General features: G+C 39.4%; 1 protein-coding gene across 4 annotated transcripts; it reads left to right on the forward strand.

Moving 5' to 3' along the window:
• The first annotated feature begins 14,541 nt into the window (after positions 1 to 14,541).
• On the forward strand, positions 14,542 to 109,313 carry rap1aa (RAP1A, member of RAS oncogene family a). Of its 4 annotated transcripts, none has more exons than XM_069941948.1 (9): positions 14,542 to 14,650; positions 73,087 to 73,172; positions 81,622 to 81,690; positions 88,657 to 88,713; positions 91,318 to 91,458; positions 102,692 to 102,718; positions 103,924 to 104,067; positions 104,730 to 104,845; positions 108,261 to 109,313. In XM_069941948.1, the coding sequence occupies exons 2-8, from the start codon at positions 73,116 to 73,118 to the stop codon at positions 104,814 to 104,816; spliced, it is 582 nt and encodes a 193-aa protein (XP_069798049.1). In that variant the 5' UTR covers positions 14,542 to 14,650; positions 73,087 to 73,115; the 3' UTR covers positions 104,817 to 104,845; positions 108,261 to 109,313. The 4 variants fall into 4 exon arrangements, with proteins under 4 accessions (XP_069798049.1, XP_069798052.1, XP_069798051.1 ...); XM_069941950.1 differs by having other exon boundaries at positions 14,563 to 14,639; XM_069941949.1 differs by lacking the exon at positions 14,542 to 14,650 and adding an exon at positions 17,476 to 17,590.
• Positions 109,314 to 129,301: the final 19,988 nt, after the last annotated feature.

Below are 129,301 nucleotides of genomic sequence, written 5' to 3' on the forward strand. Positions count from 1 at the left end.
TGACATAAGACCTGGTGTCACTTGCTCTACAAATCAAGATAAGCAAATTAGTTCACAACATGTGTGTAGAAAGGTTGTTTGCAGTGGTTCCCAACCTTTTACTTTCCACTAACATACCACTTCAAGTATTCCCTATGCCATAAGTGTTCTATGATTAGTAAGTGATTGCTTAAGGTGGTATGTGAGTGGGAAGGGAAGGTTGAGAATCATTGCTCTAGACCCAATTGTTTGAAACATTTTGCTTGAGAAAAATTGTCCTTGGCCCATTTCCTTTGGAGTTATGAAACTGTGCACATATCAAATCAATTTGGAATGATTAAAACAGTGGTTTTCAAACTTTTTCTTTCCACCCACATACCACCTTAAGCAATCCCTTATTGATCACAGAACACATGGCATAGGGAATACTTAAAGTGGTATGTGAGTGGAAAGTAAAAGGTTGGGAACCACTGAGATAGAGGGATGTTCTGAAACAAACGGAGTAGAACCAGCTTTATTTGAGCTGGATCGACTATCACTAACTTTCCCTTCCCTGTAACAATGTGAACTTGGAGAAATCACATGACTATGAGGAAGGGAAAGTAGGTGGAACAGACTAATTTTCAAACAGGAAGAAGAAGCAAAATGATCCACTTCTTTGGTACCAATGGAACAACCAGCTATTAAGGCATCAATGCTTTCTAAAATCAGGATCTAGTCCGCTAGAATATACAATCCTCATTATCAACTTGTCTGGGAACATTTACCTTGCAGATTTGGAGCAAACAATGATTATTTACAATCACCCTTTATCATTTTCCAAGGGAGTATATGACTCTAGCCACCCTCTTCCATTTTATATATTTAAAAAAATTTTTTGCTATCTGTTTTTATATTTGGTGCTAATTTACCTTCATTATCCTCTTCCCTTCCCTTATTTCTCGTTTAATTGTCCTTTGTTGCCTTTTGAAGTTTTCCCAATCCTTCAGTCTCCCACCACTCTTGGCTACTTTGTACACATGAGCTTTTAATTTTATACTTTCCTTCATTTCCTGAGTTAACCAAATTGACTCTTCCCTTACTTTTAACAGAAATATATTTTTGTTGAGAACTGTAAAAATCTCTGTGAAAGTCTTTCACTGTTGCTCAACTGTTCTGCCAACTAGCCCGTGCTCACAGTTCACACTGGCCAATTCCTCCCTCGTCCTGTTGTAGTCTCCCCTGTTCAAGCATAATACACTAGTTTTAGATCTAACTATTGCACCCTCCATCTGCAGGAAAAATTCAATCATACTATGATCCCTTTTTCCAAGGGTCCCTAATTACTAGATAGTTAATTTTACCCATCTCATTGCACAATACTGGATCTAAAATAGCATTCTCCCTTGTTGGTTTCTTGACATGCTGCTCAAGAAAGCTATCATGGATAGAAGTAAATGTCACAATCCCAATGATTCACTGATAGTAGTTATCGTAATTGAAATTCTAGGAGGTCTGGAGCCACCCATGCCTTCAAACAATGAAGAAGATAATAAGACATAAATTCTCTTAGATAAGACTATCTTACCAATGCTGTTGTTTCCTGTTTTGTCATTAAGCAGTGAACATTTATGAGTCCAACACTTGCATATCATGGCATGTTTCAATATATAATTCCTTAAAGCAACAGCTTTTTCTTAGGGTCACGGTCATAACATTTTCCAGGATGGAAACAGACCCTGTAGCCCAACTTGTTCGGACTGACCAAGTTGTCTCCCAAAGCTAGTCCCATTTGGCGTGATTTGGCTGATATTCCTCTGATCCTTTCCTATCCATGTATCTGTCTAAACATTGCAATTGTACCCACCTGTACCATTTCCACTGGCAGCTCATTCAATAAGACCATAAGATTTGGCCCATTGAGTCCACTCTGCCATTCCATCATGAGCTGATACATTCTCCCACTCAGCTCCATTCCTCTGCCTCTCCCAATAACCTTTGATATCTTGACCATTCAGATACCTATCAATCTCTGCATTAAATACACCCAGTGACTTGACATCCATAACTATCCGTGGCAGCAAATTCCAGAAGTTCATCACTCTCTGGCTAAAGAAATTCCTCTGTACCTCTGTTTTAAATGGGCACCCTTTAATCCCAAAGTTGTGTCCTCTTGTCCCAGACTCTCGCACAATGAGAAACAAGTTTGCCATATCTACTCTGTCCAGGCCTTTCAACATTCAAAATGCTTCTATGAAATCCCCCATCATTTTTCTTGAACTCCATGGAGTAGAGTCCAATAGCCATCAGATATTCCTTATATGCTAATCTCTTCATTCCAGGATCATTCTTGAGAATCTGCTCTGAATTCCCTCCAATGCCAGTACATATTTCTTAAATAAGGAGTACAAAACTGTGCCCCATACTCTAAGTGAGGCCTCACCAATGCCTTATAAACCCTCAGTATCACATCCCTACTCTTGTGCCTTATTCCTTTAGATATGAATGCTAACATTGCATTTACCTTCTTCACCACTGACTCAACCTAGATTTTTAACCTTCAGGGTATCCTGCATGAGGACTCCCAAGTCCCTTTGCACCTCCAGATTTTGAATTTTCTCCCCATCCAACTAACACTCTGCCCTTTTATTCTTTTCTACCAAAGTGCATGACTATACATTTTCCAACATTGTATTTCGTTTGTGACTTCTTAGCCCATTCTCCAAATCTATCTAATTCTCTCTGCAGTCTCTCCATTTCCTCATTACGACCTGTCCTTCCACCTAAGTTTGTATGATCTGCAAACTTAGCCTCAAAGCTATTTATTTCTCAATCCAAATCATTAACAGGTAATGTAAAAAGAAATGGCCCCAACACTGGCCCCTGGAACACCACTGGTTTCCGGTAGCTAACCAGAATAGGATCCCTCTATTCCCACTTTCTGTTTCCTGGCAATCAGCCAATCTCCTGACAATGACAGTCTCTTTCCTGTAGTTCCATATTCCTTCCTGCCAGTGTGTGAAAAAGGTGGCACGCAAGACCCTTCTACATATTTCTCACTCACCTTAAACCGACACTTTCTAGTTTTAGACTCCCTTACCCTGGAACTCCCTACCTTACCAATGAGTTTGCAAAGGTTTGGTATGGCATTGGAAACTCTGACAAATTTCTACAGATGTGTGTGGAAAGTATGCTGAGCGGCTGAATCATGGCCTGATATGGGACCCCAATACCCCTGAGAGTAAAACCCTGCAAAGGATAGTGTTCACAGCCCAGGACATCACAGGCAAAACCTTCCCCACTATCGACCACATCTACGGGGACCGCTGCTGTCGGAGAGCAGCAGCAATCATCAAGGACCCTCACCACCCAGCATCCTCTCTGTCCTTGCTGCTGCCATCAGGAAAGAGGTATTGGTGCCACAAGACTTGCATCGCCAGATTCAGGAACAGCCGCTACTCCTCCACCATTAGACTCCTCAACAACAAACTGAATCAGGGACTACTTTTGCACTTTTTTGATTTTTTTCTCTCTTATTTCTTCCTTTGTTTACATGCGTATGTTGAGTGCAGTTTGTTTTTTGCACTGCCAATAAGTGGTAATTCTGCCTCACCCGGAAAAAAAAAGAACCTCAAGGTTGTATATGATGTCACGTATGTTCTCTGACAATAAATCTGAAATCAGAATTGTGATTTTATAAAATTATTTAAGGACACCCTCAGCCTCCTATGGTCCAGGGAGAGAAATCTATGCCAGTCCTTATAAGGGAAATTTTCCAGTCATGGCAACATCTCGTGAATCTTTTCTGTGCCCTTTCCAGCGTATTGACATCCTTCCTGTAAGTGGGCAACCAGAACTGCACATACTGCACTAAGTGTGGTCTCAGCAATATTTTGTGCAGTCACAACATGACATGCCTACTCACAGGGTTTCAGGAAGCAACCCTCTACTACAACCCTCTGCTTCCTTCCACCAAGCCAATTTTGAATCCAATCGGCCAGCTCACCCAGGATCCCACGGGACCATACCTTCTGGACAAAGCTTTCACGCCAAAGGCCTTACTAAAATCCATCTTGACAATATCCACTGTTCTCATCAATCCTCTTGGTGACTTCAAAATATTCCATCAAATTTACGAGACATGATTTCCCACACACAAGGCTAAGCTGACTTTCTCTCATTAATCATTGCTTATCCAATTATTGATAAATCTTTAAAATTCCCTCCAGTAACTTACCCACCACAGATGTCAGGTTTTCCATCCGGTATTTCCCTGTTTCATCCTTGTAGTTCTTCTTAAATAAAGCCACAACATTAGCCAGTAAGTCATTCATGGCTAATGATGATGTAAATATGTTTGCTAGGGCCCTAGCTATCCTCGCTTCCCACAAACTTGATCAAGCCCTGAGAACATATCCACCTTAATATGATTTGACACCTTCGCCTCCTCTTTTGTAACATGGATATTGTCCATGTCATCATTACTTCTCTGCCCCAACCCTTTAGCTTTCATGATCTTCTCTGCAGTAAATAATGTTGAGAAGTATTCATTGAAGACCTCACCCATCTCTTGTACCTCTACTCATTGATGACCATGTTGATCCTCAAGGGGATATGGAAAGGGGCCTATTTTCTCCCTTGTAATCATTTTGTCTTAATAGACCTGTAGAATCTCTTGGAATTTTTATTTACCCTTTCTGCCGTAGTTATCTCATATCTTCTTTATATCCTCCTGATTTTGCTCTTGTGCATTTCTATATTTTTATGTTCCTCAAGGGATTTGCTTGATCCCATATGCCTTTTCTTGACCAGGGCCTCAATATCCCTCATCATCCAGGGTTCTCAAAACCTGCCAGCCTTGACTTTCAGTAACAGGAAGATGTTGTCCCTGAACAATCCTGATCTCACTTTTAAAAGCCTTCCACGAACCTGTAAACAGCCTTTCTCAATCAACTCTGAAAGTTTGTATCTAAAACAATCATTTTCAAACTTTTTCTTTCCACTCACATACCATCTTAAGGGCATATGGCATGGGTGCTCTATGATTAGTAAGGGATTACTTAAGGTGGTATGTGAGTAGGAAAAAAAGTTTGAAAACCACTGTTTTAATCGTACCTAATTGACCCATTATGTGCATAGTTTCATAACTCTAAAGGAAATGGGCCAATGACAATTTTTCTCAAGTAAAGCTAGGACAGAGCAGTGATTCTTAACCTTTTTTCCCCACTCGCATACCACCTTACTAATCACAGAGCACCCATGGCATAGGGATTACTTAAAGTGGTATGTGAGTGCAGAAAATAAAAATCGAAAACCACTGATATGAAGCTTTTAAAATTGTCGGCATTCCAATTTAATATTTTAACTTATGGGCTAGTCAAATATTTTTCCATAACTATTTTAGAACTAATAGAATGAATGTCATTAGTTCCAGAATGCCCTTCTAACACTTCAGCCACTTGCCCTGCCTTGTTCCCCAAAGGAACATAGCTAGTAGTCTCTAGTAGGGCTTCTTGTATATGGTTTAAGAAAACTTTTCTGGGCACAATTAAGAAATTCTACTCCAACCCACTTGTACTATGGGAGTCCCAGTCATTGTGATGGTAGTTAAAACTTCCGAGCATGATAACAACATCGACGGTATTTCCCAAAGTTTTTGTGCCATAACTAATCCAGCTCTAATTTTCAGATAGTTCTTTTTTGCTTTTGATTTGCACAAGAAGTTTCTTTTTAAAGCATTAAGAAGTGATACGAGATCACCTTTTAACCTAAATGCAAAAGATTTTAAACGAGCCTGATTAAAATGTCTCTTATTTCTGCAGCTGGGATCACTAATGGAAGGAAGACCTTTCAATATCACGGATGCAATGATCCAAATGGTTCTGAGGATTGTCATTGTTGAAGGGTGGGAGTGGGGGACGAGCTCCCACTGCTGCACAAATGCTCTTCATGGCGTGCATCTCAAACGGCCTCTGACAAACCAAGTCCAACTCTTGACCCTCACGTGCAGTTTAGTTCAGATGGTAACTCATCTGGGAGAGCGAAAACTCTGATTTCACACCTCCGTTGTCTTGTGGCTATACCCGCTCATGGGAAAGTCTTTGGGAGTAAACCCTGAGGAAAAATCCAGAGTCGGAGTTTCGAAGGCGGGTGACCGCTGTACCCAGCACTGGCACGGCAACTCTTGCGATGCTGCTGGCACCAAACCTTTGTTGTTCCTTTGGACCTGTCATTAGCAGGGAGAGGGTCCCACTGCATGGATCTCTATATCAACTCTGCCCTGGCTTGCACCCTGGAGAGGCCACTCCAGCTTCACTTTACCCTCTACCACTACTGTCAGAGGCCAGTAAAGGATCCTACGACACTGCATAAGTTTAATTAACCGTAGCAGGTTTATCTCATTGTGTGCCCTCAGAACAAAGCTTAACAGCGCTCAATTGATAATATCTTCAAGAGGAATTGGAATACCAGTTGGCAAAACAGAAAGTAAACCCGAGGTTGTAGTAAACACACAGGTTTAGAGAGAAATTTTCAGTATAGATAAAAGTTCTTTCAGCCCCCAATAAAAGCTCATGTTGGTACATAATGACTTTCACCTAAATATAACTGACACTTTCATCATATCCTTTTATTCCTGTCTTCCTTAAATGTTTATTTAGCTTCTGCTTTAAAAAATATGCTATTCATTTCAACTACCCCATGTGGTAATGAGTTCCACATTTTCACTACCATCTGGGTTTCCCCTGAATTCCTTATTTGATTATGAACCATATTTTGACTCTCCCTCATGTGGAATCACTTTCCTTATGTATGGAACAAAGCTTGTGGTCTAGTGGGCAACTGTAAACCCTTCCCTCGTGAATGTTTCAATTTTTCTCTGTAATGTAAAGGATGTTATTTTCGCAAAAAAAAAAACCAATCTGTTGAAGGAAGTCAGTGAGTTGAGTAGCATCAGTGGGAGAATAAAAATGTCAATGTTTCAGGTTGGAACTCTTCATCAAGACTGACGTCTTTTCAGTAAACTCTCAGTCATATCTTTTCTTGTGAAAAGAGCCCTTGTCCATTTAGTGTTAGTTATAATCTGATATCATTCTTCTAGGCCCTAAATAAAGGGAGCCTTACACTACATTGTACTCTTTGAGAAGCGTCACATTTGGCACCAGTGCTGTACCACAGTAGAATTCCATTAATAATGCGGTCTGCAATTAATTTTTTACTTAAACAGGGAAATATTTTCGAAACTAAGGAAAGCCTCAACACAAGAATTTTGTGCCTGGCTATTTGGTTTTAATTCTTAGGACCTCACATGAATAAATGTGTTCATGCTAGCATCAAAATAGGAATTATTGAAAAGTTCAGTTTTGGGCTTTCTCCACCTTTAATAATTTATTAAACAGGAAAATAATTGGTCCTATATCTTCTTGCATTTCTTCCTTCTCTTCAGTTGAAGATGACTTGGTTCCACAACTGTTTTCTGGGTTGATCAAGTTCCACAGATTCTGCCAATGGTGAGAGGTGATGCTTGAGGGGTGGGTGACTTGGGAGACAGTGCGCTCTTTCTGCCATTGTTTTTAAGGCTGTCTTCTGCTCCTAATCGGTCACGGGTTAAGCAAGCATAAGTAGGTGAGCATGTTACATTTTTTCAAGGATATCCTTGAAGCTATCCACCTGGTAATATCTTGATGAAGTCAAGAATAGAGAGTCTGTTTCAAGAAACTTTAATATTGTTTTTAAATTTAGACATACAGCATGGTAACAGGCTCTTTCGGTCCACATGCTCATGCTGCCCAATTACACCCAATTGACCTACAGACCCTGATATGTTTTGAAGGGGGGGAGGAAACTGAAGTATCAGGAGGAAACCCGTGCAGACACAAGGAGAACATAAAAAACTCCTTATGGACAGCATGGGATTCAAACCCAGGTCCGGATCACTGGCGCTGTAACAGTGTTGCACTAACCACTACACTAACTGTGCTGCCATGTATGTGGATATGCAATATGGCTTGACCAGTCTAGACAACTGAGGTTAGTTAAACCCTCGATATTGGCCTTATAGAGACACCAAGGTGACTTTGCTTCATCCGGAGGCGGGGGACTTTGCAGAGATAGTACTGAAAGGAATGTTGAAATGTCTGTTTTGGGAAGTCTATAACTCTGAGGTATACAGGAGGGAGTCAGTTAACAATGCCAAGATTTAAGAAACTGAGGTCTTGATCCTTTTATAGCCAAAGGCTGAGCTGGTGCATTGCACGTGGTCATTTTCATCGCCAATGCCTGGTTTCTATGGGACATGGTGCCAAAGATATGAAAAGTTGTTCATGTTTTCCAGCATTTTGTAATGGCCCTTTGGGATTAGTTTGTGGAGTCATGTAGTGGGGAAGGTTGCAATAGAATCTTGGATTTCTACAGGCCCTGAAGAGCAGTAGAATGGCAGAGAGGATCACTGGGGTCTCCCTCCCCCCAATTGAGGTAATCTACTGGGACCATTATTTGAGGAGGGATTGCGAGACTGCTGAGGACCCCTGTCATCCATCACACAGCATCTTTCAGCTACTCCTGTCGGGAAAGAGATGCAGGCATATCAGAGCTAGAACCACCAGGCTGAGAAATAGCTTCTTCACAAGTGCAGTGAGACTGCTGAACGACTGATGAACTGCTCATACAAATCCCCCCGAGACTCTATTATTTATTTAAGAATATTTATTTATTTTTGTGCACATTAGATAGGTACTGCATACTGTATGTATCATTTGTTTGTATGTGTATTGGCATGTTCTTATACCAAGGACTGGAGAACGCTGTATCATCAGGTCGTACTTATATGGCGAGCTCTCCACTGGCCACCGTGACAGAGGTGCACCAAAGAAAAGGTACAAGGACTGCCTAAAGAAATCTCTTGGTGCCTGCCACATTGACCACCGCCAGTGGGCTGATAACGCCTCAAACCGTGCATCTTGGCGCCTCACAGTTTGGCGGGCAGCAACCTCCTTTGAAGAAGACCGCAGAGCCCACCTCACTGACAAAAGACAAAGGAGGAAAAACCCAACACCCAACCCCAACCAACCAATTTTCCCCTGCAGCCGCTGCAACCGTGTCTGCCTGTCCTGCATCGGACTTGTCAGCCACAAACGAGCCTGCAGCTGACGTGGACTTTTACCCCCTCCATAAATCTTCGTCCGCGAAGCCAAGCCAAAGACTTCTACAATTAGATATTAATAAACTTGAACTTGAATCATGCCCATTTTCTCCTATGCCGCAGTGAAAGAGGCAGTGATTACGGTAGTTATTAGTCATTAATGATTAGTTGGAGTTCAATATCCAAAACTGTGTTAACAGCAGTGTTATCTATGAGATGCAGCTCAATGACTGAAGATGGTGCCAGCTGGTTTCTGGCGAGGAGGTTTCATGAGTTGAAGCACTAGAAGATTGTTGGAGTTGAACTGTAATATTATGATGAGAAAAATTGAGATAGTTATTAGAATGATGACACAGGCCTGGCTTGGTCCCGGTTTTCACTGAGTTGGGGTTTGTAGTGATCCCCTTAGATGCATCAAAAACATCGTTCTTTCCCACTGTATATAATGCATATTATCATGAATCCTTCTTTCTTGTTCACAAAATACAATTAAGCAAATGCTCTTAGCCATAGTTACATGGTTCCATAGCTTTCAGTGAAATATTTGGCCTTTCTTTACTCTAAAATGTCAATATTTACCTCATTAATTGTGATGAGCTCCCTGTCTCCCCTCTGGCGAGCCTTGCTCTACTAACATTGGCTGGGCATTATCTTTAGTCTTAAGGACACTCCCCTTGGATATAACTGTATATCCACCTATTGTCTTTCATTATTTTACCATGAGTTTTTGCTAATAAAAACCATGATTATTGTTTGACCACATCGTCTTTCTCTACTTCATCAACTGGCACTTCATTAATAGTTGCCAAATTTGAACAAAGATAGGTATAATTATTTTGGGGTGTTCATGGTCAGCCCTTTCAATCTGACCCGCTGTTTAACTATATTATGTCTGACAATGGATCAGAATATTATATGCATATTAAAGCACTTTAACTCCGCCACAGCAATGTACCAGAGTTCCAGAACACGAATCTTGCTGTCTCATATTTACAAAATGTGATCTCTGGATTCTAGATCTTCCATTGGGAAAATCCATGAATTTTATTTCACCTTCTGAGTCAACACCATAGAATTAGTAACCCTAACCCAATGCAAACTGCCCCATATAATTCTAATACCCCCTTGCATCATAATTCCCCTTCCCACTCTGTCCCAAACCATTCAGTCTCTATAAATACTTAATTGATGTTACTTTTTCAGTTGCTCTGTCATTATATTTTGTCCGTAATGATAAGTTCATCAAGCCAAAGTGAGAAACATTTTTGGAAATGGACCCTTCGGCTATCGAATCTATGCCAACCATTTAATTATATCGTAAACCTTTTCAACATTTCCACATTCACGTCAACTTCCAACCCTCTCCAAGAATCTGTCACTCAGCTACATGTTAGAGTCCCCAATTTATAGAGTCAAGTCAAGTTTACTGTCATCTGATTGCACAAATACAATCTGACGAAACAGCGTTCTCCGGGACACGGAGATACACAACCAGACTTAGCACAGATGCAGACAAACAATAAATATGCAGGACAAACATTCATGTATACGTTGTCGACAATTAACCAACCAACATGAGATCTTTGGGATGTGATAGTAAGCCAGATTACATAAAGGGAATCCACACGGTCACAGAGACCATGCAAACGCACGTAGACTGCATCGAAAGTTAAGATTGAACCCAGGTTGCTGGACCTGGGAGACACGAGCTCCATTACCTGCATCATTGTGCTACCATAGATCGAGCTCTATCAGCTTGGTTCAGACGTCAGAGAATGAACATTATGGGCTGTAGCTTCAGACTCTGATATTAAAGAGCTACACTTTTGTACTATCAGTTGGATATGTTGTTATGTGAGATCTGCCTGCTTGTTCAATTAAATGCTCTTATTAAACTAGAAGAGTTTAGAGAGTTCTTACCTGTGTCTCACATTGCTTCTCTCAAATAATTTAATGAGACTTTTCTCATTGTTATATCTGAAAATTTCTGTGTACCATTTGGTGTCATGCTTCTTCATATACTCCAGAAGAGCACCACTCACCGTAATAACACTTCAGAACTTGCAAAGAATAAAATAAGTTGTACATTGGTATCTTGCTGAATAGAGAACAATTGCACCTTTCTCCATTGCAACAACACTGGACAACAAAGGTTTTATTTCCTGACCATGGATTTTGATCTGCTGATCATGAAAATTTATTTAAAATGTTCCTATCATGTAAGATTTTTTAGATATAACATATTTTTGTGATTTACTGCCATATTTTAAGTCTACATTAAGAATACAAAACCCTGAAGTGCAACATGTCATTGAAATTTTACTTTCTGCCTTTGCACTTGGACCTCTTCCTTGCTGATTGTGGTGCAGTCAGTGACGAACACGTTGAAAGGTTTCACCAGGACGTTGCAACCGTGGAAAAGCGGATGTTGAGTACAAATGAAAATCAACAGCAAAACAATTTTAGGTCAGTTGAGCTAATGCAACGTGTCAGCATCATTATGCGATAAAACATTCTAAATTCAATAAAAGTTACGCCAACATGTCTCCAACTTCCTACGTTACATTCATATGTGCGTTACATTTGAAATGTCATATTGCCTGACAATAATAGAACCTTTACCTTTAAGTGATACAGCAAATCTGAAATCATCTTTGTGTTCCGCCTGAAGTTGTCTATCATAATCCCCTATTTTGTTTCAGGAAGTAAACGGTTTGAGAAAAATTGTTGTCCAATGTAATCAATTCATTTCAAATTAATTAAATGCACCTGAAGTTTTGCGAGACAGGATGAAATGCTAAATTAGGGTAATTTTTGTTCTTTTTATAATTATCCATTAGTTCATCAGGATTATCCAAAGTTAGGAATGAAGTGAGAATGAAATTATGAAACTTGCACCATGTAACCGACTCTTAAGAGAAGTTAGATAGTTTGAGTCTTTATTACTTGGAATTTAGAATAAGAGGGTGGCCTTATTCAAATACATCAGATTCTAAGAGGTCATTGATAGGGTAGATCCTTTCAGAAATGGGAAAGTCATGAATATGGGGACATAGTTACAAAATAAGAGGTTATTATTTAAAACAGAATTGTATAGAAATTCCTCCTTTCAGGGTAGTGGACCTCTGGAATTCACTACCAAGGTTGGTGGAGGACATATCATAAGATATATTTAAGGGAGAGATAGATTAAGAAAGGAAAAAATTGAGGAAAAGAGGGTTATGGGGAAATGGTTGAGCCAAACCTAGATTAGCTCTGATCATATTGTATGGCAGGGCAGGGTTGACGGGGGTATTGTGGTTATGGGTTTTAATATTCCATGACTCTGGGAATTAATTACTTGGATTGGGGAGATTAATCTTTCATTTCTTTTTAACCATAGAGCAATAGACACAATACAACAAAATGTTCAGAATTTTAACCCAGGTCTTCAGAAAAGAAGATAGAATGTAAATTTATTTGTAACTTTCAAGACCTTGGGGATATTGCAGAATCCAACAAAGAACATCCTAATGCAGTATTTTGAAAAGATGAGGTTGCCAACGTGCTCAGGCCAATATTCCTCAACAACAATAGATAAATGACCAAGTCATCTGTATTTAGAATTTATTGAACAATTGAGGAGATTTCCTTTGTTCTTCTATAAATAACAAAAAAACAAAATATAAATAGTCCCATGTGATCTTTTTTGTCTAACTAAGAGAGGCAGACCTCTGGAATTCTGGCAAGCTAAATAGAAAAGACTTGTGCGTTAGTGAATTCAACCACCGGTCCTTCCATCTTCCATCCTGTATCAGACAAATGATCTGCCAGCCACACCATATAGACTGGTTTTAAATTTAGGTAGCTGGATGAGCATGTTGTGTGCTACTTCATTCTGGAATGGTACAAAATATTGACTCAATGACATCTCCGATGCCTGATGTCATTCTGCAGGTGTACTGAATCTGTCAGTTCATTGCTAGCCATGTTTTAGAACTCTAGTAACTGTGACTGATATTTTTTTGTTTAAAATGATATATTTCATCATTTTGCCCAGCTATGGCAGTGCTTTGTATTGCAACTTGCCTTAAGCCGTTTGATTGAGTTTGTGTGCTAATGTCTAAGAGTGTTTATAGATTATAGATTGTGGAGAACTCCCCTGTTGTTTCTTCAAAATAGTATCAATGAAACATAGTATTCATGAAATATTTCTTATGAAATTCAGAGCTTCAGATCGTGCTATATTCCCTCATTACAAGGTGTAACTTTGTGTATGACGTTGATGTGTCTGAAACTTGATTTATTCTATGTAAATTAGTGAGCTTGCTTGTTTATGTGCCGGTGTGTGAGTCTGCTTGTCTGAGCTTGGGTGTGAGTTTCGTATGTTGTGCGAGTGCTTGGGTAGGGGCACATTGGACTGGACGTGTATAAGTGGGTGTATACATTGCGACGTGCGGGGGATTTTTCCAGACTAAGTCTTTAGTCATGTGTTCTAGGTACATTCGTGTTGGATGAATGTGTGCTTTTAAGAACGTGACAGTGTGGGTGAGAGTTTGTGCATTGGTATGTTTGTGGAGGCCCCGATCCGGGCGGAGAGTTGTGGGTGGCGGCCCCGGTCCGGGCACAGGGAGAGCGGCGGCGGCCTCGGCCCCGGTCCGGGCAGTATGGACCAACCTAAGAGGGGAGGCAGACCCCTCCAGCCCGGGTAAGAAACCTGCATAGGAGAAGGTCACTCCGATATAAAACCTACGACCCAAGGACCTCGCTGCCACGTCCCAGCTTGCTTGGCCACGGCACACGAACCATGGGTGTAAAGGGTGGGGCCAGTACTGCGCACACTGCACTCCACCTAAAAGCTCCTTTGCGCAGGCCCGAGGACAGGTCCACGTCCTCCCCCTCCACGTCCTTTAAATCTTCGTCCACGAAGCCAAGCCAAAAAAGAATGTTTGTGGATGCAGATTTGTGTGTCTATGTGTGTGTGGGGGGGGGGGGGGGGCTTAGGTATGATGGGTGGATGTGTGTGCTTATGTTCAAAATGTGCAGGTGTGCGAGTTTAGGTGTGCACCTGAAGAGTTTGCGTGGCCATCCATGTCAATTTTTGGATGTGCTTGAGTCGAAGTGTTGGGGGAGTGTGACAACATGTTGGTGAAGGGCGTGGGCGCATTTGTATATGCGAGGGTGATTTGGTAGAGATGACTGCGGCAGGGAGTGAGTGTGGGTGGTCTTCAAGCAGGCTTTTCCGGTGGGGGGGGATGATTTAGACCTTTGGGGATGAATTCTGCGTGACACAGAAGTTTGAGTATAAGTTGGGTGGGGGGGGATTTGGCCATGTTGAGTGAGTGCGAATGGGACCGTTCACGCAAGTGAGTGGTGAGCGATCGAGACTGGAGGTGGTCCGCCACGCTGACTTTGGGGTGTGTGCCTTGGCTGGTGGGGCCCATGGCCGCTTTAAGAGTGCTTTCCCTTTTAAGGCGCTCCAGAGCGAGGCTGCTGGTGACGTTGGGGAGGGAGCTGGAGCGGGTGCAGTCGAAGCCGGAGTGACAGGAGCGGAGCGAAGAGAGTGAGCCCGAGGTACCGGTCGGCGGGGGGTGGGCAAGGGGGGGGGGGGGTCGCGCGGTGGGGGGGGGGGCAAACCCGAGGGGCTGAGTTCCGGGGCGCCAGGGGTCGGGAGGACGAGGCGGCGCCCGGCCGTGGGAGGCACCGCCTTCCTCCTCCCCACCGCACCCCGCCAGGCCCCGGAGGCCGAGAAGGAGGCGACCGGGCGCCGGGACGTTGGGGTTGGGGGAGGGGGAGAGCGACCTCTCCCCCCCCCCCCCCCCACCACGACCACGCGCCCTGGGCGGAGGGGGTCCGAGAGTGAGTGGCGCCCTTCGGCTCTGGGACACCCTTGGGGTGGGGAGTCACTGCTGTCCAGTCAACCCCAGCCCGGCTCCCTGCATCTTATTAAAGCCAAGACAAACGCCGGCCAGGAAACCCCTGCAAATTTCACCCCCCCCCCAAAGATTTTGCCTGTAAAAGCAGTCTTGTGGGACCCTCCCCCCCCCACCCCACCCTCCCGTGCAATGTAGTCGAGCCCGTGGAACTTTTATCTCTGGAAATAAAGGAGTCAGTGAAACAGTTAAACGTTGCAGGTCGGCTTGTCATGTTCGCCCCTTCTCTCTGCCTCCACGGACGTTGCCTTATCTGAATATAACCAGCGCTTTATTCCACCCCCCCCACGCCCTTTTCAGCATCCGCAATTTGGGAAATGTTCATTGGACTATGTTTCCGAGTCCACTTGATCTACAAACGGTGCAGCTGAAATCCGTGCGATGTCCGGATAAAGTTTTGGGCCAGATGTGTGGGTGTATTGGTGTGGCTTTATGTGGACTGTGTTTGGGTCAACTTTAAGTGAAAAGTTTCCTAGTACACACACACACACACACACACACACACACACACACACACACACACACACACACACACACACACACACACACACACACACACATATACACACACACACATATACACACACACACATATACACACACACACATATACACACACACACATACACACACACACACATACACACACACACACATACACACACACACACATACACACACACACACATACACACACACACATACACACACACACACATACACACACACACACATACACACACACACACATACACACACACACATACACACACACACATACACACACACACACACACATACACACACACACATACACACACACATACACACACACATACACACACACATACACACACACATACACACACACATACACACACACATACACACACACATACACACACACATACACACACACACATACATACACACACATACATACACACACATACATACACACACATATACACACACACACATACACACATACACACACACACATACACACACACACATACACACACACACACATATACACACACACACATATACACACACACATATTCATGCACGCACGCACGCACGCACGCACGCACATTTCTTGGCATACCAGCCCATGTGGGTCTGTGAACTTGTGCATTCTGACGTGTAACTGTTTTATTTTGTCAATTAAACCTGCCGAACACGCAAATGGTGGAAATTGCATAGGCCACTTCACTGGGAAATAAGGTGATGAGTGAGGTGGGCCCAATTTTTTTTTTAAAGTACCGATTTACCAATTCAGTTGCAAAACACTTATAGTGAAGTCTTTTGATTTGTGCTAGTGTATTAAAGCATTTTTCCTCTGGGTTATCCAGATAAATTCTGATGGTTGTCCTTTTCAACAAGAGCATCCATTACTATGGAAGCAATTGCATAAAATGATTTCTTATCTGGCTTGAATGTTGTACCTTCAAAATCAGGTCATCCAAATGTGCTGCCCATATCTTAACTCGCCTGTTTTTCCACCATCCATCCCACTGCTTGCTGACCCATTTAAACACTGCTTTGGTTTTCAAAATCCTCTCTGGCATTACCTGTGTTTTTTTTTTTAGCTATACAATTTCCTGAAATATTCTAATCTTTTTGTTTGGCGTTAATCTTAAAACTCGACCATGGCCAATTTAACCAAGTCTTTATCCCATACCAGACTTGGTGACGTGTGCAGGTGGATAAAATCTTTGTAGCTTGTTGTTGATTGAGAATGAAGAAAACATGTGATAACACAAAGAAAATCATCTTGTTTGGATTTTGTACTTAGCTTGGCTGGTACAGCACAACTTTGTGGGAAACCAGTGCAGGTTGTCTGGTTTTGTCAGAGTCTGATTCCGATTGTGTTATAACCTTTGAAGCATCTCCACTATTGACAGCCAATATAATCTCTGGCCTTCTTTCACTGTCCTCCTCCATTTATTTAAAACTTACTTTTGTTAAATGACGTAACGTTGGTCCTGATGAGTTGATGTAACTTCTCATTTGATAATACTCCTGTAAAGTGTCTTGGAATATTTAACTGTTAATATCACTGCATGTTTTACAATGGCTTACACAAATCCATGAAATGGATGAACCTGGTTTAGTTGATGGGAATGGATAGTTTCTCTGGCAAAAATATTGATGTTGAAAATGTGAAATGGACAGTGAATTATAACATGACATTTAATGTACACCAGGCTAGATCTGTTTGCATCCTTTTTTATTTCTGGAAATATTTCTATTTTTGTACAATTTTTGAGCTAATTTCTGATGTTTCTTCTAGATTTTGTGTAAATATTCAGATTGGTGGAAGCAAACTTTAAAGGTGTGGCATATTATAAGAAAATTGCTCCTACATGTGACTGTTCTGGGCATTGATTGGCTGCTGACTCCTTCCTTGTTCAGTGACGCTTATGCAAAGTGTCCCCTTGTGATACAGGCTTCTGATTAGTGCTTTGCAAATTGTGCTCGTCCTGGAAGAAATCTGGAAATTTTGATATGGTTTCACTTTTTAAGGTGATGGCTTTGGCATATAGTCTTCCCACATAGTTCAGTAAGCAAAATGGTGAGTGAGAAATCTTTTTATTTACTAGAACATAGTGCAGTTCATGGGTTTTGTTTTTGTTGTTCAGAAATTGTATTCCATTTTGGGGAAAGTACAAGTGGTTTAAACATTAAAAAATTTTTTCCCACTGAGTGTTTTCGTGCTATTTTTAAAAGGCACGTTTTTGATGGTACGATGCAAAACATTACCAGTGAAGTTAATTTATTTTTTGCTTTGTCAATTTCAAATTCCATTAAAACAACTTTGCCAATAGTTTCTTTAAGGTGATTGAGTGGAGTTGGTGGGTTGTGTTGAATGTTAAATGCATGTCCACTGCAACCTGATTAGCATCTGCTTTTTTAAAAAAGATTGAGAGGCATCTATGTGGTTTGGCATGTTTAGTGCTTAATGCCTTATTCAATCAAGTGAGATCAAATTTAGAGGTTCTCTTTTCAACTTTGTTCTATTAGTTTGCTGTCTATTAAATATCATTTGCAGTACAGTATTAGAGGTAGTTTCTTGTTTAATAGAAAAATATCACAAGATGAAAATTATTATTTTTTGATAAAGCTTTTGCTGACTAGAAGAATATCTCAAAAGTATCTGTGTTTTGAAAGAAACCAAAATTAAAGCTAAGGCTTTCAACTTTGTGGGATTGTGTAGAGTTGGTAACTATTTTAAGCTACTTTAAAACAGTAACTTACTAGTTTTGTTATAATCTTCTCCTTTAATGAGATTTGTGCAAAATGAATATCAAGTTCTTTTGATTGAATGTAAAGTCCGTGCCTTGCTGCAATTTTCATCAAATTACACAATGATTAGTTACTGTCATTACGGAACTAGGAGATTGTTGGATGTGTTCCTAGCCCTGAAAAATACTTGAAGCAGCATGTTTTGTCTTGAAACTTGAATGTAGGAAGCTCACTTTTCATGTTAATTGTGGATATTATCTATTTGAAGGATGAAGCATTCCAGTGTACATCTTGTGTGCATCATTTTTTTGGATAATTTTGTATAAGATAGAATTGGAGCATTTTTGAATGGTATTGTAACAATTTAAATGTGTGCAGTAATTGGGGTAATGTGTCAAGGACAAATCTTGGCTCTTTGTACTATTGCTTAGTTTCACCCTTGCCTGTAATCTCATTACTGAACAAATTTTATTAAATGATTTTTTTCCGAGAACCTTGTTGCATAACTTTAAAAGTCACCAGCCTCTCAAGGTGCTACTTTCTTATCAAGTATCCTTATTGCCTCTCTGGTCCTCTGGGAATTGTAATAATAGCAACAATTTTTTTTATTATCTCTCTACAGCTTTCCCTGGAACTACCTGTTTAGACTCCTGTACCTTTTCCCCAATGGTAGCAGAGTGGAGAGGGCATGGCCTGGGTGGTGGGGGATTGAGGCTGCATTTTAAAGATGCCTCATATATATGCCCTTGATGGAGTGAAGTCTGGTGCATGTGATGTTGCAGGCCGAGTTTACAACCCCTCAGGAGTTTATTCTTGCCCTGAAAGTGGGGGCCTCCATACCAGCCAGTGATGCAATCAGTCAGAATGATCTCCACGGTACATCTGTAGAAAGTCTTTGGTGACCGACCAAACTGCCTCTGACACCGCACAAAGTAGAGTCGCTGGAGAGCCTTCTTTGTGATTTCATCAACGTGGAGGCTTCAGGACAGATCCTTGGAGATGTTGACACCGAGGGGGGGTCAAGAACTTAAAATTCCTGGATGAGGACTGGGTTGTGTTTCCATGACTTCCTCTTGAAGTCCACAATCATCTCTTTGGTATGACAACAACCTTGTGCTCAACATCAGCAAAACCATTCAATGAACTGATTTATCCCCTTCCTGTACGCTTCCTCATTGCCGTTTGTGATTCTGCCAACCACTGTCGTCATCAGCAAACTTGTAAATAGCATTGGAATTGCACCTGGCCGCACAGTCATGGGTGTAGAACACTGGGCTAATCCTTGGTGCGCCTGTGTTGATGATCAGTGAGGAGAAGACATTGCTTCCAATTCATTCTGTGGCCTTCCAATGAGAAGGTCAAGGATGCAGTTGCAGAATGGGGTACAGAGGCCTAGCTTTTGATCTTTTCCTAAGCAACAGTTTGTAGGTTCTGCATATGGAAACGATGAAATCTCCATTTGGCTATTTGGCTCTGATGGCCCAGTGCTTATGGAATTGAGTTAATTTTTTAAAAATAATAAGAATTGTGAGAGAAAACTTGGATTAAAGGTACTTTTGTCATTATTTGATATCAAGCATGGTTTACTTTCTTGTCCTGAAGCTATTTAGTAGACAATATCTATTGATCCCTTTAGAAGGAAAACCTGAAAATATTTTCCATTCATCAAGGTACGTATTTGGAAGTACTTTGAATATTACACATTATCAGACAGTGTAACAGTCATTATGTGAGTGTTTGACATGGCTCTAATTTTATTTTCAAATTTTAGACTTTAGGAATTATCTACTTTTAAACATTGTGGCGCATGAGTTACATAATTAATGAGACAGATTTAAAAATTTTTTATTGCAGCCGATTCTGGCCACTTAAACCTCTGCTGCCCAAATATCCCCAAATTAGTCTATAACCTGTATGTTTTTGGAAGGCACCAAATTTTATAAGGTAACAGATAGTAAAAGTGGTGATCAATGCTAATTTTTGGAATCTGCAAGCTTAAAGATGGTCTTTATTAGAATTCAACATTCCTGTATTTTTAATGTGTACAAGTACAAAAAATTTGTTTACTTTTGTACTAGGACAGTACCTTTACCATTACAGCAAAAGCGTTGATTCAGTGACATCAAGGGTCCGTAGCTCCTTCCACCTCCTGCACTCCTATAACTTCCATGACCACTCAACTTCCAAAACCTTGATACGATTAGGATGCTTCAGGATCCCTGCTCGCCATTTACACCAAGGGACTGCAAAGTGGTCTATATTGATCCCCAGAGGGTAGATAAATGTCTAGGCTATTGAGAAATTTATTATTAATATTTATTTTACATGCTTGGGTTGATGAGAGATCAAGGATTCCATGAAGAGGTCGATGGTTTTAAAAAGTTTGCCAATCCCTGTTCTACTCCATCAGGAATCCTGATGTATGGTTCTCACGAGCTGGTTGCTCATGGCCAACATCCTTTTTGTTTAAGGCCTTTGGCTACTGAGTCCCATTCTGATCTGCTACAGGATTTTCTCCAGCTTTTGCTTTCTTGGTGGGCAGGAGGGGGATTCTCTTGTTGCCTTGCAGTAGTCTGCTGCTACCCCAGAGCCTTGTGGTTTGGGCTACCAAGTATGGCCACTGCCATCTTGGGCATGGACCTCTGATGTAATAAAACTGCCAGTTCTACAGGTAGGTAAAAGCTTTTACAGCTGGCCTCTAGGACCTTGGGGAGGCACACAGGAGGATGTGTCTTTGTCCCTTTTGGCTTTGCATCAATGGCAATGTTGCTATTACGGTTGCACTACCATCTTCAATTTCATGTTACATGTGCAATGTGAAGTTCAATTCCAGTTGAAAAGATAGCAACACTTAAGTTGAATATGTTAAATTCTTCCAAAATGATGCCTTTTCAATGGATAATATTTTTCTGTTTGCATATCTCAAATCTAATGATGAACTTCAATTGAAACGATGGCAACTTAAAAAAAAAAATTGCATTTGGATGTTTTAATTCCTGGTGCACTAAAATTCATCAACGTCTGTGGCAAAAACTTTCCTAACTCTTAATTTCTTTGACCACCATTAGACAAGTTAGCTTGGTAAGAGAGCTGTTGTTGTAGCCTCGGAGAAATGGAATTTCAGTGCTAGATCCAGTAAAAATGGATGTATGCTTTTCTGTGAGGTGAGAATTGGGTGATTTAGCGGTCAGCCCCTGTCATAAGAAATCTAAGGGCATTTGAAAATTGTCCTAACTGTTTGCAGAATAGCTTTTTGTACATTGTGACATGACAGTATTGTAACAAGCATCTGAGACCATTCTAAATGATTTTTGGTGAGGTAATGTATATTTGTAAGTTGTGCATGACTTGCTTCTATCTTGGTCTTTTGAATGTTACATGTTCTGTTGCAAATGGAAACTTGAAGCTTTGATACTGCCCTTCCCTTCCCCTTGGGGAAGTACTTGTAATTTTGGCATGCTACCAGAGTTGTGGGATACCTGCTTTGTGTCATTGAATTAAATTTCCTCTCAAATATTGGGAAAATAAAGGAGCCACATATTAAAAATAAACCTATTGTTTTAATCTGGCACAAATTTGTTTCTTGGCTACTGATTCCATTCTTTTGAGGTTAAATGAGATATTTTGCAATCTTGCTCTTTAACACCAATTTCTGACCATGTATGCATGCCAGCCAATGCCTTTTGCACCTTTTTCTGACTTTGAGGGGAAGATCAAGGAGTGGCCAGTGAGTGGCACAGAGGAGTGGAACATTGAGGGTTTGGCTTGGGACGCTTCAGTGCGGAGAGGCTGGGGCACGGGTAAATGGGGTACTTTTTTTCAGTTAATATCACAGGTTTGTTTTAGATTTGGCAAGTGAGCTCTGACCATGTCATGCTCCTCCAGAGCCGTGTGGGAACTCGTGGAGACTGACAGTGACCCTGAGGACTACGTGTGCAGGATGTGTGTCCAGCCGCAACTCCTAATAGACTGCATGATGGCACTGGAGCTGCACGTGGACTCAGTTTAGAGTATTCAGGATGTGGAGAATGTGGCGGATAGCACATTTAGTGAGTTGGTCACACTGCAGCTCAAGAGACTGGAGAAAGATGGGAACTGGGTGACCAACAGCAAGAGTAGTAAAAGGAAGATAATGCAGGGGTCTCCTGTGGTCATCACCCTCCAAAACCAATATAGTGCTTTGGATATTGTTTAGGGAGATGGCCCATCAGGAGAAGTCCGTAATAGCCAGGATCATGGCACGATGAGTGCTTCTGCTGTGCAAGAGGGAGGGAAAAAGAGTGGTAGAGCAATAGTTATACGGGATTCTATAGTAAGGGGAGCATACAGGAGCTTCTATGGCTGCAAACAGGACTCCTCGATAGTGTGTTGCCTCCTAGGTGCAAGGGTCAAGGATGTCTCGGAGCAGCTGCAAGACATTCGGAAAGGGAGGGTGAACACCCAGCTGTTGTGGTCCATATTGGTACCAACGATCTAGGAAGAAAGCAGGATGAGGTCCTACAAGCTGAATTTAGGGAGCTAGGACATGAGGAGTAGACCTCAAAAGTAATCTCAGATTATTACCGGTGCCGTGAGCTAGTCAGAGTAGAAATAACAGGATAGTTAGAATGAATATGTGGCTTGAGCAGTGGTGCAGGAGGGAGGATTGTTTCTTGGGGCATTGGAACCAGTTCTGGGGCAGGTGGGACCAGTACAAACTGGACAGTTAACATCTGGGCGGGGCCAAGATCAATGTCCTAGGGAGATTGTTTGCTAGCGCTGTTGGGGATGGTTTAAACTAATGGGGCAGGGGGATGGGAACCTATAAAGAATGAGGAAGGTGGTACGGAGACCAGAACTAGAGTTAGGAAGGAGAAAAACAAAAATAGAGGGCAGAAACGTTGAAAGCAAGGATGCAGAGGTCACTAGATTCTAAAAGGACAATGTGCATGAGTGCACTTTATCTGGATGCCCGTAGTATTAGAAACAAGGTTTTTGAACTTGAGGTGCAAATCATTACCCAGGTATATGATTTATTGGCCATCACAGAAACATGGTTGCAGGATGGTCATGATTGGGAATTAAATATTCAAGGGTATTGAGTAATATGAAAAGATAGACAGGAAGGTAAAGGAGGTGAGGAGGTCCTCTTAATTAAGGATGCAATTAGGACAATAGTGAGGGATGATAAGATCTGAGGTGCAGAATGTTGAGTCATCTGGGAAGTAAAGGGGGGAAAAAAATCACTGATGGGAGTTGTCTATTGCCCATCAAATAACAATAGCAGAGTGGCAAGGCAATTAACCAAGAGATAACTGGTATTTAAGAATAGAACGGCATTTGTCATGGGGACTTTAACTTTAAAGTTGATTGGGAAAATCAAGTTGGTCGAGGTAGTCTGGAGGATGATTTCCTAGAATGCATCTGTGATGGCTTTCTTGAGCAGCATGTTTAAAAAAAAAACCAACAAGGGAGATTGCTACTTTAGATCTTGTATTGTGCAATGAGATAGGTAAAATTAACGATTTACTGGTTAGGAACCCTCTGGGAAAGAATGGTCATAGTACGATTGAATTTCTCATACAAAGGGAGGGTACCATAGTGAGATCTAAAACTAGTGTATTTTGCTTGAACAGGGGAGACTATAACAGGATGAGGGAGGCATTGGTCAGAATAGACTGGGAGCACAGGCTAGTTGGCGGAACAGTGGAAGAAATGGAAGAGGGTGGCTAGTCATATAAATCCCTTGGAAGATGAGAAAGTGTGATGGTGTTGGACATGCTGTTTTCGAGCTGGATTGACTGAGGTCTTTCAGTCCAATTCTAGCACTGTTGCCTTTTGTCCCTGTGTTTTCTTCCATCTGTCATGAGCTTGTCTCCCAACTCCACCCCTCTCCTTGCTCTACCCGTTTTCCAACCATCAACCCTCTTCAGCTCGTCTAATTATTTTAGGCCCTTGATCATCTAGCTATCTTTTCTCTATCTGAAATATTGGCAATTCTTCCCCACACCTCTCAAAGCTCCCACAGACATTGTTTGACCTGATGTTTCTCCAGCAGTGTTTTTTTTTTGTTCCAGATTCTGGCTTTTTGCAGTTTCTTGTCTCTTTGGAATGTTGATAGTGCAAATTTGCCAGTATTCTGTCATGACTTGGCTAGAAGATTTCTTTCCAGGGATGTGTTTTTGGCTGATGGAACTAACAGGCTTTTTTGGCCTTTGATTCTTTGCACCACACTTGTATGTTGGAGATGATTACTAGGTTTATGGATGACATGGAAATTGATGGTGTTTGAGGAAGGTTATCTAAGATTGCAGTGAGATTTTGTCTCACTGAGGCAATGAGCTGAGAAATGACAAATGGTGGTTTAATTCAGATGAGTGCAAGGTATTGGACTTTGACAAGTCTTACCAGGGTTGGCATTTCATAATAAATGGTTGTGCCATGGCAAGTGCAGGAACATGGGTTTTCTGAAAGTGTTGATGGGAATAGGGCAGTGAAGAAGGTATGAAGAAACTTGATTTTAGTAATAATTTGTAGTACAGGAGTTGGACATCACATTACATGCTGTACATGTTGGCAAGACCATATATTGTAAACTATGTCCAGTTCTGATTACCAAGCTATGGGAAGAATATTAAACTGGAAAGGATGCAAAACAAAATTCAAATGTTGTAACTGTGACTGAAGGCTTGAGTTGTAAGGAAAGACTGTATAAGCCAGAACATTCCCCCACCCTCCCCCGAAGAATAGAAAGCAGAGGGGTGACCTTGGAGTTATCTGAAATCATTAAAGATGAATAGTTGGCCTTTTTGCCTAGTGTGTGGGTGTGTGGGATGGAACAGAGATGAAACCTGCTACTGAAGGAAGTGGTAGAGGTCGATACAATTTCAAAATTTGGACAGATATATCATGAAGAAAGGGTTAGAGAGATGCAAGCAAGCAGTATGATTGACATTGACAGGATGGGTTGAAGGGACAATTTTTGCACTTTATAACTGAGTAAAGGAAATGGTATGCTTTTGTTTCACAAAGATAATTTTATCAGGAGGATATGGAAGGGAAGAATGTTTTTCATCCTCTGAGCATTAAAATTCCAATTGGACATAATATATTAGCTAGTAATGCCAAGGATGGAACATTTTTCACTGGCACTCAAAGATTTATTTTAATTTATGAAGGGATCTATGCAAAAATTACTTTCCAGGGAGCTACACCCAATAAAAATGACTCTAATGAAGAATAGAGAACCAAAACCAAGTGCTGTAAATTCTATGCAAGTTCTCAGTCATACATCATTTTATAGACCCTGTAGCCCAATTTATCCATGGTGAACATTTTGGCCTTCTCGGCCAGCCATTCTCAACAGGCACCCTACAGCTCCACTGAGGGCCCCAGCACATTTAAATATAACCCTTGTTTTCTTTTTGCCTTGCGTAACAATTTGTTTTTTTTTATGTGGTCAGTAGGAGAGAATTACAGAAGAAACTGAAGCTGACTGCTTCACAGGGAAAAGGGCCTATAAACTTTGAGCAGAGGCCTAAGGAATAATAGCCAACAAAAAAATTGAGAATACTTGTTCAAGGCGAATCACATTTGTCTCTATTCTGTATCCTTCTAAATCTTTCCTATCCATCTATTTTTCAAAATGTCTTCGAAAATTGTAATTGTGCCCACTTTAGCTTGTTCCAGATATGGACTGCACTCTAAATGAAAATGTTGCTTCTTGGGTCTCTTCCAACTCTCTCCTCCCTCATCTTGTGCCTATACCCTCCAGTTTTAGAATTCTCTGCCCTGGGAAAAAGATTGAACATTCACTTAATCTGTGGTTTTCATGATTTTATAAACTTTTATAAACTACTCCTTTTTTCCAGGGCCTAAAGACACAGCCTAGCAAATCTCTCCTTGTAGCTCAAGCTCCTGACCCATGAATATCCAGGTATATCTTCTGTGCATCCCCCTCCAACTTGTATACTTCCTTTCAGGCTGGGAGACCAGAACTGCATATAGTACACCAAGTGTGATGGCACCATTGTCTTGTACAGCTTTGTATGGTGTGCCAATAAAGGCTAGCATGCCATGCCAACTTCACTGCACTGTCTGCTTAAATTGCCAAAGGTTCCCCTCCTTGTGCCTACGACAGTCACTCTTTTTAAATCTTTTTTTTGCCTTGCCTGTTTTGTGCTGACTTGCCTGGACAGAAGACTAAAACCTTTCACTGTATTGTGGTGCATGCGATCAAAACCAAGGTGGTTAAGCCCTATCTATGGGGATAAAAATGGTCAACACATCTGATAAAGACACTTTGTCAGGACTGAAAAAGAAAGCAAAGCTAAGAAAGCTGCACTGGGTAGGGCGGGGAGAGGTTGTCTCTGGGTAAAACCAGGGTGATAATGGGGATTATAACAAACAAAGGTTTATCTGGTTCATGAGTGAATGGGAGCAGTTTGAGAGTGAGAATGTAGATTTGGGGTCTCCAAGGTGGTAGATATTGACCCCTGTGGGTCGATGGGACTATGTAAGGGGTTGAAAAATGCCATGTGGTCGAAAGGGGGTCAATAATTGCTGGGGGGAGGGGGTGGGGAGGATCGATGCTCCTACCTGCCACCATCCCATTCCTGCTAGGCTTCCATCCCTTCTGGACCCCTAGGCTTAAGCCTACCCATTTTAATGGTTAATCTGCCACTGGATAGTGGCACCCCACAAAGCACCCCCAGCCCCCAGTGCAGTGCTATGATTCTAAGCCTGGGGGGTTGATGGGGGGGGATCAAGTATTCCATGAAGGGATTGATGGCCCTAAAAGTTTGGGGACACCTGGTGTAGATAATGTATAATGTGGCTGTTGGAAAACATGGAACAGGAAGATGAGACCAATTGGTCTGGAGAGAGACAACAAGCTGAACTTGTATTACAGATGGATTATTGATAGAAAAATCAAGAAACTGGAAGTTGACTTCCATTTGGTCTACAAGGCTTGAGCATCAAGTTTATTGTTAATGTGCAAAGATTTGCTCATCATCAGATGGAGCATGGAATACTTTACTGGATGAGCAAGACTTGGGTAGATTACAGTTTTGAATCTGGAGAAAATATTCTGGTGCAGCTGGATAAATTTGCATAAAATTTTTTGTGTTCAAATGTAATTCAACTTGCCAAAGGACAACAACTGACCAAATCCCAGGCGTCAAGTACCTTTGTCCTCCTTATATTTTAAGATCCAGTATCTTGTTCCCAGCTTGATTCGTCACTTGTTCTTCAGTTACATCCCCACTTTGTTATTTTGGTACTCAAGTTGTTTACCTTTGTAAATCAATTCTGTTTAAAAATTTGACTGCTTAGGAATGCTTTGTTCTGACAATGCATGTTTTCTCAAAAAAAAATTGTGCATGTCAAGAAATTATGGATATAGAGTACAGTCAATTCATTGAATTATTTTAAAATTAAAGTTCATTTTTCTTGAAAGTTCTAAACCTGAGGTTGGGTAGTTGGGGAAATGAGAATCAGCCTGAACAAGAAATAAAATTTAGTTTGAATTGTGAAAAGACTTTCTGAGTGTGTGAAGTTTCTGGGACTATTTCACACGTGTGAAGGTTTGTTGAAGTGTGAAAGCTAATTTGAAGGCAGCAAAATCCTTCCAACAGCAATGAGAATTTTAAAATGATACAAGTTGAATGATTGATACTGTATAAAGGCTAGATGAGATCTTTGTGAACAACCTAGGAATATTGCACAAGGCAAGAATTGTGGAGAGTGGTGATTGCAGTTTGGCCATGAGTCTGTTATAGTAATGTCTAGTCCTTAGTAGATATTGCTTGACGATGAAAATTTCTACACTTTTGGATTTTAATAGCGACAGTGTTTCGTCTTTTACTTTGAGTTAAGTGTATTTGTCACAAAATGCATAGTAGAGTGAGAAGGGGTCTTCTGCAAACATCTCAAATTCTTATTCCTACTCAAGTTGACTTATCTGTTTTTAAAAGTAATCCACTATAATTTTTCAAGGAACAGAGTATCCCTCCTGCTTTATTGTTATCAGATAAATATACTGCAGCAACAATTTAATACAGTTCAAGTGATAGAGGTATTGATGCCCTTTTTAAAATTACTGAGTGGAAAAAGCCCTGCAAAAGGTAGTGGACATAGTCCAGTACATCACAGACAAAACTCTCCTCACCATTGAGAAAACCTGTGTAACTTGCCATTGGTGAGCACCAGCAATGATTGAGGATCCACACCACTCAGGGAATGCTGTGTTCTCACTACTGCCATTAGGAAAGGTGCCATAAGACTTGTACCAACAGGTTCATGAACATTTGCTTCATTAAAAAAAATACATTACACATTATTTATCACTGAATTTTTTTCTGTATTGCAGATTGTTTACATTTCATTGTTGCATTTCTCTCTTCTGTATACTGTATATATTTTTTTCTTGAATATGAAATAGATTTATTGTCAGAGTACACACATGACATCTGTTATGGGCCCAGAGGTCCCCAAAACCCAGCAGCAATAGAAATTCACCAAAGCAAATGGTTACTTAAACAAAAGTTGCTTTTAAACATTAAAAACAGAATCGCACTTTATTACTATTAACTTAATTCCCCCTTCTCATTCGAAGCGTATGTGCCTATAATGTGTGTACAAGTTCAGAAAAGCTCCTTCAAATTCACCGGTATCAGGCAATTCTTATAATGTGCACAGAATTTAACATTTATGAATCTTCACCAGGCATTGGAGCTTGAAAGGTAAATGTTACCGCTCGGGAAGGTTCTTGTTGGTTTTCAGAGATTTGTTGCTTGTTGGACACAGACACTAACTGATTCCTTCTGATCAGTCACTTCAGTGTCTTGCCGAAGAAACTTGCCCCGTCAGGGTTTTCCAGATGATAACCTCTTTCAGGTCACCAGTTCTGTTTCCCTTATCTCAGGCAAAACATTATACAGCCAGCCGTCTCCTCTTGTATATAGACCACAAGGGCTTTCAACAGGCTGAACTCCGAATTCACAATCAGTCTTCAAAATGGGGTTTCAAGCAAGTTTTCAAAAGCTACTGCAGAAAACTGTCAGTCAGTGTCTCTTGTGTCTCTCTCTGATGACCTTCCTAAAACAGCACATTCCACTAAAACAGCTTGCTGACTCCCAAAATTAATTCATGAGAGATCTTATCAGTTTCCTGAGATGGGCCCTTCCGTTTGCAGCTCTTTGTGAAAATCTCAGCACAGTTAGTTGGTCTTTGCAGACTTGTAGGTACCACCTTATGCATAACTTTTGCGTTTTAAAATGAGAATTGTTTTGAAGTGTTCGTGACCTAAGTAAAACTGTTGAGTCTGATGGTAGTGGGGTAGCAGTTCTTCCTGAACCTGGTGATGCCAGTCTTGGGAAACCTACAGTTACTTTATTCTCACTACTATCATCAGGAAAGATGTATGTGCTGCGTGCTTGATGACAGCTGCTGTTCTCTGACAGCATCATTCCCTGTAGATGGTCTCGGTGGTGTGGAGGGTTTTGCCTGTGATGCCCTGGGCTGTGCTCACTACCTTTTCCAGGGCTTTGCGCTCAGGGGTATTGGTTGCTGTCTCCATACCAGTCCGTGGGGCATTTAGAATGTAACATACGTGAAATTCTTTAACTTGTATACTTGATGCCGCTTTAGTTGCCCATTCAGAGCCAGCTCTTCAGCGCTTGACGTCCTGCTTTGCGGAAACTGCCAAAATGTTTGGCCTGGAAGTCAGCCTGAAGAAAACTGAGGTCCTCCATCAGCCAGCTCCCCACCATGACTACCAGCCCCCCCACATCTCCATCGGGCACACAAAACTCAAAACGGTCAACCAGTTTACCTATCTCGGCTGCACCATTTCATCAGATGCAAGGATCGACAATGAGATAGACAACAGACTCGCCAAGGCAAATAGCGCCTTTGGAAGACTACACAAAAGAGTCTGGAAAAACAACCAACTGAAAAACCTCACAAAGATAAGCGTATACAGAGCCGTTGTCATACCCACACTCCTGTTCGGCTCCGAATCATGGGTCCTCTACCGGCACCACCTACGGCTCCTAGAACGCTTCCACCAGCGTTGTCTCCGCTCCATCCTCAACATCCATTGGAGCGCTCACACCCCTAACGTCGAGGTACTCGAGATGGCAGAGGTCGACAGCATCGAGTCCACGCTGCTGAAGATCCAGCTGCGCTGGATGGGTCACGTCTCCAGAATGGAGGACCATCGCCTTCCCAAGATCGTATTATATGGCGAGCTCTCCACTGGCCACCGTGACAGAGGTGCACCAAAGAAAAGGTACAAGGACTGCCTAAAGAAATCTCTTGGTGCCTGCCACATTGACCACCGCCAGTGGGCTGATAACGCCTCAAACCGTGCATCTTGGCGCCTCACAGTTTGGCGGGCAGCAGCCTCCTTTGAAGAAGACCGCAGAGCCCACCTCACTGACAAAAGGCAAAGGAGGAAAAACCCAACACCCAACCCCAACCAACCAATTTTCCCTTGCAACCGCTGCAATCGTGTCTGCCTGTCCCGCATCGGACTGGTCAGCCACAAACGAGCCTGCAGCTGACGTGGACTTTTTACCCCCTCCATAAATCTTCGTCCGCGAAGCCAAGCCAAAGAAAAAGAAGAAATACTGTAAGGCAGACTGAGTTGTCACTTTGCCCAGGGCCCCTCATGTCTGACGTGTCAATAACATTTATGAAAGCTTGTAAACCTTTATACTTGGACTGAAACTGGACCTAAATAGAATTTTGCTGAAAATGTTCTTCCCCTGCAATAGAAAATGTGAATACAACAAGTGATTCAATTTTAATTAATTTTCATAAGTTAGAAGAAAACTACAGCATCTGGTGTTCCTAGGTGGTCTCCCCTCCAAGTGCTGACCAGTCCTGTGCCTCCTTGGCTTCCGTGTAAAATGTGAGCAGACCGGGGGCTCTGAAACTGATGGAGATTGTGGAGGAGGTGTTCCTTTACAGGTTAGGTGGAGTCATCTCGAAAGTGACCATTCGGGTCAAATTAATTATTGGTGCAATTATGTACCATAATTGTTTACTGGATTGTGTTAAAATGTTGATTAGTTTCATTAGTTGATGGAAAATTTCATGTTTAGTGTGACCTGTGTGTAGCAACATTTAACTCTAAATTTACTATAGCAACATATTTCATTTAACTTGACCATGAACTTCGATGAAATGGAAGCTCTAGTTCTATAAAAGTATAAAGCAATTTAATTTGTTTTTGGAATTGTCATTTATTTTGCAGCTGGTCCTGAGCGTTGCATTTTCCCATTGTGGAGCAAGTTGAGGATACTGTTTAAAGTTGGCGGTATTTGTACAATAAAATTCCCCCACCCCGGCTCTTACAGGGTTTGTAGATGCTGGATATGCAAATTTGTAGGTTGCCTGAGACACACTCTTACAATGCCTAATACACGTGCATTCAGAATAAACAGTTTAAAAGACAAAATTATGAAATGTGAAGTAATTTGAAATAAATCAGTATTGTGGTCCTTAGTAATATAAAATTCACTTTAATCAGGTAATTCCCATAACTTACAAAATTTGAATTTGAACCCCCAGTCGCTGGCGTTGCAACAGTGTTGCGCTAACCATGCCACCTTCATAATTTATCCCCACCTCCCCCAAATTTGTAGATAAAACCTTACTTGTATACTTAATATACTAATAAAGATAGAGGCTCTTACTGGGCAGAGGTAGGGAAATGCTTTGGGAGTGTCCCCCAGCAGCATTGGCTGGCTCTTCATCCTGGATGCTGTCATTTTTATTCAAACACAACTTTATTCAGACAGCTGATGTAGGCGGGCATGAGCGCGGCACTCTGCTGCCTGAGTGTTTGCTCCCATCTTCACCGAGGCCTTGTGTGCGGCTTCAGAGAACATGTACAATTTTAAAGCTTTTACATTTTTTATTTTAAAGTTGTATATTTATTTCTTGCCAGTTGCTTGAATTTTGGATACTGGGGATTTTACTGTACCACGTGGGCCATGTTGCAATCATTATACTGTAGCTTCAAAGGGATCTGTGGTGACTCGCCATACTATATTTGTTTTTAATTGTGATCATACTTTTCAGCACATTTAAACATTCCTGCAAGCCACTGAACTTTACAAACGTCATTAAAAGAGAAAAGTGTTTTTAAAATGAACTGTATATCTGGTTTGGGGTGATAATGAAGTTTCATCTGATGACTTAGTTGGATGCTTTGTAATTCTCTTTCCTGTAGTTATTTTGAAAGACCAAATTGTGTGGAAGTTGTTTCTGTTCTGTGAACTCTTATCAAAATTGTAGGAATGACGCAGCAAAATGTTGATGTGGGATGGAAATTATTTGTATGTCTGATGTGGCAGTTACATCTTTGAAAGCTTGTAAATCTTTATACTTGGATTAAAACGGGACCTAAATAAAATTTTGCTGGAAATGTTCTTCCCTGCAGTAGAACAATGTGAATACAACAAGAGATACAATTTTAATTTTCAGAACTAGACATTTCTCAAGTGAGAACAAACAACTGAGATTAATACATTTACTGTTTTTCTTCTCCTTATAAAAGCATTAGGAGACAATTTTATAATTTTAGATGAGTGATTCCTAATGCAAATATTGCAAAGATCGCTTCACTGTCTTAAAATGTAATGCCTTGATTTGTATATTTTCTAAAAGGCTTGTCAGTAGAAATTATGCTGTTTCTATTGAACCTCACCGTGCATGGACCACATTTTTACTTTCTATTAGGTCAGAATCTGTCGCAGCAATCCATTATTTGTTTGTTGGTGATGGTGGCTTCACTCCTTGTTGTGAACAGATAAATTTGCATTCTTGTTTTTGATACAGTAAAGCCCATGATCCAGAATTCAGGCAACCAGCAAAAAAAAAAATTGAAAATAAATAGGTTAAAAAAAAAGGCAAGTTTAAAATTGGTGCTCCTTACCATTACAACACTCAGTCGACTGGAAAACTCACTTATCCAGCATCTGCCAGTTCCCACAGGTACTGGACTCCAGGTGTTTTACTGTACTAGAATTTCCAATATAATCCTTTGATCTAAAAGTTCAATAATTCCATTTCGGAAACAAGAGGGAAAGTAAATTTCGGTGTTCTAATGGTGAAATGAATGATGTATCCTACTTTCAACCCTGAGTCGATTGACTATAGTCACTGCATTAATAATCTCGACCATTTTAAATGGTTGCAGCTCAGATTTTGGAGATGTTTTCTCCACTTTTATAATTTACCTGTTGATCTTGTAATTTTGTTTTGCATTGGCAATCTTACAAGAAATGGTCAATGGTGGTACATGTAATGATGCAAAATTTATGCTGTTGCCTTTCATATTAAGTCGATCTCTTGCCTGTCACATTTTAAATTCTCCGCTTATTAACCTTGTTTTCTTTCTCTCACTTGATGAACATTCATTCTTTTAGATGGGGAATGATGAGATGAGAACCATTTTCAGTTTTGTGTCGTGAGGAGGAAAAGTCTTGGCTATAATACTCGGATTTTCCACTTTCAGAGGAAATTGTTAACAGATCACATTGACTTATCAGGCACCAGTCATGGTTTATGCTTGTCGCCCACTGCCTCACAACAACCACCTTCACCCTCCCCTGGCCCATCTTTCACCATTTGTGTCTGGCAGCAATCAGTTGCCTGCATCTGTCTCCCAACACCACACCTCATCCTCCCCATGTCTATCATCCTTTATTCCCTCTCTGCTCTACTAGTAACCTACTGCCCCTCCTACTCTCTCCTCCCCTTGATCCATGATTTGATTTGATAAAGGGCCAGTTTCTGTGCTCTACAATTCTGACTGAGTAATTTGTTTGCAGGCAAAGTGAAAAAGAGTTTGTTCTGAAGTGTACAGATATTGGGTGCAAGGGGATATAGGAGAGTTGGGTTTTTAAAATATAGAATTTTTAATGAGGTTGTGCTATATGAAACAGGCCCTTTAATCTACTACACTATGCTTCCCTTCATGCTGATCTCTACTAATCCCAGTTATCAGTTTTAATTTGATATCTTCCTTGGTCAAATAGCTGTGTAATATTCAAAATGTTGTTCCTCTTCCTTCTGGCAGCTCATTCCAGATGCCAACCACGCTGTGGAAAGATTTACTTTTTTTTTAAAAAACTTCTCACCTTAAACCCATGCTCTTTAGTTTTGGAGTTGTTTACATTGGGGAGCAGGGATGGGGAAATCACCTGGGCTCTCCTATTAATTTTGAGTATCTCTCTCGAGTCTTCTTTGCCCTCCTTTGCTTCAGTAAAGCAGTTTCCTGAAGTGTTGCAACCAGAACGGTTTCTGTGAAGCTTGACCATCATTTTCTATAATTATAATGTGACATCTCAGTCCCTCAGCGAGTAAAGGCAAGCATGCCGTAGATTGACTTCATCCATGTTCCTTTCAAGGAACTATATACCTATGCACCAAATGATTTACGTAGACTTCTATAATGTTTGGAGACAGTACTTCCTTGTTGAAGATGGTCGATTGAAGGGATGCTGACGCTAAGAACGAATGCTGACACCAAGAATCCAGACTAGATATAATTGTGTGTGGGTAGTGATTCCTTTATTGTGGAAAGCTACATTGTAACCAATACTGAAATCACCAGTTCTAATATTATGACGGGGGGGGAAAGATCCACAAAAGCTTAAGATACGTGGACTGAGGAGACGATCATACGGAAGCATTGACCTACTGATATTTTTTCAGGTTTTTAATTCCAGTTTATAAATGCAAAATTTGTATTCTCGAGCTGACTATTTAAATTTGTACATGCTGATCTTCTGATTGTCCAAGCTCACCAGTGCTGCTACCTGGCCATCTCACAAAAGGTGCAAGCATCTCTGGGAACTGGATTAAAGGCTTGTCAATCAATCCAGGCTACAGATAATCAGGGAGGAAATAACATTCAGTCTTCATGCTAATATAGATCCTCAAATCAAACTATAATAATGCTCATTAATAAATTGCTTGAATGCTGCATTTTATTCCTATGGGGGTTGCACCTGGCATAGATGACTCTCGCCATTCTGCAGACTAGATGCTGTTTAGATCACGGACAGTATAGGCCATTCCACAATGCAAAATCTCAAGTGACCACTGGCTCCCTGACCTTCAGAACTCCAAAGCAGCAGGATCCACAGATGAAAAGTGTAGGTTGGATTCGACGATGGTGAGGTTCCTTCAATTATCAAATGGCTGACCAGAAAAGGCAGTAAACTCCTTGCAGCTATGGAGGCAACTGTTGGTTTATCTTCCAAGAAAGTCCATTGCCTAGATTAGATCTTTGGATTTCTAAGTATTAACTTCACTTACTGCAACATTTTGGAGTTGATTTGCTGCTCAGTAACTTTGTTTTAGCTGAATTTACTCTTAATTTTCAAGCTTGTGTATATAAATCAAAAGATTTGTTTCAAAACTTAAATGAAGCCCCATTTTTATACAAATAAAAAGAATACAAAATGTGACCATTATCTTTTAAATCCTAGTCTCACTATCTAGATGACATCACCTTGCTCTATTTCAGTGATCTATTAATTTGACAGACTCGCTAAGGTCTGAGTATTTTAAAAATGCTCCGCTTGCGCACGCACACGTGCTCTCCAACACCACCATTTAGCGCCCCAAACAATCCCACTAATAAGCAACATTTAACTTGTGAATCTTCAGGGGTCTGTATCCAGTGCTCCTGTTTGTTGTCTCTACATCTGAGAGATTGGGCCCAGACTGGGAGATAGCTTTGTTGAGCACCTTGGCTTTTATACCCCCTCCCCATAGCGTGGATCTCCCAGTGGCCACCCACTTCACTTTTCCTTCACCTTCCCATTCCTTTGTTGACATACCTGTCCAGGGTCTCGTGCACTGCCAAACTGAGACCACCTGTAAATTGGAGGAACAGGATCTCATTCTCTAGGTGAATAAGACGCACCACTTCTACTTTCAAAGAAGTCTGAAGATTTTGTATGTTGTCGAATAAATGTTAAACTTTTCCCAGTGTACTGTGAAAAATATATTGACTGGTTGTGCTGCAGTCTAGTTTGGTCATTGGAATGCCCAAGAATGCAGAAGGCTGCAAAAAGTGGCATACCTAGCCAAGCCCAGCATGGAGACTGATCCATTTGAAGACATCTATAAGGTGCTGCCTCTAGGAGGCAGCCAACATCAAAGGACCCCTATCACCCTGGTCACATTCTTTTCCTACTCCTAAACTAAACTAAAGTTTAGCGTGCCTCTGGGTTCAAGAACAATTATCTTTAACAGCTATTAGGGTCTTGACCCTCCCAAACCTCTCTGACCATGAAACAATCTGCATTGCTGAAATTTTACTTTTCGTGCACTAACTAAATTTTACTTAAACGTGCACTATGAATATTTGTCTATCCTTGTTTTCTATCTTGCATTTGTGGTAATTTAAATGTTTGCTGTGTTGCACCTGTTTGGCTGCAGCAGTTAAAATTTTTTAGTGCATATCTGCATTTGTATAAATACAAACTCGTTGAATATTGTATCATCTATCGTAGAATGCCATTGGTGCTCTGTGGTTAGAAAGGGATTACTTAATGTGGTATGTGAGGGGGGGGTGGGGTGGAAAGGCTGAGAACCATTGATCGAGCTTGTAATGTCTATAAGACCTAATTTCCTTCCTTTAAGTAAACACAAAAGTCTGCAGACTTTTTGCATTGATGAAGACATTAAAGTCAAAGTGTCCTTTATATAGCAAAGCACAAAGTTTTTCTTGTGTTTTTACTACTTTTAAGGTTCCCTTGAAAGATCATTTCTATCTGCCTCGACTGTGGAGCAGAAAGTTTGCCATTTGTTATCTGTTGGCTATTATGAATCCATGTTTTCTTTTACCATTGGGTATTATTGCTGACAAGATAACCCACCTGGAATACCAGCTTCAAATGTGTTGCTGTCATAGGTTGATCTTTTCAGCTGTGATAGCATCCTATTTAAACGTCATGTAGCTAACTGCAACTGGCACATGAGGTTCTTCTTTCTTTGGCTTGGCTTCGCGGACGAAGATTTATGGAGGGGTAAAATGTACACGTCAGCTGCAGGCTCGTTTGTGGCTGACAAGTCCGACGCGGGACAGGCAGACACGATTGCAGGGGAAAATTGGTTGGTTGGGGTTGGGTGTTGGGTTTTTCCTCCTTTGTCTTTTGTCAGTGAGGTGGGCACATGAGGTATTGTGTAACTTATAGACCAAATACGGCATACTAAGAATAAGATTCCAACAGTCTGAATTATACACTTAAAAGCTTGCCTTCATCTTTTCCCTCGTCTTGCATCCAGAAAATAGTCTTAATACATTTGGTCGGTGATGACAGGCATGCTCATGTCCTGATTGGTTGGATTATATCAATTTGTATTTTCTACTGATATAAATTATTACGTTAGGTCCATTGCAAAAAGCAATCTTTGTGGGACTTGATACCTTGGTGTGAATTTGTTTGAAGTACAAAATATAATTCAATTTTATTATGAATAACTTGCATTTAATCCTTATAGTTTCTGCAGTAGGGTAAATGCTAGGTCATATTGGCAATTACAAAATTTGTTCCACAAAAAATGTGCATTCTGCAGGTGTGAGGAAGGTGTGCTGGTATGTTTATGTAGTTTTTTTGTTAGTGCAAAGTTCTGTACTCGATGGTTTTAAAAACCAAGTTGAGAAAATTGTGTCTCAATATTTAGTACAGGTTGTACCTCTTATCTGGTGCTCTGTGGTTTGGCAACTCCCATGGTCCGGCACGTTTGAATCTGCTGTCTCCTTACAGACAGCGTGGGACTTGAACCCCAGTCCCAATTGCTGTAAAGGCATTGTGCTAATTGCTATACTAACTGGGATGCCTCTCTTATTTTCTGTTTTAAGCTTTCTATCATAGGGGGTTCTGTTTTCTGGCATTTTCTGTGGTCCAGCAATAGCCGAGTCCCAACATTGCTGGATTAAAGATGTACAACCTGTACTCAATTTCCATTTTTCTGTTGCAAATTAAGCATGCTGGGGAAGTCATTGCATATTGTGAGAATTTTCTTTGGGCGTTCGGTAAATGTTTGGAAATGGGACTGGCCAACAATGTATATTTTTAAGATGGGCAGTCAGGAATTTTCATTGGGCTGCATTTGGAAATGTCAAAGTACCAATTCAGCTTTGCCAAAGGATCAAATTTTAAGATTTTCTTTCCGCTGTGGTTATTCTGAAAGATTTTCAGTATATTATGAATATATTGGGTTGCATTGAATGCTTTGGGTTGTTCGTCACATGTTTATGACCTCCATCAGTACTTGGCCTGAGTTTGTTGCAGCCAGGACGATACATTTGTTGGCTCCAGAAAGACAGGGCAGGGAGAATGGTTTCAGAAAGCAGTACTCTAGGCCCGAAACGTCGGCGACATATCTTTGTCTTCTATAGATGCTGAAAAGACCAGCTGAGTTAGTTCCTCCAGCATTTCGGTGGGTTTTTCCTCTTGGCACCAGTTCTATTCTGTCACTTTTCATTTGCTGCGAGCTGTTAATCGTTCTGCAGCATGCACGTGCAGCATCTAGAAATTCGAGAAGCACTTGAAAGTGGCTAATAATTTTTAAATTTAGACATCCAGCACGGTAACAGGCCATTTCGACATGTCTGTACTGCCCATTTTATACCTCCCAATACGTTTTGAGCAGTGGGAGGAAACCGGTTTCCCTAGAGAAAACTCAGAGACATGGGGAGAATGTACGAACTCCTTACAGACAGCGTGGGATTCAAACCCAGGTCAGGTCCCAATGGCTGGTGCTGTAAAGGCGTTGTGCTAACTGCTATTCCAACTGTGCTGTCCTAAGTGATTATAGATTCTTGGACATTTCAATTAAAGAAGTTTTGCTGAATTTGGTATGGTGTTATTCTGGAGCTAGTTGGAATATTGTGACCAAATCTGAGGTGAGGGGTTTACATTTGCATGAACAGGGAAATTGGAGTCCTCATTAAAGCAAGAGAGTTGTTGGATATTTCAAACTAATGGAGAGTTTGAATCTGCTGTTAATGTTTGAAGCCATAGACTTCTGGTAAATCTGTTAAACCTTTAGTGTATTTACAATTTGGAAACATGGCCAGAGGGAAAGATTTCATTATTGTCATAAAATTCTTTTACTTTTGTCCACCGTAAGGGAGACAGTGTCACCACTTTGTCCAGTGCCCCTCACAGAAACATCAGCGCCTGGTGTTCCTTGGTGGTCTCCCCTCCAAGTACTGACCCATCCTGGGCCTGCTTAGCTTCTGAGATCGACAATTTCAAGCTATTACGGATAATGATTGGGATTCCTTTTGGAAGCAGCTGCTTGTCTTGGAAACGGGTGGTGACTGATGGTGTTCTGCAGGGGTTGGCATTTGCGCCATCTTTTGCATTATGCTAATTATTCAGATTGTAGAATAAATGGCTTTGTGGCTGAGTTTGCAGGTGATGCAAATATAGGTGGAGAGGCAGGTAGTGATGTGTTTTCTTTGGCTTGGCTTCGCGGACGAAGATTTATGGAGGGGGTAAAAAGTCCACGTCAGCTGCAGGCTCGTTTGTGGCTGACCAGTCCGATGCGGGACAGGCAGACACGATTGCAGCGGTTGCAAGGGAAAATTGGTTGGTTGGGGTTGGGTGTTGGGTTTTTCCTCCTTTGCCTTTTGTCAGTGAGGTGGTGAGGGAACAGTGAGACTTGGATCAATAAGGGGAATAGGCATAGTGGCAAATTGGGAAGTGTATGGTCATGCACTTTGATAGACAGAATAAAGAGGCAGACTACTATTTGGTTGGGGGGAAAAAAAATCAAAATTCAGGTGCAAAGGGACTTGGGAGTCCTGCTGGATTCCCAAAAGGGTTCACCTTCAGGTTGAATATGCGATGAAGAGGGTTAAAGTGAATAGAGGGTTAAGATACAAGAGCAAGAATGTGATGTTGAGGCTTTTTCGGCACTGGTGAGGCCTCATTTGGAGTATGGGGTACAGCTTTTTATTTTAAGAAAGTATGTATTGGTATTGGAGAGGGTTCAGAAATTCATAAGAATGATTCCTGGAATGGAGGGATTAGGATATGAGGAATGTTTGACAGCTCTCGGACTGGAATTTAGAAGAATAAGGGAGGACCTTGGGAAGAGTAGGCCTGGGCAGAGTAGTCATGGCATAGTTTTTTCCCATGGAAAGAGTGTCTAGGACAAGAGGACGCAACTTCAGGATTGGAGAATATTTATTTAAAACAGATGCAGAGGAATTTCTTTATCCAGAGAGTGGCAAACCTTTGGAAATTGCTACCATGGTGGTGTGGAGAGAATGGATCGGCTCATGATGGAATGGTGGAGTGGATTTGATGAGCCAAATGGCCTATATCTGCTCTGATATCTTATGGTCTTAATGGGCTATGACTCAAAACTATTCTATAATTTTTCTAAATTTGTATTTCAACAGTTCAAGATTTGCAATTTTGGAGTATATGCTATGGCTTGGGAATTGCAATTGAATTTTGTCGTAGGTTTGTAGGTGTTAGGTTGAAAACCATTCTTCCACTTTGTTTGATTTGAAACAAATAGGTGTATAATTTAATGAGTTGATAATAAAAGTTCAAAGCATTCAATTAAAAAAAAATTAAGGTGGTAGTGCCTGTATTTTTAAACAAGCTTTAGATTTATTGTCAGAGTATAAACACAACGTCACTTAACGACCCTGCGATTCCTTTTTCTGTGGGTGAGGCAGAATCGCCACTTATTGGCAGTGTACAAAACCTGTACACAGTGTATTACTTGTAAACACAGAAAGGACTGTAAGTCGTTAGTGAATGTAAACAAATTGATTTTTAAATTCTCTCTGTATTGCTCAAAGTGCAAAAGTAAGAGACCTTGAAAGAGTCCTGATTGAGTTTGTTGTTGAGGAGTTTGGTGGAGGGGGAGCAGCTGTTCTTGTGGTATCTACACCTCTTTCCTGATAGTAGCAGGGAGAACAGCGTGTACTGGGTGGTGTGGATCCTTGATGATTGCTGCTGTTCTCCAATGACAGCATTCCCTATAGTGAGGAGGGTTTCGTCTGTGATGTCTTGGGCTGCGTCTGCTACATTTTGGAGTGTTTTGCTCTCGTGGGTGTTGGTCTCCCATGTCAAACAATGATGGATCTGGTCAGCACACTTTCCACCGCACATCTATAGGAATTTGACAGGGTTTCTGGTGTCATACCAAACCTTTGCAAATTTGTTATTAACCACCCCCATAAATATTATAATTTTTTTAGCCTTTGTATAGGAAAATTTTTAACTGGTAAAGGTGTCATTTGCTTTGTAAACAAGATGCTATTTTATTCTCCTAAAAGTCTGCTTATCTTGTTTGACTCTGATTTCTTTCTTAAAATTTGAGTTTTATCATTCAATCATGCAAGTCCATATAAATATAATATACATTTTGGTTGGTATCATAGAAATAATAATACATAGTTGTATTCTAAGCATATAGTAAATAATAAAAAAAGGAAAAAATTATAAAGATTGAACCCTGTCAACCAACTAAGCTTGAAATTAGTTTTCAAGCAGACTTGAAATCGAGCAACGGCCTTCGGTGATCCGATGAAACATACCCATTTACTGTATCCTTGCACTTTGATCATTCCAATTACGAAAGTAAGCTATAAATCAGTGATTCTCAACCTTTTTCTTTCCACTTGCATACCACTTTAAGTATTCCCTAGGCCATCGATGCTCTGTGATTAGTAAGGGATTGCTTAAGGTGATATGTGGGTGGAAAGAAAAATTTGAAAGCCACAGTTTTAATCGTACCTAATTGACACGTTATGCGCCCGGTTTCATAACTCCAAAGGAAATGGGCCAATGACAATTTTTCTCAAGCAAAATATTTCAGTAACAATTGGGTCTAGAGCAGTGATTCTCAACCTTCCCTTCCCACTTACATACCACCTTAAGAAATCCCTTACTAATCACAGCACTGATGGCATAGGGATTACTTGGTGTTGTGAGTGGAAAGAAAGAGGTTGAGAACCACTGCTATAAATGGACCCCAAGTCTTAACGAAAGAGATCTTAATCTTATCATTGATTTCCCCCCTCTCCCCCCCCCCCCCCCCAAACTTAAAGGACATAATATCAAGTAACCATTGTCTATGGGTGGGTGGAAAGTTCTCTTTCCATTTAAACAATATTCCTCTTATAGCCAGTAACGTTGAAAATGTTAAGACCTGTTTTTGGTTAGATGGTAAATATATGTTTACATCGCTGGAGAAGCCAGACATTGCAATCAATTTGCATGGTTCCAGATCATCCCAAAAATGGCCGAAAATGTTCTGAAAATAGCTGTCCAATATTCTGCTAAATTGGGACAAAACCAAGATGTGCAATCTTTTAAATTTGTCACGCAATGAGTTAATATATGGATAGATTCAATCGAGCTTAACTTTAGAGAACTATATGCACCACCTTCAGTTGAATCAAACTGAACTCAGATTTCTACTACAGCCAACTAGTTTGACCCCTGAACTTTTGCATTAGATCTACAGTTTAGATTTTTTATACTTAAAAAAAAACACCTTGAACGGCTCTAAACAAAACTCAAAATGAGCAATTAATTTGTCAGATTACAGCATTGAATTTAAACGAAACGGACTTGAACTTTCTCCATTGTGTTGATGAATGATTTAGAAAGTGTTTTTAGGTGGTAATAATGTGTGCAAGCATTTGACTGTCTTAAATGATCTTGGCTCTCAGATGGAACTATTTTATAGAATGGGGCTGTACAGACTCTGGTTATGTTATGTTTCTTTAAGGCTTTATCTGAATTAGTTGGTGGTAGCTGACCTGTATGAAGTACAACAATTGGAAAAGGTATGAAAGTGATCTAGTGTCATCATATATCAGTATTAACATTACCATTGTGCAAGACACACTTAACATTTCATTTTGGTCAATTTCTGTCATTTACTCATTGGATAAACTGAAGAAAAACTGCAATTATTGAGGAGAAATTATGCAAAAGATTTTTGTCCCTAAAAACTCTCTAAATTATTTTTATTGGTCTTTTTCGAGTCATGGCAATGCTTGCGTTATCCTCTTGGCAACTTAGCATATCGGTCCGTTGTTGAGATCCATTTATGGGATGAGGAAGGAGTTTGGCTCAGTTTTGCTGAGCGATCCTGGCAGGAGCCAGATCTTTCTGATCTGGTTTTTAAAATCCTGACGGCTTACTTGGCCTTACAAATCCTGTTCTGAGAAAATGTGACTATGTATACCTCTTGTGTTATAGAAATAGCTGTAGAATTTCTGTGCACAGTTTAAAAAAAAAAGTTGATTGTGGTTTAAATGCTCCTTCCCCCTGATGAATCAGTAATGGCACTAATCTTTTTTAATATTAAAGCTTTAATCTTGAATCATTTTCGATTTTAAACATTGCACTTATTTCTAGAAAATACATATAAACCATGGGCTGTGTTTTGGATTTCTTTTCAGTGTACATTATCTTGCCTTTTGGCATGGTCTGAAGTATTTTTTTATGATGGAAGAGGGAGAAGGTAAATTGAATTTCAGGCTTTTTAACAACAAAATATATCATTTCAAATTTTTTTTATTAGAATAGGTAAGAGAATACCTTTCATGGTTCCACATTGTACAGTGTTTGCAAATGCTAAGAAATCAAATTGTAATATAATTATGAAAGCCGTCTGACACTTGTGGCAGTATAGTTATGAACCTGAAAGATGATAATAAATTTCATCCTTGTTTTAAAAGCACTTCACATAATTTCATCTTTTCATGCTTGATATAGTACTTGGGACACCAACATTTGAGGACTCGCGCAAATCTCTGCTGGTACAGGAATAGATATTTTCTTCTTTGGCTTGGCTTCGCGGACGAAGATTTATGGAGGGGGTAAAAGTCCACGTCAGCTGCAGGCTCGTTTGAGGAATAGATATAGCAGGTGGTCAAAGGCATCAATGGATAACTGTTTTGAGAACTACATTCCCCACAACAAACCAATGGTCGGATTAATTTGGGGTTACATGGGGAACTCTCAGAAGGGATGAAGAGCTACTCTTTCATCATGACTTACATTTAATTCCTGTGATAAATGTTGCTTGACATTTCCTGCTTGAAACCAAATATACATTTGCAGGAACAGGTGAGAGCTGCCTGGTTTCCGCTTGTGCTACTTGCTCTACACAACAACCACTGGTTTCACAATGGTAACTGCTTGAGCAATTAAATAATAGTTGCTTTATGTGAGGGTTGTTTTAGCATGAGATTTGGAATTCCCTTCACAAAAAAAATTAGCCAGCAATTTATTTGTATTCAGATGCTGCTTAGTGCCACTATATTCTAATAATGTACCTCTTCTTTGGTGCACCTCTGACACGATGGCCAGTGGAGAGCTTGCCATATAACACGATCTTGGGAAGGCGATGGACCTCCATTCTGGAGACGTGACCTGCCCAGCGCAGTTGGATCTTCAGCAGCGTGGATTCGATGCTGTCGGCCTCTGCTATCTCGAGTACTTCAATGTTAGGGATGAAGTCGCTCCAATGAATGTTGAGGATGGAGCGGAGACAACGCTGGTGGAAGCGTTCTAGGAGCCGTAGGTGATCCCGGTAGAGGACCCATGATTCGGAGCCGAACAGGAGTGTGGGTAAGACAACGGCTCTGTGTACGCTAATCTTTGTGAGGTTTTTCAGTTGGTTGTTTTTCCAGACTCTTTTGTGTAGTCTTCCAAAGGCACTATTTGCCTTGCCTAAAGAAATCTCTTGGTGCCTGCCACATTGACCACCGCCAGTGGGCTGATATCGCCTCAAACCGTGCATCTTGGCGCCTCACAGTTCGGCGGGCAGCAACCTCCTTTGAAGAAGACCGCCGAGCCCACCTCACTGACAAAAGACAAAGGAGGAAAAACACAACACCCAACCCCAATCCACCAATTTTCCCTTGCAACCGCTGCAACCGTGTCTGCCTGTCCCGCAACGGACTTGTCAGCCACAAACGAGCCTGCAGCTGACGTGGACATTACCCCTCCATAAATCTTCTTCTGCGAAGCCAAGCCAAAGAAGAAGAAAGATTCTAATAATGTAATGGTGATGGGTGCAGAGTTTTGCAGAGCGTGAAATGTATGGAAACAGTATAATTTACAAATCTACAATCCAGTCTGGAGATTTGTCCATTATGGTCAAATTTTGTACAAAAGTAAAATGCTATTGGTCACAGATCTACCTTGTGGTGGGGGGGAATTGAGCTGTTTTATAATTGCTGGTGTAAATTGGGTATGCTAAACTTGGCATGACTGAAATGTGAGTACAGTAATAATCTTTGAAATTTTAAATGTATCCTTGTGAAATGCTAAATGGAATCCCTGCCCCAAACATTGTATCATGTTTCCAATCATGATGTGACTTTTTAAAAAAAAAACTTGACATTACATCAGTCTGCCCTACTTGTGGTACCTGATCTGAAACATTTGCCTTATTGCTATCGGTAGGGAAATTAAACCATTCTGTTTTGCTTCTAAACATTGCATTCAAATTAACTTGAAGTTCCCAATTTTCTGTGACTCGTTCATTCACTTCTCTTGCACAAAATAGGATGTACAGCTTATTGTCTTTGGTGAGAGACTGAGTTGTCTATATTGCTTACTGAATTTCAATATTTTCTAAAATTGTGTTGATGTCAAAAAATTTCCTTGCTCTGAACTGGTGCGTACCTTTTTGTTGCATGTGCAATCTTAGGGTATTCCAATCCTTGTAATTAACATTTTTTTTTGATAGATGAAAATAAAATGGATTTATTTTGTTGTCCATACTGGTAATGGGAAGGGAGGTTAAGCTGTGTAAATGGCACAAGCAGTTTGGCTGCATGTGCCAAATTGACTGTACAGCTCCGATGATCCAAAATGATCAGGACCAGGCCTATTTTGGATAAACTATATTCTTGGATAACTGGTTTTTTAAAAGCAGTCCAGTAGCAACGGCAAATCACTTGTGATAGTGTTTCAACATCAAAAGAAATCTTTTTTAAGCATTAAAATTATATTTAATTGTCACCAAAAAAAAACCCAACCTGAACAACATAAGATAAATCCAACACCACAAACTCAAAGTTCTGCTCAGAGGTTTTCCCAAAATTGTTTTCAACCTGTGACATCAGTTCTGAAAAAATTTTGGATAACTGAGGAGTTCTGATTGTTTGGGAATCCTCAGTTATCCAAAATTTTTCAGAGGCGAAATGACATAATTGTCTTTGATTTTTATGAAATCCTCAATTATCCCCCAAAAAACGAGTCTAACAGACTTCACTTCAGTGTCCAAAAATTTTCAAATAAGTGAGCATTTTGGATATTTGATTTTTGGATAATTGGAGTGGTACTGTACCACTAAATTCATAGTATTAAACATGATTTGAACTATAATAAGAAATAAATTTGTCCTCTAGTAAAGAAAGAGGAGAGGGTAGGGTTATGTGAAACTGGTACTAAAAATGCCCAACCTGGCAAGTGTGGCGAGAAGTGTCTCGTAAAGGTGGTTTTAAGATATTTACTTAAATGATTGTCTACAACAGTAATAACTTTATTGCAGATCTCAATCTTTTTAATAGTTTATTCAGATGCAATGAACAGCAAACTGGATTGGAGCTTGCAAATAAATGAAAGGTGATACAGTACTATTAAAATTGAGGATTTGAATAAAGGAGTAAAGAATATTGTTATTACAATCAGGGCCTTGGTTACATTTGTACCTATGGTATAGTTTACAGTTCTTGATCAAAGGATTTTTGCCATTGAATGTCCTACAAGATACTGAGAGGCTAGGTAAACAGCCAGTGCCTTTTTCCCAGAGCAGGTGTAGCAAACACCAGAGGACATCTGTATGGAGGAAAGTTCAGGGGAGACATCGGGGCAGGTTTTTCAGAGTTGTGTGCACCAGGAATGCCTTGCCAGGGGTGATGGTGGAGGCTGAAACATTTGGGCTATTAAAGAGACTCTTGAAACATTTTCAGACAGCTGTTTCATTCTGGGACACTTTTGTCATTTTGACAGCATGTCTGCTGTCTGAAAAATGCTGACCTGGAATGGGAAAGTAATTTCTGTGCTGGCAAATTTTCGCCAATGGACCTAGTCACAGCTCCAGAACACCACGTTGTCTGAAAGCTGCTTGCCTCATTCCGGGACCAGTTTGGGTATGGAAGATGACATGGCAATGACGCGCAACATCTCTGATGTTTCAGCAGGAAATGTGAACCACTGAGGCAACAGTTGGGAATTGGGATATGGCGTGCATGAAATTTGCTTGCGCTTTAATGATGGTAAGCATATCCAAAGCTAGTTACATTATTCCTTCAAGCTATACCGCCATTATATTTGTAGACGGATATGTCAGCTGGATACATTTTGCATCACAGTGGATGCTAATACTACTGCATGACACAACCTGCTTCTTTTGGTCCAGGAATGCTGGCCGCCTTTGTGAAATTACACCCTCTACCGGCATTTCGCCGACTTTGCTTGGTTTTGTGTGAATGACTGGGTCAAGCTTGAAGCTAGGATACTGCTGAGCCCTCCTTAACGGCAATATCACGGCATTTCTGTGTGAAAATGTCTTGAGACAGGCACATGGATGAAAGAAAAATAGAAGGTTAAGAAGAAGCAAGAGTTTAGTATATTTGGTAAGTGTTTTGATAGATTGGGCCAAAATTGAGGGCTGAAGGGCTGAACTGCGCTGTAATGGAGTACAGCTAAGATTCACTACATTTGGTTCTAGGGCTGATGGGTTTTCTGTCTGAGAGAAGTAGAGTTGAGATCTCATGACAGGCTGGATGCAGAGAGGGTATTATCTTGGGGGAGGAGTCTAGGATCAGGTGGCAGTTTCATAAGTTGTATTGAAATCGGCCCTTAACCCTCTTGGGTTGGAGAAAGAATCCATGCGGTCCAAGGGAGAAACTGCAACTTAGATGGTTCATACTGGCAGTCAGAATTGAACCTGGGTAGCAGCAGCAGTTGGGCATCAACTTCACTGTTATGCTACGGTGCCATCCCTAAAATGTGCTTCTTCACAGGCTGTTAAACCTTTTAGGTATTTTCTACCCTGGAAGGGTGTGGCGGTCACTTGTGTGATACAAAATGCAGAGCGATCGAACCCTGGTCACTTGGGGAATTGAGGGTGTAGGAATGGCTCAGGAAAATTATGCACGTTTTCCCATGGTGATGCTGTGGTGATGCAGAGAAGGCCTTTCCTATTTAAGCTGTGGCTTGAGTCCCAAAGTTGAAGTTTTTATTGTATTGCTTTTCCTATGAGTAAACGAAAATTTAACTAGATCATTGTACACCTTGCTAAGGTGTTGGCTGGAATTGTCGGGTTAGAGTCCAATGAAGACTTCTAACACAAAGCAGTCATCTTCTCTGTCAAATAGTAAAACATTTTTTTCATTTGTGCTGCTTTTGTACCTTGTGCTAAACATTTGCTAAAATGGAAAGGTTGTAAGTTTCATCCAGTTCTATTTGTAAAATCGTACTAAACTGACAGTGATATTTTGTATTTGATAAAGTCGGAATGATGTGTAACAAACATGGGTCAAAAAGGATGGGGAAATTTCAGAAACCAAGCCAGCTGATAGATCTTAAATCAAATCCTGTCATGCTTGTTTGTCTAAAAGTTCAATTGTAATCTCAAATTGTGTTTCTATTACATTTTGCGTAATTATGAAAGTGCAAAGATTTTGTCCTTTGAATTCAATTTATCATTTGAGTTTATCAATTTTAAATGGAAAATTGGCTTGTCTGAAGACTGTATTCTGAAGTCCTGGGAAGTGTTGATTGCAGATGACATTGTTGGAAATTTATTCTAAGCATCTTTCAACATGTCCTTTTTGAAATGCTATAATTGTTAACTAACTGTTGATTGAAACATTGTAGCCAGTGAATGTAACTCAAATATACTAAATAAGTCTTCAGATGAGCAATGTGGTGTAAGAAATTGATTCCTTTTGGCTTTTCAAATTGACTGTACAATTGTTAAAAGCGATGTACAAGAATGTAGGTGCATATACAGTATATATATGTAAAATGTGTATGATGTTATGCTTGCTGTATAGTAGCTTCCACCCTTCCCTGCCCCAAAGATTAGAGATGCTTGTGGACTGATTGGAAGCATTCCACAAACTGGTCATTTTGTTTGTATTTTGCTGCTTCACTGTAGTGAAGTACATATATTCAATCCACAATATTAAAATTGCATGTGAATTGCTGCTTTGCCTGGTAACTATTTGATCCTGGAATTGCAGGAGGTGAAAGAATCCGTTGCGCCATGTTCCAGTTATGAGTGAAGCAAAGTCTACAGACGCTGTGATTGTTGAAATGCACAGAAGCGCTGGAGAAATTCAGCGGGTACTGCAATGTCCAAAGAGGCAGACGTATAAGCAACATTTTAGACTCTAGACCTGCCATCAAGATGTGAGCAAAAAGCAGGCAGGTGCTTGAATTTAAAAAAAAGTGCAAGGAGAGAAGAAAGGACAGAGGGAAGAGAACAGCTAAGAGGCCATAGGTGGACATGGATAGGAAGGCAAGAGAGAAAAGCTGAGAATCGATTGGGGAGAGGGTTAGCTCTGTGAATGCAGAGGTGGAGGAAAGGAGACCGGGTGAGGGAAAGAAGGATGGGGGAGGGGTGGGGGGAAGAAAAGAGGCCTAATGGAAACCAGAGAAGTTATGTTAGTACCGTTTAGTTGGCGGGTCCCCAAACAGAATTCGAAGTGCTGTTCCTCTAATTTGCAGGTGATCTGTTTGGCAGTGTGTAACCATGGGCAGATAGGCCAGCATAAGAATGGGGAATTGAAATGGGTTGCCACTGGGAAATCCCTGCTATTATATCAGGCAGAGCAACAGTCCTCGTCGAATGGATCCTCCCCTCTCCAGTTACAAGGATAGATGTGGGAATGACGAAGGGAGATGAGAACAAATGAATCTTGTTTGGAAATGGTCGCTTCAGAACATTTAGTGTTTTTCATAATGTGGGGTCAGAAATGGGGGTGAATGATCCATTGAATGAGTCTGTTGTTTTAAAACTTCTCAGAAGTGACTAAAGTTTTATTACTGTATAGCTAGTAACAGCCTTGCCAATTGCTTAACAGTCAGTCTGTTTTATTCTCTGGGCAATGTGTAAATAGTTAAAAACTTTAAATCGTCTTTACAAAATATGGAATGAAACATGGAAAACAGTTTTTCTGAGCAATCACTTTGATCTGTTTATTTCATGTTTGTGCAGCATTTTGGTGTCGAGTTCTCTGGTCAAAACACGATTGCTATTTTTTGGTCAGTTGGCAAGGTAATTTTTATTTAGAGTTGATATTTTGATTTTTCAGTATTAAAACAAGGAGTGGGGTGATGAGATAGCTTTAGCAAAGTTGGTTGTTGAACTTTGGGACCTGAGGCTTTAAAAGTTTTTAGAAAGCAGCATTTGTTTAAGCCTGCCAATGCAACTCTGGTATGCACATCCTTGGCAGCGAGATTGCTACTGGCTAGCAAGATTAATCTTGCTGGAGAAGACTATAATCTAGAAAAGAAAGCAATGAATCTTGAGTAGAAGCTGGACATTATGATACAGAAGCTTCATTTTGAAATTTGGATTTTCTCAAACTCTGATTATACTTTGCACTGTAATGGAGCTTTTGCGAAGTTGATCTAGATGAGCTGTAAACCTCCTTTATATTGGTGTGTTTTAAGATCTAGAAACACAAGACTTGTGTGGTGGTGGAACCAGAGAAATGTGTGGTGATATATGTGGGCCTGAATTTGAATTAATTTCTGTGGGGGAAAAAAAAGGTCTTTTTCAGAAATTTGGAATGTTTTTTTATTTAAAAAAAAATTATGAAGGGATTTTGCTATTGATATAATGGAGTGTCTGAAAATCTTTACTTGCTTTCAAATTCTCTGTGACTTGGCTAAAGTTTGTCTGGTATAATTGTGTTTAACATTTGCATACTTTTTTTGCAATAGGCTCCCTTGTTTTCCCTATGAATGTAGATGTCTTCAGATTCTGTTGCTAGAAGGTTGGTGTCGTGTTGAAAGAAAAAAGTACTGAATAGTACCCAAATAGCAAAGAATAGATGGTGGCAATGATGCTTGAAGTTGGAGAGCATTTGTCGAGAGCACTGTTTGACATTTCAGGTTGATTTTTCTAGCCTGACTAGAGAAGAAAGGGCAAAGATGAACATTGTTCCTGTTTGTGTATTGACTGAAGGGGATTTTTTTTTATTTTGGTGCAAATAAAGTTGATTTCACAGCACAGAATCAAGGCCTTCTGCTAAATTTGTCTATGCTGACCAAGCTATTTCATGTTAAACTATTTTATCATATGCTAACATGCAGCTTTGCGTCCCATCCAGGCAAACCAAATTGTACAATAAGCAATACAAATAAGAATTAAGTGTTACGATGGACAAATAGTGCAAGTGAATGGAGGAAAGTTTTTTTAAAAAAACTAATAGGCTACAGAAAATAATTTAAATTAAGAAGACAGTGAAAGGGCACCCTTGGCTTGTGTGAAATCCAACAGTAGGAAACCTAGTGTCCTTCAATCTGGAGGTAAACTGGGAAAGGCACCTCATCACTTAGCTTTTTTTGGCCCATTTACCATAGGTTTATAACCTGCTGTACTGGGGTCTCAGCACACTTGGTCACTGCTACACCAAGAAAAGGAAGGCCTACCATTCTTTCCTGAGAGTGCATTTTGGCAAGTCAGATCACTTGGTGGAATTTCTTCTACCTGCGAACAGCCTAAAAAGAGAGGCTCCTGAGACCAGAACAGCCAGAAAGTGGTTGCAGAGGGTAAGTTAGTGGATTGGGTTACTACCTTCAAGAACTTGGCTGAGGATCTAAATGATTACACCAGGGCCATAACAAACTTGATCAAAACAGCTGTGGATGAGTGTGTCATCACTAAATTGTTGGGTTTCCCTAACTGGAAGCCCTGGATGAACAATGGAACTCAGAAACTGCTGAGAACCAGATCACAAGCATTTAAGTCCAAAACACTACGCAAGGAGCAAAGTGGAGATTCCAAATGGGAATGGAAATAACAAAGGATACCTGACAGCTGTGGCAGGGCCTAAATGACAATCTGCTACAAAACCAAATCCAGTCCAGTAGGAGACAACACAGTTTTACTCCCAGATAAACTTGATGCCTTCTATGTCCAAATTGACTGCTAGGGCAAAGAAGACCACAGCATACCCCCAAAATCCCTGATGATCCTTGATTATCAGTATCTAAGGATGATGTGCTGGCTGCCTTCCAGAGAATGAATCCAAGGAAAGCATCCAGTCCAGATGAAGTACCCTTCCGAGTACTGAAAACATGTGCTGACCAACTTGCTAATATATCCATGGATATCTTCAACATGTCACTTTGGCAAGGTATGGTGCCCACCTGCTTGAAACAGTCCTCAATCATACCTGTGGCAGAGTATGACAACTTGCCTGAATGACTACTGACTAGTGGCACTTGTGTACACAGTTATAAACAGGCAGGTTTTAAAGCACATCAGCTCCTGTATGAGCAGTAACATGGACCCATTCCAATTTCCCCACTGCAGTAACAGGTCTATGACAGATGCCATCTCACTGGTTCTTCACAAAACCTCAGGACAGCTGAAGAGCAAGGATGGTTGCATCAAGAGGCTCTTTATTGACTACAGTTCATCATTCAACACCATCATCCCCATAAAACTGATCAGCAAACTCCCAAGTCCTGGGACTCAAGATCCTGGACTTCCTTAATTTGTGAGGATTGGAAAAGAACCTCAACAATCTCCATCTGTACTGTTGCATTACAGGGCTGCATACTTGGATTCCTGCTCTACTAGCTTTACACCTTTGACCGTGTGGCTTTGTACAACAATAACACCATCTACAAATTTGCAGATGATACTACGTTGTATAAAAAGGGTGATGCGTCAGCATACAGGAGGGAGATTGAAAACCTGGCTGAAAGGTATTAACGACCTCACTCAATGTCACCAAAACCAAGGAGCAGATAGTGAATTTTAGAAGGGGAAACCAGGGGTGTACAATCCAGTGATCTTAGAGGGAATTCGAGGGGGGGGAAAAGGTGAGCAAATGTTGATTCCTGGGAAACACTATGTCATAGGACCTTCCCTGGATCCAACACACGATGTCATTTTTCTTAGGGGTTTGTGGAGGCTTGATATGACAGCACTAACCTTAGCAAGCTTCTACAGATGTGTAGTGCATCACGGCCTTTATGGGGGTGGGGGGGGGGGGAAAAGACCTGAAAAAGGTAGCTGATGCAGCCCAGTGCATCATGGGCACAACTTTCTCCACCCTCAAGAAAATGAGAGTGGAACACCACCATCAGATATCGGGAGCAATCATCAAAGATCCACATCACCTTGGATCTGTTTTCACTGCAGCCAAAACGAAAGAGGTCTAGGTGTCACAAGACTCGTACCAGCAGGTTCAGGAACAGTTGATACCCCTCCACCATCAGACACTAAAACAACAAACTCGGACTCATTTAGGGCTCTTTCTTTGCCCATGATTTATTACTGAATATTTTTTTTATTGAACAGTCAATTTGTTTACATATTTAAATTTCTCTCTTTATGTGTATCTTGAGTACAGTTTTTTTTTGCACTACCAATAATTAGGAATTCTGCCTGGCCTGCAGGAAGTAGACATCTCTGATGTCGCATATGACAATAAATTTGAGCTTTGAGTTGAAGGAAAAAAGGTAGTTTCAGAGAGAATGAATTGTTTTTCATCCCATGGCTGGTTGGAATTTGAAATGTAATGATGGAGATGGTTTTGGAGACAGAGACCCTTTGAATAATTTTGAAGCATAAAGCTGGAAAATGGAATTGGTATGGATGGTACTTAATCATCAGCCTGGATTAATCCTTAATCTTCTGCTCTGTAAGACTCTGTCAGAGCTCATTAAGAACATCAAAAATCTAAAATGCTTCTTTAATTATGCTCTGCCTTTAAGATTGTCAGTTTTCTCTCATTCTCATCGAATAGATGTTGGATAGAGCCTTCTTGGCAAAAACTGGAACTTTGAATAATGGGTGGGGTTACTTTCTTTCAGATCCAATGTTGCTCATAATGATACTTGACGTCATTTTCATGGACCCCAGCCAGATTTGTCCCTCCCCATCAGTTCCTGCACTCTGCAGGGATCATTCCCTCCCTGCCCACTGTGATCCATAGTATTGTTTTCCCTAAATACAGGTGCAATACTTGCACTGGCACCTTGTCCTTCCCCCACCATCCAGGGACCTAAACAGCCCTTCTGGGTGAGGCAAAGATGTGTGTGTTCCAACCTCCTCTACTACATTCTATGCTCCCAATATGAACATCCCTAGATTGGTGAGTTCAAGCACAGACTTGGGAGCTGTTTTGCAGAGCATCTGTGCTCTGTCTGAATTGGCAGTCTTGAGCTCTTTATTGCAGACTATTTCAGCTCCCCTTCCCAATTCTGCATTGACCCCCTCAATCCTTGGCCTTCTCCACTGCCAGAGGTGTGGTGCATTTGTAAAACAACACCTCAATTATAGTTGATAGTTATTTGCCTTTCCCAGATATCCCATACCTCCATTCTTTCCCTCCAGCCCCCTTCCCCACCCCCAATCTTAGTTTCGCCTTGTTGAATCTGTCCTTCAACTCTCCCTGATAGAATTCACTATATTACTCACTTAAAGACTTCCTAAAAGATGAAAGCAAAGCTCTCAAGATTATTGAACCCAATCTGATTGAGCCCCAATGCTTGAGAAATCTCAAGATCTCCCTTCATGCAACATATTTGATCAACCATATTTATACTTTTGTAGTCACTGGCACATTGGCAGGGCCATTAGCAAGAACTGCTTTTTAGAAATTTCTATTAAAAATATTATGGGAAGCAGTAGAGAAAATTAAAGACTTAGCCAAGAGTTACTGCTGACCACAGGGAAGGTTTTAATTTTGAGTAACCAAATATTAAAAAAAAAATCTTGCAGGTGCTAAGTTCCAAATAGATTGTTGCCACTTCCTTTCAAAATGCATCCAGATTATGACACCATTAATGAGCAATATTAATGGGGATTCTGATCGCAGAAGTTTTTGTGATAAAGTTTATTACGTAGCAGATACAAGAGGTCAGATTTTGAATTTACTAATGAATATTTAATTCAACTTTAGCTAAAATGAGAACTTTTCCAAAGATTAAAACGTGTCAACCACGTGAAATTGGTCCTCCCCATTTTCAAAATCTGATCCAAGATGAACAAATTTTGTTTTTTTTTTGAATGAGATTTAAAAAAAAAAAAAATCTCCATCCACACAAATACTCTATTTTCATCACCATCAACAGCCAAGTCTTTCACGTCAACACGTTTCCACTGACAGATTCAGGAAGTAAATTACATCAGTTGGCTGTCATTAATGTAACACATAATCCGATAGGGTAATTATACAACAGCAATGGCTATTTCTTCACAACACCAATTCTTAACACTTTGTAAGTGCCTTTATTCAGGACAGTAGTTCACATCTCTGAATGCTAATATTTATAATAAATTTTTCCACTGGAATTTGAGTGCACAGTTTGCATTCAATTTTCTTATTTTGAAACTGTAACTTGGATTAAATTTAATTTGCATAGTTTTTTTAAGTACTGCATCCTATTGGAACAGGAAGGCACTCACCCAAAATGGATTTCTTTAAATTACATTACAGGCAAAAGTGAACTTGGGAATCACAGTGACCCCCTTTCCTAGCATCGGTTTTTAAACTATTGTATTAGTTGATGCAGAGTATCAACTTGAAATATCAACAATTCCTCCTCTATCCGCCCTCTTCCCCAGTGATGCTCCTTCTGCTGTGTTCCTTCTGGAAGAACAGTTGTTGAAATGTTCACCTTTAATTTTCCAATCAATTCACTGGTTTGAGCAAGTCCAAGCACACACCCATTTCTTTTACACCTAACAACTAAATGTTAATGTAAAAAGTAAAACCGCTGGAAGAACATGGCAAATTAGGGGGCATCTGTGGAGGAAAAGGAATTGTCGATGTTTCGGTTAGTGATTGATTGGACTTGTGGTCAATAATGAATTGGGTTCTGATGAACTTGCTGCATTGCAATCTTTAGCAATTATTGTTGAGAAATCTGGTTTGTGGGGTAATATTAAATCTATCTGTGGAACTGCTCAATACGGTTTTCCATATTTGATCGTGCATGCTGCTGTGCCAGAATTGAGGGTTGCCTTTGTTTCATTTTTTTGGAAACTACTTTTATCTATTGTAATTACTATTTCTGATTTGTCTGGAACTGCTAAATGAATCACCTATAGGCTAGGAGAAAATGCATTTGAGGCTTGTCTGAGAATGAATCTGATTTATCTTGTCTCCCAAGCTTAGATTCCAGGAAAATTAATGTTGGACTAACCAAATGCAATTTTAAGTTAAATACGGCTGTACACACCTTGTGCTGCTGAGATTGTCCAATATGAGTGCTTTAATCCTATAATTTTGATGGTATCCCCACATAATCTGTTGTTAGCATCACATTTAGTTTCTAAGAATTGTGCAAGGAAGAATTTTCTTCAGGCTGGTGTCAAGCACTTACACTTAGATTTTTATTATAAAAGAAAAACTTACTCAGAATTTGCAATCGGTAGTTTTTGAAGGAAGTTGTCACGCATTATAGAACACTTTGAGTAACTTCATAACCTTTTAAATACTAATTCAAATTTGGACAATTACTTGGATATTTTGTGTTCATGTTAAAATTGTCAAGAAAATGTAAACTTTTTAACAGTTTTGTCACAAGTTATCTTGCATTACACATTCAGCTCTCCTCGCTTTATCCCTAGACAAGATCTGTGGTTATGACAATGGGTGGCATGGTTGGTGTAGCAGTTAGTGCAACACCTTTAAAGCACCAGTGATTAGGACAGTACCAGAGTTCAAATCCCGTGCTGTCTTTAAGGAGTCTTGCCATGTCTGTGTGGGTTTTCTGGGAGCTCTGGTTTCCTCCCACCATTCAAAATGTACCGAGGATGTAGATTAATGGAGTGTAAATTGGGTGGCGTGGACTTGTGGGTCGAAATGCCCTGTTCCCCTGGTGTATGTCTAAATCTAAAATTTAATAACTAGTCAGGATTTTGAAAACATGATGTAGTGAACAACTTGTTCAGTGATCTGAAATGCAGAGTTCCTCTGTGGGTCTGCTTGGACTTCACTGTTGTGACAAAATAATTTTAGCATCTTTTCAAAGTGAAAAATTTTGTACTTTATCAAGCAGAATGTTTTCATTTTTTTTAATAATAAAAAAAGAGAAAAGTACCCCCCCCCCCAAAAATCGGAGCATCTTATTTTGAGGGTTGCATATTTTGTAGCTTTGCATTCATACCGTGAATCAAAAAACAAAGGTAAGACGATATCTTATCTGGAAGAGTGAGAACATCTAATCATATTTAAAAACTTTTGCATCAAATGAAAATAAGACAAAATTTTTATCAAGCAGAATTTATTACTGAACCATGAACTGGAATTCTTGAAAGTTTAGTGACGATCGTGAGATTAAAATGAATAATATGGAGTGGAGATGCCTCTAGTTGCAAGGCTGAAGAAAATTTTAGATGTGGGGCATGACCACAGTTAAACAAGGGACTGGGTACTATAAATGAGACCCTCTCTATCCAGAATCTCAAGGCTTGGTGCAAATTAGAATTTTTCTTTGAATAAAGGAAACCAGGTGTACAACGGTTAAATTAAGAGGCTAGAGGAACTCTATGAATTGGGTAGCATCAATGGGCAGAAATGGTTCAAGACAGGACTCTTTATCGAGACTAAAGATTGAAGGTTTTACATGTGCTGGTGCAGGGGAGGAGTTGTACATGGGGAGATGAAAACATGTCATCAAAATAAATAAATGCTGGTGAAGATTCCAGGAAACCTTTGTTAATAGAAAAAGATGGGACAGTTGGCCTAGTGGTTAGCATAATGCTGTTATCGCATCAGCGATTGGGACTTGGGTTTGAATCCCATGCTCTCTATAAGGAGTTTGTATGTTCTCCCCATGTCTGCATGGGATTTCCCCAAGAGCTCCGTTTCCTTCCACTGTTCAAGACGTACCAGGGTTGTACGTTAATTGGGTGGCACAGACTCGTGGGCTGAAATGACTAGTTACCATGTTGTATTCTTTATATTTTTTAAAAAAATGGGATTAACAGGAAATGATATGAGTGGAACTGAATCTAGAAGATCTGATCAAATACAAATCTTAGTATGATCCCCCATATGGCAGTGGTAATACAATCCAGACACTTCAGGGAATTGGAGATGAGGGGCAAGACCACAGACTTGAATAAGTGAAGTAGTTTTAAAATCTAGATACCCCTATCCAGCCCATTCATTTTATGGAAATTCACCTGTGGATTTTGCATCACCGCCCAAAAGTTTGAGATGTACATTATAATCTATTAAGGATGCATGCACAATTGACATGCTGGGTTTTATTTTGGGGGGTTTGGGTGGGGGGGGGGTAGTTGCCCTGCATATCTCCTTTAAAGTTTCTCACCTTGAAGATATTTTCGCACTGCCTTGGATTACCTGTCTTCATGGTGAGTTTCCTATTGCTACAATTGACAATGTTCTGGGTCGTGCTTTTAACATCCCACAAAACTTTTAATCTCTTCCTCTTCCCTTCATCCTAGGCAAGGATCGGATTCATCTTAAAGTTGGCTTCCAACACACCAACCTCTTTCAGCAGACCATTATCTAAAATTCTTTCATTGGGGCTTCACTACAAATGTATCTTTCCACCACACGTTTTGGCATTCTAGAGGGATCATTGTGTAACTTTTAGTTTGTACCATGTCCAACTACATGTATTTTGTTTCGTGACATTTTGTATACCTAAATCTTTTCAATTTGAAGTAGCTTTCATCTGTACAATGGTGCTCATGACGTGATCGCGTGATAATGAATGAGCGAGATTCCAGTTGCCTGTTTAATTTCCAGTCTTCTGTCACGATTCCAGTCATCTTGACCAACGGAACTTCATTTTGTGACTCTGTATGATACGCCAAATGGATTTAAAAAAAAAAATTCTGCAATATCAGATACAAAGTTTTCCTTGTTTGCTAGAGCAGTGTGCTTTTGATACAATTATGTTAAAGATATTTCCTGATCTGGGTATTTGCAGCAACTGTAGTACCATGCATTCAATAGTTCCAACATTTTTGTTCTAACTGGAATCTCTGAAAGTAATAATTACCTGGGGAAACCTTGGTCTCCAAATACAACCTCCCCATCACCCACCCCTGCCTCCACCCCCCCCCCAAAATAAAACTCTATTCCTCATTTCTGCAAATTGAAATGTACTTGTTTCACTTTTTCCCAGTGATCTAAAATATTGATTCTGTTCTCTAGAAGCTTCACGTGAATATTTCTAGCATTTAATTTTGTTTCATTTTAAATATCTGGGTGTTTTGCTACAGAAATATTTTAAAATTTGTGGTTTGAAACTTTGAGGAATGAACATTATTTATCTCTATGTATTTTAATGAACATTGGGTGTAAGGGCTTTTGAATGGGCATATATTTCAACCACAGGAAATTCCACTAAAACCTTTATTTTAAATAGGATAATAAGAATTTGTGGAATGTTTGTCTTGTTTTTAGTTTGATTTCTCCACACCATTCTATTTTTTTTGCTCAGTAGGAAATTTAATAAAAATAACAAGGCATTTTTCAAATTAAGATACAATGCTGGAAAAAGCTCTTCAGGTCAGGCAGGCAGCATTTGTGAAAATAAACTGTCTCTGGACAAAAAGGCTGTTTGTCAGACTATTTTAACATTAATGTGGTGAAGGTTCCCTTCTGTGCATCTCCCTGATTTGTCCTGGTTAAGCATATGGCTGTTTTGTTTAAACCAGTATGCTTCCTCCATTTGTTGGCTACTAGCTCCTAAACCCTGCAGTGATTCCATTCTTGCATAAAGAAATAGGCTTAAAATCAATATGCCAATAATGGCTGTTTGCCCTCTAGCAGGCTTGAGTTTTAAAGATGCTTGAATATTGATGAATATTTCAAGGAATGTTGGTACACATGTAGATTGTGTGTGTGTGTGTGAGAGAGACAATAAACTCATCATCTGGCATGTTAACATGAACAGACTGAATGAAAAGTAGTCTTTTGAGAAATTTGAGAGAAGAAAAAGTGCAACATTCTAATCCAGTCAACTGCTTTAAACGAGGTGGCTGTTTGGCTGCACCAAAGGGTCCAATATTATTGAAAATACACTCTCCAATTTGATGTCCTAGTTTTTTGGGGGGGGGGGGGGGGAAGACTTAGTGCAGATGATTGGCGATCTACCTTGAGGAATTGCACAACTTGATGTCTGGGACAAAAATGACACATTCACTTAAGTGTGTAGGAAGCAAGAATTAATTGTGAGCCAAGGAGTGAGTTTAGTGTATTGCCATTATTTAGTTTCAGCCTGGAGAGCAAAATCTCTAGTTAGTGATGGGAACTAATTATCAATTATACAGTTGTAACTTTAGAAGATTGTTCTTTTGCTGTCAATTTTATCGTGAATGCAAAATCTTGCAAACCAGTATAAAATTACATAAGCTATGATTTTATTCAGTGATTTTGGAGGTTTCTTCATGCTTATGTTTAAGTATTCCTAATTGGGAAGAATGCTTTGTGAAAGGAAGAATTCCAACCATGTCTGATCTGTATTAGTTGCACTATGACTTTTAGTCTTGTTAGGGCAAGGTGCACAGGATCCTTGTTATCGGCCAACATTTGTCAATTAACCAAAATCATTAAGGTTCTTCATTGGTGTTTATCATTCTATATTGGCTGTTAGGTTTTCAACATTTGTGACTACATTGAGGGTGGAGGAGGAAACATTTTTGCACATTAGGCTTGAAAGGCAGGGATGTTCCATGATAGGCTTGCGAAGTGGAATTGGAATTTTGGCAATAACATGTATTCAATTTCAAAATGTTTATTACTCTATTTTACTTAATTTTATCATGAAATACTCTTCTAAGTACTGTATGTATATTACACAAAATGGAGACCATTCAAGTCAATGTCCAGCAATCATCCAAAATGATTGAAATCCTATGTTAAAATGAATTGGGTGGTGGTAGCTGGCTTTGTATGGAATTGTCAAGTTGTTATTTTTGTCAGGAAATGAATCTCCCTTCTGATTTTTTTCACTTATGGTAAATGCATATCTGTAATGTCTGGGGTGATGAGACTTGATTAGTCTGACTAGTTATCAAGGTACCATAACTGTATTGGCATTGCCTAATTATACAACCTATTCATTTTGGTCTGCTACCTTAGTGCATTCCAATGTTTCTGAATGTATGAAGCTTGATTAAATTTCCCTGGCTAAAGCTTAAAAGCAGGTGTTTATCTTGGTATGGGGTGACCATTTGGTCCAAATGAGAAATGTCTTCACTCAATGGGTAATAACTGGAATACTTTAATCAAGCAGGCTGAAGAGACTTTATTGCTTAATGCTGTATTACACAGTGACAGTAGTTGGTGTTGCAACCTCATGGCTGTAGGCATTGAGGTCAGTTCTAACCTTGAGGGTTGTCTTTGAGTTCTTGTACTCTCATCACATGGATGTCTTCTGTTCAGATTCAAGTTTATTATCATTTGACTACATGCACAACCAGATAAAACGGTGTTTCTTTGGGCAACAGTGCACACACGATCCTCCCATGCCAGAAGTGGTGCTCTTGGATGAATTGGCTACAAAAATTCTCCTAATTGTAGGTGTGGCAAATGAAATGGGAGTTTGACATGTGAAAAAAATTTTTACAGGATAAAAGGGCAATGGGAATGCTGTGAAATCTGGCGTAGGAGGCTGTTTAGGCAATGTAGCCTGTCATATCAATTGGCTCGGTTTACCAGAAATTAGCTTTTTTTCCCCTCGAGTAACACATTAAATTCTGAATAAGTATTACAGTTGAATTTTGTTTTTGGGACAGTTTGTACTCCTGGACCTTTGCTAATTGCTGAATTTATAACATTTTACAATTGTCTTTGTAATTTTATATTTGGTAGTGTTTTTTTTAAATTTGCAGGTTGAAAGCTGTAATATCAGTTGTTCCCCTACACATACTTCTGTCCCCCGTCCTGTCTTGTTCACTGATAAGAGATCCAGTGTTGCACCATACTGCCAAATCCACAAGAACCAATGTAAATGTCAATTGTGTTGCAAAGTAACTATTGCACTTTTAAATCCGTAGCCAGATCACATTTGTTGCAATTAAGCAGAACATTTTGGTGCAGTTTTAGCTTTTTGTTGACAAGCAAGGACAAGTCCAACACCCGTGTTTATTATAGGTTATCCTACTGTTACTGAGATGGTTGTTCCTAGAAAGCCAGTTGCATCCTGATTTTTGCATAACATGTAATTTGCAAGAAACAATTGAAAAAAATATTTTCCTCGCAAAATTTCCTTGATGTTGGGCTGGAAGCGGACACGGAGGTTGGTTTACTTATCCAGTGAATTTTAAAAAGTTTTGTGGAGACGGCATCGGTTTCTTTCCAGTGCCTTCTATTGGTGGCCTGTGACGCTGATGGATGTTGGAAGGTGGGGATCTTAACTGGTTGGTAAGCTTCTTGCTTACCAATTTTTATATAAATTCCTTCAGACATCCAAAAGCAGTGTATTACCATTTTGGTGAGGTGCACAGCACAGACAACACTGGCACTGATGTTATAATCTTGTGCACCTTGGTTATTGAACTCCATGCAGACATGTGTAAAGAAGAGGTCAGCAGTGTGACTGAAATTGAGCTATGCTTAGTTTTGAAGTAGAGATGTATTGTGATCAGCATTCCATTTGTGCTAGATTAATTTGTGTGCATGTAGAAAGTAAATATGATTTCCTTTTCTATTGCTTTTGTTTTTACAATTTAGCAACTGCTCAACAAGATTGTTTGAACTATGGATTTTTCAGATTTCCAAAGGAAAAGAAGCAGTAATAATTTAAGTGCTTGCATGTCCTAGATTTTGGAATGAAAATTCTCTAGGTAATGGCTGGGAATGTTTAATGTTCACACACAATTTCAAAGATAGTCAAATGGATTATCTGCAGGAACAAAGTGGTGCAATGTGTTCTTTCCTTCCTTGACTCTCCCAATTGCACGGTTTAGTGTTTTCTGACCTTATATGGAAGGAATGTTTTGCCAAGAGGTTACTGTACAAACTAAGATAATTGGTGAATGATGTCATTTTTTTAAAAAAAAGCTGATCTGTTCATTGGGTTAGCTAAGATTCAGCTTGGAGAATGTAAACATGCAATTCATTGTTTATTCCAAGCTGTATCACAGCAATTTCCCCCACTGCTGAGTGAATTTTGAATACAGATTATCTTGTCCCCACTTCCTACAAAGTGTTCTTGGCTGTTTCAAATTGTCAGGAGGATGTGCATTTTCATAGTCTTTCGACAGAGTTGCCAGTAGTTGAACAAATACAGAGAAGGATTGGAATCCAAGGGTTGCGGTGGAAAATCTAACTGGCTTAGAAATGTTTAAAGCATTCATTGGGCTTTTTAAAGACCTTGTTAAAGTGCTCTCATTGAAAGTAAATTTTGAGAGTTTTTTTTTAATAGTTGCTTGGAAAAGAACACTTGCAATTTTGGATTACAAATGCTACCACATTTGCTGTTAGGAGACAGTATTTTAAATATGGAAGTCCGGTCAAAGGGAAGTACATGTTCAGTAATTTTGCAGCCATTGACTGGGACAACGTTGCCATTAGTCTGTCATCCACTTTCAGATTTTTAAAAAGTTGCAACTCCATATTGTCTTAGTCAATAGGCCACAAAAGTAATGTTTCTTCACCTACCAAAACAGTGATCTTTAGCAGCACTTTATTTTCCATTGAAAGTGTAGTATTAGTGGATTTTATTTTCAATTATCTCTTTCATTTTGAATAATATTAGTGATTGTTATGCAATTTCTTATCAAACTGCGTAGATGATACAAGGGTCCCATGGCAATAAAGATGTTAATGTAAAAAAAGATAGGAAGAATATTAATTGAAATCCAGTGATGTAATTTTCAGATCTTGGTATTGAGAACAGAGTGCAGAAGAGAATAAGGGAAGATCAATTACTTTGTTATCTTTTCTCTTGTGGATTAAAAAATGATATTGTAAGTAGTTGGATCAAAAATCTGTGGTGCTTCTCTCCCTGATGATCTGAACACCTTTTGTGCTCGCTTTGAAAAGGAGAATTCAATTGTACCAATAAGAATCCTTGTAGAAGCTGGTGACCATGTGATATCTGCCTCCGTGGCTAACATCAGAGCATCTTTCAAGAGGATGAACTCTCGAATATCAGCGGCAACTCTCCCTCTCACTACTGCAACAACTCTTGCAACTCTTGATGGCGTTCCTGGTAGGGTACTGAATGTCATTGCCAACCAACTAGCTGAAGTGTTTGACAGACATTTTCATATCTCACTGCTGCATTCAGAGGTGCCAAAAAGGGGGCATCAATCAGTTGAAGAGTAGAATGAGCTCCCTCAATGACCATCACCCAGCAACACTCATATCTACTCTAATTAAATGGTTTGAAAAGTCGGCCATACCTAAGAAAGGTCCTGGACTCACTGCTACAATTGTTCCTCAGCAGATGCAGTCTCGCTAGCTAACCACTCAGCCCTGGATCACCAGGACAACAACAATAAGTACCCCAGGCTGTTTTGCATTGATTCTTTTCTTTGGCTTGGCTTCGCGGACGAAGATTTATGGAGGGAGTAAAAAGTCCACGTCAGCTGCAGGCTCGTTTGTGGCTGACCAGTCCGATGCGGGACAGGCAGACACGATTGCAGCGGTTGCAAGGGAAAATTGGTTGGTTGGGGTTGGGTGTTGGGTTTTTCCTCCTTTGCCTTTTGTCAGTGAGGTGGGCTCTGCGGTCTTCTTCAAAGGAGGCTGCTGCCCGCCAAACTGTGAGGCGCCAAGATGCACGGTTTGAGGCGTTATCAGCCCACTGGCGGTGGTCAATGTGGCAGGCACCAAGAGATTTCTTTAGGCAGTCCTTGTACCTTTTCTTTGGTGCACCTCTGTCACGGTGGCCAGTGGAGAGCTCGCCATATAATACGATCTTGGGAAGGCGATGGTCCTCCATTCTGGAGACGTGACCCATCCAGCGCAGCTGGATCTTCAGCAGCGTGGACTCGATGCTGTCGACCTCTGCCATCTCGAGTACCTCGACGTTAGGGGTGTGAGCGCTCCAATGGATGTTGAGGATGGAGCGGAGACAACGCTGGTGGAAGCGTTCTAGGAGCCGTAGGTGGTGCCGGTTTTTAACATCATCGTCCCTCAGTACTGGTCAGCAAACTTCAAAATTTGGGCCTTTTCACCTCCCCTCTGCAACTGGATCCTTGACTTCCTCCTCAAAAATCCACAGTCAGCGCAGATCCTCCTCTTCCTCACTGAGGATCAACACCGGGGCACCTCGAGGCCATGTGCTTTGGCCATGACTTTACTCTCTCTACACCCATCACTGTGTGGATAGGCACAATTTAAATGCCATCTATAAATAAGGTGATGACCCCAGTGTCTGCAGAATCACAGATGGCAATAAGGTGGTGTACAGAAGTGAGATGGATTAGCTGGCTAAGTGGTGCCACCACAACCTTGTACTCACTGTTAGCAAAACCAAAGAATTGATTGTGGGCTTGAGGAAAAGGAAACCAGAAGCACACAAACTAGTCCTTATCGTGGAGAGAGTAAAGAACTTCAAATTTTTATGTGCCAATATCTCTGAAAACCTATCATGTCAATGCAATCTTGAAAAAAGCTTGCCTAAAAATTTGGTGAAAAAGATTGATTATTTGGAAAACCAATCCAGACGGAACAATATAAAGATTATTGGTTTGTGGGAAGGTATGGAGGGACCAGACCCAAGAAAATTTTTTACTGAATGGATTCCGCAGGTGCTGGGTCAAGAACATTTCCCGGAAGGTATAATACTGGAACGTGCTCACAGAGCCTTGCGTAGAAGACCTATTTCAGGTCAAAGTCCAAGACCTGTTTTGGTTCGTTGCTTGAATTATTACGACAGAGAAATAATTTTACGAGTGGCTATTAGAAATGCACAACAGAGAAAGTCACCCTTGATGATTCAAAATAATCAAGTTTTCTTCTATGCAGATTTGAGTCAAGAAGTTATGTTCCAACAACGGGAATTCAATCCTGCTAAAGAGTTGTTGTGGAAGAAAGGTTACAAGGCAACCTTTAGATATCCAGCTGTTTTGAAGGTTTTTCAAGATGGTTGCCAACCAAAGTTCTTTGATTCTCCAAAGGAAGCTATAGCATTTGCTCAAGAGCTGCCAATTACTCAGTTTCAACAGAGACATAGTCCGCCGTGATCTCTAAGGAGACAAGAGATGGAAGAAAAGAGCCGTGCTCCAAGAAGGAATGGTTGTAATGGTGATTCGGCAGTTGGAGCTGATTAAAAGAAGAGTTGTCCTTTTTTTTCTAATGTTTTTTTTTAAAAAAAGGGATATTAAATAATGATGATGTTAGTTTAAGATGAAGTGAGAGTTGGGGGAGAGAACTGGATAGGCACTATTTCCTGAAAGTCATCTGCTACGTGTGAGTTATCTCACTCCCATTTTTTTGGGAGTTACCGCATTGCGCGGTTTAGACGGGAGGGGGTATTTTTAACCTCCTACCCGTTTTTCCTTCTTTTTGTATTATTAGATTAAAGAGTGAAGGGGTTTTTTTATATAAAAAAAAAAGCATAAAGTATTTGATTGTTTAAAAAATCTAAAAATTTATGTGGTTTTTTTGTAAAGTTTATTCAGTAGATAAGGAATATTTGAAATTTAAATGTGAATGGGGTGGATAAATTTTTATGTTTTTTCTTTAACTTTAAGGTGAAAGGAGTGGTAATTCTGGTGTATATTATTTTACTATTTTAGTTATAGAACGAAGGGAATAATGGTGAAAGTTATAAATTGAATTGTACAATTCTTAATGAGGTTTGAATTTTGTTTGGTTTATGCTCCATTTGTTGAAGATATAGATTTCGTTGTAGATGTGTTTTTATTATTTGGATATCTGAATTTTAACGTAATGATTGGGGATATTTAAATGTGGTATTGGAGCTTTTATTGGATAACTATTCAAGAGTAAAAGGGAAAAATGGTGGAAGAGTACTAAAATTGAATTGTACAATGCTTAATGAGGTTTGAATTTTGTTTTAAGATGGTGGTTTATGTGACTAATATGATGATAGATGTGAAGTTAGTTGATATTTGGTGAAGGTTTATCTCTATAGAGAGTTTTTTTTTCATTTTTTTTCTCATGCTACAATTTTTTTTAAGAATTGATTATTGTTTAAGAATTTTTGATAGACAACGTTACTAACTTTACTAATTTTTTTATATTAAGTTTGAGTTAAAAATATGTTTCATCTTAACTCCGTTTGTTAAATATATGCATTTAAGTTTGATTTAAATATGTTTTTTAAGTCTGATATCTTAGTATTAATTAATTTTCTTTTTGTTAGTATTTTAATCGGTTATGTTTTTGTTTTTTTTGTAAGTGGGTTTTTTTTTCTCATATTATTAACTTTATTAATTCTTCACTCTTTATTTTGGGGGAAAGGGGGGGTTGGACTAATTTGAGTTGGGTTATTAATGTGTAATAATTATTGGGGAGGGTATAGTTTATTTAGATTACTGATACTGTATTGTAATTTTATTATTTTATTCTTAATTTTTTTTAATGTAATCCTATATGTTATTCATGTTATAAAATCTTAAATAAAGTTTTAAAAAAAAAGAAAAAAGCTTGCCAGCCACTATATTTCATTAGGAGGAGATTTGGTATGTCACCAAAGTGCCTTGCAAATTTCTTCAGGTGTACCATGGAGAGCATTCTGGCTGGTTGCATCACTGTCTGGACGGTTGTAAATTCAGCCAGTGCCATCATTGGTAAATTTATAAAAGGTGTTGTTGGACCAAGCCACGCAGTTGTAGGTGTAAAATGAGTAGAGCAAGGGCTAAGAACGCAGCCCTGAGGTGCTCCAGTACTGATTTGTGATTGTGGAGATGTTCTTACCAATCCTTAATGATTGTGGAAATCCATGATCCAATTACACAGTTGAATATCAAGTCCCAGGCCTTGGAGTTTGCTGATCAGTTTTGAGGGGATGATCATGTTAAATGCCAAACTAGTTGACATTGAGTATCCTGATTAATCCCGTCCAGGCATTCCAGGGCTTTATGTTGAGCCTGTGAGATGAAAGCCTCAATAGTCCTGTTGCTACAATAGTCATACTGGGACATATCTATGTTGCCACTCAGACAAGCTGACCTGCTTTAACACCAGGCTTTCAAAACAGTTCATCACTGTTGATGCAAGTGCTACTAATTGATAGATGTTAAGGCAGGTTACTGCACTCTTGGGCAGCAGTATGATTGATACCTGTTTGAAATGTATGGGTACCATGCCCTGCTGGAATGAGATGTTGAAGACATTCGTGAAAACATTGGTAAGTTGGTCAGCACAGACCAACTTCCTCTCTGCCATCAGATTTCGGAATGGACAATGAACTTGTAGATACTACCTCACTTTTCTCATTTTGCGACAATTATTTATTCAAATACTGTACTTACAGAACAGTAATTTATAGCAATTTTGCATCTAATGTACATTGTAATGTACAATGTAGAACAACAAATTTTGAGACATACATGACAATAAACCAGATTCTGAAATTTTCAGTTAACTTTTGAGGAATAAATTTCAAGTGTGCTTTTTTAATGTTTTTTTAAAAATAAGTGTGTGCACTTAGTGTTGTTGACCTGTTTATTCTAGCTGAGAACATTGGTTAATTTCTGTTTAAATTCTCATTTGTTTTGGTTAGATTATTTTGGATATTTTTTTAAAAAACAGATCATTTTGTGGAGCAAATGATTTCATTGCAACTTTGAACATGATTTGAACTGATCCAAATGGATTTTATGTCCATTGTAGCATGGAAAACTGAACCCGGTTTCTAAAACAGAAGGGTATGCAAATCAGCTAATGTCAGTACAGTACTATCTTTCAACATAATGAGGGATTTGTTTTTAAAAAAAAACTTGTCGTCTCTGTTTTTGACAGAATGTGAAAAAACTATTGGAGAGAATGATCTGAAAAGTGTGAATTGATGTTGAGTGCTGTACACTGGCAGCATGAGTGAGTTAAAGCCTCAAGCCAGAATGAACTTGTTTTTATAACCTACTAACACTGTAACACTTTTTTTTAGATTTGTGCTTTTCATTTTCAACTGGATGACATACTTTGCATTTTGACTTGTACTCTGCTTCCTAGATTTGTTATACATCTTTACTACATAAATGATTCTGACCTGCTGAGTTACTCCAGCTTTGATTTTTTACTTCAGTCACTGACACCAGACTTTGTGCTTTATTCCTTCCAACATTTTGTCTTGTTACTGCACCACCTTTTCTGAGTTACCTTGTTTGGATAGCATGCATGCAAGACTACATAAGACATGACAATAAACAATTCAATTATTTTAAGTAACTTTGAAATGGCACCATGATAACGTTTAATTTAATATCATTGCCTGTATGAAGATATTGATAAGCATATTTGATGTCAATCTGGAAATAAAATAGTCTTGACTGTGGGCTAAGTTTGAGTTGATGCATTTTCATTTGACATTCAAGCATATTTGTTTAAAACTAATCCATTAAATTAAAGTCATTAAATATATTTAAGAGGGAATTAGAATTAGATATATTTCTTCAGTATAAAGGTATTAAAGGTTACGGAGAGAAGGCGGGGACGGGGTACTGAACTTTAAGATCAGCCATGATCTCGTTGAATGGCGGAGCAGGGTCGAATGACCTACTCTTGCTCCTATCTTCTATGTTTCTATTAGCTGTGCCAGCTATTTGGAAAAGCTATTTATTTCATCCTCTCAACAGCTTTAAATGTTTTTGTGTACCTTGAATCACATTTCTAATGTCACCTATATGCAGCTGTTCTATCTGACAATGAATTCCAGGTTATAATTTAGTATGTCAACAGAGTTAAAAAATAAAAAAATCCTCTTAGTGTATTGCCTTTTAATCTATTTTTTATTCAACACCTGAGTTTAGTAAAGAGTATAGGAAATGCACTGTCTTGTCAAGACTTTTAAGCTCTTCTAAATGATTAATTATTTTCAGAATGGCCTCTGTATACAGTCCTTGGAGAAGTTAGTGCTGACTTTAGCTTCCTAGAATTCGACAGGATGCAATTGGAAGTCTCTGCTTTCGCAGATACTAAATCCATAGTGATTAGCTGTCACAATGTTATGAAATGTGCTTGTGCCACACAGCTTTTACAGTGTCCTCCATAATGTTTAGGACAAGATTTTTTTCCTCCTTTTGCCCCTGTGTTCCAGTTTTGAATTTTAATCAAACAATTTGCATATTATTAAAGTGCACATTTTGGTTTGACCATGTAGAAATTTCAGCACTTTTTAAACCTAGTTTCCCCATTTCACGGCACCATAATGTTTGGGACATTTGATTTCACAGGCATTTGTGATTACTTGGGTATGTTTAGTTGTCTCATTGGTGCAGGTATAAGAGAGCTGGGCTTGCTTCTCAGCTTTGGATCACCTTTGGAGTTTGTAGTCGCAATTTTTCAACATGAGGACCAAAATTTGCCAATGAAAGTCAAAGAAGATATTATGAGGCTGAAAGAACAAGAATAAAACAGCAAGAGATATCACCCAAACTTTAGCATTACCAAAAATCAACTGTTCAGCACGTCATTAAGAAGAACATACTGGTGAGCTCAGTAATCGCAAAAGGACTGGTAGGTTGAAAGGATGACCGCCATTGCAGATGAGAAGAATTCTCAAAATAAAAATCCCCAAATGCTTGTCCGACAGATCAGAAATACTCTTCAGGAGGCAGTTGTTAATGAATGAATCTATGGAAGACTTCATGATCAGAAATACAGAAGCTGTAAGATGTTAATTATAGAAATAGGATGGCAAGAAGTATTCAAAAGTGCCTGCAAAATTCTGGAAAAGGTTTTTGTGGACAAATGAGACCGAGATTAACCTGCATCAGAATGACGATGAGCACAGTGTGGAGGCATACAGGAACTGCCCAAGATCCAAAGCATACCATCTCATCTGTGAAACGTGGTATTGGGGGTGCTATGGCCTGGAACTGTTGTATGGCTGTCACAGATATTGGTGGACTTGATTCATTGATGATGAACCTGCTGATGGCAACAGAAACCAGCAGCATAGAAACCTCTTCTCTGCTCAAGTTCGAGCAAATGCCTTCAAATTCATTGGACAGTACTTAATCCTACAGCAAGACAATGAACTCAAACCTACTGCTAAAGCATCAAAGGAGCTTTTCAAAGCTAAAAACTAGAAAATTCTTGAATGGCCAAGTCGGTCACCTGATCTAAATCCAATTGAGCATGCCTGCCTTATGCTGAAGAGAAAACTTCAGAGGACAAGCCCCTGAAACAAGCAGGAGCTGAAGAAGGCTGTAGTAGAGGCCTGGCAGAGCATCACCAGAGAAGATACTTTGTACCTGGTGATGTCTTTGAATCACAGGCTTTAACCATTCATTACATGCAAGGGATATGCAAAAAGTACTAAATGTGACTACTTTAATATAGATATCACTTCTATGCCCCAAATATTATTATGCTCAGAAATCGGGGGACTATGTATGAAAAGTCCTGTAATTACCACATAGTCAAACCAAAATGTACTTTAAAATCTGGAATGTCTGCTTGAATGCCATATGAATTGTTTGATTACAGATCTAAAACTGTGGACCACAGGGGCAAATAAAAGAAAAAAGGCTTTGTTACAAACATGTGCTCCTCAAGGAAGAATATCCTAAGCATTGTACAGATCATAATTTGAATTTACGACGTTGTATTCATTAATGTGTACATAATTCTGCATTTTTCTGGGATACGTGAGAGATTTTGAGTGTTGTATGCAATTATAAATTATTTTCGTCTCAGGGTATAAAATTCCTTTGGCAATGGGTTGTTTTAATTCCTGATGAAGATATTTTGTTGGGTGTTATTTTCACTTCCATGTCATCCACCTTCGTGAGTTTTACCAGAAATGTCACCAAGATTTGTATTTTTCTCCAGGCAATAATCTGAACAAAATGGCTATTAATTTTACATCAATATGATTTAAAGGATGTGCAAGCTTTATTGATCTTGCACATTGGACAGATTTGAGTTCTGGGGCAACTAGTCTTTGACCATTCTCATTCTTTTATTTAACTTGCGGGCACTTGTCATAAAGTGACATCTCTTTTATCCAGCAGGCTCCCTTCATGTGACATTCTACCATTTTGGTATCAAGAGATTTATATCTGTTCTGAAATGACGAAAAGAAATACTGTGCACAGCTGCAATTCACTTATCATTCAGGCTCTGTTAAAGATTAAAATATTGGCAGGTTATTACATTGAAAGTACCTATTTGGCTGAAGACTAAAATTAACCACATTTTAGTTTCTGTGCAGCCATTTAATTTGTCAACAAATAAAAGTAGGTTGTTTATGGAATGAGAAACCCATATGCTGCATCTTTCAACATCAGGATAGCAGTGCCTTACTGCCATGAAGTTATTTAAGTGTGCTATTTATTACATGATTGGAACTTCAAAAATGGGGAGCTTTGAGGATAAGGTAGAAACTTAAGAGGATGCACATTTCAAAACTAGCATTGTTGCATACAAGATTTATATTATAGCATCCTTTTCTAAGAAGGCTCTTTTTGTCTTTTCAGATAGTGACGCTCTTTAGCAACGTCACAGGATGCGCGAATACAAACTAGTCGTCCTTGGCTCAGGAGGTGTGGGAAAGTCTGCGCTGGTGAGTGTGAATAACAGACCTAAAATAATCCAGAAGTTGCCCTGGTCTTTATTCCAATGCTCAGTGGGAGTATTTGGAAAGTGATAATGTTACTTTTAATCCAGTTGATTTTCTTAATGTGTCTCTCAGCTAAGTTTCTGACTTTACATTCTCAGATTCTATTTCCTTCGTCTCTGATGGTGCCCATCTGCTTGTGTTGACTGATTGGTAGACGAATGCAACTTTATCCCCATTAGACCTGAAAATTTTCACTTTTTAATAGCATAGTGAATTAATAAATGTCTAGTGACCTTTCAGGAAGTGTATTTTAGATAACATTAAAATTATCATTCTTTTTCCCTTGTTTGTCCTCAAATTACTGGTATTTTTGACTGGAAAATATTTTTAACCTTATTTACACTGCACCTTTTTTTTATTTTGAACATGAATTAAGCTTTCCTTTTTTTAAAAAAAAAAAATGGACCTTTCCAACTTCCCCACTAAAGTTGCTTTATTCTATGGTCCATTTCAATTAAATCTGAACTCTTAAACCAAGAACTTGACAAAATTGAATGCTTTCTCAAAGTTGAGGTAAAGCAGTTTTACAAAAGATTTGCAAAATTTGTCATTTCTATCCTTTAGTTCAATACTGACTTAAGCTGTGGCATTCAAAAATGTGTTAACACATCTTGGATCTTGAAACATTTATAAAATTTCCAATATTATGCCATTTTTCCTATCATAATTTATTGTCCTTGTGTTACAATTTGAAAACAAGCCCTTGTTGAATGTGTCCTCCTGCTTTCACCCCATTTTCCTATGTTGGGCCCATACCCTCCCATCAATATAGTTATCAGTGTTTCTTCAAGGAAGCCAACATACCTACTGCTAACACTTTGTCAGATCATTCCATATGCCCTCCACTCTGAGTAAAGAACTGTCCCCTCTCATCCTTTCTAAATCCCACCCTTCGCCTTCTAATTGCACTTTCTTGTCTTAGATCCTCCTAGTCTAAAAATAGACTGTCACTATCTATGCTTCTTGTGATTTTATAGATCTCGAGCAGATCCCCCTCTCAACCTCCTATGCTCAATGAAAACAGTATTTTTAGTCTCTCAATAAGTCAACGTCCCAACACCTGGCAACAAATGGGTGGAACGGTTAGCACAATGCTATTACAGTGCAAGCACCCAGGTTCTAAACTAGCAGGAGTTCTGTAAGGAGTTTGAACATTCTCCTAGTGTCTGAGGGTTTTCCCAGGTGCTCCAGATTCCTCCCACCCATCAAAATGTGCACGGTTCTAGGTTAATTGAGTGGAACAGGCTTGTGGGCTGGAAGGGCCTTTTACAGTGATGTATGTGTAATTTTTAAAAAAATTTGTAGACCTCTTCTGCACTCTTTGCATCTTTATAATATGCTTCCTATAGGTAGGTAACCAATATTGTATAAACTACTAAGTTTTATCTGTTATACACTTGCCCACTTTGACAATTTGTCCTCCAAGGATCTGTTTCTGTCCAATGAGAGCCCATTTGATTTTCATAAAAGTACCCTGTGTGTAAAAACCAGATTCCACTATTTATTCAAAGACTAATGGGATTAAATGAAATTTTCTGACCCTCACTGCATCTGCACTAATTCTCTTCTAAGAACATTGTCTAGTTAGTCAAACGCGGCTATTGATTTTTGTCAAGAGGTTCTCTTTTTCGTGGCTGATTATCCTGCAATTTATCTCTTTTTCCCTTTAGTCTTTCAGGACCAGGGAATAAAACAGTTCTTTGATTATTTCAGTTTCAACTTTCTTTTGTGACCAAGAATGCATCCATGTAACCACTGAATTTGACACTTTCCATCTGTATTGACTAGTTTAACAGGTGAAAACTGGTGCAAATACTCATTTTGGTCACAGCCACATACACTGTGATGTAACTACTTTTGGGTCCTCGTCTTGCCTTGAGGACATTAAAAATAAATAAATAGAATTTTAAAAATTAATAATAAAATTTGATTATAGAGATTTTTGAATTTTCTTGTTAATGACTCATTTGAATGACACTGTATTTCCCCCACCCTTTAAAACTCTCGTCTTCTCTGTAGCGACTACGTACCTTGAGATTAGGCATATGCTAAAGCCGCTAAACGTTTGCAGGAAAATTAAAAATAAAAAAAACCCCAAGGTGGTTCAACGTAGATGAGTCAGTTACTGATATGACACTTTATGGCAGTCTTGAAGGAAGGGAAATGAAGTGTAATATTGAGCATGTCTTAATTCTGCATTTAGGCATGAACTTTATTCTAATTTGGACAGTCTGATAGTGTTCAAAAACGTGGGTGATTTGTTGACCTCTTTCTTTCTTTCTCTCTCATTTGCCTCCCTCCCCAAACTTGCCTAAATTCTCCAGTTTTTTCTATTCCATCTACCATGATTGGGGTTACTGATTAGTACAGTTCCTTTCCTGATCTCTCGGTGATTTGATTGTGGTATCACAGTGATGTCGACAGCTGAATCATTTGTAGCTATTAGCGGTCTCTTCAATTAATTAATTTCATTGTATGCATGTACATTATTAGTGATTTGAGTATTCACAAGCTTTTTTTAAAAGCTTTAATAACTACTTTTCATGTTACTTTATGTACCACACTTTTAGTGTTAATAATCCACTTGCCAGTTCAGTTATTGGAAGAAGGCTTTTTTCTTTTTAAAATATTTTTATTGAGTTTAACATATAAGCATTGACAATTACATATTGAATACAAGTAAGCATGCACAAAAAACCAATAAAAATAAATAGATAAAACTATATTAATAATTGTTTGATACCTCTACAACAGTGGTTCTCAACCATTTTCTTTCCACTCACATACCACTAAGTATTCCCTATGCCATACGTGCTCTGTCACTAGTAAGGGATTGCTTAAAATGGTATGTGAGTGGAAAAAAAACGGTTGAGAACCACTTTTAATCGTACCTCATTGACTCGTCATGTGCACGGTTTCATCACTTCAAAGGAAATGGGCCAATGACAATTTTTCTCAAGCAAAATATTTCAGTAACAATTGGATCTAGAGCAGTGATTCTCAACCTTCCCTCCCCACTCACACACCACCTTAAGCAATCTCTTACTAATCATAGAGCACTTATGGCATAAGAAATACTTAGTGGTATATGAGTGGAAAGAAAAAGGTTGCGAACCACTCCTCTAAAGCATTTAATTGAAATGATCTATTCAACAATGTTAAACCCATTTGTTGAATTAACTTGTATAAAATAAAGGGAGGGAAAAAAACTAAATTTAATCTATCCCCTCCCTTTAATCAAGGTTACCTTTATTGATTAAAAAAAAATTATAATGTGGAACCACTGGTGACCCCAGAGAACAGACAATGAACCACCGGAACATACAATAATTCTTCCAATTATAAAAAAAATTCTAAGAATGGGCCCCAAATTTCACAAATTGAAACTCTCTCTTTAATATTATATTTAATTTTCTCTAAACTTAAATAGAACATAACATCATATAACCACTGTGTATGAGTAGGGGATGAATCATCTTTCCATTTCAATAAAATTGCTTGTTTGGCTATCAGTGTGGCAAAAGTTAAAACTTTTTCCAAACTAAACACATTAATTTTGTTTGATTAGATTCAGTCACTTATTGGGTTATAAATTTATACAAGAGTGAACCTGCCCTCAGAAGGTACTTTTGTAGGTTATTCCAAATTTCTTTTTTAAAATAGTGAAAGAACATTTCCAATATTTAGGAATTAAAATTACAAAAAGTTATAAATTTTTGAAAGTGAATTTCTAGTATTACTTGATAAGATTAAACTATCATTATTGGGTTACATTTATCTGTTACAATGATGAGACATAGCAGTTCAATTAAAATAAATGTTACCTATTTTTTCCAAGCAGTATCCCTTTTCTGCTTGCTGGATTCAGCTATTTTTACTTGTATATGGGGGGGGGGGGGGGTGTGGGGGGGGGTGTGGGTGTTGGTAGAAGAAACCGTGTATAAATAAAGTCCATCTTCAAATGACCATATTAAATGGAGAATTATCACTTCTAGATTTTAGATTGTACTATTTATTAGGGGATTAACTACATAATTTACTTTATTATTACATTTGGATAAGTCAGTGAATCATCCCTCGAGTTGAAATGGAATTGCTGTTCTCCAAAACAAAACCTTCTATGTTGACAATTTTAGGATTTTTTTAAACCATTTTCCTTCTCCAACTTAACACCTGATCAGTTTCTGAGATATAGGTTGAGAATTTGGGCTCCGTTCAGGAAATTCTTTGGAATTGATGGTTTTGCCGCAGCAGCCTCCTTTGAAGAAGACCGCAGAGCCCACCTCACTGACAAAAGGCAAAGGAGGAAAAACCCAACACCCAACCCCAACCAACCAATTTTCCCTTGCAACCGCTGCAATCGTGTCTGCCTGTCCCGCATCGGACTGGTCAGCCACAAACGAGCCTGCAGCTGACGTGGACTTTTTACCCCCTCCATAAATCTTCGTCCGCGAAGCCAAGCCAAAGAAAAGAAAATACCTATTATAGATAACCATCTTTTTCAACTGTTTCAAGGAATGGCATAGAATAAGTATGCAAAGTTTTAATTATCTCTTAATTGTTTGAAAGAGGCAAAATTATCTAAAATCAGCTAAATTGAATCTTTCCAATAGAACATTTTTTTTCCGATATTTACAAATTAGACATTTACAAATTAGACATTTTGTTCAGTCTAAGCTTTCAGATTTTCCATGAATTTTGAACACTAATAGTCTTGATCTGTTTTTTTAATGTATGGTTTTATTTTCAGGGTGGATTAAACATATTTAAATCCAATAAATTATTATAAATTTGATTCTTGTGTCTGGGATCAAGAGTGAATGAACTTAACATTTTCATCTTGATTAATGATTCCTCATTTTGTGGAAGAACACAGCTTATTATAATTGAAGATGGTACACAGAACTTGCATATCCAAACTTAAATTGTCTAGTTTTTAATGCAGATATTAATCAATTATGTGAGAAATGTAAAAAATTTTTGAAGCTTCTCTGATCCATGTGTTTTGGGAGTGTCCAAATTTAGGGAGATTCTGGAAAGACATTTTCCAAACTTTATCAATGATTCTTAAGATGAATTTGGAACCTTGTCCGTTAATTGCTTCAGTTGGTTTTTCTCGTGATTCAGATAAATTTGTATCGGCATCTCCGAAACAAGACTTTAAACAAAACTACCCAAAACAGTTTTTGTTTTCAATCATAATAATAATTGTATATCAAAATGTAACTCCTTGGATAAATAATACCTTTTGAGTAGTCAGTGGATACAAAATGTTGCAAATACAATCTGAAAATATTAGTTGTGCTAAAAGTCCTAAATGTAATTAGTGGCACAGTTTAAGGCATGGCTTTGGCTTTAAATGTTACTCATTTTAGTCTTAAAAGAAACACCAAGATGAGTTTCATTTGATTGGAATAATAAATGCTGTTTTCATAAAGTGTATCACCATATCTTTCAAATTGCTGAATGGGTATCATCTGAAACGCTCGAGCCTTGCCTCTGAGTAATATTTGAGCATTAATCTCTTCCTGCATTACATTTCTCTGTCAACTTTACGGATCAAATAGGCTGTTGATATTTTTTGACCAATAATTATACGTAGTTGGCAGCAACGGTGAAGGTGGTTACATTTTTGTGTTTCAATTAGCAAGGGTTTATTGTATTGTATATGTTGAACGTTTAATGCATTTGGAGGGGCGTGGGAAGGAGGGAGGGAAGGAAGGGGGGAAGGCAAAAAAAATGACAAGTATATTCAAGAGGGAAACGTTTGTGTGCATTTTGGTTAATATGGTTCATTGTGTGAAAAATAAAAGAATTTAAAAAAAAAAAAAAAAAATAGGAAGGGATACTGTGACAACCTAACTTTTGGATTTTGAATTCTCATGAACATGAAGTTTGGAAAATCATTGCTCCATTGTTGATCTTTTCCCACTGATTGATATAAACATCTGTTCTCCACGTCTTTCTCACAACTCCTGCTGCCCTTTGGCCCCACAAATGCGGATTCTGAAATATAATTGAGAGGTGAAATGTAAAAGGGATTTTAAAATGAGAGCAAATTGCCACTGTATTTAACTAAGTATTGGGGAAATTGGCAGAGTTCAAATATGGAGGTGGGGTTTGGATGAGCAAGTCAAGCCACCCATTTTAGCTTTTGGATTGGAAAAGCAAAAAATAACAAATTAGATGAGGTGAGAACATCTGGCAGCATACCAGAGAGATAATGGGTGAGGCCTTGAACATGGTAATACTGCATTGCTTGAAAGTCATCTCAAGTCAAATATGATAAAGTTGCAAATTGCTTGGTTAAATTTAATAGGATTAGGCAAGAACTATTGATTTCAAATAGTCTGTAATAAAAGATATATTATGAATTTTTCTTCATTCTATTCCAAGAAACAAGAATTTTTTTTTGTCCCAGATTTCAGTATTTGCAATTTTAGAGTTTGTAAAATGAAGCCTAATTGCCTTTTGTCATCTCATTCCTCCACCCGCTGCCTGTCTATGCCCCTTAAAAACCACAAGGTGTTGTTTTCAAAATTGAAATAAGTTGCCATTGAATCTTAGCTGAAAAAACATTCATAGTTGGTGTATTTGAATTTGCTGTGTCACATTAACAGCTGGTGGGATGTCTGTTTCCAAACATGAAGATATCAGCACTTCTTTCCTAATTAGTACATTGTTTAATTTGCTAAATTTTAATGTGCAGCTATCTGGAGCACTAGATGTTGAGATTCTTTTGGCAGTGATAATCCAAGACTTGAATTTTTTTATGGGGGGGGGGAGAAAGTGAGGTAAAAGTGGGTATTCTGTCAGGTACAACTTGAGCAAAATTTCATTACCACCTAGGAAAACAGGGTGCTGTAGATTTCTGTGAGGGGGCGCTGGACAAAGTGGCGACTCTGCCTGCCTTACAGTAGACAAAGTTAAAGAATTTCACGAGGTCAATAATGGAACCTTTACCTTTTATCTATCTTTAGGTGCAAGTGAACATGACAGTCTTGAAATATTTGCACAAATATGGAAGCTTTGTTTTGAAGTGGGAGGATTATCTCTATCAACATAACATTGTATCAAGCTGGTTTTCCACTCAGAACATAAAATTTTTATCAAAAAGCAAAAATAACATGGGCCTACTGTGACCTCGAAAAAGCCAGTCTGTACAGCTCCTGCATTGTTTTTTAACATTGTCAACTTCATTATAATTGACCTGCGTCCATAAAACATTTTGATTTATTACAATAATTCTGCTCAAAACTGTTTATTGTATATTGATTCAAAAATCAATGTCGTCGTCGTCTTCTGCACAAATGTTGCTTGGTCTAGTGTTACAAATAATATTGCATTTTATTTAAAATGTATTCTAACCATGAATAATTTTTGAGACCATTAGAATTTCTTGAATAATTTGACTAATATTTGCCATTAGTCATTTGTGGTTTAGATGTTTTGAATTGGGAAACCCTAAGACAATGCTGCCCATGTACAATGAATCAAATCTGAAAAAAATTATATAGCAAACTTCATACTTTGAAGCTTGTAGCCATTAGTGCAGATTAAAGACTTTCACCATTATTTATATATTTTGCATTTATAAATTTTGGAGTTTGCTATGATTAACATGACAAAACATCTGGAAGCTACATGAGCTCTTCATATTTTGTCTTTTTCATATTTTTGATGTTCCTTTTGCATTTTGTAATGCTTCTATTCATTGTGGTGCTGCATGCATTTTAATTTTTTGCTCCAAACATTTATTCCTCCCTTTTACAGAAATGGGCATTACTTCGGCTGACATTAAATAATTTTTAACTAGAGAAGCTCAAGTACTACAGATTCTAGAATCTTGAAAATTTGTAGGAACCCAGCAGTATCATCTATAGAGGCAAATGGCCAAACACCACCATTTCTGGTTGGGACCTTTTCTCAAGTCCAAAATGGAAAGGGCAAATGGTAACCTGAAACTTCCTATGCATGTGTACCTGTCTGTCCTCTTCCTCCACTGGCAGGGTGAGGCCATACAAACTTAGAATAACATTCCAACTAGATAACCTCAAACCCAACAACATAAAACATTGATTTTCTTTTCAGTTTCTGGTAATCCTTGGTTCAGTTCCATTGTTTCCATCTCAATTAACTTGCTCCTAATTTGAGCCTTTGACCCCTTTGTTTCTTCACCTCTCCCGCCTTCATTTGTCCAGTGTCTTGGGCTTTTCCTGTACTTGCTCATACCTTTTCCATTCTGATCATGAGAGCGTTCCAACCTGTAATGTTGACTATCCATTTTTCTCCATCGATGGTGCCTGATATGCTGAATCCTTCCAGCTTCTTGCACAACTATTGTTGTATTTGGTTTATTTATTCATATTAAGCATTTATTTTCCTCTTTCAGACTGTACAGTTTGTTCAGGGAATATTTGTTGAAAAATATGACCCAACAATAGAAGATTCCTACAGAAAGGTGAGATTTAATTGTATATGGTTGGAGGTGGGATTGAGAATTGTGTGTATGTGATCCTGCTCTATCGATAGCATTAACCAATCTTATTTTTAATAGTAGTTTATTCAGCAAAGCATTTCATGATGTTTTAAGTGTCGTCAAATAAAAAAAAAATTGACAATTATGTTAGTGTAGGTTTTATTTGTTGAATGTCATGAGAATGGGTATGAAAATTTAAAACAATTAGAATTTGCTGAGTAATCTGTGATTTGGATTTGATGAATTGTATAAACCCCAGGGCAGTGCTTGTTTCCAATCAGCAGAATGTTGCCTGTGATACAGCATTTCCATAATGGGGAGAGGCAAGTTATGTATGCTTCCATAGAGGTGTTGTGCCACATTTCAGTTATAGGTCGTGCCTCAAATTTGTACCCTGAAGGGTAAACTGAGCTACATTCCTATTTTAATTGCAAAGACCACTCAAAAGCACTTGCACTTCGCACAATGTACTGCCCATCATGAAAAAATGGTCTCCGTCAGACTTGCAGCTTTCTTTCCCTGGGACTCCAAGACTTGGGGATTCCTCTTTATGTATGTTCTTAAGCTGTTCTAGATTTTGGAAAGGAATTAAATCCTGTTTCCAAAACTTGTCTCCCTTCTATTCTGCAAATAGACTACCACCTGGCTACTCTTGTCAAGATGCTTTTAAAACTAATTGTCCCTGCCACTTTCACCTCTGGAAACTTTGTGGGTATGTGACGCACTGAAAAATTTGCCCCGCAAGTCTCCTTTCAAATATTTTCTCACCTTTAATTTTACACTCCTTTGTGGAGGGATAAAAATCAACCTACAGGCCATTTCAGATAGGCCAAAATTCGGGACGTAAAGGCAGAGAAACTCCGCCAAAGAGCATAATGACCTACCTCTGAATATGCGGAGGCGGTCTCCGTGCCGCATAATCCAACCCCTCTCTGAGAGGGATAATCTCCGGAGTGCAGCCCTCTGCTGATCGATCTGACTTGGCAGTTGCACTAGGTGGCTGTTTGGGGGTGGGCTGATGATGCCATCAGCCTGTGACCCATCTCCCCACTCACCCCTCTCCCTCCAAGTCCGGGGTAGTAGGGACTGTCAGTGCGGGTTGGGACAGCCATACCGGGCTGCTTCAGCCTTCAGGGCGGCACAAAACGTGGAAGAGCAATGGCCGTCTTCCCTACCCATAATCCCCCATGCAGCTGGAACTGTTCTGTGAACCACAGTGGTTTCAGCTGCATGGAGGATTATGGGTAGGGAAGATGGCCATTGCTCTGACATGTATTGATGACGGGTGGTGCTGCAGCGTCAGTTGGCCCACCTCCACAGGGATCCAGAGGGTGCTATGAGCCATCTCTCCTTTGAAAGGGATGCTGGAGCAGCCTTTTTGGGCTGCAGTCTGAATGGTAAGTTCCAGAGTTTTGATCCTCTCTGTAGCTAGTCTCCAGGCAGAGGCCCGAACTGAAATGGCCTTATGACTCTCATTTTCTAAACCTAGAGAATATAATGTCACCCTTCAATGAGAATAATCCCACACTACCCAATCTCTCAGTAGTTTTATTCATAATCTGGATTGATCTCTGATCTGATGCATTGCAGCTACCATACCACACTAACATGCAACTTCCTTAGGAACGGTAGGTTCTGTTGCATTTTGTCAAACGAGGTGTTGTAGGTGCAGGATAGGTTGTCATTTAAATAGATGCCAAGGAGCTTTTGCTTCCTGCTCTCTATATTGGAGCTATTAATATGTATTGTGGAGTGTCCATTTCCCCTAAAGTCCATAATACTCTCCTTTGTCTTGTCCATATTGAGACTCTGGCTGTGGCTTTTGCACCACGGTACAAAGCTTTCAACCTCCAGTCTGTAAGCCAACTGATCATTGTTTGCTAATAAGGCCAACAGCCATTGCGTCATCAGCAAACAATGACGCTGTGGAGCTGAACCTGGTCGTATGGTCGTAAGTTGAGCATGCAGCCCTGAGGGGTGCCCGTCCTGAGTGTGTTGGAGCTTGAGCTTTTTCTGCCAACACGGACAGTCTGTCTTTCGATCAAGAAGTCCAGAATCCAGTTGCAGAGGGGTACGGAGTCCCAATGAGGACAACAGCCTCCGGAGTATGATTTGAATGCCAAGGTGAAGTTGGTAAATAGCCTGGCATATGAAGCAGCGTACTCTAGATAGGTCAGAACAGAGTGGAGGGTTAGTTTTTGCACTGTCTGTGGATCAGTTTGAACGATAGGCTGTTGCTGGTAGGTGTGCTTTGATGTGCTCCATTACCGGTCACTCAAAGCACTTCATGACTGTGGAGGTCAATGCCACTGCATGGTAGTCATTTAGTCTACTTACTTTTGCTCTCTTGGACACTGGGATGATGGTGGCTGCCTTGAATCCTGTGAGGACAATGGACCGCCAGAGCAAGATATTGAAGATGTCCATTACGACCTCGGTCAGCTGGTCTGCACGGTTCCTTGGCACCCAACCAGGTGCCTTATCTGGTCCTGTTCCCTTGTGTGGGTTCACCCTGGACTGGATCCTCCTCACCTCCGCTGCGGCTATGCAGGGTGCCTGTTCCTCAGTGGAGGGGTGGGGGCTTTGTTTGGTGTCATGTTGTTTTCAGCATCAAACTGCTTGGATATTCAATCTGTCCAGAGGGAGGCATCCATTCCGGCAATGTGCTGGTGAATATTGGATCACTCCCATGGTGTGTTGACCAAAATTATGTGCATTGCTCAAAGAATAGCTGCAACATAATGTCCCAACTCTTGAAGTCAATATGCAAAAGTTCCTCTATTTGTATTTTTCCTCCAATCATAGCATCTGCAGACTTTCATGCTTCAATCCACTCAAAATGCCAACCTTTGAAGACCGAGCAGACCAAATGTCGCTTTCCCTATCCTATTCGCATATTTTTCGGAAGCTATTAACTTGTACCCCAAGATCCCACTTTACATAAATGCTTCGAAGGCCCTGCTGTTTATCATAAATGTTCAAGCAGTATTAAATTATCCAAATTGATTAGGTTTCATATTTATTGTCAGAGTACATGCATGGCCACCCTGAGATTCTTCAGGTGAGGTAGAATTGCCACTTTTGGGTAGTGCCAAAAAAGACTAAACACCATACACATGCAAACCAATATAGAAATGTAAGCAAACTGTTGAATATTGGGGGGAGAAACAAATTGCAAAAGTAAGTCCTAAAATGACGTTTTTGCTGAGGAATTTGATGCTGGAGGGGTGGCAACTGTCCCTGGACCTGGTGGTGTGAGACTTGAGGCACTTGTACCTCTTTCCTGATGGTAGCAGCGAGACCAGTGCTTGGGTGGCTTGGATCTTTGATTGCTGCTCCGACAGCAGTGTTCCCTGTAGATCTTCTTGATGGTGGCAAAGGTTTTGCCTGTGATGTACTGGGCTGTGTCCACTACCTTTTGGAGGGCTTTATGCTCAGGGGTATTGATGTCCCTAAACCAAACCATGATGCAGCCAGTCAGCACACTTTCCACCACAGATCTGTAGAAATTTGCCAGGGTTTCTAATGTCATACCAAACTTCAAACTCCTGAGGAAGTAGAGGCACTAATATACTTCATGATCCTGTTAGTGTGTTGGGTCCAGGGAAGATCCTCTGAGATGGTGACTCCCAATAATTTGCTCACCCTCTCCACCTCTTATCCCCCACTTATCACTGGATCGTACACCTCTGGGTTTTCCCTTCCTGAAGTCAACAATAAACTTCTTGGTTTTGGTGACATTGAGTGTGAGGTTGTTGGTGCACTATTCAGCCAAGTTTACAATCTTCCTCCTGTTTGCTGACTCATTGCCCCTTTTTGTACAACCCACTACCATGGTATTGTCAGTAAATTTGAGGATGGTGTTGTACTGTATGGTACCTCAGACTTTCCAGCTAAGCTATAGCCCCTTTCATACTTGCAAGTGATCCAGGGAATTAACTGCCAATCGTCCTTTAAAGTGTCGAGTGTGAAAGCAAATTAGCTTAACACTGGCCTCAGATGTCGGGGATTGAAGACCTCGACCCCTATTACAATCCCTGCTGTCTGCAGATGCCGGCATTGCAATCAGGGAAGTGTGAAATGGGTAATTGCATTGTGGGATAGAAATGACCCAAGTTTTTGCATGAGTGCAGGAACATGAAGGGTAAAAAAGATTAAAATGAAGATATAAACTTTGCTGTGGGGAAGAGAGGCAATAAATGGCAATTTTTCAACAGTGTGGGAAAATTGGTAACGTTAAAGTGCACCGCTTATAAAGACCATGGGGGGGGGGGAGGGGGGAGCAATGGCAGACCTGACTTCCCAGAATGCCATGCAGCAGATAAATCCTTCCATGAATTCTCTGTGCATGCAGCCAGGCATACAGCCTTTTCTCTGCTGTGTCACTTTTTCCACATGGTATTTATAAATTGTATGCAATAATGCTACCAACTTTACCGCACTTTTGAAATTGAAAGCGCTGCAACCTTTCCCACACTATATAAATTGAACACTATAAGTGCTACCAACTTTCCCCACCCTGTTTAAAAATTATCTGCTATTGCTATTTATTGCTAGCACTTACCCACAGTCCCTTTATGAAGGTTTACCTAGGTTGGCACAACAATAACAATGCTGTAGGTAAAGCTTAATTAGTTGTAATTAAGCATGATTCATTTTCAAATACAACAGGATTTGAAGCAGGTCCACCATCACTCAATCCATCATGGTGTCACCTGTAGAAGGTAGAACAGTCCTAACCCCGGGGATGGCTCCTTGCAAGTGTGAAAGCGTTCACTGTTCCAGTTAGGAGTGGTCAAGAGTGAAAAGCCAAACCCCCATTCCTATCCTGGGACACTGAACAGCCAATTTAGTGGGATCCAAGTGTGAAGAGGGGTTTAAAAACTGAATTTACCTGAGCACTCGTTGGGTTTGAGCAAGCGGAATGTGGCAAATTGCAGTTGTTGCAAGACTTGATCTAATATTTTCCATCCCACTGACCTTTTTCATGAAATTTTGCAACACTCAAGAAATTTGTTCCAAATTATTTGTACCTGTGGTCCCAGCCCTTCATCCACCGCCAATTGTTATATTAGCCTTACCTTGTGGCTTCCTCTTCAATTTTCAGGAAACTAAGCATTCTTGCAAAATAGTTTTGCTGGAATATGGAGAAAACAAAAAAAATATCCTACTTTAGCAAAAGTTATCTCTCCCTGTTGATCGTGATCTTTAAAACTTGCCGATTGGAGCAGGTATCCTGTGGAATTATTTAATTTGAGGGCGTTCTGATTGATACAAGTAAAGATTGCTTCCAATTTTAAACCATTATTGCAGTTGATCACTGCAGATTTTCTTTGCCTTGATTACGGTACCACTAGAATCAGCAAATGTGAGTGAGCAAGTCAGACTGCTGTTTCCACAATAGACCATAACTTCCTGAGTGAAGGGTTTGTAAAGCAACAGGTGGTTGCCAGTATTTTTCAGTTGCTTTGAAGAGATGTGATCAAGATGCAGCTGAATTGGTCGTACTCGCTGAATTTCTTTTTAAAAAGAAATGCAGTGGGAATTTTGGATTCTCCACACACGATCAGCTTTTATGATATTAAGCTCATGATTTTCTGAATAATTTCAAAACCAATTTCAAATGGAATTTTTCCTCAGTTGAAACTGATATTCAAGTAAATCCCATTGACTGCTTCCCAGTTTGAGCTGTCATTGAGCAATGTGCCAATCAAGTCCATTAAATTTAATGCTGCAAAAATGAAACTGGTTTAAATGTTTGTATTTGGTCCAGAGGTAAAATACTGCATGTTCTTGAAGTCTGAAATAAAAATAATCTAGTCAAGTAGCATTAGTGAATTAATTTGTTACTCATACCAATAGCCTTTCAGTCAAAATTGATTTTAATCAATGCTGACATTAGTTCAACCAAGAAGTTTCCACAGAACATATCTGAAGATTATGATCAAAGATTATTCCAGAACAAAAGTTGATACCATCGGACCCTCCAGTATTAAAACACTTGCCATACTTTTGTAACTATTTATAAATGTGCATTCAGCAGTAAATTGGGAGAATTTTCTGGGATGCCTATTTGGAAACATAGCAATAAAATGTCACAATTTACAACAGTGGATACTCAGTTTCTCATTTAAGGTCATATTAACACAGTCCAAAGCTTTGTACAAGCTTAATGGCCAACAAAAACGTTCTTCTGTTCTCCCGTGCCATATTAATTTATTAGTTTTACATTAAATAATAAATTAGTGCTCCAGGAAATCAAGTGTGTATATTTTAAAGGAAGTGCTATTTTAAAGGAAGTATGTTGTATCTCCTTATGGCTCAGTAAACAGGGACTGTTTAATTATTTAAAAAAATGAAGATGCAAGTAGCTTTCATCACCAACAGACCATTATTTGTGAACTGTGAGGTTGGCCGACACAACTTAAATAGTGACACTGAGCTTTGGCAGAATCTTTGGCACAATGGTGCTTTCTTTGATATTGGCCCAAATAGTGGCCTCCTGTTGTGCACTTTCTGGACTTGATCTTATTGTGAGAGGATTTAATCTTAAATCCAAGTTCAAAATTTCCTTCATGGCTTTCATTCAGTTCTAAGGCCTACTTACTACAACATTGGTAATCAAAGCGGACAAAATCTTGAAATTATACAGTATTATTCAGCATTAAAATCACAAGCCACCTTTACTATACTGGGGTCCATAAAAATTGGATAACTCTGGAAGATTGTTGTTGGTCAGTTACATTTCAGAGCTAAATTATTAAGCATGAATATTGAGGCATTATGAGAAAACAACTAAATGGAGTTGATGTGTAATTCAGTGTTCTTGAGACTCTGGTCAGTAATAAATGTCCACATTTGAGAAAAAAATTGGTTATGAAATGCATTAAAACATGTAAAAATGTAGTTGAATATGGAAGTTTTAATTCTGATGTATTCTCTTCACAGCAAGTTGAAGTAGACTGCCAACAGTGTATGCTTGAAATCCTCGACACAGCAGGAACAGTAAGAAATTTTATTAACTTTTTAAATTGTTCAGTGCCTTTAATGTACTGTATTGTAGCAATACCTGGTTGATCAGAAATGATCACTTTATAAAAAATTGCCCCTTTTTAATGTGTTTTTTGTTTTGCTCTACTGTCCAGGTTTATCCTTGCTAGAAGATACCACTATAAACATGTAATTTGGTGCACGGATGATTACATAAAATTGTTGTTCTGGTAATTTTACCTTCAGTTTTGATGTTTTTGTGCTATGTTGGCAGAGTAATTTTTTATTTCAGGAGGAATTAAGAATGGATTTTGCACACTTGGGTAATATTCCAGAATGAGATTTTGCCACAAACCTGGTTTTCTTACAGATGGCCAGATTTTCATTTGATTTGCAAGCATAATTGAATATTAATCCATGTCATTTGCTTTGTCCTTGTTGCAAAACTTTCCTCAATATTACCAGTCTTTCCTGGCTGTGCAATGGAGTTTGACTTTGTATATATGTAGAAAAGTCCAGAATATGGCCATGTGTGTATGAATCAGTGCTCATTTATTCAACACAAGTGCCTCCCAAAGATTAGTTTTGCAAATGGCTGACGTTAGGATGTTCACATGGTTTGTGGAAAAAAAATAGATCTTTGTAGTACACACATGAAACTCAGGGTGATGATTATACAACATGCATACCCTGGCCTTTGTCTCAGATGTATTAAAAATGCAGTAAATTTCAATGTATGATGCAATAAATATCAGATAATTGATCTCTTATCTGGTAAATTTTTGCATTATTCTCCCTCCATAATTAAAATACCTTCAAATTGAGCCTTTTCTAGAGATCAGGGAAATCTAATCTTTCCACTTGAATTTGTTATGAGCAAAAAATATTTTCACTTATTAATTTTCATTTGGTATTTGAATGCATGTTTGAATTTGGTTTAATCTGTTCCTTGGGATTAATGGGAATCCTAAATCTTGTTCTGTGTTCTAATCAAATATGACTAAATATTGAATCTCAATTTATATAAATTGTTACTGAGCAATCAAATGATGTAATAAAGGATCCTAAATCCAGCAAAAAATAACCATGCAGTCAAAAGTAATGGTCTACCTAATATGAACCAGTAAATTGTGTGGAGCATTTGTGACCCTTATTGACAAAGGATTACATAGAATTGTTACAGAAAGAGGTCAGTTGGCCAAACCAGTCCATGATACTTATGCTCAACTCAACTTTTTCTGATTGCTCCTTACCTAAATATTATCTACATAATCTTTATTCCCTTCTGTATTTGTGTGATATACACATTGGTGATAGAATCTGTACTATGTACAGATGGTAGTGTAGGATGACTGTGATTGGCTGAGAGTGTAGCCACACCTACTGGCAGGTCTTAAAGGATTGCTCTTAGCCAGACCAGGTAATTCTGGACTGGTCGACCTACTTGTGATACGCTCCAGTCTTTTAGTTAATAAAAGCCTTGGTTTGGATCAACAAGTCTTTGGTTCTTTCGACGCACATTACAATGTGCATGCCCAGTTTCTCCCTTAAATGCAGCTGTACCACTAGCTTCAAGGACTCCGTGGTAGAGAGTTCTGCATTCCTGGCACTCTTGGAGAAAGTTTCTATTGAGTTTCACTCATTTGTGATCCTTGGTAGGATATTTTGTTGCAGCTCCCAACCCGAAGTAGCAGCCCACTCGTTGAATGATGTAGCGTCTGACTTCCTAATTGTAGATTATTCGGGCTCTAATGTTCTTGGGTGGGAAAGAAAGCAGCCTTTGTTGTTCAGAAGCCTTGAAAGAATTCTGTTGCCTGGTTGTCACTTCAAAAATGTGACCAATAACTATTGTGTGTGTTTTTGTCCTGTTGACTGAGCTCTGGTGCTCCCTCTGGTGTTTAACCAAACATGACAATTGAAATGTAGAATATTCTAACTTTTCAATCTTGAAAGCACAATTACAAGATGCATTGTTCTTGCAAATTGCTCCCAGGTGAATGTGGTTAATTCTTTGATGTGTGCAGAGCAGAGGTAGGAAAGTAGTGGGGAAACTTTGTGTCGAGCATGGCTGGAGATGCATTATATTAGAAACCAAAAATCCAAATGTGCTGTGACAGGATGTGCACAGCTTAACTTGTGACTTTGCTCTGGCCACAGTTTTTTTTATGTGGAGGGGGGTGGGGGGGGGGGGGGGTGAAGAAAGGAGGAAGAAACATGTCATTTTAGTCCACTTACCCAAGTTCCCTTCTGTCATGTTCCTTGTATTGCTTTGTGGGAGGAGTCTTATCCCAAAGTAGGTTTAAGGATTGAACCCAACACAGACCCGATAACATGCTGAACGTGGATGTTGATCATGCTATTTGGATGTGAGTGACCTTTCTGCTTCCTTTCCCTCAAATCTTAAAGTTCAATTTATGAGAAAATGAAATCCTCCTGGAATTTTGGGCTAACAACTGCTTTTAAAAAAAAAAAGTAGTCCATACTTGATGCACTGCAACTGAGGTCACAACAGATTAAAGGAATTAATTTCCTATATCCTATGATTTGTATTGACAATTGAAGGGCAACTATAGCGATGTGTGCAATCGTAGAAACTGATCAAATGTATTTTCATTCCAGGAACAATTCACGGCAATGAGAGATCTGTATATGAAGAATGGCCAGGGGTTTGCACTAGTATATTCTATAACTGCACAATCAACGTTTAATGACTTACAGGACCTGAGAGAACAGATCTTGCGAGTCAAGGACACTGAAGATGTAAGTACACTTGATTTACATTTGTACCATAAAATTAAGTACTCCAATTAAGCTTTAAACATTTAAAAACTTCAAGTCAAATGCAATTTCTTTAATTCTTTTGAAGATGTGATTACTTGGAATAACTGTCGAGGCACCAATGGATATGTGATATTTTGACATCCAAGTCGAGAGATTGGCCAAAAGAAGTTGGGGCACATGAAATTAGAGTTGGCGAACTTGCTTATTGGACAAGCCAAAGTGAGTCGGTCAGCTGGCGTAGTCGGTTACTTCAGGAATTGGTGCCTGGTCAACGATGAGGACATTTGTATCAATGACTCGGGAAACGAAATCTCATTTTTATACTGTTAGTAATGCAAAACCAGGTGCTATTGGAATATAATCAAATAGTTGGAGAGTAAATTCTTAATGGGAAGTGGTGAGTCTGATTGGACCAAATTTACCCTGTTGTCTGTGTGAGTTAACTTCGCATTACCTTTTCAAAACTTTGGTATTAAGCTATACAAGATGAATTTTAATCCATCTAAATGGATGGTTTGGCACCTGATCTTACCCATCCATCTACCAATTCTGTAAAAATGCAAGGTTTTATTTGCTGACCTTGTGCACTAAATGAAGCTCAACCTTTTAACTATTTTAGACCTGATTCAGCTTGTTAATTCAGATTTACATTTTTTTGGAATGATATTGATGTATACTATTTTCAGTGAAATTCTATCCTCTTCACAAAATTTCATTTGGGAATGTTTCTAAATAGCATTTGAATTTGTCAAACTTGGAAATCACATTTTTAATGAGTTGCAGGCTCATGGGTCTCTTGGATTTTTTTTTGTATTAAAAAAAATTGCTCAAGATGCAATTTTGAAAACTTGTAATATTTGTCAACCATCCCCATTGCAGAATGAAGATGTGGAGTAAAGATCGACGTCACACTTAATTCAGCTACATCAAGTAGTTAGGCAGGTAGAATAAGTGTTCACAGCTGGTTTTAAAACTAAGCAAGTTAAGAATTGGTATTTAGCTGCAACACTCCTTGAAGTTTTTTTTTGCAATTTGAGTTGAGCTGGTTACAGCTATCGTGGTTTCAAAAAGACTCCATTTTGATTTAAAGCTGACATTTGTAACGTTTTCATGTTTAACTTTGCACTAATTACACAGTGCATTCTGATCTCAATCCTAGACCATGAGTATCAGATATTGTAGTGTTTCCTAAGATGGACTCTAATTTCGGCCATCTTGTAATATGAACAATTGCTGCTCTATCTGTGCATCAAAAATATAAAGATGGAAACTTTTAGATGGCAGTGTCCTAGGAATGTATCTATAGAAAGTTTGTTTTGCATCACTGCCTTCCCTGTATAAAATTGCATGTTTACAGCAGAGCATAAACCAAAAGATTTCCTGTGTTTGTAGTGCCTTGTTCATAATAACAGGCACATCCACCCTTACAAAAGAGCATCCTTTCATCATGTGCACGTGTCATTTGCTTCCTGCCTCCACTCTGATTTTTAATGTTGCAGGCTTTGAACAGATTTCCATGTAACTATGTTGGATACAGCTGTGGCTGCTTCCTCTCCACAGCCACCGAATTCATCATTCATCTGTACATTCAAGCAGATTCTCAGGACTGCAATCTGCTTTTTGCTTCACCAACTTCTGTTAATTTGCAGAACCTCATCAGTTTTTTTTGGAAGATTCAAATCACTTAATCATGAGTTGAGTGGGTGCCTAATAGAATTACATTTAGTGAGCTGGGAGATGTTCTTTCAGCATTTAGAAGGAATTTCTCTGCAAAAATGCGTGTATTTTAACTTTAAGTCAAGTGGAATAATTTTTTTAAAATGTTATTCTTTTTTAAATTGTAAGATGTTCATTAACATTTCTTTTTTACCAGAACCTGTTTTTTGATTTCAAGTTTTTAGTCACAGCTTGCATTACCTTTGGGTATCTTTGTATTGTATGAACAGCTTTTTTTTTTATATATAGCTGATCGTGGTTACTTTATTTGTACATTTCTTTCCAACTTCAGTGGCTCATCACAGAAAAAATTTGACCTAATCTGAGTAGCTTTGAATAAATCAATCACACCTGAAGCCTACATTGCAGAACATTTAAAGTAAAAATGTATTGGATAAAATTTATCATAGGTTTTATTTCAAGAACTTGCCACTCCACCCAATTTCCCCATCCACTAAATCATAATTTAAAAAAAAAGTATTGATATCTGCAACAAAAGGAAAGGATATTATTCCCCTAATGTCAGTTCTCTGCAGTTTTTTTCTGGAAGAAATGGTATTTTATAAATTTGGCTTCTGGGAGTGGAAATGTACTCAATTTGTAAATAACAATTCTAGTTTAAAATTAATGTTGGATTTGGTTATCCAACATGGGCACGATCCTGTGTCCATGAGATATACTAGGGCACCCTTTTCTACATGATAGTCTGCTTTATACAGAACGCATTATGGTTAAAGTTCTTGTTAATGCAAAAAGTCCTTCGTAGATTTAGTGATGAGTGTTTGTTATTGCGTCGAATAACCAGACAAGTGGCAACCTCTGATGGACATATTACTGTTAAATTCAACAACAATACACTGTATAACGGGAGCTTCTTGAAATGGCGACTGCTACCAGCCAAGCTAAGTTTTTTTAACAAACGCGCCTCGCGAGGATTCGCGCATGTGCAATAGCACTGTGGTGAGTACAGTGGCTACAGTGTGGTAATTTGACCAGAAAGGACAGTTATCCTATAAAAAAGGAGAAAGTGGGTTTGGAGAGGATTTGACGGGTTTTGTGCTAGCAATGAATGTAAATATCTGTTCATCGAAAGAAATTTAATGACCAAAATGTTTTGATAAAAGTTTGAGGAAATTATAATATGTGGATGAATGACAGAACTTTCACCTTTTTCAAGTAATTGTTATCATTCGTTATGTGCTTTTGATGCTATTCATTTCAAAACTAAAGGTAGGGTAACCGAATGTCATATTTTTATGACTTGTGGGTGTCTGTAACCTTCAAAAAAGGAACCTGGGAATGGCCTGTATTTGGCAAGCTATTGCTAATTTTACAAGAGAAAGCTCTTGTTTATTTGTATATGAATTCTTGTCCTGCACATGTATTGTGTCTGGTTGTCCGCCTGCATGTTTTTCCGCAGAGGACCAAGAGAATGCTATTTTGTTGGGTGTACTTGTGCAATAAGGTGATAAACTTAACTATCTATCTATATATAGATATAGATCTATATCTACATATCTATATATCTCTCTAGATATCGATATCTATATATCTCTCTAGATATCGATATCTATACATCTCTCTAGATATCGATATCTGTACATCTCTCTAGATATCGATATCTGTACATCTCTCTAGATATCGATATCTGTACATCTCTCTAGATATCGATATCTGTACATCTCTCTAGATATTGATATCTGTACATCTCTCTAGATATTGATATCTGTACATCTCTCTAGATATCGATATCTGTACATCTCTCTAGATATCGATATCTGTACATCTCTCTAGATATCGATATCTGTACATCTCTCTAGATATCGATATCTGTACATCTCTCTAGATATCGATATCTGTACATCTCTCTAGATATCGATATCTGTACATCTCTCTAGATATCGATATCTGTACATCTCTCTAGATATCGATATCTGTACATCTCTCTAGATATCGATATCTGTACATCTCTCTAGATATCGATATCTGTACATCTCTCTCGATATCGATATCTGTACATCTCTCTCGATATCGATATCTGTACATCTCTCTCGATATCGATATCTGTACATCTCTCTCGATATCGATATCTGTACATCTCTCTCGATATCGATATCTGTACATCTCTCTCGATATCGATATCTGTACATCTCTCTCGATATCGATATCTGTACATCTCTCTCGATATCGATATCTGTACATCTCTCTCGATATCGATATCTGTACATCTCTCTCGATATCGATATCTGTACATCTCTCTCGATATCGATATCTGTACATCTCTCTCGATATCGATATCTGTACATCTCTCTCGATATCGATATCTGTACATCTCTCTCGATATCGATATCTGTACATCTCTCTCGATATCGATATCTGTACATCTCTCTCGATATCGATATCTGTACATCTCTCTCGATATCGATATCTGTACATCTCTCTCGATATCGATATCTGTACATCTCTCTCGATATCGATATCTGTACATCTCTCTCGATATCGATATCTGTACATCTCTCTCGATATCGATATCTGTACATCTCTCTCGATATCGATATCTGTACATCTCTCTCGATATCGATATCTGTACATCTCTCTCGATATCGATATCTGTACATCTCTCTCGATATCGATATCTGTACATCTCTCTCGATATCGATATCTGTACATCTCTCTCGATATCGATATCTGTACATCTCTCTCGATATCGATATCTGTACATCTCTCTCGATATCGATATCTGTACATCTCTCTCGATATCGATATCTGTACATCTCTCTCGATATCGATATCTGTACATCTCTCTCGATATCGATATCTGTACATCTCTCTCGATATCGATATCTGTACATCTCTCTCGATATCGATATCTGTACATCTCTCTCGATATCGATATCTGTACATCTCTCTCGATATCGATATCTGTACATCTCTCTCGATATCGATATCTGTACATCTCTCTCGATATCGATATCTGTACATCTCTCTCGATATCGATATCTGTACATCTCTCTCGATATCGATATCTGTACATCTCTCTCGATATCGATATCTGTACATCTCTCTCGATATCGATATCTGTACATCTCTCTCGATATCGATATCTGTACATCTCTCTCGATATCGATATCTGTACATCTCTCTCGATATCGATATCTGTACATCTCTCTCGATATCGATATCTGTACATCTCTCTCGATATCGATATCTGTACATCTCTCTCGATATCGATATCTGTACATCTCTCTCGATATCGATATCTGTACATATATATAAATAAAAGGGGAAAACAGTTGCAGGATGAGCCAAGAGGTGTAAGAAGTGAGAGCCACTTGAATGTAGGAATGGGGTGGGGGAGAGAAAGGGGGTGGGGAGCATAGATAGAAGGGAAAGTTAGAGAAAAATAAGATTAGGTGAAGAGATTAAAACCGTGGAACCAGATTTAAAACTGGAAAAGTTAACATTCCTGCTGTTGAGTTTAAGCTTCCCTAGAAGTATTTGTTGCTCCTCACTTTTACATTTGGCCTTTCTCTGACAGTGGATGAGACAGGAAAGTGTATCTGTTGAAACGTTTGGGGCAGTTGCAAAGATTGGCTACAAAAATGTCCAGCTTAAACCTGTAAACAGGGTAGGTATCCAGTCAAATAGTCAGTATTTGTCCTCACTGGAGACTACACAAAGGAAAAATAGAGGATTAAGGATGTGAAGTTGGGAAGGTTTTGTTGAGTAGGTTTGTAAAGATGCAAGCAATGTCATAGGCTGAAGGGCCTGCACTGTGTTGTTAGGTTCTATATTTTTTGATTGCCTCTCCTTGGAGAGATTTGTCCTGTTGCTGCTTGGACTCTTCCCATTTCCTCCTGATCCAGGGTGTCACCATGAGCCCATGTATGAGTGCTGACTATGTCTGTGTCAAGTATATTGAACAGACCTTTGTTCCAATCCTGCTCTTGTCCCACACCCAAACTCTTCCTTCACTACATGGATGACTACATTAATGCTACCTCTTGAACCCTTGCTGAACTTGACAATTTCATTAACGAATGCCAACTTTCACCCACCGCTTAAATTTGCCTAGACTTTTTCTGATGCTTCTTTCCTCTTGCTTGACTTTGGTCTCCATCTTGGGGGGGGGGGGGGGGGTCAAACTGTCCACAGACATCTAAGGACACTGACTTCTACAGCTAGGTGGATTATACCACTTCCTGGATGTTGCAAAAGAAAACTGACCATCTATTTGTTCAGAGAAACTATCTAGTCTAACTAACTGAATTATTTAAAGTAAATGACATTTGAACACAGTAAGACCCAGATTTCATTGTATATTTTTTGCAGGTAATCTTATACTTAGTTTATAATCTTTTATTCCTCACTGTATGAGAGACTTGGACTAATGGAATGAGTTGTAAACAAGCCCAGGTAAATCTACATGAAGGACTTGTGGATTTTTTAAATGGCATTAACAATGCTAATTGAGTTCATAATCTTGAACTCTGTAACTAGTCTACCAGCCCAAGAAACTAATGTTGCTCCTGTTTCTGCTTTCCTAGTTTGGCTTTGGTCCTGAGTGAATGAAGTTTGTACTTCATAGATTTAAAGATGCAATTGCAGGTTGCTCCATTCTTGCTCAGCAAAGAGTGTTTACAGTAAATGTTCTCATTGAAGTCGTGGTTAAATCTGAAATTGCAGGAAGGAGTTCATAGCTTTTCCTTCAATGCCCCTTAATATTGCAATTTTGGTTTTTGAGGATTTTAAGATTTCACCTTCATGTGACAAATCATAAGTTTGTGATAAACAATCTGACATTTGATTGTCCTAAGCGACGTGGTTATTTTCAGAACTTAATCAGAAATTGCTCTTGGAGAAATGGCAGTGTACTTTGCTCTGCAGCCATGCATTCCTTTTGAAGCTAATATTCCACTGTGGACACCTGCCTTGGGCTGCTGTTACAAAAGTGTTTCTGCTTTTTAGGCTTGATAATTGTCAATATTACTGAGAAAATGAAAATAACTTCCTCTGCTGTCTGATCCCCTTAAGTCATTTTTGTAAATGTACTCTATTCTCATAGTTTTGAGATATGACATATGAAATAATGGAATTAGTATCCTAAGGAACTTTATTAATTAAATCAGATTTTGCACATGTTTAACTTGATGTGGTTAGCCTCCTAGGAAATAACAATTCATAATTTCACTTTACTACCTTCCTGCAGAGCTGGTACAACATATATTCAGGGCCTGGTAGGTTCTAGTCTGCTGCAAACCTCTTGAATGACTGCTTCTGGAATCGGTACTTCAGGCAGGATGTCAATGCCTTGAAGTGAATGTAGAGTACATTTGTAATATAGGAAGGAAATTAAGTTGAATGGATAAACTTGAAATACTTGGAGTTTGGAACAAACCATGAAGAGGGTGACATGATTAACGTAGCAGTTAGTGCAGTGCTGTTACAGAGTCAGTGATCATGGTTGAAATCCAGAGCTGTCTGTAAGAAGCAGTGTCTTCTATAGATGCTGAAAAGACCAGCTGGCTGAATTCCTGCAGCATTTTGATGGGCTTCTACAGTGTCTGCAGACTTTTGTGTTTCACTCTAAGGCATTTGTGCATTCTCCCTCATTTCTGCATGAGGTTTCCTCTGGGTGCTGTGGTTTCTTCCTCAAAACGTACTGGGGTTGTAGGTCAATGTGTGTCATCGGGCGGCACGGGCTGAAAGGGCCCAATACTGTGCTCTGTCGAAATGTAAAAATTCAAGATTTAGTGCACTTCAAAACTGAGATCTTGATCTAGGGATGCGAAAGCTTTAATATTGAGGACAAACAGAACTTTCTTCGTCTTTTAAGAAAGCAGAAATGTTTGTGTGCCTTCCTGACTATTGCATCAGAGTGGTTGGTTTAGATCATTATTTACTCCCCTTCTACTATATCTGCTTCATCACCATTGAGGAGGACAGGTGTGTGGGATCTATCTTCTCTCCTGAAGTTTATGATCAGTTCCTTTGGCTTGCTAATATGGGCAGGTAAATTGTGGCATGGTGCCAATATAACTAGACTCTTTCTCCTTTCTATAATCCATCTTGTCATTATTTCATATTCTGCCTTATGACCATGTCATAAGATGGTTGGATGGATATTGTTGTACAGTCATGGGTTTAGACAGACACAGCTGTGTGTATCATTTGTAGAATTTAAAGATTGTATTTTGTATCTTCATAAAATGTTAAGGGTGAATACAGTTCACGTAGAATAATAAATTTTAATGTCACCAGTAAAGTGAGGGCTTTACAACTCAATGTCATCAGCATGTTCTGTAGCATTGTATCAAGAGTTTTCATTCCATATACAGTAAGACACCACAATGTAGTACCAAATGTAGGCATGTAGTTAGATTCCACCATTCCAAGTACATGGCCTATTAAACAATTGTTCTGTGTTGGTTAACAGAAAGCAGCCGTCTACAACAATGGAATGCTATTTTGTACTCTGCAGGGAGAGAGTGTGCAACTTCGATCACTCCCAACAGATCTTGGAAAACAAAATTTTAAGTGCTGGAATTTGAAACAAAACAGATCATGCTGGAAGAACTTGGCCAGCCAAGCAGTATTTGTGGAACAAGAAATCATTTGAAGTTGTGTCAGGAAACCTTCCTTTGAACTTCCTTTACTCTGATGTCGTGGGAGTGCTATGCAATGTGGAGGGTTGGATTTTGTGCCAGATTGACAGAACTGCAATATTGTAGAGAGTGGCCTTGCTGACATGTGTTGTAATGACCTTTCACACAATACCACGAGCACCCTTGTTCCTGGCAATGCATCCTGAGCACTTGGAAAGATACGGGAGTAAAGTCACTGCAAGCATTGTCCCATGTTGGGGTTGCTTTATTGGATAAAAATGCCCAGGGCATAATATATATATTTTTTAAATGTTTTGAATCTGATTGGGTTGTACAAATTCTTTCACCAGTCCATATTAAAAGGCAGTTTACGTTGTATTGTTTACTTCAGTTAGGTGTTCTATTTTCCTTCACTCCTGTATAAATAGTGAAAAATTTAGAAAGAACTAGTTTTACTAAGTATTTTCTTCTGATGGTGCAAAAGTAATGGATATAAATTGTGAAACAAGCACACAAACCAAATGTCTTGATCCTTTCTTACAAAACATAAAATAATTTTTTTGGGAGGGAGAGGTGTGATTTCTTTAAAAACAAATTGTGTTGAACTGAGAAGAGGCAGTTGTCCTTAAGGACACAATTACAGAAGAATTATTCACAAGGTCATATTTGTCTAGAAATCTGATCATAAACACTCTTTGTTATAAATCCAAGAGTTTTGAAAATGAGCTCATTTGACAGATTGAATTGGCAATTTGGATGAGCTATCTAGACCCACACCTAGTTATATTCCCAAATTTCCATTTGGGAATCCATTTCGAGATACAACCGATTACGGTAGCAAGTCGGGGGGTACTTGTATTTGAAGATGTTAATGTTGCTGAATTAAAGGAAATGTATTAGACATAGACATACAGCACAGTAACAGGCCCTTTTGGCCCATGAGGCTGTGATGCAAATACAAGAAGTGAACTTTTAACATCTGCCATGGAGCCGAGTATTTGAAAAGATTTGGGTTAAGAAAAATAACTTCTCTATGATTTGAGAAAATCTTAAAAATATTGTTGTGCAGATAATTTAAATTTAGACATTTAGATTAGACATTTCTTCCTTTGCATCAAAGATTTTCAAAACTGTTAATGAAAAGTCTTAATGTTGACTCAACTGTTCTGGCTTGCTCCTGCTTTCTACCCTGCCACAGCTGGTTATGTGAGCCCACTGTAATTGATTTTTTTCAAGTCCTCTAAAACAAAGATGTTACCTTTTTTTTCTTTACAGCTTTGCAATCCTGTCTGTTGCATAGATTTAAGATGGGTACCGTGCATTTCTTGTATTGCTGATCACAGAGTAAGATGATTGCATTTTTCTTCCTGCCTAATGCCAAGGAGCAAGTTTTGCAGCTCTTGATATGAGAAGTAATTAGGAGAATTTAAATTGAGGCAAGATTTAAAAGAATTTAGACAATGCAGTTGTTTCTAAACTTCTCTGGATTTCTGCATTTGGTCTGAAAGTGAATTAGGATGCTACCTTTCCCAGGAATGTCTTCTTTAACTACGGTAGCTGTTTTTGCCCAGTATTGATAGAAAGCCAAAAATCTTTTTTGCAGCTCTTAATTTTTCGAGTCATTTTATACTAATTTGTGGAAAGGACATTTATTGCCCATCCCTAATTTCCCTGCAATGAACCTTTAAGTTAATGGAGACCAGGTTATGAAGTTGTGGTTGACATCTCTGTTGCAAAGTAATAATTCCAAGTTAGGATAGCATTTAGTGTTCCCTGTTCTCTGCTGTTCTTGTTCTTGATATGAGAGGCACAGCTGAAGGAGCATTGGCATGATATTTTGTGATGTCCAACTCCATTTCAGTGATATACTTTGAGAATTTGGAGTACAGGTACTCCCCAACTTGTGACCTATGCAAGTTGCACATAAGACCAAATTTTTTCAAAAAAAGTAAGGAAAAAAATATAAAATTTCCATGGATTGTTGTAATTTGTAAACTAACAGGGAAACAGAGCATGTAAGAGTCAAAATGTGTGTACTTGTTAGTCAGCGACCCAGGGTCCAGAGGCTGGGCGTGGCCATCTTGGTTCCTGTGTGCATATGCGAGTCTTCAGCGTGGTAGGCTTGCGTATTAGAGTTTGGCTGCTTAACTCTGGCACATGCACCAACTGAACTCCAATACGCAAACCCACTACGCATACAGCAACTGAAGACTCGCATGTGCGCACAGGAATCAAGATGGCAATGCCCAGCCTACGGACCCTGGGATGCCAAAGAACAAGGTAAGCATGGACCAAAATGTGAAAAGATACTCCAAGGTTGATCGACAAATTAAGGAAGTTTTAAGTTATCATCAAATCTATGATTTGGGTGGGGGGGGGGGGAACATTTAATTAAAAAAGTTTCCTTTAAGACTTCGGTACTCCATGCACGCGGGCAAAATTCTAACTTGCATCCATTTCGAGATACAACCGATTACGGTTGCAAGTCGGGGAGTACTTGTATTTGAAGATGTTAATGTTGCTGAATTAAAGGAAATGTATTAGACATTAGACATAGACATACAGCACAGTAACAGGCCCTTTTGGCCCATGAGTCTGTGATGCCCAATTACATCCAATTGACTTGCAGCCCGGTATGTTTTGAACAGTGGGAGGAAACCGCAGAACCTGGAGGAAATCCATGCAGATGGCACCAGATTTGAACCTGGATTGCTGGTGTTGTAACAGTATTGTGTTACCATTGCTAACCATGCTGCCCTTGGACTTTAGAGGTGGTTATTACTTCACACTTGACTGCAATTAGTCACTTCTCTCACTTGCACCTGCTGCAGATGGAGCAGCCCGTTTTAGTGAAGTAATTCTTTTCCCTTTATTTCTCCTCATCCATCTAGTCTGGTAGCTTTGTCCTTCATAGCTTGGTGAGTAATTGTGTTACTAGACAATATTTCCTGCTTTTGTCAATTGGTGATAATGGGAAGCACAGACTTCCTCATCCACATTGATGTGATACTTAAACTGGGTCTAGAACAATAGTGGGAACTCCCAGAGTTATTCCAGACCAAGATTACATTCTGCTTTTTTTCTGCTGGATCTGTCCTGCTGGATGCAAGAGGTGACCATGTTGATTTATTGAGCTGTGGTTTGAACTCTGGGATGGTGGCCAGTTGTTGCACAAGGACCCAATTACTGCATTTCTCTGGAATACTTCATTAGTAAATGGATTAAAGGCTGCATATTTCTTTCCTAAAGGATTATGCTGGTTGACATTTTTAATGCTTTAATGTATTTCTATTCTTATCCTGTTTTTAAAATGACCAGCTCTTTAAGTGGAAAATAATGCTATTAGAATTGTATCCTTGATTACTGCACTTGCGACTGAGGTAGGGTTATTTCTCACCATGAGATTGTGAAGATGTATTTTGCTTTATGGTCGAAAACTGGAAAGAGTAATCGGTGATTTTTTTTTCCAGTCACTTGTCAATCAGAAGCTAATTATCATTCTGACTCCACCTGACCAACGTGCAGGTTCATCTTGCAATGTGCAGGGTGATCCTTTGAATCCTTTGTTTTAGAATCTCCAGCTCATGAGAGAAATATCTACTCTCAACAATGAGTTTGGTTCTATTTATTGGGGTGGTAATTGGCTGATGGTTGTAAAATTTGGTGTTGGCTAGTATGCTAACTTTTTTCAATACAAGTGCAGTGAAACCTCCTTCCAGTCAATAGGCATTTCAGACTTGTCATGAGTACATGTTTATCATACTGGCTGGTCCATGACATTCTGGTTGAATTCTTTCTCATAGTAGCAGAAGGAATTATAGAAGACTTAGATACTAAATTGTAATTATTATTTTACCAGACACCTAGTTATCATTTCTAATGTTGTTGGAAGGAAGAATGATATTTGATATTAGGCCTTAACCCATTGAAGGTGAAACTGGTCTCTTGGCTGCAGTATAGTTTTGATTCTAATTTTTATTGGTGAAAGTGTTGGTTATTTTAATTCCTAAAGGGAAGCACCACCCAAATTAGTAATGTAATAGGAGCAAATAAAGTTGGAATATTACATCTCTCAGGAATTTTTAAACTAAGCCTAGCACTGTCTTTTTTTTCCCCCACTCAGGTTCCCATGATCCTGGTTGGCAATAAATGTGACTTGGAAGATGAGCGAGTAGTGGGCAAAGAACAAGGCCAGAACCTAGCAAGACAATGGAACAACTGTGCCTTTTTAGAGTCCTCTGCAAAGTCGAAGATCAATGTTAATGAGGTATATTCAAATATCCATTCTGCAAAGTTCAACGTAAAATGACTTTGGCCGGTTTTGCTTTTTATGCCTGTACTGTCGCTTATTCATGATTTGGTGACTGTGGTACAAGTCCACAAAATAATCAACTCTCTCACTGATACTTAGAGATTCATAATTGGAATGTAGAAACAGAAGTTTTACTTCTCTAGCTGTTCTCACCTTGGCATCAGAATGTGTAATATAAAATAATAGGTTTTACTGAGGGAAATTTTCTCTAATGCTATTTGGTGCAAAGTTCCTGTTCTTGGATGAGATTTTTTAAAAACTTGAGTGTTTACTGTTTTGTTTCTTGATGCAACATTTACTCTTGTAAATTATGCCTTTTTTTATGATAAAACAAAGGTCATTTATGATTAAATTGGGCCCTCCAGCATTTTTATGTATTTATTAACAGCCATACACTACATTCTCATTCAAATCATTCATATAGGTGAACATCTGAGAGCTCAGTGCTGATTCCTGTGGGCACTGCTGCTCACATGCCCATGATTGAAAAACAACCCTCCATTATCATTCTAACTCCCATCCTATTAGACCAGGTCAGGTGCTGTGAGGCAGTGGCTCTACCAGCTTTGCTACCCTGGTTTGTGTTTGTACAAGTAAAAGATCTTCTGTTTCTGCAGATCTTTTATGACCTGGTCAGACAGATCAATAGGAAAGCACCAGTGGAAAAGTGTAAAAAGAAGAAATCCCAATGTATGCTGCTTTAAACTTCTGCTCTGCAGCAGGTCTGAGCCAGGTATGTATGATATGTTGGTCACTCATTACAAATTTTCTATTGAAATGTCATCTTGCTGAAGTGGCAATGCTGGATGGGCATTTTTCAAATCCTCTTCAGTTTACAATTTTTTTATCTGTTTGGTATCTTGTGCCAAAAATGTCTGTCATCACCTTTACCTCTCCATCACCGATATCATTTTTGAGTCTAAATTAGCTAATACTGTATGAACATCTTTTTTCAGTGTAATATTTGGTCCTTAATTTTAAAATTTCTTGGTCATGTTCAAAGGATTCTTGCATCATGAAAATTGACCACTTCTAGCTTTATAATGCCTTTTTGTTCCACCCTTGCTGTACTAATCAACTGCAACCCTCAACTGTGCATCTGTTACTTGCATACCCCTTTTACACAGCCGTTAAAAGATGGGAATTAATCACTTCACTTAGCTGTATGATTGCAATGAACGTGAGATTGGGGATCATTTTCATCCCAAGGTAGGTAGCATCAGAGCTGATGCATTTCACATAGGCTCCTGTCTAAAAGTCTTACCCGCCTTCCTGGGTCCAGGTCAGTCGAAGGCTGTGATGCATTAGTACATGTGAATTACCAGCGGGAGATTAAAACTTGAAATGGTGGCAACTAGGTCTCTGCTCATACATGTACATTATACATCACACAGGACACTGGTATTGTAATGCTATAGGTCCCGTCTCCTTTTGCTGGGTTGCTGTGTAAAAGGTTGCACTAACCTGGCTTTTCTTGGTTCTGTGTGAATGACCCAACCTGGCTTTAAACATGAGTCATTCACACGCCAATTAAGTGGGATCTTTGTGTGATAGGGGTACCAGACTCTACTTTTCTCTTGCCCTTTGGTGCACCTCCTTTTTTTCTACATAAAATTGAGGACATCCAGAATCTTTTTTGTTCTTGTGCATTACCTTTTCATTAATGCATTAATTTTCCTGTTCCAATTCCTGCTGTTTGCACCCCTGTATCTTGATCGAAATTCTAATTTTGCCTTGCATTTTTTAAACTCCATTTCATCGCTTCACAATTTGTGCTGTAACCTTATCCAGAAAATTTTAAATTTCAGAATTTCCTCCTAAAATCCTTCTGCCTCCTTTTCTGTTATACAACTTGCACTCAAATCTCCCCCTGACCCATATTTCATTTGTGTTGTATTGATATTTGTTTAAAACTGCTGTGAAATGGCTTAGAAATTCCTGCATTGGATTTTTTTGCATGTGTGAAAGTTGGCACAATGAATAGAAGAATTGTATTTTACTTCAGACCTCATGGCAGTTGTGGGGTAAAAATGTCTTCTCTCAACCAGGGCATTTTGAAGGAATCACTCCCTTCTCAGCATCGCCCCTAATGCATCCTTCCCAACCTCTTTCAAATTTCAATCTGCTTTTCAGATTGGCGTTTTGTGTTAAACACAATATTCTATTTTGTTTGCAATGGATTGCAAAGGGTTGTGACATTGTAAAAGGAAAGATTGCGGTTTGCACATAGAAACATTGTTCAATCGTTTGATCCTTCTTCAACCTGCTTTGTGTTTTGTTTGCTTTTGTAAAATATCTCCAGACACTGCAAAGACTGATCATCAAACGATTTGTCTCACACAAGTTTGATAATGTTTTGAAGAGGGTGATGACACAGTTTAGCAAAGGAATTTCAGAAGTGTTTAGTATCCAACAATAGTGAAAATTGGGAATGTGCATGAGGTAAGAATTAGTGTGAGGATAAATCAGGATATTTCCATACTACAAATATAGTGAAATGTAATATGTACTAAAAGAATCTGAGCAGTCTAAAACTCTCCATTTATTTTGCACAGTATTTATGTGAACCACTGTATTTTAATTAAAATATAGAATTGATGTCTGAAATAATGGAAGAACTCTGAGCCAGGAGCTGCTGACAATGGGGATCTGCCTGTGCATACTATTGATCTGATCCTTTTTCAAAATAGAAATTCTTTGCCCAGTGGCCCACCCTTGACCTACATCGTCTCACTCATCTAATAACGTATCTCCTGCCCATAGAACAACAGAAATGAAAACCATTAGCCTGTTTCTGCCTTCCAAACTTGTCAAAAATTTAGAACCTATTTGACCACTTGACAATTGTACATTAAAAGATCAAGTAAGACCTTAAATTAAAAAAGACTAAATGGAATGTGCCCCTAACCTCAATTCAGTAAAAACTAACAATGCTTGGCAGCCATTCCTGTTCAAGTGAACGGGGTCCTGGTTTATGTGTAATTTAAAAAGTGCAGTGTTTTTTTTTTCTGCTGCTCTGCACCCTTGTGTTCAACATCAGAACAGTTGAGTGAAGTGTTAAGTAACTAGTAAGTTGGTGGCCTGTTCAGGATCACTCTTGGGTGAATGTCAGTATTTAGTATAGCCTTCCAGCATTTCCCAAGAATGGCCCATTTTATCTTGTTCATAATGTAAAGTACCTTGTTCATTGCTAAGTTAAGTGTTGGACAGATTAGCTCTGTCACTCTAGTCATATCCTGCCAAGTATTGGTCACACAAGATTTAATTATTGGATTTTTATTGCTTCTAAACTAACATTCTGGCTTCATTATGCTTTGTTTACTATTTGGCAGTTTTCATTTCTATTTGCTGATTTAAGGTTATGGAGTGAATGTAGTGATTTTGGCAACTGTAAATGTCCTGATTAAGTGAACAACTTTGTTTAATTTGCTGAACTACGTCATTTTGACCTCCCAAAACTGATCTGTGTGCCACAGCTATAAATCACCATCCTGCTCTTCAAAAAAAAATTCAGTGTTTAACCAGAGCTTTACTGATAAATTGTGTGATTTCAGTGGTCAAAAATTCTATACAATATCTCTTGTATCACTCATTGTTTTCTCTCAACAATATCTCTTGTTTCCTTTGCTTTGTCAAACTGGTTTCTCATGAATATCTTTAAGCATTTAATGCGACTATTATAGATTGATATTTTTGATGGCAGTTTCACTAGTTTGGGTCCACAGTCAACGTTTCTCCTGAATGGATGCCGTCCAGGTTTTAGCATGGCTTTGTAAATTCTAATACAGGTATACCCCTCTTTACGAAAGTAGAGCATTCCTAGGAAACCTTTCGTAACCAAATTGGCGTAAAAGTTAAGACCCATTCACTACTACTGGAGGCTATTTTAGTAAAAGTGAAATCCTATCGTAAAAGCAAACACTGCTTTCTTCGTAAAAGCACATTTTCGTAATTTTGAGTATTTGTAAAAGAGTAGATCTGTATACTAGATGCCATTGATCTTTTAAGTAGCTGGTTTTCCCACTTCTGTGTGAAACCCTTGTCTGTCCAGGCTAAGTTCTTGACGAACCTTATTCTGGTTTGGGTAATTGGGTTTGTGGCGGTAATCCAGATTGTTCGTGACTAGTTATATTCTTTGTATTTTCTAGGTATGAAGAACTGTTGCCTAATTGGAAAGTGCCAGCATTTCCAATTCAAAAAAAAATTAACATATCTGAAGAGGCTTCACCCGTTTTTATATCTTCAACTTAAAAAAAAAAAGATCTCCAGAAGACCGTTTGCACATACTGTTCCTGAAATTTGCCATGTGCATCGCTTGAACAGACAGTATTTTCACCTTTTTGCATAGTGGTTATAGCCAATGTGGATTTAATGATGAGTTAGTTGGTATGATTTAATACGAAAAGCATGGACACATTTCCAATGTTGTAGATGTTGCAAGTGAAATTACGAGTTGATTACATATTGGCCTTTTATCATTGCACCTCTTCTCCCTATCAAGCACTAATAGTTCAGTGATGGTTTTGACATTTTTAGTCCACATTGTTCCTTGATGGACTTATCCCAACAGTTAACATCTACTTTTTGGTCATTGTGACTCCATTTTATATCGGGAAGTTGCAGGATCACCTTACTTTCACTATACAATTGTATTCTAATTAAAAATGTTTTGTGCATAATGCTTTGGAAAATGGGGTCTTTTATAGGAAAACTGTGGAAAGCTGATTTCTATGTCTAAGCTGAAATATATTATACTAAACCAACTCTAAATTGGCTTCTTGGGTCTCATTTGTTTCCTTTTCAAATAGATTTCTTTAAACTTTTTGAATCAGTGTGTTGCATTGCAGATATTGGCGGGATGTTTCATTCTGGAAGATTCTGGCACTAGACTGCTGTATGCACTGTTTTACACTTTTCCCCCTTGTGCAACAGACAATGCCAGGCTTTTATTTCTCAGCTGCAATCTTTGAACTTGGCAGGAGTTTGAAAAATGTTCCTGAATACATGTAATGGCAAACGGATGAGAAATTTTGCAGATTGTTAATTCAAGGTATTTCTGAACAAATGTTATTAAAATCTTCAATGGTCTGTAAAACAATTTTTGGTTTTAAGTTACTGGGGCAAGTGTAAACACCTGTAGTAAGTTTTTCCATTTTAGGTTGAGTTATCTCTGGGCAAATAAAAGTACCAATACTTTTTAATTTGAGAGAAATTGTTTCACAATAATAAAATGTAGTGCCTTAAATTGATTTCTTTCCAAGAGTATATTTGTAAGCCTCCCATACTGCCTTATTACCAATCTAGTCTCGGGTTTCAATTCCACCTGTTTTGTATTTAAAATATTAGTTTTATTTTAAAATGAGTCAAGGTCTTCTCACCATGCCTGTATCAAATTGGCCTTCTCTAGTTTGAGCCTTCAGCATCTATGTGATGTTTGGATTCTGGCTTGTTTTCCTTGGTTGCTGTAGAATTGATGGTGGTTTTCTGATGTCTAACCCCCTTAAGTTCTGGAATTTATCCTAAATTTAACTTTGTATATTGAAATGCTGCTTTAAATCCATTCTGTCATCTGTTCTGATCTTTGTGGCTCCTGTCCAATTTGTTGCTATGGTTTGATATTCTTGTTTAAAATTTATAATGGTAGATTTGCATTTCTGTGGCACCTCCAATTTCATGAATTTGTTGAAATGGGCGAATCTAATTTTCATGGTGAAGGAAGATTGGGGAGTATCACTCAAGCCTCACAGGTTTTAATAGTTAATGTTTCAAGATTTTCCTCCTAAATGCTTGTATACTGTATTTAATCTGCATTACAAGTTTAAGTAAATGAGAGGGAACTTGGGTTGTTGAATATTAGATAACGATTGAACAAGCTAAGACTACTTTTCAAGATGAAAGAAATTGGGAGTTAACTTTATAGTTAATTCTATAAAATTGACCAGAGAGGTTCCTTTTGGAGTTCATCCAAACCAAAGGGCCATAATTTTAATGGGGTCATCAATCCAGTAAAGATTGTCTGTTTAGGAGGTGGAACTTTGTGAAATAGTTGAGTTAAACAGTAGATGCTCACAAGGGAGAAAATGGGTTGTGATAATTATTTGGGGGTTTGTGTGAAGGAAATGTTACTTACCACTGTTCATCTTGGTGGGTGGAAACCATCCTGATCTTTTTTACCTGAATGTGCTGACTTGTACAAGTCTTCATTCTCAAACTGCTGTATATTATCATTAAGGACCTTGATGATGGCAAGATTTGTGTATGTACTTAAAATATTTTTATTGATGTTTGCATTATGCAAGTTTGAACAGTTTTGTATATTGTATTGTAAAATTCAAGGAAAAAAAGAAACCGTTACAATTCTGAACCTCTACCACGAAGCAAGGTTAAAAGCTGACACGTAGGAATCATGTGGAAATGGAAATGAACAGTACCAAAGTTTCTGAGCAACCCTAATTCTTTAAGTTGTGATAATAGTCCATAAATGGGCCCCACATCTTTTGGAAGTTAATATTTGACTCTTTAATGTCATATCTAATTTTTTTCTAAAATTAAACAAGACCTAATATCCCTCAACCATTTTGTGTGTGTAGGTGGAGTATTGACTTTCCATTTAATCAAAATTGAACATCTATCAATGAAATAAAATAAAATTTGGTGTTGAGTTTGAATCTTGAAATAATTGGAATAGAGCAATTAAAGGGCAAGGTTGTAATTTGAACTTGAGAATCACTAATAATATTTGAAAGATGTCTTTCTAAGGTTTTTCTAAACCAGGGCAAGTCCAGAACATGTGAACCAAAGAAGCACATCCAATTTTACATCTGTCACATAGAGGATTTATATCTGAATAAAAATAAGACCTATTTTAACTTTAGATGTGTAATCTATGGACGCACCTTAAATTGCAACAAACTGAGGTCGTATTAATCAGGTTACAAATGGAGTCGCACACCTCGTCTGAGAATGAAAGATTCAAATCCTATTCCTAATGGAGCAATTCTTAAATCGAGCAAATTATTATAAATAAGATATATTAAAGCTTTGAGAAAGTTGTAAGTCAAAGGATGTTTGACTTGGCGATTCATGGAAAATCGGGGATCTGAGTCTGAACAAAATGTCTAACTTGTAAATATATTTTTAAAAAAAGTGCTTGCAAAATTAAACTTTACCATCACTTGTTCAAAGGAAACCAAATTGTTTTGAATAAAAAGTCTTTAAAACATTTAATACCCAAGCTGTGCCAGTCACAAAAGACAGTGTCTTTCAAAGACGGTTGAAAAAGATGATTACATAGAATAGGGCTGGCAAGAGAAAAGTTCTGAAATCCAAAAACCTAAATTGGCCCCATATTCTCAAAGTCTCTAATTATTGGACAGTTTCTGTATTTTTACTTAAAATAGTTGTGGGTCCACTTTTCAGACTTTTGAAATCAAACAACTTTAATTGTGACAGTCAATAGTTTTGTTGTTTGCTTTCTATTAGGATTAACCTCCAAATGTCAAACCCTCTTCTAATCTTGATATCTTACTTTCAACCAAATTTGATTCACAGTACTGTATTTTAAAATGATAATTTTTCAGTATATTCAAATTTTTCATTTTTTGAACTGTTTGGTCTTCCCCACAAGATGGCACCACTGAACTAAAGCTTGTTTTTGTGCTGTTTTAGTTGCATGGAGTGCAGAATATTCTTGAAGATGACAAACTAGTTTTATTAATTTAAACATTTATCTCATTTGAACAGCATTTGTTGTAAATTGCTTTTGGAGGTCCTAAGGTTTGTTAGAGGGACTGCAAAAAAAAAAAATCACCATATTCTAAGGTTGGGGAAAACTTGAAGAGAAAGTAAGCAGATTGGGGTTTGTACTGTCCAGAGTTTGCAAGAATAAGATGTGATCTCATTGATGCCTCTTAATCACGAAGTCCAAGTTCAATCCTGATCTCGGGTGTTGAACATGTGAAGTTGTGTTTTTTTTTCTCTCCCCGTGATATTTTGGATTTCTTTTAGGTGCTCTGGTTTCATCCACATCAAAGATGTTCACATTCGTAAGCTAATTGACCACTCTGAATTGCACCTGATGTGTTGGTGAATCGTAGAAACTGGGGAGAATTGATTGGAATGTGGAGAAAATGAAATAATGTTAGATTACTGTAAAATAGGTGGTTGGTGATCAGTGCGAGCTTGATCAGAAGAGCCCGTTTCTGCTGTTTGCTACTCCAACTATGAACTTGATAGTCTGGATTTGGTTCAGATTATTGCCAAGGGGATATTGGATTGAATAATGCCCTCAGAATCAAGATTCTGGTCCACACTCCTTGATTGGGCTGTAGTAATGAATCAACTTTATGAGATTTTCTACAGGTTTTCCTATATTGCTGTAATGGTTGTAAATGATGATGAGACATTACAGGAGACATTATAAAATATTTATCTTCTGAATTTATGCATGATGTGAAATTTGCTGCTTTATCACTGGAGGGCACTGTTTAACACATTATGGCCACAAAATGCACCAAAATTCCTTGAGTTGTATTCTTTTGAAACAATGCTGTTGTTTATCTTGGGGAATCTGTAGCCACCAAGAGATGACGGGAATGAAGCAGCAACATTGCTGCTCGTTCCATCCATTCCCCAGAATGGACAGTACATCAGGTCCTCACCTAGTTGTTGATGCCTTCTTGGGAAAAGTGTGACTTTTAGGGAAAACTATGTTAACTGAAAACCAGTTTTGTATCATGGTTTTTTAAATATTTTTTTTCTCATCAATGTAACAAAATGGCATTATTCAATGGCTTGCTGTATATTGATTGTGTGTTTAGGCTTAACATGTTCATTTACACCATTTGAGCTATTATTTACATCTCAACCAGTGTTGGTGAAAAATGTTTTATCTGGTTATTATCATAATGCTGTTCAAATGAACCCAAACTGACTGCTGTATTTCCAACATCACAATGGTTACTTGTCAAAATGCACTTTGATGTTTGAGATGAGCTGTGTGTGCGTTTTTCTTTTCCGTTTTTTTTTTAAGCTGATTTTCAGCTTTCCTGTTGCCTGAAATTGAAGACGTTGGGTGAGAAAGGAAGGAATTGTTTTGAGGAACTAGGTCCAGGGCAGCACAATTTGGACCTCTCATGATTTATTGAACAAGGAATGGACTCATTGGAATGATCTTTCAAAGCACAGGCATGGTGGACATCTCATGTGCATGGAAATTATTTTGACTGATTTGCCCGTTTCTTGCCATTGGTGATGAAGGGCTTTGGCCTGAAGTGTTCCTTATGATATTTATCCTTGATAGTAATTTATTCATGACCATCATGGATGAATGCCTTTCATGGATGCTGCACGACCTGCCGAGTTTCTCCAGAACTTTGTGTCGTGCAACAGAGTGACGTTGAATGTCTTGATCATTTTAGAAATTGGGAGAAAGTTCATCAAAGAAGTGCAACTATAAGAAATATTTAATTTGTTCCCTTGAAGAAAATCCTAGGATATCCTGAAGTTAAAAGAAAGTGTTTTGCAGAAAATATTGTATTCACTGTTGTCATGTCAGAAGCTAATTATCCACAGCAAAATGGCCATTAATGTGAAAATAGCCAGATGTGTTTTGGTGTTCATTGAGACTAAATATTTACCAGGACTCTTGCTCAGTCCCTGATGTAATTTTCAAAATTTGTTGGACAGCTTGCATTCAGCTGTGAGTACAAGAGGGAACATGGGTTTAACAATTTAACAAAACAAAAAAAAAACATCTAAAAATCTTGGATTCCCTCCGTATGTAGTGGAGTCTTACCCAAGATTTTGTGCTGGAGTCTCTGGGGTGTCATTGTTTCCTGGTAATCCACTTAATTCTGCATTACTGCCCAATGAAAATAAAAGGCAGGAGCTGGAAAGTTGAAACATGAACAAAAATGCTGGAAGCTCAGCAGATCGAGCAGTATCTGTGGAAAGAGGGAGCAGTTAATAGTTCTGGACTGATACTTTTGTTGTGCTACATCCAAGGCTGATGCACCTTTTTTTTTCCCGAGTATCTTGAACTGAATACAGCATTTTGAGATCCAACAAAGCAGCAGAAACCTTGGTTTGTTCCTCTTCTCATTTGGACTCAGCAGATGGAAGAACTTCAGCAGTACATCATGTTAGCTGGTTATTCGGGGAAGTACTACTGACAGGCCCATTGTTTAATCCATTCATCTTTCATGTCTAGCAGCATTAAACTGTGTGCTGAAATGCAGTGGAGCACTGTTTTGAATGTGATCCAGGCAACTCCACCTATCCTTGAGCACAAAGTACACAATAAAACAAAAATGCAGAGATTCACATTAAATCAATGTGGGGCAGTTTCATTTTACTATTGAAAAGTCCATTCAGTTATCTGGTAACAGCAGGGGAGAAACTGTCCTTGAATCTGGTGGTATGTTTTCAAACTTGTATAGGGATTACCGCAGCCTGAGAAAGAAACTCCTGATTTGGTGTGTCTGCAGTATTTCAATATTTCCACAAAGGCAAATATTTGTCCAAAGTGTCTTTGTCCAATTTGACAGTATGAACACAGCTGCTGAGCAATTTCACTTGGCTTAATATTGAGAGAAAACCAAATGGGCAAACTATCCCATTCTCTGCCAGGCTTTTAGTGTGACATTAATTATCTCCAGGATCTCCTTATCATTTTTGTCTATTAAGTAGATTGTAACGAAGTACAGCAATTGCATTTAAATCACATCTTTGACATCTAACGTGGTATTTCACAAAAACATCAGGTACAATTTGACAGCAAGCCAGATGCCCAAGACCATTGTCAAAGTGGGAAATGCTTAATGGAAGCAAGAGCGATTGAGAAGCACCTTGTGGGCCACAGAATGGATGGCCAGAAGGTGATGAAAGGCTAGAGCAAGTAAGAGGTGGAGAGAGCTGAGACTTTTAAACTTCTATGTTACCACTCTAATCAAAGGTAGGCCAATAATTGTGTCATGGGTGTATGGGACTTGGTGCAAGTGAGGATGTAGTTCAAGTAAAAACAATGCTGGAGAAACTCAGCAGGTCAAACTATTTTATGTAGCAGAGATAGATATAGAGCCAGCAGTTCGTGTATGAACAGCCTCTATCCTAAAAATCCCCCACCACCCAGGCCATGCCCTCTTTGTTCTCATGGTGGGGGGAGGGAGAGGAAAGAAAGGTACAGGAGCCTAAAGATGACCCAATGGCACAAGGACAGCTTCTTCCCCACTGCCATCAGATTCCTGAATAAACCGAAGACATTGCCTTACTTTTCCTGCACAATTTTAATTTTTTATAGTAATGTAAGATGGTTATAATATGAATGTTTGTCCTGTGACGCAATCACCGAATTGCATGACTTGTTCATGACAATAAATTCTGATTCTGGCACCTGGCTTGTGAAGTTTGAACACTAGCAATGACGATCAACATTTCTGCCCACTGTAACTTCTTCTGCCAGCTCGTTTCTGTGGGGCTTAGTGACATGTACTTGAGCAATGAAGTGCCAGGCAAAAATAGCTTTTGGCCCCAAAATTATTTTTTTCCAAAGTGAAATTTCTCAGTCGTGAGATGATTAATGGATGTTGTCAATTTATTACAGCCCGTCATCCTAATCTGTTTCGCATAATATCCTGAGCAGACGCTTTTCATGCTCATTGGTAATGTGACTGAGGTGACAAATGGAGGCTGCTATCTGCCAGAGACTGTATTCAAAGGCCAGTTGATTCAATCAGTCACATTAGTATCTGGCTCAATCCCTCCTGGCTACTTGCTCTTGCCATCTATTCCTGCTGCGACTTGAACCACATCAGATACATGGTGCAAATAGCATCAGAAAATGTGTGGAATCTAGGCACACAGGCAAGTACACTTTAAATTACATACAATGTTATAAAGCCATAGAATTGTGTTCCATCTGCATTCACCTTCTACAAATTGTATCAATGTACTTTTGAAATGCAATCATTGTAATATAGCCATGAATTAAAGCAAATTCATGGCTGCAAGATTCCACAAACAGCCATAAGATTATAAGCAGATCATGGAATTCTGCTGATATTGATTAAGGGGTAAACGTTCGTTAAGATCAATGAAGAGGTCAAGTTAAAGCCTTCTGATGCTGGAGTTGAGTGCAATGCACAAATGTGCCAGAGCGACTCAGCAGGGCCTGCAGTATCCATAAGAAATAAAGGGTAACAAACGTTTTGGCCTGAGCCTTTCATCAAGTTGATATGAAGGGCACAGGCTTGTAATGTTGGTTACCCTTTACTTTCTATGCATGCTATGTGAACTGAGTTTCTCTAGCGTATTTATGTCTAGTCAATCTGCTGCCTCTTCTCATGAATCAGGTTTGTGCTTTTAACCTCTGGTGCTGTCTGGGTGGAGTTTTCACATTGCCCGGCAACTGCGTCGATTCCTTAGGATGTTCTGATTTCTTACGGCAACTCAGACACGTAGGTTTTTTTTATATAGACGTGCAGCACAGTAACAGGCTCTTCCAGCCCATGAGCCCTCATAAGGTTTTGAGGCATGGGAGGAAACCAGAGCACCTGGAGGAACCCCACGCAGACACAGTGAGAATACCAACTCCTTACGGTCAGTGCTGGATTTAAGCCCAGGTCGTTGGCGCTATCACAACGTTGCACTGGCTGCTACTCTGACCGTGACCTCTCAAGTTCAATTGGCAACATACTTGCCCCTGGTGTAGCTGGGTAATGAAAACTGGACAGAGAGTTAATGGGAATGTGGAGAAAATAATATGGAATCGGTGTGTGTATTTTGTGGGTGCACATGAAGAGCTGAAGAGCCTGTTTCCATGCTGTATGAATGTCTGGGTAAATTCTCCACCAGCTTTTAAATGGCACTGTGTGTTTTTATATGCCATTGGTTCTGAAAGCACATTTTCTTTCCCCTTGTACTATTTTGAGAACATTGGCCTTGAGTCCTCATACCCCAGCTCCACACAAGTCTGACTCATGACCACTGAACCAGTCATCAAAAGAATGACTAAATGATTTTATTTTGGAATATTTTATTTTAAAATTTTTCCATGAAGCTCAGACACCGTCAGGAACCCTCCAATGCCCTCGGCACCTCCTCACATCCCGGTTCCGATACCTGGTACCCCTCCAGCCAGTTTGCAGCCCGGTGTGAGCCTCCCAACGGCAGTCCCCAGCAACCCACAGCTTCCAGGGGTTCTTCGCTTCAAGTCGCCAGCAGCCCGCAGCAGGCACTGGTCCCTCCGTCGCGGAGCCCCCTCACTGGTTGGTCACCGTGGTCACCATCCCAGCAGGTCATCCCCTCTGCTTCTCCCTCTCAGATGGTGCCTGATCTTCCCGTCCTCTGGTGCCCTGCTCCAGTCCTCCACTTCCCCGGAATCTGCAGCCCTTTTATTAATATCACTATCAGTCACAATTTGCTCTTCCCTCTGGGCTACCTCTGTCAGTTGAGGTTTGGGGAGATGGAGTGCGGATAACAATGTCATTTACTTAACTGTCTCAGGTTATCAAAATTCTTTCACGTGATGGATTTGCTCGTTCTAATGTTCTCTGGTCTTGTATTTGGAAACACAACTAAAGTGATCAGGGATATGGTGTTTATTGAAAGCAAAGCTTTTACGTATTATTCCTCATTTTGCTCATTATTTCTGCTGCCTCTTGAAAGATCCACACTTTATTTCCAATTTTAGCTGTTAACCAGCACACCAATCCTGTTGTAATGGACATAAACCAGAGAATTCCACAATATGATGGCAATTTCCTCCAGAAGACATTCACCTCCCTCCCCCCCCCCCCCCATTGCTCTTTCAGCCCACTGGTCTAGCAAAGACTAGAGTGAAGCAGGAAGCAAGTGAAGGAATAGTGGGATAGAAATGGTGACAGAAGCAGTTTCAGCGTCTGGTGCTCGAGAGAAGTGGGAGATGGTCTGAAATGCAGAGAAGGGTGGGAGATGTGCTGGAGGTGTTGAAAATAACAATTTGAGCAGAGGAGAAAGAACTTTCCAATCAATGGGATTCAGAATTGGTGAGATTTAAGGGGATTTACAATGGAACCCAAGAAGATTTGAATAATAAAGCTATGCAGTGCAGAGTTAACATTTTTCACACAACAATGCATTCTTGAGTGGAGGTCGACTCCAATGCTAGTGAATCTCTGAAACATGAAAACATAAAAAAAAACTTTCAAGAATTTGAATCCCCCTCAAGCCTCTGAGTCTTCTCTGTACCATTCCCAGCTTTTCCAGTCTAGGCTAATAACTGAACAATTCGTATGAAGTAACTGAAATGTTTAAATCCAGGCTTGCCAAGTCTGTCAACGATTTTGCGATGCGGTTGAGAACACAGAGGCTGAGGCCAACCTTTTCGGGCTGGATGCTTGGTGGGGAAAGGGGAAGACTATGGTGGGGTGGTAGTGAGAAGGGGTTAAGGTGCTAGAGAGATGGGGAACGATTTCAGGAAGAGAAGGAAAATAGTGGTGAGAGAGAGGAAGGTGAATGAAGCAATTTTCCAGAGCATTTCCTGTTGTCAACATTCTTGGATCCTTATTCAATCTCAAGGTTCAGTCAGTGAACTGAACAGCAGAGATCAAGCAAGTGAACGTAATTGGAGCCTTGAAGATTTCATTCGTCAAGTGCAAAATTCTCATTACTAACTGTCTCTGATGAAACATTGTGATTTAATAAGTGGCAATTTGGAAAGGGTGAGCAAATTTTAAGTGTTTAGGAGTCGCTATCTCTGGGAATCTTTCCTGGACCCAACACACAAATGTCATTGTGAAGAAAGCACATCAGATCCTCTACTTCCTCAGGAGTTTGCGGTGATTTGGTGTGATATCAGAAACCCTGGCAAATTTCTACAGATGTGTGGTTGAAAGTGTGCTGACCGGCTGCATCACGGTCTGGTATGAAGACCCCTGAACATAAAACCAGCAAAAGGTAATAGACGCAGCCCAGGACACAGGCAAAACCCTCCCCGCCATCGAGAACATCTACAGGGAATGATGCTGTAGGAGGGCAGCATCAATCAAGGATTCACACCACCCAGCACCTGCTCTGCTCTCACTGCTGCCATCAGGAAAAAGGTCTAGGGGCCACAAGACTCGCACCACCAGGTTCAGGAACAGCTGCTCCCCCTCCCCCATCAGATTCCCCAACAACAAACTCAATCAGGGACTCGTTTAAGGGCTCGTACTTGTGCACTTAATTGATTTTTTTCTCTCTCTGTATTGCATAGTTTGTTTACATTTCTTTATTTGTTTACATGTGTACGTCGAGTACAGTTTTTATTTACTACCAATTAATAGTAATTTTGCCTTACCTGCAGGAAAAGAATCTCAAGGGAATCTTGAGATGTCTTGATTGTACTCTGACAATAAATCTAGACTTTGAACCTTGACCTGACCTTATCCCAAGGCTGTCTTCTTTGTGGTTTAAAAACACACCAGAATGCTGGAGGAACTCAGCCGGTCTTTTCAGCGTCCATAGAAGACAAAGATATGGGCCTGAGCCTTTTTTCCTTGATTTGATCCTGGGCTGCTGGCATTGTAATAGTGTGGCATTCACCACTGCATGAACTGTGCTGCCCTATTTTATGTTGAGGTCTTTTACAGAATAGAGTTTACTCAAGAGTCCGTTCTTTCTCAATATCATAATTGTCAAGATTTTAATTATCAGACAAATTCATTTGTTCCTCTGCATTGATGTAGTCTACATCTTAAAATGAAAGTTTGTCTCAGAGCCACCCCTTCAAACTTTGGAAATAAGAACAAAATCATTTTGAATGTTAGAGCAAAAAAGTGCACTCTTTACAGAATAAGCATTTATTGTCATAAATTTGCGTCCCAGTGCAAACATTTGTGTGAACCACCTTACAAAATAAATAAAAATTGTGCAAGAAAAAGTCAAAGTATGGCAGTGTTTTTGCTCATACAGGACCCTCATGGTAGAGGGGAAGAAGTTCTCCTTGGGCCACTGGGTACTCATCTTCAGGATCCTGTACCTTTTTTCTGATGGGAGCAGAGAAAAGAGGGCACGGCCTGGGTGGTAAAGGTCCATGATGATAGAAGTTGGATTCTTAAGACACCACTTCTTGTAGATGTCCTCAACGGAGTGAAGACTGGTGCCTGTGATGTTGCAGGCTAAGTTTAAAAACCCTCTGGAGTTTTCTCTTGTCCTGAGCACTGGCCCCTCCATACCAGACCGTGATGCAACCAGCCAGAATACTCTCCACAGTACACCTGTGTAAGTTTTTGAGCATCTTTGGTGACGTACCTAATCTCCTCACAAAGTACAGCTGTTGGCAACCCTTCTTTGTGATTGCATCAACATGGAGGCTCCAAGACAGATCCTCGAAGATGTTGACACCCAGGAATTTGACATTTTACATCCTTAGCATCGATTCTAGCTCATTCCAATAATGGAAATGGCCTTCAGCTGTTACAATACCAAGCCCTGGAATTCCCTCAAAGTCCAAGCTCTTGATCATCAGTGTGGATCTTGTGATAAGCATTTGTGAATCCTCGTAAATGGATTCTTGCACAAAAATGCTATAAAAGGGCAAGTTGATGTCATTTTGCACAAACTACATGTCAATGCACCCTTCACTGAAGTAAATTCTTGTTCAGTTCCCTAGTTTGTTTTATTGGGTTAGAATCAATACGAAATATCTGTTTAATTGTACAGAACTGTAATGAATTTAATTCAATATATTTCAATTGTATCTTTTCTAAAGTAAGCCCTGAATCTTTGATCCAGGCTCTCCTCATTAAAATGTCTCTATCCATATAAGGAAGATCATTTTGGCAGGCCTTCAAATTTCCTGGGTGTATTCCAAACTTTTCAGATGGAACAAATTATTGAGCAGGTACCAGCATCTGAATTATCATTTTGTGTGAAGTATTTATTTTTGGGCACATGGTGAGCTTAATCTTTCCTGTGAATATTATGGGAGGTCATCTGGAGAACTCCCTGCTCTTGTCTATGTAGTTCTGTGGGATCTTTTATGTCCACCGGGATAGTTGGATGGGACCTTGATTCCCATTCTCAGTACCTCCGATATTGCTTTATTTCTCCAGTACTTTACTGTAGCACTCATCAACATCAAGAATTTCTAACTTGTCCTTTTAAAGTCACGAAAGCACTCTATATAAAGCCTGGAGGCTTCATTTGAAATTGCTCTGTGGCGTATCTGGTTTACATCTGTGAACCAGAAGGCCTCAAGAAAATAAAAGTGCTAATTTTTGATGTTGCGTGGCTTGCAAAATCTCAAGGCACTTTGTAACCATATGAGTGCTTTTTGGAGTACAGTCACGCAGTAACTCCAGCAACCAATGTGTGCACAGATTTGGATGACCGGAAGAGCAATGACCAAATAATCCTGTCTACCATCTGGAGGACAAAGATATACCATAGACAGCAATCTTCAAGTACCGTAATGCTGCGTGATCACCTCAGTCAAATGAACATTTCTTGTTGGTGTCTATCAGATCTGAACTGGTGTGGTGGTTGTGGATTACACACCTAAAAGTTGGTACAACAAGTATTTGGTGTATGCAGCTACACTTTTTTTGAGTGCTACCACTGAGCCAAATAATAACTTGGACTGTTTTTGTGGATGCATCTCAGTTGAGTAAACCAGTACATCTTGGTGTAAATAAGTTGGCGTAGATTATTTTTACATGGGTGTCCATATTTGGGAGTGTCACTGGTGAGGCCAACATTTATTAATCTCTATGGTGGTGGTGAGCTGCTTCCCTGAACTGTTGCTTCCTATAGGTGACAGTAATTTTGCAAAATTTAGAGCCAGAGAAGGAGCAGCAATCGATTTCCAAAACAGGATGGCATGTGACCTAGAGGGAAATTTACAGGGGGTTGTGTTACCATGGAATTTCTGCCTTGTGGTAGAAGTCGGTCAAGACTGGGTGAATTACTGCATGTATTTGTAGACAGTATTTGCTGTAGCTTCAGTGTCCTGACGGTGGAGGTAATGCATCTCTTAACAAAGAGATGTGTAGGTTTAACTGTGGCTCCCAAATGACTTTTTTAATATCTCTAATGTGGATCATGTTCCAGTATTGGACCTGACCCAGTGCTGCACTCCTGCTGTCCATGCCTTCTCTAACAACATCTGGATAGGAAGTTACTCATGAAGGTTCAAATCATAAGTCATGCTAAGATCCAGATTTTTTGTTGTTGAAACATTTTTTTTCAATGAACCTTCAGCAAGAGAAACACTGCAGATTATTAGAGAAATTTTCATGTACTTATTTTGATTTAGCCTGGGATCAGTTAAATCCATGAGTTCTTAACAATGTTGACTCTGGCCACCATTAGTGTAAATGTCAAAGTGCCATCAAGCAGACCAAAACTGACATGCTAAAAGAGCTAATGGAAGATTTTCCTCCACAGGGACTATGTATACTTGTAAGAGGCACTGAATTGCCACATCTTGTAAAAATCAATGTGTTCATGCTCTATTGCATTTCCCTGCAAATAAATGAATTTGCTGCAAACCTTTTCCACTGTCTTGATGAACAGATTTCAACTTCAACCCACATTTGTGCAGTGTTCAGTTTGAACAGGAATCTGCAAGTATGAAATCCCCCCCAGGCCATTCTCCCAAAAATGTGGATGAACGCACCTTGACTTGTTACAGATTTGTACGTGGAATAACGTATTCAAAATTGATTTCTGCACACATGCATGTCTACCTTTACTTGTGTGTCTACACCTTTGCTCATGCGCAATAATTCAAGATCAAGTTGGAACAGATGTGACCACTCCCAGAACCTTCAAGCCATTTTGTGTTATCACTGGACTTTGGGGTGGGGGTGGGTGGGATGGGATTGAAAGGTGGGTTACAAGTTAAGGCTGGAAATATCTTTAACTGCTTTTTTTTTTGTATTGAAAAATATTTTGAGGGAACCAATAGAATAAGAGATCTTTCCCAGGATGTCCATGTGGATAGGAAAGACATGTATCCATCGGGGCATGGATACAGTTCTTTCTTTCTTTATACCTTGATGAAGGGCTCAAGCCCAAAGCATCAGTTCTGAATTGTGTTGGCTGCAGTGTGAACAAAACAAGCACAAACTACGAAGGCTGTACTACAGGCTTTAATTAGCTTAAAACTTGCACACAAGGTTCTGTATCCCTTCTGGCTCTATAAGCTCTGTTCCTGCCCAAGAGGCTGGTGTGAGCTATATGTGGCAGGGAGTAGGTGGAGCCAGTCTCCCAGATTACTTCCCTGCAGGTACAATGGGTTGTCCCCTGCAGTAGGCAGTGCAGGCATGTGGACAGACTCGGGCAGTCATAAACAGTCCAGTGGTATCTCTACATGTACCTTCATCTTTGCTATATAAAATACACTGACCTGCTGAGTTTCTCCAGTATTGTGCTTTTTAACTTCAACCACTGTGTCTGCAGATTTTTTTTTTTAACCAGTGCATGGGAGCCGATGGATGAAAGAGCCCTGTTTGTTTCTGGGCATGTGAACAACTTTCTGGTGAGATTGGTTGTGGCAGCTCATTGTACAATGCAAGCCCACCAATAACCCATAATGTGCAACTCTGTCCTATTTCTGCACTCTGTCTCTGCAGAGATTCTTAACAAGGTTGACATTTATTTGTAACTTGATCCATCCCTCCCCTTCAACTCAGGGGAGCAACCATCCCTCAGTTCCTGCTCTCGGTCTCCAAGAGCAGAAATATCAAAGTTGATTTTGGGAGAGAATCACCTGGTCAGAAGGGATGTATTCTCACACCTACCCATGTGAAGTATGGGATGTATTCTCACACCTACCCATGTGAAGTCCAATTCCGAAAACCATAAGAGGGAATTGCAAGTCATCGGTAATGTCTCGGACTTTATCAGAATCACCAAAACCAGTCTGCTTATTAATGTTGTAAGATGTAAGAGTCTAAGAAACAGGAGTGGGAGACCAGAGGATCCTCAAACCTGCTTAGTTTTCTAATAAGTTGGGTGCTTTGTGTGAAATAGTTTCCCACAGAACAAAAAAATGATTACAGCTAATTTCATTGAATGTGCATGCATTTTGGTCATGAAGTTTATTAAATTTATCCATGTCTGTGTTTTGTACAAGGATTATGCAGCAAGAGACTGGGGAGACTGCTTGGTATTAACTACAGATTGTACCTCATGCTCCCAAAGATATAATAAATGCTCTTGTTAATCCACAGGAAGATCCCACAAGCAGTAAGAGCCAGATAATTGGGTTTACTGACCTGTTTAAGGAGTAAACCTTCAGGAGTATGTGGAGGATTGGCATGCCATGGCAAACCCTTGCAAATTTTTACAAGTATTTAGTGAAAAGTGTGCTGACTGGCTGCATCCTGGCCTGGTCTGGTATGGGGACACCAATAACCCTGGGCATAAAGCTCTGCAAAAGGTAAACGACACAGTCCAGAACATCACAGGTAAAACCCTCCCCAGCATCGAAAATATCGACAGGGAATGCTGCTGTCGAAGAGAAGCAGCACCAATCATCGAGGATCTACACCACCCAGCACACGTTTTTTTCCTCGCTGCTCCTGTCAGGAAAGAGGTACAGGTGCAACAAGACTCGCCCTGCCAGGTTTAGGAACAGCTGCTACTCATCCACCATCAGACTCGACAACAAATAGGGACTTATTCAAGAACTCTTATTTTCGCACTTTGTTGATTTTTTTTCTCTCTGTATTGTACAGTCAGTTTGTGTACATGTGGAGGTCGAGTCTTTTTTTGCATGACCTCTAAGTGGTGATTCTGCTTTACCTTCAGGAAAAAGAATCTCATGGTTATATGTGATGGCATGTATGTGCTCTGACAGCAAATTGGAAATCTTCAATGGTAACACTTCAATTTGCTCTGTGGTCTTTCTCTTCTCTCTGGGAGGGTGGGAAGGGGATAGGTTTCTTCTCACAGAAAAAAAAATAGAATTGGCACTTTGGCCCAGCTAGTTGGCCTCCTGTGCTAGATCCCTTCACCTGCATTTGGGCCACAGTTCAAGATTAATCAAGATGTCTTTCTGAGCATCTATAGTGTCATTCCGAATACAGACTACCCTCTTAGTGGGGGGGGGGAAAAAATGCTCTCTGGGTCTCCTAATTCTCTCTGCCTGCTCTCCAGTTCTCAAATCAATGACCCTGCCGAAAAGACTGAGAATTCACTTTATGAATACCCATCCTGCTTTCATAAACCTTTAACATAACCCCTCACTCTCTTAAGGAAATAAAGACCACCTGAACAGCAACAATAATTTGCATCTAACTGCGATGTCAGATAGGACCTCCATTAAAATGTCACATCCCTACAATTTGCAACAGTACACATCCAACCAGTACTCTAATGGAACAGTTTTCCTCATCTGACAGTGCAATGCTACATCAACAATGCCCCTCCCATTGTGCGGTGCTTCCTCAGTAAACCTTTTCCAATACAACTACACTAGTAGTCTCAGAATCCCTAGTTCAGCTCCTCTGAGAGTGCAGCACTGTCAATGGGATGACCTTGCTACTACCCTCTTTGCAACACCTGATTACTGCTGCCCCTCTGACTGTGCCACACTACAGAATGCCCCTATCACTATACCCGTTTTGCCCTCTTGACAGTACCACACTGTATCATTCCATATTCGGTCAATCGTAGTCACAAACTAATGTTATCAGTTTTTTTCTTGGAAAAAATGCCATCAGTTGGGAAAATAAATTTGAATGGAAGTTGTAATTTATGGAATGTTCTGTCTTATCTTCAGAGCAGGTGGCTGGACCCAGACCGCAGGAGGCCCTGTTGAAGTTCTGCCTGCTTCCTGGTGTTCTTGGAAAAGAAGTGCCTTTACAATGCATTGCATCTCAAGAAAACACACTGTATAAAAACGACTTGGACAAACGTGGAGACAGATAGTGATGGATCAGTCACTGGACCTAGAATGATCTAGTTACGAGAATGATCCCAGGGATGAGAGGGGTAATATTTAATGAGTGTTTGATCACTCTCGGTCTATATTTGCTTTAGAAAGATGAGGAGGAATCTTATTGAAACCTACCGAACGTTGATCGACTTGGAGAGAGTGTACGAGGAGATGTTTCCAGACTGAAGACTCTAGGAGCAGTGGGCATAGCCTCAGAATAAAAGGATGTCCCTATGGAACAGAGATGAGGAAAAATTTATTTAGCCGAAGGGTGGTGAATCTGTGGAATTTGTTGCCAGAAACAAGCTGGGTATTTTATAAGGGGAGGTTAATAGGTTCTTGATAAGTAAGGGTGTCAAAGGTTATGGGGAGAAAGCAGGAGAATGGGGCTGAGGAAAAATATATCAGCTGTGATTTGAATGGTGGGGCAGACTCGATGGGTTGTTCGGCCTAATTCTGTTCCTGCATCTTGAGGAGTATTGATCGGCTGGCAAAATGAAAATCTTGGGATCCCTAACAGTCAGATTGTCAGCTGGTCTTAGAATCTTCACAATGTCATCACTATCCTGGGGGTGAAGCCCTGATGACCGATCTGTGACTCCTACTCTCGACCAGTGTGGTTGATTTTATATGGTAACTGCTCATTTATCCAGCATTTAGGATCCAGGGGTTTGCCCTGCGAATGGCTGCGGCTGGAAAAGATCTGAAGGCACAGGGCAGCAAGTGGTTCCCTCTACCGTTACTGACTAAACATGGTCAGAAGTCATCTGCAGACTCAGGAGCTAAATGTGCGAAAGAGCAGCGAAAGCATTTTTACTCCACTTCCCAAATTTGATACGTGAATGCAAGTAAATTTCAAAAGCAGGAGTTAAGGCACAGCTGCTATGAAATTCCACGTGCGACATGCTCCAATATTCCTGTGCGCAGGGGCTTGTTTCTGCCATCCTCCCTTGCCCCTTCAGCTTCCATGAGCTTTCTAACCCTCCTCGTTCTCTCCCTGTGTGGAGATGCAAATTCATAAGAACTGCTCTTTTAACCCATTCATACGCAGGACAGTGGCAACAACCTGCATTTATTTCTTCTCATAAGCACAACTGAATACTGAAACACACTCGGGGATAATGGGAAAGATGACCTGTGTCATGGGGGATAATGGGATGCTTGTAAAGGAAATGAAGAGGTCTGGAAACAAAGAGATTTATGGACTGGTTTCCAGAGCTTGGAGTTCATTCAGCTGATGATGTGGTTACAATTTCAGCGCCACAGCCAATTACGGCAAAGAGAAGAAATTATTTAACACGAATTTTAGATTTGTCAGAGTACAGATAGTCTCTGACTTACATAGTCCAACTTAGGATTTTTCAAAGTTACAATGGTAGAATCCGTACTGTACTACGAATTTTGGCAAGGCTATGATGTTCAGCGTCTCCCCACAGGCCTCTGCACTGCCCTGCTCTCTCCCGACAGCCCGCTATCAGTGCCCACACTGATCCCACTGAATTGCCCTGCTCCAGCCCCACTATCAATCACTACACTAATCCCACTGCCCTATGATGGGAGTGCCGGAACGTAATCCCATCATAAATTGAGGACTACCTGTACAAATAAGTCATCACATACAACCTTGAGATTCTTTTCCTGCAAGTAAAGCAAAATTACTATTAATTGGTAGTAAATAAAAACTGTTCTCGACGTACACATGTAAACAAATAAATAAATGTAAACAAACTGTGCAACACAGAAAGAAATAAATCAATAAAGTGCACAAGTAAGAGTCCTTAAATGAGCTCCAAGTTGAGTTTGTTGTTGAGTCTGATGGTGGAGGAGGAGCAGCTGTTCCTGAACTTGGCGGTCCAAGTCTTGTAGCACCAGCACCTCTCTCCTGATGGTAACAGTGAGAACAGAACGTGTGCTGAGTGGTGTGGATCCTTGAAGATTGCTGCTGCTCTCCAGCAGCAGCGTTCCCTGTAGATGTTCTCATCCGTAGAAATTTGCCAGGGCTTCCTATGTCATTCCCAACCTCCACAAACTCCTGAGGAAGTCAAGGCGCTGACATGCTTTCTTTGCAATGCTATTGGTGTGTTGAGTCCAGGGAAGATCTTCTGAGATAGTGACTCCCAAAAACTGTTACCTTCTGGATTGTAATACAACAATAGGTAGTAGAAGAGTTTTCAGTCATTTTCAAAGGAAATTTGGATAAAAAGGGAAACAATGTCACCACTATCCATTGGGGGTGAAGCCCTGATGACCGATCTGTGACTCCTACCCTAGACCAGTGTGGTTGATTTTATATGGTAACTGCTTAATTAATCCAACATTTAGGATCCAAGGGTTTGCCCTGAGAATGGCTGCGGCTGGAAAAGATCTGAAGGCACAGGTGGGGAAGTGGTCCCCTCTACTGTTACTGCACACTGACTAAACAAGTAGGACATGGTCAGAAGTCATCTGTAGTCTCAGGAGCTAAATGTGTGTTAGAGGAGCGAAACCATTTTTGCTCCACTTCCCAAATTTCATGCAAGTTAATGCAAGTAAATTTCTCATGGCATAGAAAGGGAGGCATTTATATTTTCAATTCCACAGCAGCTTTTAGAACATTCCCATAAGCCTGCTTATTTTACAGTAACTATTCTCTCTTATGTCCCCATCAGCCCCAATTATCCAACTGCCCTCCAGCATGCCCAGTTATTTACAGTGGCCAATTAACCTACCCTCCTGTGCACCTCTGGGACATGAGAAGAAACCAAAAAAAAAGGTGGGGAACCAAATAATTTAAAGGGTGTACATGCAAACTCCGCAAAGGCAGAATCGCAGGTCAGGATGGAATCTGGGTCGCTGAAATGGTGGGACAGCAGCACTTCCTGCTGTACCGCTCTGCCTTTAAAGCTGCAGTGGGAGAGAACAGAGAAGTGGGACCAATTGGAAAGCTCCTTCAAGGAGGTGGCATGGGTGCAGTAGGGCTGAACACCCTCTCTCTGAGCTGTTGCAGTCAACGATCCCAATGAGAGCCGAGTTCTTGTTTGCTTGCCGGCTGTGGGATCGCAATGGTTCGGACGATAAGCACACACCATTTGTCAAGTTTAATTGTTCCATTCTGAGATGACATGCACAAAGCAGTCAAATTCTAATTAAAACACACAACCTAACTCCTCGTCACTTTAAAAAGCTCGGTCGTGACAAACTGTATCAATTTACTTGACTTATGTACTTTGTTCAATAAATCAAGGGAAGCGATGGTTTCTGGGCAATGAAGTCTGATTAACATGGTCTTCTGCACTCATCAACAGA

Source organism: Narcine bancroftii, chromosome 5, assembly GCF_036971445.1.
Source record: "Narcine bancroftii isolate sNarBan1 chromosome 5, sNarBan1.hap1, whole genome shotgun sequence".
In the NCBI taxonomy this organism is placed as follows: domain Eukaryota; kingdom Metazoa; phylum Chordata; class Chondrichthyes; order Torpediniformes; family Narcinidae; genus Narcine; species Narcine bancroftii.

What these genes read in the sequence shown, in the direction of transcription:
- rap1aa (XM_069941948.1), top strand. Translation starts at nt 73,116, where the DNA reads ATGCGCGAATACAAACTAGTCGTCCTTGGCTCAGGAGGTGTGGGAAAG. An exon ending in GTGTGGGAAAGTCTGCGCTG is followed by an intron (nt 73,173 to 81,621) that starts GTGAGTGTGAAT and finishes TTCCTCTTTCAG; the next exon opens with ACTGTACAGTTTGTTCAGGG. An exon ending in GAGTCAAGGACACTGAAGAT is followed by an intron (nt 91,459 to 102,691) that starts GTAAGTACACTT and finishes TCATCCATCTAG; the next exon opens with TCTGGTAGCTTTGTCCTTCA.